Source organism: Pelodiscus sinensis, chromosome 2, assembly GCF_049634645.1.
Source record: "Pelodiscus sinensis isolate JC-2024 chromosome 2, ASM4963464v1, whole genome shotgun sequence".
Taxonomy (NCBI): domain Eukaryota; kingdom Metazoa; phylum Chordata; order Testudines; family Trionychidae; genus Pelodiscus; species Pelodiscus sinensis.
In genome coordinates, this window is record NC_134712.1 from 28,490,487 (window position 1) to 28,634,665 (window position 144,179).

The following is a 144,179-nucleotide window of genomic DNA, read 5'->3' on the forward strand; positions in this document are numbered from 1 at the left end:
TGCTGGAAGGACTCCCTGAAACTTGTTCACTACTCCCCAGAGGGCCCTGGACCCCTGGTTGAAAACCACTGAAGTAGATGATTGCTAGTTAATACCTGCTTTGCTTGGCTCTCTTTTTTGTGTCTATGTGACAAAAGGGTTAGAATTGAACTTGGGGCAATATTTGGAGAATTTGAAGCTGGAGTTAGCGTGCAAAGTAGAAGGCTACCAAATGAGCCCACCTAGCCCAAAGATTCAGCTGGTTTACTATTTTCTGTTGGAGTTTAAATTAAGAACTTTGAGGCCATGCAGTGTTCATCTCTGTTAACTCACTTTGACTGGAAGGCTTGGTAATGCCAATGACCAAAACAGGATATAGAAGATGCTTAAGGAAACCGAGGCACATTTGGAGCAATTCTCCATACAGCCAGCAAGGGGCATGGATAGTGACAACTTTCTCACAAGGACAATGGGATTTAAACTTTACTCTATTTAATGTCTATGAGGTCACAGTCCAGGGTGATATTTCTAACACTGCCATGGTACTATGGCTTGGGGGCCAAAAAAAGAGGGACAAAGTACAGAAATATTGTGATAATGATGGCATTGTACCTTTAAGGAAGGGGGGAGCATTTTCCAGCTTGCAGAGAGAGTCAGAACAGTGCTTTATGGGTAGGGTGGGGGTATATAATGTATAGATCCTGTGAGGATCTATGTGTGTGGCAGAGAGTCAAATCCCCTTCATTATGTTCAAGCAATAGGAAATGATAAGATCCCAACAATGGGTGGATTGGGGACTCGGATGGTAAAAGGGGGGTTGGCTGAAGCCCCCTATATAGTTACTGAATAAACATGGAATTACCTGCATTGTACTTTTTATCTGCCAAGTAGTCCAAGATATCTGATAATAAAGCTGTAGATTCACTAAAACTATATCAAGCGTCTCCTGTTCTTTCAGTATAGCCAGTTAACTAAAGCAGCTGCCTTTTGCAATGTACCCTTACCAGTTTTTGTTCATTTCTTTATAATCTAACTCTCCATCTGAATTTGATTGCCATTTCTATTTGAATCTTCTTCCAAGAAGCCCACATTATCACTCCTTTATTTCATGTGCTGGTTCCTTCGCCAATTACTGGATCAAAGACTTTCACTTTTGCTTCATGTTAAGTCTTCTCTCCATTAAATCAGATTATTTCATCAAGGAACAGATAAACTTTTGACACTTGCAGCCCCTATCCTCCTCTTTCCTTTTGATCTTTCTTCAAGTGTTGGCTCATCCATTTCTCATGTTTCCAACAAAGCTTGTACTGTTTCTTCAAAGACTGGAAGATAATATTGGGGTTTTTTTGTTTATGACTGCAGAAATAATACCAATATACGGTTTCTTGTTTTGATCATTAGAATAGGAACAACAAATATTCATCATTTACTAAACACATAAATCTATAGTGTATCCATCTTTAAAACAAAGCAGAGGCATAAGACCCTAATTTAGTGGTGGGCAACCCTATGGCCCTTGGGATACCTGTGGCTCACCAGGGTAAGCTTCTGGCTCACTGCCAGATAGGTTATTTACCTACTTCCATAAGTAATGATGTCCACAGCTCCTATTGGCCACAATTTGCTAATCATGGCCAATGGGAGCTGCAGGAAACTTTGCAGGCAGCAGGGACTTGCTGGCTGACACTTCCTTAAGCTCCCATTGGCTGGAAATGGCAAACTGTGGACAATGCGAGCTGTGGACAGGTAAATAACCTGTCTGTTGGCCTAACAGCAGCTCAACCTACCAAGCTATGTGTGTCTCATGAGTTGCAGGGTTCCCACCACTGCCCTAATTTCATTTTTACCAACATGTGATTCTAGACATATCCAGAGCATTCCTAAATTTAAATTAATATTTCCATTCATTAAATAAACATTTTCTTGTGGAATAAAAGCTGGGCAAGTGATACACCAATGTTCTGGGTCATGCTTTTTTTGTATGACTGTTCTTTTCACTATAGTAAATCTGATTCAGCATCGTCCAGTCATAGAACAGTACATACAGAGCCCTGCTTCTTGGGGGAAGGAGGGTGGAAAGGGGAAGGCTACAAGTATGAACATACCTTGTTCTTTCCAAAGTGCACAGTTGCAGTGCCCTTTCTACAGCTTCACAAAGTGGGGGAACACATTGTGTGCCATTTTATGATAATACACTTTGCTTTCTGCATGCTTCTCTCTTCACATAACACTTTAGAAAAGTTAGTATATTATATATTTACATTAACTTAAATGTAAATTAATTTATTTTATTTACACCTATTTTAGAAGATTCCTAAACTGGTGCAACAAGGTAGTAAAAGTGTTCAGAAAAGACCTGGAAAAAGTTTTAAATTTTTTTTTTGTCAATTTTGCCCAAATCTAACCACCATATACAAATATATCTTATATAAGAACTGCGTGTCTATCTTAACTGTTGCAGTAGGATAGATTTGTTTTGTTAGATCTTTTTCAGATAAGGGTCAATATACTCAGTTTTCCAGAACTAAAATGTATTAACTCGATGTCACACTAAGAATGAAATCTTGAAAATCTTTACTCACGCAAATCATTCTTGTGTGAATAAAACATAGAAGGGTTTGGTTTTAAATTACATGCTATGCTACCCAATAGAAAAAATGCATTTTGGTCCAAGTGTATCTTTCCTTTCAGCAATAAAAACTCCAAAATTTAAATAGTAGGCAAGTTACACATCTGCTATAAATCGGTGTAGATATATGGACTCCCTACGCCAATTTACATGATAACATGATATTACCTATCATACTGTTCTTAGAAATTAATGTTAAATATTATAAAACTCTGAAAACTCAAAAATAGAAAAAAGGGCATAGAGTGGTAGCAGGTCTGACCCTAAGTTCATTCCATCAAATAACACTTAGCCTGGTCTACACTAGGATGTCATTTTGAAATGACTCCCTTTATTTAGGAACAACAAGTGAAGAGGTCACACTACCAAGCCATTATTTTGAAATAAGAGGCTGGTTATTTCCAAATAATAACTCCTGCTTTCCGTGAGGAATGAGTTATTTCAAAATTGTTATTATGTGAGTGTGGAACCTCAGATGCTGTTATTTCAAAATAACCAGCCGCCAGAAGCCTCTCACAGCCACACTCATGGCTGCTATGACCACACCTGACATCTCCATTGCTCTCCTTCTCCTGCAGAATCTTTAAAGCAACAAGCTGCAGGAAAAAGGGCTTGTAGCATGCGCAGATCTCTGCCAGCCTTGTGGCATAGTCGTAGGGTGTGTCTAGACTACAGAGTTTTGTCGACAAAAGTGGACTTTTGTCGACAAAACTATACCTGTGTCAGAGTTCTGTCGACAGAAGGTGTTATTGCATGTAGGGTTGTGTCTAGACTACAGGGTTTTGTCAACAAAGCAGCTTGTTTTGTCGACAGAACTGAATGTAGTTTAGACGCTCTTTGTCGACAGAAGCTTTGTCAACAGTATCTGTCGACAAAACTTCTGTCGACAAAACCCTGTAGTCTAGACGTACCCTATAGAATCATAGAGCTGGAAGAGACCGCAGGAGGTCAAGTCCAGCCCCCTGCCCAAGGCAGGACCAATCCCAACTAAATCAACCCAGCCAGGGCTTTGTCAAGCTGAAACTTAAAAACCTCTACATGTGGAAATTCCACCACCTCCCTAGGTAACCCATTCCAGTGCTTCACCACACTCTTAGTGAAATACCACCCTCCAAGTGAAATAATGGGAGGAGCCATGGCTGACACCAGTGCTCCCTCTGAGCCCCCCCACAGCTGCCAGCACTCCAGCAGCACCCTCGGCTGCCCCTGGCCAGGTATGCTTGCTTGAAGTGGTGTGGAGATCTTGGATCTCATTGAGGTCTAGGGAGAGGAGATCAGCCTTCAGGATCGCCACACCAGTAGGCACAATGTAGATGTCTACAACTGGGTGCCAGCCAACCTGGCCTAGAAGGGACACACACAGACCCTTGATCAGGTCAAGAAGAAAATGAAAGAATTCAGTCAGGCTTACAATAAGGCCAGAGAGCAGAGAGGATACTTTGGGGTGGCACCACACACATGTAGCTACTACGATCAGCTTGATGTCATCCTAGGAGGGAAACCTCCCTACCCCCATCGTCATTGAAGACAGCCAGGACATGCCCAGAATCAGCCTCCATTAGGGTGGGGTTGAGGAGGAGGAGGAGCAGGCCAGCCAGTTGACCATGCCAGGATGTCTCCCAGGCATCGGATGAACCCAGGGAAGTCATTTCAAGTGAGTTCCATAACTTTCCCTATCCATACATGGGGGCAGGTGCTCCTCATTTGGCCTATTCAGTCTGGTGGTCACACAACAATCTGTGCATGTGGGTGCACATGGAGTGTCAGTCCAGAGCACTTATCCCCATGATGCTCTCACACAGGAACCCTTCACTCCTTCTCACAAGGTTCCTGGCAAGGCCTGTCTTACTCCAGTCTCTGTGGTGGGACACATTCCCATGACAAGCCTCCACTAAGGAGGCTAGAGTCATGGAAACACACAGGAGTGTGGCACATTACACACGATCATGCCTGCACTTGGGCAGCATCCGCTCCCTGTCAAGCACAGTGATGTGGAGGAGACTGATCCCAGGAATGGGAATCTCCCAAGGGAAAGAAGCAGAGGGGACTTCAGTAACACTCTCTCCAACAAGTGGCCTCGGATGATCACACACCTCCCCCAACACCTCTCACCTCCTCCAGCAGTCCGAGAGAGAAGTTCTCTCTCTGCAGGATGCTGCCAATGCAGGATCTGGTGTACGTGGGACATAGAAGGAGGCCGTCACCTTGTCCTGTCCACAGGCTCCTGGCCTGGCCAGCACCTTTCCATGATTGCTTGTCCCCAGGACATGTGTGTTAAGATGCTCCTCTGGTACATCCAGGCCCCTGCAGGAAAGTGCCCACTGTGTAGGCAACAGATGGCCTTACTCAAAGCATCCTGCCATTGTCTGAACCGACACCTTGGTGTCAGCTCAGATATTAGGGCTAGGCTTTATGCACAGTGACTGCCCTTGTAACTTTTCTTCAGAGCTGGAGTAGCTGCAAGCATGGTGCATCCACCACCTCCCATTCCATATTCCATGGGATCTGCCAGGGAAAGGGAATCCACCAGGACTTGCTGTGGGAGTAGATGGCCTGCTTCCAGTCCCTTATCCAGGGGCTCAATGATGAGTGCCAGGAGCGGGCTGTTAACTGGAAGGAGTGCTGGGCTGACCAGGAGCAGCGGAAGGCCACCTGGGACCAACTGCAGAGCTAGCATGAGGCCATGCACTCCTCCCTCACTTCGGTGATGGAGCACATGGTATCATGGATGGAGTGGGCCACCAGCCACCTCTCTGCCCCTGCTTCTGTTCCCTGCACCAACTCCTGCCCCCTGGCTTCTCCTCCTAGCCCCCTCCCATCCTCCCAGGGGCCACCAGGGCCCCTGAACATAGGGAAATGGGATCTCCAGGGCAACTGAGGCCTCCAAAACTGATGGAGACAGCTTCACCCAGACTCATTCCTGAGCCCTTCTTCCCCCCTCCTCCCTTCTCGTCCTTCTCTGCCATTTCAGGTTCTGTACCCAATATCTCCCCTGTTTTATATCCCCCCAAATAAACAGCATTGTTTGTTTAAAAAAAAAAGGCTTTTTCATTTACTCTGGAGGGGAAGTGGGATGGAGGGAAGTGAGGACAGGGAAGGAAGGGGTGGAGGAGGAAAGGCACACAGGGGCAATGTAGGGACCCCTTATGAAAAGACCCAGGGTTGAGTCTCACAGATGGCCTTAGTTGAAATTCTCCCTCAAGATCTCTGTGACGGAGCGGATCGCCCCCACCCTGTGGACGCGGACCCACCCCGCACTGAGCCTGCCGTCACCCTAACACTCCTCGGGACGATCCGAGGAGTAAAGGTGAAGTGCCGCGCTTGCTCTGCCGCCGCCGTCCAGCTAACAAGCGGCGCGCAAAAGACTTGGCCGGCAGAGGGGCGGGGACTGGGGGAAGGGGCAGAGCTAACGCGCACGGTGCCCAATGTCATCACACCGGGACGCCGGCGCGGGACTTTAAAAACCCCAGCGGGGCCGAGAGTAGGGGGAAGGACGCAGGAGGGGAGGGGGGGGAGCTAGTAACAGAGGATAGGAAGTAGCCCAGGGCCGGGTAGGATCCTGGCGTGCTGGTGCGTTTCGGGCTAGGTCCCACCAGCAGGACAGGTCTCTGTGCACCTGTCCCTAGAGCCCTGGGCTGGGGTCCAGTTTTTTTTTCTATTCTTTTTTTTCCTATCTGACCAATATGGCTTACTAAAGCTTAAATAAGGTATTTTAAACACAGTGCCACCTAGTAGCTGAATAATATAATACAGCTTCAGAGAGATAGCCAAGTTAGTTTGTAACAGGAAAAACTTAAAAAACAACAAATAGATAGCACCTTAGAATTAATAAAACATGTAGATGGCATCATGAGCTTTTGTGGGCACAACCCACTTCTTCAGATGACTGGAGTATTAGAAGTCCAGATCCGAGAATGAATAAGGGGGGAGAGAAAAAAGGAGGGGTAAAGGAGAAAAAAATAAAAATAAAAATTAAAAGAGAGAGACAGTGAGTAGATGGTTAAAATAGTTACAACAGGCTAAGAATAATTAGCACCTCCATTGTTTGTTTGTTTGGTTAAGTTGTAGGATGTGGAAAGTAATGTGTGAGCCAGCTGATGTCCTTGTTCATACCATTTACATAAGTATTAAACTTGTAAATGAAGTGTCACTTTAATCTACCTGGATACTCATTAATGGATCTCCAAGTCACCATTTTGTTTCAGGCTAATTCCACAAACCAAATACACAGAGAAGGATTGGAACTTAACTTCATTTACAAGTTTAATTCTAATGCAAATGGCTCGCACATTACCTTCTACATCCATGGTGAAGCTTAGAAGATTACTGTTTTCTGATCCTCTGATCACATATACTCTAAATGCATAGCTTTTATCTCTGTAAATTGTTTCTCTGGTGAACTGACCCATAAAGTTCAGTATGCCTACAGGGCTAGTCAGAGCTATGTGAGGTGACTTCAGCTCTGGAATAAGGTTGAAAGAGATTGTAAGACCCTTCAGACATGACTGCGATATCTGTTCCCGAGTCAATTTTAACATTAATATTTTTATGAATTTTCAGTTTCACTCTCCAGGAAGACTCTATGTCATCAAAAAGTTATAAATCCTAAAAATAATTGCTTATGATTGTTTGTAATACAAGTCAAGTCCTTGACTGCGTTGATGCAATGAACAGCTGCAAAATGTCCATATTTCATGTATGTTTTAACACTGGACCGACTTGGGTTTTTCAAAGTGCTCTTGCCTTTTTGTTCTGTAGTTTGACTAATTCTGACTTTTTTACTATCTGGATAGTTGTGACAAGGGCAAAATCTATCTTCAAATTGTATTTACTATGAAACATTTTTATTTGTTAATCCAATAATTAGCTTATCTCTAATATTTTCATGTTTTGTAGTCTCCAAATCAAACTTTTTCAGATGATGTGTACAGAGCTCTTATAACATGCTCTTTCAGAAGCCACATTTCCCTGAGGCAAAATGTATGCAACAAACATAGTCAGAAACCTTTCAAAGTTATCTTTGTGGTTGTCTTCAGTAAAGTCAAAGGATTTGAAAATATGCTTTGTGGTCTTTTCCACAGCATAGATTAAGGATCTCCAATTTCTTTCTGTTATTTGATAGCAATGAGAAATCTTGCAAACTGCTTCTTTCCAGTCTCACCATTCTGAATGCTTGCAAAGAAGTATTTCTCAAGGACATTGTAGAGTGGCATGTTGTTGTTTTGTTTCTTCTGTTTGCAACCTTTGCTGCTCTTTCCTCCTGACACGATGTCATGTTCTTGGCCCAGAAGGTCACAGAGCTTGCTTACACGTCTGGTGTGTTTTCTTCATCAGATTATTTTAATGCTATGACAGGTATGGCAAAGTTAATTTAAATATATTATTGTATACACAACGCGACCTAATCACTGAGTAAATTAATATTCCATTGCACTCCAGGACATCAATTCCCTTTGAATGGCTTATATTTTCTGAAACGTAGTTGCAATTAAAGAGTCTAGATAGCTGATGTGGTTGAAATTCTGGCAAGTGATCCACAGTTTCTGTTCTCTCAAGCATCCCCTTTTCCTTCCACTTGCTTCAGAGTATAGAATTTATTTTAATTAATACAATACTAGCCCAACCAATGATTTTTGTCTTCAGTTGAAATGTTATAGAATGGGGGTAACTTTACACCAATATGTAGGTTATTAAACTTAAATATTTTCTTGCAGTCATATGCCTGCCAGCTGTATGAGAGAATCAAGTGACATCATAAGAGTTTCCACACCAAGATCAGTTTTCTTTGTATTATGGTTGAAGAAGAAATTCTGCAAGCTTATACATTACACTATGTTTATGACAACTTTTCTCCTAAAACCTTAAGCAGGCCAACACTAAGTTAGAAGGCACCCAGAGTCATCAGAGCTCAAGCGTACCTAGCTTGGGTATCACAATGCTGGTGTAAGTGGGGAAATGGTCCTGCTACTGGTCCTGCCACTGAAATGGGTTAGCAAAAGGATCTGAGTTCCACTCCGCCTTCCTTTACCTAGAGGCCTCCCTGACCTCAAGGGCTCCTCTTACTCTGCCTTGGGTGGCAAAGTTCTCATAACCCCAAAGAAACTGGGCCCAAGATTCCTGGGGGCTCAACCCCTAACCTTATTGTGGTCACCTACAACAGGGCTTAGGGAGTCTCCACTCTGGGGTATGCTCTCCACATTGAACACCTCCCTGACCCAATCATGATTACGTGCAGTTAAAAGCAAATGCAGTTTGTTAAATTTCAATCAATTTAAAAAAAAAAGGGAGATAAGGAAAAAATGGAACAAGTTAATGGAGAGCACATCACTACACTATGGCATGGAGACCTCACAAACAGTGTCTCTGGAATGTAATAAGGGCTGTTCCCAGTCTGTTCCTTGTAGGTCCCAGGCCTCCTTCTCAGGCCCTGGCTGCGCTGCAGGGATACTGCAGGTGAGATATTTGCAGTGGATGGCAGGACCCTTCTTCCCAGAATCAGCCTCTCCCCAATCTAACCTGCAAGGCCTCTTGGCTGGTGGAGTTTTCCTCTGTGCTGGGCCTCTATCTGGGGACCTTATACTCTCCCCTGCTGTTCACTGCACCCATCTCCAGCATGCTCCAGCTCCAAATCGATTCTCTGCTGTGCTGCCCTTAGCTCCTCGGCTGCTTCTCTGACTCCATGGCTGTAGCCCCACTCCCACCATGGACCTTCTCTTTGTGTTATGCCTCAGGTTCTGTGGCTGCAGTTTTCTTCCCAGCATGAACCTGCTGCTGGGCTCTGTCTCAAGATCTCTCTGGCTTGTATGTCTCTCCTGCCTGATCAGCATAGGCACAGCACGTGGTGTTTCTTTGGCTTAACCCCACTAAGTCTGATCCAGGCAAAAATCCAGCTCACAAATGAGCACAGATGATGGGACTCTCTTCCAGACTAATAAATCCATGATTGGTCTGCCCTCCTAGTCAATCAGGCTGACCTGGAGTGCCACCCTCTTTCCATTGTTCCTGGGAGTTGTCAGTCTCAGGATCTTGATTTCTTAAAGATCCTTCCCCTTTCTCTTGATACTGGGAGCTAACCAATAACACCACTCCCCCGCTAAGTTTTAGTAAGGGGTCAACAGTCCCCTTACACTAGTAGTATGGATTTGTCATCTACAAACAAACCTCCTCTGGCAAAGCCACAGTACTTGAACTTTCACCCTTTAGCTTCAAAAGTACAAGACAACTCAGCACTCTTGGGAAATCAGAACAGTACAGCTGGGATTGTTATAACAGATAATAAATAATAAAATTGTCAGGCACATGGATGAACGTAATTTGTTGGGGAAAAATCAACATGGTTTCTGTAAAGGGAAATTATGCCTTCTTAATCTGCAAGAGTTCTCTGAGGGGGTCAACAAACATGGACAAGGCAGATTCAGTAGATATAGTATACTTAGATTTCCAAAAAGCCTTTGACAAGGTCCCTCAACAAAGGCTCTTAAGTATAGGAAGTTGTTATGAGATAAGAGGAAAGGTCCTTTCATGGACTGAGAAATGGTTAAAAGACAGGAAACAAAGGGTAGGAATAAATGCTAAGTTTTCAGAGTGGAGAGAAGTGACTAGTGTGGTCCCCCAAGGGTCTGTCCTCTGTCCGATCCTATTCCATTTATTTATAAATGATCTAGAGAAACGAGTGAAAAGTGAGGTGGCAAAATTTGCTGATGATACCAAACTGCTCAAAATAGTTAAGACCAAAGCAGACTGTGAAAAGCTTCAAAAAGATCTCACCAAACTAAGTGACAAGGCAACAAAATGGCAAATAAATTAAATGTTGATAAATGTAAAATAATGTACATTGAAAAAAATAATCCCAACTATATGTGCAATATGATGGGGGCTAATCTGGCTACAAATAGTCAAGAGAGAGCTCTTGGAGTAACTACGGATTTTTCTCTGAAAACATCCACTCTGTGTGCAATGGCAGTCAACAAACCAAATAGAATGTTAGGAATAATTAAAAAAGACATAGAGCATAAGACAAAATATCTTATTGCCTCTATATAAAACCATGGTACACCCATATCTTGAATAGTATGTATAGATGCAGTTACCTCATCTCAAAAAAGATATATAGGCATTGGAAAAGGTTCAGAAAAGGGCAACAAAAATGATGCGGGATTTGGAATGGGTCCCATATGAAGACAGATTAAAAAGACTGGGACAATATAAGAACTAGGGGTCACCAAATTAAATTAATAGGCAGCAGGTTTAAAACATGCAAAAAGGAAGTTTTTTCTTCACTCAGTGCACAGTCCACCTGTGGAACTCCTTGCCAGAGGATGTGGGGAAGGCTAGGACTATAACAAGGTTCAAAAAAGAGCTAGATAGGTTCATGGAGATGAGGTCCATCAATGGCTATTAGCCAGGATAGGTAGAAATAGTGTCCCTAGCCTCTGTTTGTCTGGAAATGGATGACAGGGGAGGGATCACACAAGGATTATCTGTTGTGTTCCCTCCCTCTGTGGCATCTGATATTGGCCTTTGTCAGCAGACAAGATACTAAGCTAGATGGACAGTTGGTCTGACCCAATATGGCCATTCTTATGTTCTTATATACCTCTCAATTGTGTTGGTTATCCATTTGTTCTTGTATTACGAAAGAGTAAATAGGAATGTTCAATATATCTCTTTCATGTACCCCCACCATTTATCTGTTCTCACTCTTTTCAGTGTTGTAGTTATACTAATCATCCACCATATTTTTATAATCATATCAATCTTTCATCTACCTACCCGTGTAAGTACTCACTGCCACTGTGATGGAGCTGATCCAATTACCTCATTTGGAATTGAAAATTATAGATAATAATATTAGACATAATTGTGAGGCCTTTTAAAATTCCAGCTTCAATATTTGACCTTAGAATCTCTTGAGGTAATGAATTATACAGGCTAGATACATGCTGTGTGAACATTATTATTTCCTGTCAATTGCTTTAAATAATTTGCCACTAGATTCTTGAAATTACTACTGTTCTCAAATTATAGTACATCTAAATGAATGATTGATCATTTAATTTACCCTTCTTAATCATAAATATCTCTATTTACTACCCTCTGTCTAATTCTTTTCCTTCCAATTCCATTTCTATAATCTCTCTATATAAATTCCATCCTGTAAGAATACTTTCATAACCTTTTCCCCAAAAACAATACAATTATAAGAGTTTGTATTGTTTGTCACATTACTGTAAATCATGCTTAGAAATGGAGTAGACTGTAAATCCCTCAGGATGGCCCTAAAGCAGGAAAGAATGAAATATTCAAAACTTGCTTGTCCCAACCATATCAACAGCATCAGATTTAAAAAAATCCTTGCTGTTAGCACAGAGAAAGACATGTTATAATCTGAATGGTTAGCTTATATCATAGCCAGCATACCTACAGTATATCAGACAATAAATTGAGTGCACAAACATTAAATGGGGTCATCTAGTGGGATGGTATCTTCACAACTGGAAAAAATGAAGAGATGCAGAGAAACATATTAAAAAATATTCTGAAACAATTGCAAATACATTTTTTCTTGAAGTTAATAAAGAAAATAAAATTCATGAATCAAGCCGGTTAATTGAGACATAGTACAGATGAAAAGGTTTCACGTCTCTTATGCTGATGTTGTGAAAATGGAGTCCTAAATGTTTCTTAGTGGAGATTTTTATTTGTGAATGTTAAACTCTCAGGGTACATCTAGACTACAGGATTTTTTCGACAGAAATTTTGTCGACAGATACTGTCGACAAAGCGTCTGTCAACAAAGAGCATCTAGACTACATTCAGTTCTGTCAACAAAGCAAGCCGCTTTGTCAACATGACAATGTAGACACAAAGGACAGTGTAGATGCAATAATGCCTTCTGTCGACAGAACTCTGTCGACAAAAGGCATTATTCATCGTAGAATGAGGTTTATAGCCATCAACAAAACTGCTGAGTTCTGTCGACATTATGTCGACAGAACTCAGTGGCAGTGTAGATGCAGGTATAGTTTTGTCGACAAATGTCCACTTTTGTCGACAAAACCCTGTAGTCTAGACATACCCCCATGGAAGATTCACACCAGATTTATCAAAATTAATAAACTCAGTATCTCTATCATTAAGAAAAAATGTGAGATGAGTTTGGACCAAGAGTTAAAAATAAGTGTTTTAGAAGAAGCAAAAGCAAAACTGCATTATTCTAACATACTATACTGAAGTATTATATGTAATTACAAATTTCCTGATTACTGAAGCTTTATATACACCGTCTGTAAGCAGATTAATGTAAAGTGACCCATTACAATACCTTAAGTTTGTTTTATGGCTTAAAGACATATGTTGAGTCTCAAAACCATGATATGCAAAATAATTTAGTATTCACACAAGTTTTTGGAGCTGTCAGATATTGTTGTAACAATAATATTACTAGCATACTAAAGCTGTTTGTTTGGGACCAAAACTGTCAGATATAAATAAATTTGACAAGTCAATGAAGCCTGTTCAGAATGTCAGCTGCAAATTTTTTTACTGTGAACAAACTGTAAAAATCTATCTTGACCTCTTTTTCTGGCATCCATCAAAGCTACTTAATCTGACAAAGGAATTTGTTTAGAAAATCCATAATGTATTTTCTAAAGAAGAAATAAAAATTTAAAGGATTTGAGATGCTATGTCTTCCAATCTTTGCACATGTTTAACCTTTATACAATTTGTTTTTCTTTAAAAATCTTTAAAGATAGAACACATGCATTTCATATGAAAGCAAAGATGATTAATGCAAATTTAGTTTATTGTGTAGATGCTTACAAATTTTAATAGGCTAATGCTTCCATTTAGAAATAACTATTGATGCTTAGTGATCCAGAATTATTAAAAATCTCATAGTTTATAAGACCACATACATTACTGTGATAGATAAATGCATTACAAAAATGGTGACAGTCACTAATTAGGCACAAAGATGTCTCCATGAAATCAGTGTTCAGACTGAAAACCTTCACTCAGTTCCTGTTAGTTTCCTTTTGTAAAGAAGAGTAATAATTATTTATTCCTCTAAACAAACTTTTTGGTCTAGTCCTGCAGCTTTCACAGACCCGTACACCACCATTCATTACTCTGGACTGGTCTCTTGGGCAGGAAGTGGACATAAGAAGAGACACAAGAGCTACCCCTTGTATTTCCTTCATCAGACAGATGCAAAAAATCTCCCCACATCAAGGCAAAAAAAGAACCAACCACTACCATATTTATAGCAAAACCTCTTCCAACATGAATGTGTAGAAAATGCTATGTTTATATATCAAGCTGTATGAAACCAACCAGGGAAAAAGAACTATCAGTACACAGACTACATCCAGCACATCTCTGTCACCGCAAATATGAACTAGAGCCCGCCTTGGCCTTTTTTCTATAACCTGTTGAAATGAGCACCAGGATGAAGACCAGTTGGTCAAAACTTAATCCTAGCACTAGTGAGCTAATAGTGGGAAAGAGTTCTGAACAGTTTGAGGGTATTTAGACTAAAGCAAGAGTCTAAATTGTCTACATTTCTCAAAGATGTAGGAAATTGTGTCACAAGGGTCAGATTATGACATTCTGAGGCCCATCACTATGTAAGAGGCTCCATGCCATAAAAATTAATGCACTATTTTCACAGAAAGGAAATTAAAGATATAAACATGAAAACTTTATGATCTAACAGAAAAACAAAAGAGGCTACATAATTTTTACACCATCAATAAGAAAAAACCTTTCATTTCATATGATAAATGAAAAAAATAATTAATTTTGTTGGGCAAATACAAAGTTTATCCACAATATATATATATATGCTTTGGCCAATATACATGGCAGAGGGGCATTGCTGGCACTTGGTGGCATAGATCACATTAGAGAATGTGCAGTTATATGATTCCCTGATGTTGTAACTTATCCTGAGATGATGTCACTTGTATAGCTATGCGGACAGAGTTGTCAACCGAGTTTGTTGCAGGAGTAGGTTCCTGGGTGAGCGTATATGTGATGTGATGTGAGGCTGCTGCTCAGTATTTATTTCAGGTTGCAGGGGTGGGGTGCTGTCTGTTGGCAAAGATTGGCCCATCTCTCAAGGCCAGGGAGAGTGAGAGATTGTTTTCCAGGATAGGTTGTAGATTTGTCAATAATACTCTGGAGGGGTTTAAGCTTGGCGGTGTAGGTGATGACTCATGGTGTTCTGTTATTTTCCTTGTTCGACTTGTCTTGAAGTACTAGACTTCTGGGTACTTGTCTGGTTCTGTCAATCTGTTTCCTCAGTTCCCCAGGTAGATATATAAATTTTAAGCATACAACTGCACATCCTCTAATGTGACACATCACATGTATCTATGAGGGTCTTCCAGAAAGCCACTATCATGTATCTGTGATTGGCAGAGTGCTTCCCTGTAGGACAGTGGTCCCCAACCTTCCGTGGCTGCCAGGTGTCCAGGTGCGGGGCCGCTCACGTGCTGGGCATCCAGGGGCGGGGTTGCTCACGCGCCGCGCTTCTGGGGGTGAGGCCATGCATGTGCCGTGTGCCCAGGGCAGGGGCCACCCACATGCCCTGCACCTGGGGCCGGCACCGCACATGTGCCGCACGCTTGGGATAAGGGCTTCCCATGCGCCCTGTGCCTGGGGCCGGCATCGTGCATGTGCCATGCATCTGGAGCAGGGGCCGCCCACACACCCTGCACCTGGGGCTGGCACCATGCATGTGCCGCGTGCCGGGGGTGGGGCCAGCCCAGATGTTTTGGCGGGCTCACATAAATGCCCCGCCATTGCAACCGCGGGCACCGCGTTGAGGACCACTGCTGTAGGACCTGCATAAGTGTTGTACCAATAAAAGCAAGCAGGATCTTATGAGGGGGATAAGGCAAAAAGCCACATTTATTGTAAAGATAATAATAAAAAAAATAAAGAAACGATAGATGCAAACAACGTTGTTTAACTACTTAACCCTTATACATATAAACATTCATTCATCCATCCATTCATTCAGGTTCTGTGTATTTGTTATAGTTACCAGCCTGGAAGTTGCTTGTGACAGAATACTGGCCAGGTATTCTGTACACAAGTGATGGTAGTGGGGAGCGAAGTCCTGATCAGATGTGCATCTGAAGCTCCTGGTGGGCTGGCAGCAGAACCTTGGACTCTGATTCCATAGTTTTTTAGTCCAGTTCTTATAGGAATTTCTTCCTATGCCAGTCTATAGGAATTGCTGCATCATGCTGATGTCTGCAGGGTGGCTGCCAGGTGCTCGTCAGTGATCTCATCGGGTGGACCTCCAGTACTTGGTTTTCTCCACTTGACACCTTTTGGTTGCACTGGCACCTGACGCTTTCTTCAGCCCTTTGTTGCTGTATTCTCAGGCTGGCACCTCTCAGAACCATTCATTCATCATACAAGCACTCTCTCTCTCTTACATACATTCCCTAATTAATGTTTCCCATACAGTATTTCGTATAATAACAACTTTACATATTCAAGAGTTGTAGTTACAAAAAAGTCAAGTTTCTGGGTGGCATTTCTTGAAACATTCTCTGTCTGAGTGCTGAGTTAGTTACAGTTGTTTTGAAGAGAACAGGCGTCAATTATGTAACAATGTCCTTAGTCAATTACAGGGCTTGGCTCCCAGAGCAGAGTTAGTGGCTTGAGATGCATTGTTACAATGTATCTCTGCAATGTCAATTTCAAGCAGCCCCTTGCACAAGCTTGAGCATGCCCTGGGACACGGGGGGGGGGGGGGGGGGGAGCTATTTCTGGCTAGATAGTCCTAATGTTATATTCCTAACAAATTATATTCTAGAGGGGCAATAATTATAAATCTAAACATTTAACAATCTCAACAAATAATAATAATAATAATAATAATAAATCTAAACACTTTAAGTTGTGGGCAACAAATTAAGGGGAGTCACTTCCATTTGGGGGAATCATTTTCAATACTTTAATATGTTATCCCTACATAAGAAGCAAAAGCATGTAGGTTCCATTACTCCCACCCTGAGACGGACTAATGGGGCTAGTGTTCATCCCTCAAGCTGAGAGGATCTGACAGTTTCTTCCCCACTCCCAACCCCAGCTGAAACAAACAAAACAGTTCACAGTTACTTCATTCCAGCCTGAGGCAGATTCTTAAACTCTTCCATACTGATGCAGGGTTTATATATCTGTCACAGAGACTTCCTTCCCAGCATCTAATCAAAACCCCATAAATGGACTTCCTTCCAAACATCTGACCGTGACCCCATGACCACCCCTCAGAAACATCTTTGCATCCCCCTACCTTTTACTGTGCAACTTCAAAAGTCCACTCTATAAGGCGCTATCACCTGTAATTTTTTATATCATAAGGTGGGGAACATTACTGAAGGAGGAGAGAGGCTGTTAATTGGAGATTTTTAAGGGCAGGCTAAACAAACATCTGTCAGGAATGACCTAGATGTGACCCAGTGCTAGAAACAGTTGTGTTCAGGGGTGTTGGGAGGGGCAGTATTGCATGAGCAGTTCTTGGAGAGAGGTGAGGAGGTGCCCCAGAGTGAGCTGTTGGTCCTGATCCGGTAGAGCCTCATGAGCAGCCTGCAGTAACTGCAGCAGGAGGTGCAGCACAAGGTCTAAGAGCCAGCAAGTGCTTTGCAGGAGGTCCAGCTCCATGGCAGAAGTGCTGTGGCATCCGCAAGGGCAACCAAAGCATGCAGTGGGAAAAGTTTGCTGTCCCTCATGGAGGTAGGCAATGGAGAGGAGATGGAGACAGGGCTGTAAAATGTAGCCCCTTTAAGCACAAGTGTCAGCTACAAGTCTCAGCTACAGGAAGAGACTTCTGTCCTGATGCCCTGCCCGGAGTGCTTCCAAGGGGCCTTAAATGCAATTCAGCTTCCTATCAGTGACCGTCTCCATGATGCTATCAAGCAGAGTTTATTTTGATTCATGTACAAGCAGAGATTGTTTGGATTCATGTACAAGACTTTATATGCTTCCTTAAAATTAATTAATTAATTGAAAGTGAAATGCTGGTTAGAATTTTGCTTTAAAACCATAAGGCATTTTAAAATGAAAACCAATAAAAGTGGAAATTTTAAACTTCAAATATAGCTGCAGGCCTCTCACTCTCACCCAGACCCTGAATCCCTACCCCAACCTCTGAACCCTTCATTTTGGCCTCACTCTAGAATTTAGGTGGATCCACAAATCAAATAACCCCTGGCCCCTAGAGGAATTAATCCAGCCCTAGTCTCTGGATGCTTGTACCTATCTAAAAATTACTCAAAAAGGAAAAACCACTGAAAAAGTCCTCTACCAACCAGCCACACTGCCCTAAATAAAAAGCCTGACAGATTAGATGGATCCTTAATCTGCACTTTAAAGGTCATTATACTCTCCTCCAGACAAGAGGTGAAATTATAACTCCAAAGTCAATGGCAAAACTCCCTTTGATGTCCGTGGGGCCAGAGTTTTTCTCCAGGGCTCTAATTCTAATAATTAAATTACCAGAAATAGATTATGTGAAATGTGTATTGGCTCTGTTGTCTCAGCTGACTGTTACTGCCATGTTGGCTGAAAGGGTGGGGAAGACATAGTGTCCTACATCTCAAGGCTGCTAGAACTAAAAATTGTTAGTCATTGCCTTTAATAATTTCTGTAAATGCAGAGAAAGCCTGCTCAGTTGTTTCCTTTGGTTGATGCCAGAGGATTCTGAGTGGATTTCAACCCCATAAAGAAAAAACATTAGGATATATGAATCATTTAAAAGGGACAAAGAATAAGACAGATAATATGTTAGGGTATGTCTACACTACCCTCCTAGTTCAAACTAGGGGGGTAATGTAGGTATACCACACTTGCAAATGAAGCCTGGGATTTGAATTTCCCGGGCTTCATTTGCATAAACTGGGCGCCGCCATTTTTAAATCCCTGCTCGTTCGAACCCCGTGCCGCGCGGCTACACGCGGCACGAACTACCGCTACTCCTTTTGGAATGAGGAGTAACAGTAGTTCGGAATAGGAAGCCTAGTCCGAACTACCTAGTTCATGCCCCGTGTAGCTGCGCTGCACAGGGTTCGAACCAGCGGGGTTTTAAAAATGGTGGCTCCCCGCTTATGCAAATGAAGCCCGGGAAATTCAAATCCTGGGCTTCATTTGCAAGTGCGGTATGCCTACATTACCCCGCTAGTTCGAACTAGCGGGGTAGTGTAGACATACCCTTAGTGATCTAGTGTGGAGAGAGTAAATAAGGAAAAGTTATTTACCTGTTCCCATAAAACAAAAACTAGGGGTCACCAAATGAAAATAATAGATGACAGACTTAAAACAAACAAAAGGAATGCACAGTCAACCTGTGGCACTCCTTGCCAGAGGATGTTGTGAAGACCAAGACTTTAAAAGGTTTAAAAAAAAACTAGATAAATTCCTGGAGGATAGATACATCAAAGGTTATTAGCTAACATGGGCAGGAATGGGGCCCCTAGCCTCTGTAAGTCAGAAGCTATAAGGAGGCAAAAAGGGATAGATCATTTGATGATTACCTGTTTTGTTCATTTCCTCCGGGGCACCTGACATTGGGTACTGTTGGAAGACAAGGATACTGGGCTAGATGGCCCTTTGTTCTGAGCCAGTATGGCTATTCTTTTGTAGAACACTAATATGATCCACAAATAACAAGGCCATGGAACATAGCTGAAAAATCTAGGTCTAATGGGCAAATTAGCTAACAGATACAGATGGAAAAATCTCTCATTATCCAAGGAATATGAAACTAAAACAGATAGAAGTTATCCTCAGAAATCACCTCCAATGCACTAGCATCACATTTGTCTTACCTGGATTTTTCGTCAGCCATCTCAATTTCATCCACACTCTAATGTTAACCAAACACTTGGAAAGCAAAGATACTTGAGGATCTGTCTCTGGTGCAAATGGGGCATTGTCCTGTGCATCATCACCACATTGTTAGCTACTCAAACTGGCTCTCCCCACATTTCAATATGTGAAGAAGAAAAAAAAGGATGCTGAGGAACTTGAGGGAGCCATGAGAGAGATACTTGGGGTTTAAGGTAAGGAGTTTTCCAAAAACACCCGCTATGAGATGACACAGAAAAGAAATAACCTAATTAGAGGACTGGAAATTCTAATTCACAAAGGATTTTGAAATTTGGATTCAGTTCAAATCTGAACAAAACATTAACATTTTCAATTTCTGCACAAGGGAAAATTAAGAAAAAATATAACACATTTAAACATTTAAAATCATCAACATGTTTGATTTCAACAGAATCAAATATTTTGTTTTAATTTTATATTGTATTATGTATTGCAGAATTTAAATATGAAAAGTAATATAAAAAATATAAAACTTTCATTCTGGAAGTTTTGATATTGATGAAGTTTTTATTTATTTTTCTCCTAAACAATCTTTTGCTGCAATGGACAGATTTTTAGGAAGCATTTCAAGTTAAATGGCACTGAATTTTCCAACCAAAAAAACAAAACAAACCCCATATCTCTTTCAACGTTTTTTCAGTCAGCTCTAACTCTAATGTATAATTTATCACTGGTGCATACATCATCAAGAACTTCAACCAGAAGACCCGATCTTAAAATGCATTCTCACACAATTCCCATTGAAATTAACAGAGATGTATTTCACAGAAATTCTTCATGGTCAGGCCGGCAGAGTTCACTCGTAAAGATAAATTAAAGAAAATTGATGGTTTACAAGCTATTTTTGCTCTCTTTCAAATAGAGAGTAATTGTTCTGTTCTATTATAACAATGTATCTTTTGATGGAGAATTTAATCAGACATCTTACCAAGGGATAGAATAACTGCCTTCCAGTATTTGAAGGTACAAACAAAAAAACAAAAAAACAAACAAACAGGAATTATTTAAAACTATTCAAAAATGGTATCATTAGCTAAAAAGGGATGTAAATATGATGAAGAAAAATATGCAACAGTTTCTTAATGGTTAAGAACATACTAAACAATGTACTGTTATCATGGGCTGGGCCCCATGGAGGGGCAGGGCTTCAGGTGGAATGGGTAGGTCCGTCTCAGCACCAGACCCCCTGGCAAGGGAAGGAGACTTTGTGCGCTCCCCAACACCTAGGCTAATCAGGGTCCTGGGAATGGGGGAGTGTGCAAAGTCTCTTGCTCCCTACCCCCACCCTGCCAGGAGTGGCCAGCACTTAGACAGAACTTCCCACCATTTTGATGGTATTTCCCTCTAAGTACTGTGTGCCCCTGTCTGGAGGAGGAGCCTTTACACTCTTCCCCAGCCCCAGGCCAATTGAGACCTGGAGGTGTGGGAGTGCACAAAGTCATCTACAGTTCAAAACAGTTGACATAGCTGCCAGCCACTTTGAACAGCGAATGAATTCAAACTCTCCACAGCCCCTAGGCTTCCATTGGCCTGGGGGTGGGGAGCGGCAGTGGGGGCTGTTGGATGGATGAAACAGCTTGGAAGGCTGGATTCAGCCCATGAGCCATATCTTGCCCACCCCATATAGGCCTTGTGATTTCTAGGCTATTTTGATATTTTTCCCCATAGTTTATACCACTGGTTTCAATGAAAAGCTGTCTGTGATATTCAGTAGTCCGTTTTACACAGGAAGTCATATAAGATGAGCTAGTGATTCATTATGGCCTTAAAATCTATAAATTCAATAAACAGTTGGGTAGCTAAGATAACATATGTCATTGGTTATTTAACTACCTTGTCATGTAGAGCTGATCTGAAGAAAGCTAAACAACAATATTATAAATACAATTAGCTGAAGAAATCTTGTCAACAGCTGCAGCTTAGTCAATAGAACAATGGACTGGAACTCAGCAGACAGGGGCTCTCCTGTTGGCTCTGTCATTGGCCTGCTGGGCAAGTCATTTTAACTCTGTCTTTTTTTTCCCATCTGTAAAGTAGAGATGTTAAATATAGTTTAATCAACTAATCGACTAGTCAATTTATTTTCCATTGACTAGTTGATTAGTCAATAAGCGGGGGAGCCACAGTGGTGTTAGCTTCCAGCCCTAGGAGCTAACCCCGCTATGGCTCAGCCTTTCAACTGTATTAAGAGCAGGTGGGTTTTTAATACATTTAAAAGGCTGAATCGCAACGGGGGTGGGGACTCAGTTGGAATATTATGTCCAGTTCCGAGCACCACTTTTTAAGAAGGATGTGAAGAAATTGGCGAAGGTCCAGAGAAGAGTAACAAGAATGATTAAAGGTCTAGAGAAACATAACCTAGGAAGGAAGACTGAAAGAAGTGGGCTTGTTTAGTTTGGAAAGGAGAAAACTTGAGAGGGGACATGATAGCAGTTTTCAGGTATCTAAAAGGGTGTTACGAGGAGAAGGGAGAAAAATTGTTCTCCTTAGCCTCTGAGAATAAGACAAGAAGTTAAAATTGCAGCAAGGGAGGTTTAAGTTGGCCATTAGGAAAAAATTCCTAACCATCAGGGCAGTGAAACACTGGAATAAGTTGCCCAGGGAGGTTGTGGAATGTCCATCTCTGGAGATATTTAAGAGCAGGTTAGATAGAAGTCTATCAGGGATGGTCTAGATGGTACTGGGTCCTGGGAGGCTCTTAATACATTTAAAAAGCAGAGGCACAGCCTCTGGAACTAGGCACAAGCTGGAAATAAGCTGATTCCTGTCTCATGCTCAACCCCCGTTACTCCTCTGCCTCCCCTGTTCACCATGGAGATGGGGGACCAACTCCCCCCAGCACCGGCTCCTGCTCCCCCGCCTTGCTGCCTCTGGTCGAGGGACTAGTCAACTATCCATTACTCTTTTGCTTATCAGGTAGACAACTAGTTGCTTATATCCCTACTCTAAAGTGAGTTATTATTTGAGATTTACTGATAAAAGTGCGAGATAGACAGCAAATATCAGTCTTGCCCCTTGCTCCAGAGGCAGACTGCAGTTTCTCTTGTCCACTCTCATCCTTGCCAAGTGTGAGGATAAAGGGGTGGGAGAGAGATACACTCACTACTCTGGGCCCTGACCTGGGGACTCTCTAGAGGCAGCCTCACTCTGCCTTCCTCCATCTTTACCCTCCTTTCTGCTTTGCTTGACTGTTTCCCCATCATACCCCTTCTCCTTGGGCTCCCTTGATGGAATTGAATGCCTCCATCCATTAGTTCCTTTTATATAGGGCTTGCTCAGCTCTGATTGGCTGTTCTTAAATTTGTCTTCCTATTACCTGTCTGCTGATACACCCTCCTGCTGGCTGTCTGTGATGCAGCCTCCCTGGGATGCCTTTAACTCCTGAAGGGAGCTAGTGAGGAGGAGGCACCCCAACATAATCAGATATAGCAACAGATAGCACAACTGACTGCCACACTTTCTATGTGCACATTTGGGAAGTTATTCTGCCTTAAGATTGCTGAGGTTGCTGTCAAGTTTCTGATTGAGAGAATAAGTCTGATTAATTTGGGGTTTTGGTACTGTTTTAAATGGAACTGAAAGCCTTATGAAGTTTCAGAGTGTGTTAGCTACAGTATTGTAGGCAGTATGAAGATGGAAATGAATTTATAAGCATTAGACTGGAATAGTTATTTCTTATTTTCATGGTTTTAAGATTTTGGATAATAGAGTGTGTCTTGATATTGAAGGTAGTTTCTTGATAAATTACTATTTATATATATATAGAGAGAGAGCTTTGGTGTACCTCAGTGAATCACTCTTCAGACCTTGCTTAGATGGGGAGAATTTAGCAGCACATCTAGCACAGAGTAAATATTCCACTACAGTTATTCTGATATAATTTAGCTATTCTGGAATAATTAACCCTAGTTTTGTCTGCAGTGTTGTTCTAGTGATATCTTTTACTCGCTCTTCTGTTGTGTTCCTCACCAAGAGAAGCTGGTCCAGTAAAATATATTATCTCCCCAATCTGTATCCCTATGTGTACCTATTCTCGAATGATCACTCCACTTGCAAAGTGAAGTAATTTTTCTAGCAGGAAGTCAATTAGGGCTTGTTTACTTTATGGAGAAGATTGACGCTTCTACAGTCGATCCTCCAGGGTTCAAATGAGCAGGTCTAGTGAAGACCCACTAATCTGAACTGAGAGGATGCTTCCATCAGCACCAGTAGTCCTACTCTTTCTGCTGTGTGGATGGTACCAAGAAGAGATTTAAGATATTTCAACTCCAGTACTCAGCTGGAATTGCATATCTGAAGATGAGACTTTCTCCTTTAGAGTAGGCCAGATCTTATTTCAGAACAGAGTTATTCCAGAATAGCTATAGCAGAAGTTAGTCTAGATTAGCTATGTTGTACATTTTTCCATGTTGACAATATTTCAGGAGTTGCAACTGCCACAAAAATTGTTAAATTCTGATTTGGAATAAAGTTTTTTCAAAACCTTTTTTCATGTGACAAATATTCACTTTCCAGACAGTTCTAGAGATCAGGAATCCTGTATGCTACCTCTGTTTTTGGAACAGAAGTGTGGCTTATAGTGGTTAAATACAGTAGAACCCAAACTATATTCCTCAGGGGCTTGTTATGACAGAAACCTGGATTCTTGGGCTGCAGTGACTTCACATAAGCACTCTGAGAAATTATTTTTGAAGCATAGGTTTTTGGGAATTCTTCCATCTTTTGTGGGCTGGAGTACATGCTCTGAATTGATTGTGTGGATATTTAAGCAGAGCTCACAGGTGAGATTTGATTGTCTGATCTCCATTTTAAATCATAGACTATTCTTCTAGACCACATGGGTATTTAGTAAGTCTTTGCCTCTACATGAGTGACGGTATTTGCCCTGCAGCAGATTTGTCACTAAATTTTCCCTGCTTCACATATTTTCTATTAAAGCTAAGCTGTTATAAAGTGCTCTATAGACAAACACTATCTACACATAATTGGTATTGAAGGAATCAGCACATGAGGAGCAAAATATTTTATATTTCTTGCTAGAGGGATACAAAGGTGAGTGAGAAAATTTTAAAAAATGCCCAAAGTTATGATTTTTAAACTCCTTCTCTTCTCTCTGTACCAATTCATTTTTTATCACTCCAGTATGAAAAATTCAAACACTGCTCAAACTCTGTATTCTGTGCTTTGGTCCTTGCCATTTCAATAAGGTTTTTATGGAACAGAGGTTTAAATCTCCTGTTAAATTGAACTCCATATGGTAAACTTAATTATGGTGCAGATCCCACTACTGCACTCTGAACAATAATAACCTTCCTCACATTGTTCTGCTGACATGAAGCAGCATCCCAGAGACAGTAAGGACGTGACTCTTCCTGCCAATTTAAACCTACTTTTCATCTAAGACTGGCAAAAAACTAGGGTCACTTGTGAGGGAAGGTTTTGAAATATTGATTTTGGCTATAAGTAACTGGAGTGAAACCACAAACTCACTTTGGCAGCCATCAGATCACAAAGGCTTTAGCTACTTATCCTCTTTTTTAGAGAGTAAAAGTTCTGCATACCACAAACTGGTGAGTTATAACTCATAAGAGACCCTTTAAAATGCTGAAAACATCTATTGGATTACATTTTGCACTTACACTTATACTGACCCATACATTTATACTTATACTGTGCCATACATTTTCAAAGGAAAAAAATATAATAATCCTTGCTTTACATAGGAGGAAAGTGAGCTACAGAGAGACTACATGGGCACAATAACATAACAACACCAGCAGAGCCAGAATTAGAGCTCAAGAGTTCCTTGGCCCTATGTGCCATTATATCCTTTGCTACCATATCATGATCAGAACAAGGAATTTCAGAGACAAACAAAAGAAGAAGATAATCAAATCATTTCAAACCTCAGCAAGAGCTTCTGACTTGGTTCAGTGTGAGTTTTAAACACTAGGAAACATACCGACTAACCCAGTGATGGACATCTGAATACCTAAAGCAGAGTTGGGGAAGCTTCTTTCTGTTGGGGGCCCCTGAGCCACAGAGAATCAGTCGGGGGCCACAAAAGCACATCTCACAGACCTGGCCCCCAAATGAGAAATGAGAGAGCAAGAGAGAGAGAGTCAGGGTATGTCTACACTCGCTCGTTAGTTCAAGGTAGGTAGGCAAATGAGGGCAACTGGAGTTGCAAATGAAGCCCAGGATTTAAATATCCCGGGCTTCATTTGCATCTTCCCGTGCATCATCATTTTTAAATTCCCCTTAGTCCGAACTCCGTGCCGAATCTCTAATTCGAACTACCAGTACTCCTCTGGGGACATGGAGAGGGTTGCACTAAAGCTGGGGATTACCCCAGCAGCCCTGCAGCAGGTGCCAAGTCTTGGAGACATGCCACCTAACTATGGGGGAAAGCCCCGAGCCCTCACTGCAGGCTGAATCAAAGTAAGCCAGGGCTGGATCTAGCCTGCAGGCCATAGATTCCCCACCCCTGACATAAAGCCTTCCTCCTCTGCTTTCTGTAATGTGGGTTTGGCCAGGTAGGAGCGCTGAAGAAGCAGCAAACCACCCCTGGTGATCACTACTGGGGCAAGAAAGCAGTTGGAAGTGCACCCTCAAAGGCTGACACCTTGTTCTCAGCAACTGCCTTGGAAGCAAAGCTAAAATATCAGCTGCTAAGGTGGGTGACTTATGCCCAATATTTTTAAATTGCATTTGATTTTCAAGAAAGAAAAATGGGGGAAGATGCATATTGACCTTGTCATGGAATTTTGAAGTCTGAATCTTTTTGCAACTCTGACCCATATTAATGCAGTCAGGAGGAAAAGGTCAGTCTCATAGAAGAACTCCATCATGTCAGATTATGATGGACACTAAAGACAAAATGTAACCAATGAATGGCATCCACCCCCATTTTCAGAACACAATTGGCTCCTATGCATTAAGTATGTAGATTCTTTAATTATTGCACTAGCAATTTTTCAGTAGCTGTTCCTACACTCCTTCCCCCAATAACAATTTTTCTGACGCAACTTTCCTTCTTTCAGCTTCTGCATTCCTAATATCTTTTGACAAACATGACATCATTAACTCCTTGACACTGGAAGCTAAGTTGCATCCCACTGCTGGGAAGGGACTGCTGTGCAACAAGAAAAATCCAACTACAAGTTTCAAAAGCTTGAGGAGCTTGAATATTGACTTCATTGACTGAAGCCTTTATGTTAGATGAAATGCTCAAAGGATGTTTTCTGTATATGAGAGATTTATCCAGAATTGTCCTGCTATCTCACTGAGCACAATATGAAAATCTAAGCTTTTAATTATAGCTTGGTATTGTAAACAGTGAACTATACTGATTGATTGTGCAGAATAATACAAAAGTTTATGTAAATTTGTTACAGTTCTTTCAATTCTTTATGATATATCTGGGCATTGCCTCTTCTTCTCATTGTTTTAAGTTTGCCACAGTTCTTTTAGCCTTAAAACTTCAAAGTCAACCAGAAATGGAGTTCATATCAATACCTATACATACAGAAACAGGCACAGGCTGGGCTTTGCATTGCTGCTGTATTGCCTTTGAATCAGTATCTCTTGCCACATTAAAAAAGGACAGAACTAAGAGTTCAGAACACCATTATAAATAGCAATTCATTTTCATATTCAAAGTTAGATGGCAGATGGCAGTGCTATTATTTGTTTGTTTCTTTTTTATTTTTTGAGGGGGAGAAAATGGCAGTGATGGTGGCATTCCCCTCAGCCATTCTTGCATAATTTATTTCACATTCTTTCCAAACAAAGTTAGTTTATAATTTAGATGAATTGCTAAATTTCTTCTTGCCCTTCTTTGGTTATGTCTTCAAGTTCTTCCATTTGAAGGACAAATTAAGGGAAGGAGAATAAAATTTAGTTAGAACCATCAAATCCTGATGACATTGAGAGGTCATCTAGTCCCCTACCATCACAGCAGGACTAAGCACTGTCTAGATCAATCCTGATAGATGTCTATCCAACATGCGCTTAAATAACTTCAGTGATGGAGATTCCACAACTTCTCTAGGCAATTTATTCCAGTGCTTAACCACCCTGGCAGTTAGGAAGTTTTTCCTAATGTTCATCCTAAACCTCCCTTGCTGCAATTTAAGCCTATGGCTTCTTGTCCTACCATCGGAAGCCAAGGAGAATAATTTTCCCCCTCTTTCTTGTAACACCCTTTGAGATACTGAAAACTGCTATCTTGTTCCCTCTCAGTCTTCTCTTTTCCAAACTAAAGAAGCCCAATTCTTTCAGTCTTCCCTCATAGCTCATGTTTTCTAGACCTTTAATCATTTTTGTTGCTCTTCTCTGGACCTTCTCCAATTTCTTCACAGCTTTCTTGAAAGGTGGTGTCCAGAAATGGACACAGTACTCCAGTTGGGGCCTAATCAGTGTAGTGTGGAAGAATGCCTTATCATGTCTTGCTCGCAACATTCCTTTTAATGTTAGAGGATTTCATAATTCCTTTCTTCCCTTTCAATTCAAGAGCTCCTTGGAAAATATAGAACACTGGTCTCATGCAACATGACACAACATGAATCTAATGAAAATTTCCAGTGATCCACTGGATGTATGTCAGTGACTCATAACAGAACAAGATCTATAATTTAGTACTCCTAAAATATTAAACATTAGTTTATTTTTAAATGGCACTCTGAAGTATACTGTCTGCTGCTTTTAATCAATATCAGTTATCAATGTGATAAGTTTTGGGGAAAAACATCCTCAGTCATTCTTGTTCTAATTTTAAAGTAACTAAGATATGATAGCTTACAAACATATGGACTGCAACTGGTTGTCATATTAGTTTTGCAAATATTTTCATTGACTGTAATAATGCCCCCAAAATAAGCTACTGTAACATGTTAAATGTTTATCTAGAATGATTTCTGTGTTATATTTAGTAACTTCCTTTCCAATTATTCTGCTTTCTTTATAGTAAAAAATTAATATGTTTTGAAAGGGGTGTCTTTAATTATCTGATGGTACATATTACCTTCAAGTTACAACAGGCACAATAGCAACCCTCTGGGCAAAAAGGGTTTTTTAAAATAAATTTTAACAACAAAAAGTATCTGTCACTTCTCCCTTCAAGGAATTCAGTGCGCAGGGGCGGCCCATCCATATAGGCAAACTCGGTGGTCGCCTAGGGCGCCAAGTTAAATGGGGCGCCAAATGGTGGCACAATATCATTGAAGGGTTTGGGGGAGGGGGCGCCAATTGTATGGTTCGCCTAGGGCACCAGTTGCTGGCAGCTAGTCTAGAGCTGCCCCGTCAGTGTGAACATGGGTCACTTTTTTTCTTTTTTAAAAGCCCCTCTTTTTTTCATTAGTAAGACTTTTGAGACATTGTCAGCACAATTAAGCTGGAGCTATACTGATTAAATTATGTTCATTGTTTGAAAATCATAGAAGTTTGGATTTCAGTTGGAACTAAATCAGAATAAGCAGCATCACTGAAAAACAGAATGTAAATGAAAAAAATGTATTAAAGTGAATCACTGTGACCTAATCAGTAGGGTGCTGAAGTGTGAGGAAGAAGGACCTGTGTTCTAGTCTTCTGAACTTCTGTGTTTACCAGGTTCTCATGGTTAAAACTGTGAAAAATAAATTTCACTATCCGGTCAATCCTAGGCAATAGAGGATTGTAAAGGACACAACTCTGGATGACAATTTAGCCCAATTTCAGTGGCGTAGCAAGGCGGGCAAGGCGGGCAAAAGGGGGTAGCTGCCTTCGGGTGTCACGCAAGGGGGGATGCCAATTTAGCTGCCAAAAGTTATGTAGCATGGAGGCGGAGGGGGTTGCTTTGTGCTGGACCAGGTTTCCCCGAGGCCCCGCACACCGCTCGCAGCCCAGCCTTGGTACCCGAGCCCGCAAGTGCAGGAGTCGCCCACGACCCCCCGCGCTCCTCTCCCGCTCGCTGACTGCCGCGGCGCCTCTCTCGGGGCTTCAGTCCATGGCGCTGGTGTGGCCAGGAGGAGGCTGCATCAGTCGCCTCGGGCCGCCCGCCCCCGCCGCTCCCGGCTCCCCCGGGCCTGCTACAAAGGTGGAGGGCGTGCGGGGCGGGGTGCGCAAGGGGGGCAGGGGCAGGGGTAGGGGCAAGGGCAGGGGCACAGCCGCTGTCTCCCCCGCAGCTCCGCGTTCAGTTCGCTCTGGGAGCCTGGCGGGAAAGACAAGCTGCAAAGCGCTGAAGGAAAAAGGCAAAGACGCCCGAGAAGATGCTGCTCTGCCAGGCGCCAGCCGCCGCCGCCAAGGGGAGGAGGAATCTCAGGCACATGGGGCGATCTGCAGCCACAAAGCCTAGTCCCCTTTCAGCCCACCCAGGCTGCCCCAGCACTGGCGGGGACGGAGCAAAAGGCGCGGGAGACTGCAGCTCAGAGGAGGCACCTATTTCCCTTAGTCTGAGTGCTAGGCGCCGGGCGGGCGCGCGCAAGCGGCTTCTTAGGTGAAAGTCGGGGGGGGGGGGGGGCGAGAGGGAAAGGCGCTGGTGCTGATGCAAAAGGTGGAGTAGGTGGTAAATGATTTGGGGAAGAGCCGCAAATTTTGCCTCATAACAGTCTCGCTACCCTCTGCCCAATTTGTAAGAAAATCAAGCTTGTTCGCAAAGAGAGCAGTAGCCATCCAAAGAAGACAGTCCTGGGTGGAAATTCAATACCCCGAAGAGTCAAAATATTTTTGCATTTCGAAATGTCGCATGAGTCTTCTCCCCTGGTTCCAGGTTCCTAATAACAGATTTGCTTGTCACTGTTCTTTGCCAGTTGTCTTCATAGTCACCTATACCTTGCAGTGGTGAGAAATGGGAAATCTGGCACCCTGGCATGGGTTTATGGTTAGACCATTAAGGGGAGATAGTGTAATCAAGGAACTGAATTCTATCCTGTTCAAACTCACTTTTTTCAGGCTTCATATATACATGATATTGGCAAAGTCCTTCTAAGATTCTGTAGACATTCCAATAGTGAGAAGCCTGGCTGTCAGAAAACATAAGGATGCTGTGCAGATAAAAGATCACTGAGCAGCCTAACACATCCCTAAAGATATTATTTATGACATGCTGGAATGGTGCTGTGGTGTTGCACAGGCCAATCAGCATGACCAGGTGCTCAAAGAATTTGTGCCATATTCAGAAAGTGGTCTTCCACTTATCTCTCTCTAATCTGGACCATGCCCAAAAAAGGTCCAGTTTAGTACAAACTTGTGGAGCAGAGTCTTTCAAAAATCCCATTAATGAGAAGGAGAGGGTATACATTTTGAATTGTGACTGTTTAACACCCAGTATTCAACACAAGGTCTTAGTGATGCAACTTTTTTTTCTTTACAAAGCAAATCAGGGCCCTAGCCAGACACTTCAAAAACCTTCCTGGAGGTATTTGTGGAAAGCCTGAAATATTAATTCCTAAAGGGAGTAGATCCAGCCAAAATGAACTTCTGCTTTGGGTTGGGAGTTGATGGGACAGCTGTAGCTGTGATGGTGTGCCAGAATATCCATTTTTGTTGTTGTTGAGCATATTGGCAAAATTGTTATATTCAAGAAGTAGTGCAGAGACAATGGACCAGACTGCAGCAGATAACAAGACACCCCAGGTATTAATCTGCTCAGTCAGAATCTGGGGGAAGGCAAGCTGAAACATAAATGGCTTGCAAACTATGGTGCCCCCTCTCAGGTTTCATGCTTGCCCGTAAGTGAATACATGGGTCATGGGAAGTGAGTTTCTTAGGGTATCACAAGTACTGAGCAGGTGCAGCTACAGCTGCAGGGCCATGCTCCTGACTCTGCACAGCAAACACAAGGAATTTAAATTGCTCATTTATTAACATAAATTTGATCTAGTTGGCATTGTTGAAACTCAGTGGAATGATTTTCATGAGTGGAATGTTAAAGGAGAGTATTATAATCTATTTAGGAGGGACTGAGAGGAGAAAAGGGGGAATGGTGGTAGCACTGTCAAAAATAGCATTACATGTTTCCAAGCCATTGGTAACTCAGAAGAAAATTATCTTGAATGCATATGTCCTAATAGATAAAAGTGCAAGATGAGGTTTGAGCTGGTGTCTGCTACAGGCCACAATATCGCACAAGGTAACAGGATGACAGCTTCCTTATGCATCTGTGTATAATATTCAGGAAAAATAAACTATGTTCATGGAAACTTCAATTTCAGTTACATATATTGGAGATTTTGTGCTGCTAGTAATAAAACATCCATAGAATTTCTCGATATTAGTATTAGCAATTTCCTAACTCAAAAGATGTTGTATCAAACACATGGTAATTCAACATGAGATCTTGGCTTGAAAGCTAAAAAGGAATTTATCACAAAAATAACATGGACAGTAGTTTTGATACCTGTGATCATGGCTTGCTAACATATATAATGGGCAAACATAATAAAGTCCACACCAGAAAAAATGTATTTTATATATAAAGCATCTCTAAAGTTAGATATTTTGAAATGAGCAAACCCAGATAAGTTTAATTCAAGACTTATTAATGAGCTGCCTAAAAAGCTTGCTGGATTGTTAATACCTGCTTTAAATAAGTCCCGGAACACTGACTAAGTTCTAGAACATTGGAAAGAAACTAAAAAGATAAATGGGATAATTCAAGAAATTATAGGCCTTTTACTCTGACATTGATATCATGCAAGATAATAGAGTAGCTCGTATAGGACTCAAAATAATAAAACATTAAAGGAAGGTAATATAATATTAAGGAAAGATAATATGATTAATGCCAATCAAAATTAGTTTATGAAAAATAGATTCTACCAAATTAACTTGATATCTTTTTTTGATGAGATTACAGTTTTGGTTGCTAAAATAATGTTGCTGTAATATAAATGAATTTCTATAAAGCATTAGACTTGGTAGTTCATGAATTTTTTTTATTAAAAATGACAATGATATAAATTTAACAAGGCACATGTTCAATGGAGCTAAAACTAGCTAACTGACAGACCTCAAACTGTAATTGTAAGTGGTAAATTACCACTGAATGTGTGCGTTTTAGTGAGATCATGATGGGGGACTCTTTCCTGGGGGTGTTCCTGTCTTTGGAAAAAAATTAGAGACCATGGTGGATAATCATCTGAATATAAGATATCTATGCTAAGAGGGGTTACTTCAATTCTTGGATGCATAATCAGGGAATCACAAGTATGATTTTACTCTGAATTTGGCACCAGTATGAATGCTGCTAGAATACTATGTCCAGTTCTGACGTCCACAATTGAAGGAGGATGTTGATAAATTGGATTAGAAAACATGCTTTATACACTACATCAGAAACTCAATCTATTTCACATTGATCATGTTGACTGCTTGATCCTTCAGCCCTTACACAGATTGCACTGACCACAGCACGCCTTCCATTCTTCTCTTCTCTTGGCCTTCCTTCTCCGTTTGCAGCCATGATTTTTCATGATTAAATCTTCCCATCTCTAAAGAGCAGGTTTGAAGCAACTTGGGTATAGTCCATAAGTACCTACATGAGAACAAATATTTGGCAATGGGCTCTTCAGTCTAGCAGAGAAAGGTGTCATATGAACTAAGTTGAAACTAGATAAATTCAAACTAGAAACACAACATTCATTTTTAAGAGGCAATAAGTTACCCCTTGAAACAATTTGCTAAGGGTTGCGGTGGATTATTCATAACTGCCAATTTTATGACTGGACTTTTTTTTAAATATATGTTTTTGGAATTGTTTGGATAAGTTCTGTGACCTGTGTTATATAGGAAGTCAGAATAGATCAAGGGTTCCCAAAGTTCATTGCACTGTGGCCCCTTTCTGACAATAAAAAATACTATGTGACCCTAGGAAACGGTCAGGGCACTCCAGAGCCCCGGTAACCCACAAGTCGGTGGCACAGCCCAAGGGCTTTAGCCCCAGCTAGGAAGCCTGTACCTGAGGCCTGCCACCCAGGATTAAAGACTTTCAGCTTTGGCCCCAGGTGGTGGAGCTTGGGCTTGGGCCCTGAGTAGCAGGATATGGGCTTGGGCTTGGGCCTCGAGCCCCAGCAAGTCTAATGCCAGCATTGGTGACCCTATTAAAAAGTGGTCCCAGCCGGCTTTGTACTCCCAACTCACAATTTGGACTAGATGATCACAAGGGTCCCTTCTGACCTTAAAATGTATGAATACACGAAAATCCGATGGAAACAGATATTGTGTAAGACTTTACTAAGATGTGTTTTAAACCAGAGTAGACAGATACAGGATATACTGACATATAATCATTACTTGTCCAAACAGTTTTGTTGCCCAGCTACTACCTCCTTTTAGATAGTGAAGCATACATTTGCAAACAGAGAACATATTATCATTAAGACCGGAGAAACCGCTCTCAATACCCAAGGAGGAGGGCTGGGAATTACACTGGGAAAAGGAGTATTCTGGAGGGAGATATTAGTACTGCATAAAAAAACAATACTTCCTCATAACTACGGACACCACACTAGGCAACGGCATTTATGTTCACTTTAACAAGCAACCATCTAGCACAGTATTTCCCAAGTAGTGTTCCATGGAACCCCAGGGTTCCATGAAGTAAAAATAAGGGTTCCCTGAGAAAATTCCATTACAATAACATTTTATGATTTCATTTTTTTAGTACACATTATATGTGATTTTTTTTGTTTTTAAATATGTGCAATTAAACTAAATGTTGATCTCATGACCTTGTTTAACACTTATTTTTTTTATCCTTACTTATTTGTGGTCTAGTTTTTCAGCTCCATATATAAGACTGTTATTAGGGGTTCCAAAAAATTCTTTCGAGTTTAAAAGGGTTCCATGGCTAAATAAAATTGGAAAATAATTCTAGCAAAAACCCTACTTTTACTTGCTGGAGCATTGGGAGAAAGAAGGACAGCAAAGAGCAATGTCATAGATCTGCCTAGATCCATCTTCTTCTGGGGAATAGAGCACTGCAAGCAGCATTGCTCATGCTTCCTTGTACTGCCCAGAACTGTTCAGCAAAATTATGTGCCACGTGCACTGATGGCCTGGGATCCTGTAGTACTACTTCTGGAAGGAAATAGCTTCCTGATTTTATCTGGTTATTGTAACATTATCAAAAGTCTGCCTGCTATTAATTGAGGTAAAACCAAAATTCTTCCAAGCTCTAGCACTTTAGTGGGTCATGACCCAGTTAATATTATTGGTGATTTCACCTACCTCAGTTATGTTACCGATAATAAGCTTCATTGAGAAAAAAAAAACCTTGAAATCCAGGCTGCAAAAGCTAACAAAGAATAGGGGATTCTCAGGTGGTCCTTGAAGGAATGCTAACAAGATTAATTGTCAGCAGACACCTAATCCTTGATGAGGTGGCAATACAAACTGGCAGAGAATAAGTCAGATTGAAGAAGGATGCAAATATTTATTAAGTCAAAATAAATCTTAGACTGTTGATTTGCGTACTCACCTATAACAAGCCCCTGCCATTTTTACCATCACTTCTCTGTAGGTGGATGTACTCTGACTTGGAAACAGAATATATGGCATGACTTCTCACCCTTCCAGCTACACTTTCCTACTGAAATGTGCTGTCATGACATGACCAAAACAGATAAGTGAATTGCTTCAGTGTGTCTTATCAGAAAATAGAATGAAATGCTCTGAATTATGGGAAGTATTTCCATGCCAGGAAACAAGGTTACTATCATAGATTTTCTGGTCAATAAACAGGAATCAAAGGGCTCTACACAGGTTAATCAATTTATAAGAGACAAGATCTTGTATTTTAAAAATCCACAATTTTTTTCAGTAGCTTTTCCTTCTTGTCAGTTCTGACCAAGACTGTCAAAATGTTTGCTCAGCTGCTAGATCTCACCTCAGCTGTAGTCAGTTCTCTTTCCCATGTGTATTTCATAATCCTTAATTCATATACTGAATCTAGTTATAAAAGATGATGTCTCTCTAGTTACAGTTTACAGATTTTATCTGTCCCATTGTGCATCTACTTTCAAAGAGAGTTCTATGAATAACAGTGTGAGAGGGAAAGAGGGCAAGATTTCAGATCAGTGGTTCAACCAAAAAATTAGATAATATTTTGTGTTTAAGTCACAAAAATGTTTTATCATTGAAGTTTTTTTCTTTTCTTTCATAAAATTGAAGTAAAATTTGAAACAAAATGTCATGTCAAATTGAAAAATCAAAACATTTGTATAAGTGTATTTTTCACTTCAGTATCCAATTCATTAATGAAAATATTGAATAGCATCAAATTCGTGACAGACCCTTGCAAAATCCCACTAGATATAACTTCCACGTTTGACAGCAAATCATTGAAAACTATTATCTGAGTGTCATTTTTCAACCTGTTGTGCACCAATTTTATGGTAATTCAATCTAAACCACATTTTCCCAATTCGCTTGTTAGAATGTCATGTGGAACTTTGTCTAAGTCTTCACATAATCACAATAAATGGTGTCTGTAGCCACCTGTATCCACTATCCCAATCCACCAGGCCAATAACTGTGTCAAATAAAGAAATTAGGTTAGTTTGCCAGGATCTGTTCTTGAAAAATCCATTTTGGATATTCTTTTTCATTGTATTATCCTGTGGGTGCTTACAAATTGATTGTTCAATACTTTGTTCCTATAGCTTCAAAGAATACCTGTTAGGCCTACTAGTCTACAGTTCTCCAGGTCTTCTTTGTTCCGCTTTTAAAAGACAAGTTCTATGTTTGCCCTTCTCCAGTTATCTGTGATATCACTTGTTCTCCATGAACTCCAACAGCATGTCTACACAGCAGTGTTATTCTGAAATAACGGACGTTATTCAAAAATAATTATGCAAGCATCTACACAGCAAGCCTGTTATTTTGAAATAATATTGAAATAATGGGCATCTTATTCCGGATTCTGTAACCTTCATTGTATGAGGAATAATGCCTATTCCGAAATAGCTATCTGAGAACAGGATGTGTGTAGATAGCGCAACTGGAGTTATTTCAAAATAAAAGGCCTCCAGCTCTTCCCACAGGTGTTTTGCTCAGCATTCTGTCCAAACTAATCAAAACTCTGTAGTCTCCCTTCCCTGGCAGACCTTAAAGCTGAAGACAGAGGGGAAAGGGCTTGTGGCACAAGGAGGCCCTGAGAGCCCTGAGCCAAACAGCAGCTGCCAGAGCAGCATTTCAGGCAACCCCGTTGCTCCCACTGAGCCCTCCTCTGTTCCTAGGGTGTCACCAGCTAGCTCCCTGGACCCTGCTTGGGGACAGAAGAGGCATGCAGCTTCCTGGTCTGATGCAGAAATTCTGGACCTCACTGAGATCTGGAGAGAGGAGGCAAACATCCAGGATCTCTGCACCAAATTAAGGAATTCAGATGTGTACAGCTGCATGGCCAACAATCTGGGCAACAAGGTGTACCTACTGTTTACCCCTTTCTCCAGATAATTTATGAATATGTTGAATAGGATTGGTCCTAGGACTAACCCTTGGGGAACACCACTAGTTACCCCTCTCCATTCTGAAAATTTACCATTTATTCCTAGCCTTTGTTTCCTGTCTTTTAACCAGTTCTCAGTCCATAAAAGGATCTTCCCTTTTATCCCACGACTACTTAATTTACATAGGAGCCTTTGGTGAGGGACCTTGTCAAATGCTTTCTGGAAATCCAAGTACATTATATCTACTGGATCCCCCTTGTCCACATATTTGTTGACCCCTTCAAAGAACTCTAAGGGTATGTCTACACTACCACCCTAGTTCGAACGAGGGTGGTTAATGTAGGCAACTGGAGTTGCAAATGAGGCCCGGGATTTGAATTTCCCTGGCTTCATTTGCATGTTTCTGGGCGCCGCCATTTTTAAATGTCTGCTAGTTCGGACTCCGTGCCCGCGGCTACATGCGGCACGAATTAGGTAGTTCGGATTAGGCTTCCTATTCTGAACTACCGGTACACCTCATTCCACGAGGAGTCAGTTCCTCTCCCCTCCAGTTGTGGACTCAGGGCTGGAGGTGCCTGTTGTCGCCCTCCCAGGAGGCACAGCCAATTAGAAGGAGGAGGAGCCAGATGAGCCAGCACCATATTCATGCCCACCTGCCAGGAGTTCATGCTCGCCCGGGAGCCAGTACCGGGAGCATCTGCCACTCAACACACACCTCCCCCCAACACTATGCCCCCCTCTCCTCCACTGGCCAGGGATACAAGTCCTCTCCCTGTGGGACACCACCATTGCTGAATCTGCCGTGTGCATGGCATGGAGGGAAGCCCAGCCACCCAATGGCCCCCCTCCTGCCTGCAGGCTCCTGGTCTGGCTGGCACCTTCCCATGACTGCTTATCCCCAGGATGTGGAGGAAGTGAGGCTCCTCCCTCGGACATCTGTGCCCCTGAAGGAAAGGGCCCACTGTCTATGTCTTAGAAGGCCTTGCTAGAAGCACATAGTCTTCATCTGACCTGTGGCATTTCACTCTCGGCTCAGAGATGAAGGCTGACTCTTTCTTCTACACAACTGGATCAGCAGCTAGAGGGGACCAGCTGACTCCTCTCGTGTCATCCTCCTGACCCCGCATGATGCACAGATGCAGGAGAGCATATAAGGATCTCCAAAGGAAGCACATCACTGTCCTGTGAGCTCTGCAGCTCTCCATTGACCAGTAGGACTGGGGACTTGAGGAGGACCTCCAGCTGTGCCACAATAACTGGCAGGAGCTTCTGCAGCAGGACCGGATTATCTGTGTGGCCTTCATCACAATCACTGACCACCTGTTGGCCACTCTTTCTGCTGCTCCCATGCCAGCTCCCACCTCTCTGGCTTCTCCCTCTAGCTCCCCTCCCCTGTAGCCACTGACGGCCCCGCACATGAGGTGATGGGACCATCTGAGGTAGGCACCATTTCCATCCCTAGCCCTGAGCCCCTCCTCCCAGCTCCAAGGTTCTTTCCCCAGCCAGTTATTCCCAGTGACATTTATCCCAAATAACAAAACAGAGTTTATTGTTTCCAAACAAAAAGTGTGGTTTATTATCTCTGCAGGGAGGGAGTGGGAGGAAAGGCAAAAAGGGGCAGTGCACAGGCTCTTTGTGGGGAGGCCCAAGGGGGAGTGTCACTGGGTTTCTTGTGTGAAACTCTCCCTCAGGGCCTCTAGGGTAGGCACAATCCCCTGATAGCAGCCATGCATGGCTGTTCAAAGGCCCTGTCAATCTGGTCAACCTCTGACCCTCGCCCTGGTAAGAACATTTCCTCTTTGCTTTCACAAATATTGTGAAGGATACAACAGGCTGCCACTACTTGGGGAACATTTTGCTCACCAAGGTCCAGCCAGGTAAAGAGGCACTGGAGCCTCCCCTCAGCTGCCTGAAGGTGCCCTCAACAATAATACAGGCCCTTCTGAGCCTGGCACTGAAGCGTCCCTTGCTTTGGTCCAGATGTCCAGTGTAGGGCAGCATTAGACAGGGAAGCAGAGGGTATGCTGCAGACCGACCACAATACAGACCGGCAAGTTCATGTCTCCAACCCTGATGATGCAGTCGGGGAAAAAAGTGCCGATGTGCAGCTTCTGGAAGAGGCTGGAGTTGTGGAATCCATGCCCATCGTGTGCCTTCCCCTACCACCTGATGTAGATGTCCGTGAATTGCCCGTGGTGGTCCAACTGCCTGCAGGACCGTTGAAAAGTACCCCTAATGGTTGATGTATTTGACTGTCTGGGGGCCTAGATGGGGATGTGGGTGCCATCAATAGCCCCCTGCCTTTGGGGAAGACCATGACGACAAAGCCAGTGATGATGGAGTCCACATCACCCAGGTTGATGACCCTGCACAGCACCACATCACCCAGGTTAATGTCCCACACCACCTATAGGAGACAAACAGAGAATCACAGGGTTGCCTGAGCCCTCAGGAGGTCCACAAGCCCCTCTCCACACACCAGGAGCAACCCCCATCAGGGCTTTGTGAAGGCACTAGAGCACCTGCCCTGACGGTCGATCTTCCCATGTCAAACTAGTTCCCGATGGATCAGCAGCTGTCCAGCGAGCTTCTAGAGGGTGATGGTGGCACACTTCTGGAGAGGAGTAATGGGTAATGTGAATGTCCCATTGCCTGAGGCCAGGGGTGAGCCATTCACACAGCTCCATGAAGGTGTTCTGCATACAGAAATTCTGGAGCCACTGCTGGTCATTCCACTGCCCCATGATGATCTGGCTTCACCAGTCGGAGCTGGCATCCAGTTGCCAGTATAGTCATCAGAAGCAGCGATGCACTCAGGGGAGGGCAAGTGGAGTCATGATGCATGAGCAGTCCATGAAGAGAGAAGAGGATGTGCCCCACAATGAGCTGTGGGTACTTCAGACTGCAATAACTACACCAGGAGGTGCAACATGAGGTCCAAGAGCTGGTGACTGCTTGGAGGCAGGTCCAGCTCCATAGAGGAAGTGATGTGGTATCCACAAGGGGAACCACAGCTGGCAGAGAAAAGGCTTTACTATCCCTAGAGAAGGTAGGCAAAGGAGAAGAACATGAGACACGACTGTACAGGTGGTCCTTTTAAGCACGAGCCTCGGATAGCCTCAGGCAGCAGCTACGGGAAGTGAGTTCTGTCCTGATGCCCTGCCTGAAGTGCTTCTGGATGGCCTTAAATGCGATTCAGCATCCTATGAGTGTAGATGCTCTATTTTGAAATAGCTCAGTGCTAGTTTGATGGGCATTTGTAGTGTGAATGCACTATTTCAAAATAAGCTGTTTTGGAGTTTTTACTCAGAAATTACTTATTTTGAAATAAGCGTGTAGTGTAGACATAGACTCAATTATTATATTCTCTCTCTCTCACTCGCTTTTACACACACAAAAGATATTGATAAATATGATGCAAAAATCCATTTGTTTTTCACACAGGAAGAAGATGACAAAGAAGAAAGCAAAATTGTAGAGGGGAGACAACAAAAAAGGAGCAGTAAAAGGCAGAGTGGATGAAGACAGAGTGTGCAAAGAAAATGTTGTGCAGGTCAGCATGATGTTATGGCATAGTGGAACTGAACATTATCAAGGGCAATTTTATTGAAATAACATGTGACAGAAGTTCCCGGATTGGTTTAAAATCAGATATGATCCTGATTTGATCTCCTTTGTGTAGAATCACAGCTTGCTTAAATTTGCACATTCAATATCCTTTGATTTCAGTTGCCTTATTATGTATGACTTTAAACCAAAGCTTGACCTTGGTTCTTTATTATTTACTGTGCATAATATATCTTCATTATTTCACTACATGTCTATATCTTAAATTATAAGTGAGGGCCACCTGTTGCATGCCCTGCAAAGTTCTAAACAAAAGGAAGAACTGATAACGGTAACAAATTAAACTTGATTCTGCTGTTCCTTGCAGTCCCAGAGAGATGTGATCAGGCTTAGCAGGGAATCCCAGCATCACTGTTTCCCCATTTCTCAGGAGCTCTTCACTTTGCAAAGAATAGGGAAATAGTCATAGGCAACCCCAGTGTGCTGGCTTGCTTTCTCTAAGTGGATCCAGAATTCCATCAGTGGATAGCAATGTAGTTCCTCAATAGAGCTGGTCAGAACATTTTTGATAAAATATGTTTTTGCTGGCATTTGCAGTTTCATTGAAGCCAATACACTTGATAGAGGTGTATCGATTTCAACAAATCAATTAGAAGGTTTGATGAAAAGATGTCTGAGGTTAAGGCTGGAATCTCTGGCCACTTCCAGAGAGAAAAGGGAATAAAAAAACTGACCTTTTCAATATAAAAATAGATATTGCAACATAATTCCATATTTATAAAATATTTAAAAGGTTTTGTCTTCAGTCCAGTGCAGAATGAAAACAAAATTCTGAAACCCCAAAAGATATCATAAACAGGAACTGATGTTGACTGTCAAACTCTGTTCCTGGAGGACTCCAATAACCACACACTCAACTTTATGGGGCATTTCTCATAGTTTGCACATGAGGGTTATTTGTAATTAGTAATTTTGCTTACTATTTTCTTTCTTTTCAACATTCTTCCTGCTTTACCTTCTCTTCACTCCCTTTTTCATCTAAGTTTTCTGTTTTAATTACCTATACTTTTCTTTTCATTTTTATTTTAACTTCCTTTTTTATTCCTTGCTTTCTTTTTCCCAGCTGTTGTCCATTCCACTTATCTCACTCATTTCCTCAGTTACATCTTTTTTCCTTGTACAGTATGCACAGCTTTCCTACTGTGTTACCCCTGAATTCAGTCACCACCTTCCATCATCATTTATGTCCCTTACAGATGTGGCTAGATGCTTCCTGATGACTGAAAGAGGACGTCAAGTTTCTAGGTCCCTTCATACTTTAAGCTGCCAGTGCCTGAACAGAGCTTGGATACTGTCCCGATCTTGAGGGTCTCTTGGCACACATGAGGTGCAGGTGCTGTGTCTAACACTCCATTTTGTGAGCTATGTGGCTGTCTAGTGCTGATCCATCTCAAGTTGTGGGCCTTCTGGGTGGTTTTACCATGTAACTCTCAGGAAGCATGTTGCAATTGTGATTCATATATACATATAGAGACACTTTGCACAGACTCTAACATCTTCATAAGTGAGTACAGATCATTAGAAAATAAATGTCCTAACCACAAGGTTCTTTGATAGATCCTCCTTCTCCTATGTGTCTTTGTGCTCAGTTAGGCAGAGCTCCCCTGTGTCATAAGGCTGTCATTAATTAATTAATTGTTAGTACACTGCATGTATAAGTGTGTGGAAATGGTGCTAGCAGCTGATAGCAATATGAAAGATGGATTTCAGTGCTGTCTGGTTCATTTACAATTCTCACAGCTACACCCCTAGTTCCTTAGGGTGTCTGCAGTTTATGTTCCAAGTGGTCCCCTTTTTCTGACTCAGCTATATCTTGCTCAAGTAGTGCAATAAGAATTCTCTTAGAGTTCATCCTGCACAGAAAATCCTCCACCCCCAGATCCCCTCTAAGTAATATTACAGTACACAATATTACCTGAGTGCTGTGCTCACTCCACACTTTAAGCAGGAGTTCTTTGGATCCCTCAGTCCAAACCCTAGCACAATTTCCCACTCCTGAATTGCAGTGTGCTTCACTATTGTAACACATTATAAGTTACACTTCCGACATGGAGAATCAAAGGGAGGTTTCTAGCAAAATGCATGTGGTGAGCATATGTCAAAGCATGTGGTGGGCAGGGAAGGCCAGTGAGGATGGTGTTAGGAAGGAATTTTTCTCTTAAATAACCTGGCAATTTTTTCCTTTCAAAATGTGAAATTTTTTTTGGCTTATTTGAGAGAAAAGGTGTATGAGATATTGGACCAACTTCTACTGACATGCAAAACAAGCTTTCAAATGACACAGAGCTCTTCATCAGGTCTGAGAAACTTATAGAGCGTTGCAACTAAATACAGATTGTTTAACACATATTTCAAGCGATCATTCAAGGTGAAGTGGCCCTTAAAGCCACTCCAGCCATAGGCCCATAGTGGGTTATAGATTAATGTAACAGCAGATAAATCCAGGGTCCCTATTAAGTCCATGATTTTTAATAAACCCTGAGCAAACTAAATTAAAATATACACAGCTCTGTCTGAAAAAATGAGAGGCTTGAAATGTCAGCAGCAGTAGAACCTTTTAAAGGCTTTTAGAAAGCATTAACAGTTTAGAATGATGTGCATTAATTGTAGCTTTCACTTTAATTCACAGCTAAAGTGAGTTCAGTGGAGTTGTTCTTGCTTATGCAAGTGAGTAACTCAAGCAGGATAGCATGCTAAGTCTTTACAGTATAGTCAGAATGAATAATTTCTGTCTTGATTACTTTAACCATTTCTCTAGCCTCCTTGACACCAGTTTGCTGCTGAAACTTCTTGTTTCAAAAGTTGTAGGAAGTAAGCAGGAGGGTTCCCATTTTAGACTTGATTGTGACAAAAAGGAAGGGATTGTTTTTGAAACTAAACGTGGAAGATAATTGGGAGAATACAACAGTGACATGATAGATTTCATGATTCTAAAAAGAGGATGGAGGAAGAGCACCAATATAAGGACAATGGACTTGAAAAAAGATAGACTTTAGTAGACTCAGGCTACGTCTAGCCTCCTTGCAAGCTTTTTGCTCAAGAAGTTTTTGTCAGAAGAGATCTTCCTCAAAAACTTTGTACGCAAGAGAGCATCCATACTGCAAAAGCGCATCGAAAAAGAGAAGCGCTTTTGCGAAAGAGAGTGTCCAGACTGCATGGATGCTCTCTCACAAGTAGTGATTGCTATGGACAGAATGGCCACCAGGGCACCTGTGCTTTTTCCTCTTCCCTCTTCTTGCGTAAAAAATCCCTTTTCCCTGTCCACACGTGCTTTTTTGTGCAAGAGCTCTTGCGCAAAAAAGCATTCTTCCTCGTAGAATTAGGATTACCAGTTGCGCAAAAACCCCTCTGATCTTCCCATTTACTTTCGAAAAAACACGCTTGAGATGTGGATGCTCCATGAGTTTTTGCAGAAAAACAGCCGTGTAGACATAGCCTCAGAGAACAAGTAGGTAAGGTATAATGAGCGAAATTCTAAACACTCAGGCTATATCTATATTATTTGTTTTGCCAGATTAGCATTTTCTCACACTTCATTTGCATATGCATATTTCATTTCATGTTCTCACACTTCATTTCAATCTGTTTGTGCAAGAGATTTTTGCACAAAAACAAGCAGTGTGGACATTTCCTTTTTGCACAAACCCCCCTTTTTGCACAAGATCCTTATGCCTCTCTGGGTACCTTCCACAGCACAAACTTTTGTTAGTCTTTAAAGTGCTATCAGACTATTTGTTGTTTTTTAAGTTTATCCTTTTCAAAATAGGTGTTATTCCTCATAAAATAAGGGTTACAGAAGTCAGAATAAGAAGCCCATTAGTTTGAAATTATTTCAAAATAACGGCCTTGCTGTGTAGATGCTCACTTTTTTCTTTTTTTCAAAATAACGCTGTTGTTTAGACATTCCCTGAGAGAAACAACTGCTTAACTTTTCCCCTTATTTTCTTTATCTATGCTCAGTTGAAATTTTCTGGCAATAAAGCAAATACATTAAAGCATTTCAAGAATAAATGTTCTTGACTTGACAAATATGTGGATTTTATAGATGTAAGCAGGGTCTGAATCACTGCTTCCAATGCAGCCAGCTAAAAGGGGAAAGGATCTCTGGGTATGGTTATGCTCACTCAGGGCTACACGGGGCTCGAACTGCAGCGCGGCTACACGGGGCTCGAACTAGGTAGTTCGGACTAGGATTCCTATTCCGAACTACCGGTACTCCTCATTCCACGAGGAGTACCGGTAGTTCGGAATAGGAATCCTAGTCCGACCTACCTAGTTCGAGCCCCGTGTAGCCGCGCTGCACGGGGTTCGAACCAACGGGGTTTTAAAAATGGCGGCTCCCCGCTTATGCAAATGAAGCCCGGGAAATTCAAATCCCGGGCTTCATTTGCAAGTGCGGTATGCCTACATTACCCCGCTAGTTCGAACTAGCGGGGTAGTGTAGACATACCCTAGGTTTGGTCCAGAGCCAGACCCCTCGCAGAAGCTGACAGGAGCAAGCAGCCAGCAGGGAGGCTGGCTGGAGCAGGCAGCCAATAGGGCAGAGCAGGTGGCCAGTAGGGCGGCTGGCAGGAGGCCGGTAAGAGCAGCAGCAGATGACCAGTGGAGCGGCTGGCTGGAGCAGCTGGCAGGAGCAGTGGCAAGTGGCCAGCGGAGTGGGTGAGATACCTCCTATTCCCCCCCCCCCACTCTCCACGGGTGGGAGGTGAGCTCTGAACATCACTCCTGATCTCTGATCTACCCTGGCCAAGGGTAGCCACTGTGAGTGATGTACAGAGAAAGTTTGGGCATGTGAATGGGACACTTACATTGCTGGACTTGTGTGCCTGAGGGGCAGAGGACAGCACTCAATCCATTTGAGCTGGGATGTTTACTCGTGATTTGGTTATGAACTCAGTTTGTGGTATTTTCCCAGGCTAATGCCATGTGATTTCTCTCCCTCTTTCATTAAAAGTTTCTTTTCTACACTCAGACTCTGTGCTTGCAAGTGGGGAAGCATTGCCCCTTGGAGGTGCCCAGGGATGTGTGAATTTCCCAGGCTCCTGGGTGAGAGCTCAAGCCAGTTGCATGTGAGGTGGATGAAAAGGAACCCCTAGATATTGAACCCGGCCCTGGCTGCTGCTGGCTCTACCTAGCAGAAGGGTTATATAAAGATAAAATCATTTATTATTTAGAATGGTTTATAAAACAGGACTAAACGGATAGCAGAATAATAATTACATGTACATCACTCTTTAGCAACTCTAACAGGACCAGGGTATAACTATGACTGGTTGATACAATGCTGGAAACAACCTGGTCTAACAATACCGACTACAAAGCTATGATCAGCATTGTATTTGTTATTTTGACTCTTGAATGTAATATTCTAACAGAAGGCACATTACAAGACGTCTAGATGTACTACGATGACAGCAAGCATGCTTTTCATAGCTGAAGAAGACTTTGTGGAGATAAACTACTGTTAGGTGGATAAACAGAACGACACCACAAACTATTCACTGATATATATTCATTTTGATAGCATTCAAAACCAGTGCTATTTTACATGGCAGAAAAAAAATCTAAGCAGCCATTCCAAAATTAGTTGAATTTCCTTCCTCTTGTTTATAATTCTTTTGTAATTCAATCAGGGAGCAGGAAAAATATCAAATTATGTAAGTGAGCAATAGCCTAGTAAATAAATAATAAACCACTAAGGTCTTCATAGAAAACACTTAAGGCTAAAATGTTATCTTAAAGACTTTGTCAATACTCTATACACATACAAAAATAATACATTTCATGGATAACACACACAAAATAACTAGATTCATTGGTTAAAATATTTTCTCTGAACAATTCACCTATGTGAGTGTTTACTACAGTGGTCCTCATTGTGATTATTGTGGGTGCCATGGCGCCTGCCAGGGCATTTATGTGCACCCACCTAGTGGTCAGGGCTGGCCTGAGCCACTCTTGTGCCCTGGGTTCCAGGCGCCTGGCGCATGCGTGACCCCCGCCCTGGGCATGCAGCGCATGTGCGGCCCCGTCCCTGGGTGCCCGGCAGCCCCAAAAGGTTGGGGACCACTGGTTAATCAGTTACTTATTGCTTACTACTACTGTCATAAAAATTCTATATCCATTTTAGTTTTACTTTTAGGCAATTGAGTATGTTAGAAAAGTTAATTCAGTTCTAAATTCTGCATACATTATTTCTGATAATGTTGGTATGCGATTAAATGGTCTTAGTATGAGTATTAAACATAATCAGAATTATGTTGTTATTCCAAGTCTCTTACATTTTCTAGTTGTATATCTACATAGTTTTATCATTACTGTCATTTTGAAATTCATTCACAGACTTTGATAATTGCATTCTCTGTCCACATATAAATTATTCCACTGACTCATCAGCTGATATATCATATGTGTGCTATAATACAACAATATGTTTGAGGAGATTTGGGAGAAATTTATTAAATTAACAGCTGGGCAGAAATCATGAAGAACTGGATCAATTCCAGTGACTAATGGTTAAAGACAATGTGTGTAATTTCTAGAACAGTTGCTTAGATATGTATTAAGAAAACAGCTCTTATATGAAAAATAATGAGTAGCCAAGTAATTAAATGTGAAGATATCTTAAAGACAAACGTTTTGGAAATTTAGTAGGTCCTGCTTTGAAAAATGATGCTTTTGATACAATACAGTACAATTTTGAGATTTTTGCTATGAGAGAATCTTTGACTGAAAAAGCACAAAGAGATGGCATGGAAGAATTTCTAATTTCCACATCTTTTACATTTAAAATAAAGTAGTGTTTCTTTGAACTAGATTGGTTCCATATCTGTGATCTTGAGAACAGAAGCCTCGTTCCTGACAGTTTCACTGACATTTACTCCTGAAGAAGATGAATTATGAAAATTGATTTAGGTTTTCTCATACATTATCTCTAAACTACTCAACCTTACCCTTTTAATTCATAAGTCTGCTATTACTTTGGGGGAAAGGATAGGAAATATTTTAAATAAAAATAGGTTAGGTTTATATAAACCATATATGCACAATGAACCAAAGCAATGCAGCCAACATCAGCGTGGACAGCAGCAATGAATAAATGTGTAGCAAACAGCATAACAATAAGGGGAAGGGGAAATTTTAGCTTCTGCTTTGAAATAAATCATTGGGGCACACAAAAAAGACAGACCTCCGTTTTTCAAGTTGCTTTTAAAAGATTCCGCTTAAGCTTAGGTCAGCTGAATTTCTCTAATGTGGCATAGATAAAGGGAAGGTTAGTCTTGCAGAATCTGAATTTGTGGTTCCACAAAACTTGAGACCTGCTGCTGCTGCTTGATCCTTTGTAGTTTTATGGGAAGTAATCTTGACTTAGGGCATGTCTATACTAGGAAACTATTTTGAAATAACTAAAATCGATTTAATATTTCCGGAAATAACAAAATTGAAATAGCATGTCCACATCATGAGGAAGCCTTGACATTAGTCTTAGGCAGTCTCTGTTATTGTGAACACTCTACTAAGAGCCTCAGGAGGCACTGGGGAGTAATAATTTCAAATTACTCTGGGGAGTAGTTATTTTGAAATAGCACCAGAGTATCCACACTAAGACTTTCAAAATAACTATTTTGAAATAAGCATTATTCCCCGAGGAAAGTAGGACTACTGATTTCAAAATAACCAACCTGTTATTTCAAAATAACAGGCTTGGTAGTGTTGGCGCACTGCTTATTATTTTGAAATAAGGGGGGTTATTTTGACATAACTCCCTAACGTAGACCAGGGTTTAGGCCTTTGTCCTGCATTGTATAACACATGTTTAGATTGCTATGCCTGTGAAATTTTCTGTAGCATCAGGACCTTATGTAGACCATGAACAATACATAATATTTCTATTGGGATACAGGCAAAAATACATTTAAAATGTTAAGTATATTAATTATATCATCAACTACAATTTACATTTGTTTACTTCTCAATGTCATAAAAACACTGAGAAACATCCACAGGAAATGAAGGAAAGATGTCAGGTAAAACACAGAATGTGGCCAAAAGAAATGTACAGATTTTGGAAATTCTCAGAATACACATAGATAATAAATGGATTGTTGACTGTGTGATGGGATATACCAACCCCGCACTGGCCTGTGAGGGGTTAACCATGCCTGTTGGGCTGAGAAGGCCCCTCCCTCAAGGCCCTGCTGGGCATGCTCCAACTGCAGACCCAGTATAAAGGCCAGAGGAGCAGCTAAATTAGGGCTGACCCAGGAGGAGAAGGAGCTCTTGCTGGAACCCAGGAGCAGCTGCCCACAGCACAGCAGCATCAGCAGCTATTGCCAGTAGGGACTACGCCAGCCAGTGGACTGGAGTAGCTTGGCATGTTTCGGGTAGATTCCCCACCAAGCCATCAGTGGGATATGCCTACCACTGTCAGGGTCCTGGGTTGGGGCCCAGGGGAGAGTGAGAGCCCGGGCACCCCTGCCTCAACATCCCTTGCTCCTCCAGTGGGTAGATGAACCGATTAAGCTATAGACTTGGCCACTAGGACTTACTGCTCCACAGATGGGGGTGCTATAGACTTGGCTACTGGACCTCGCTACCCCACCGATTGGGGTGAGATAGACTTGGCCACTGAACTTTACTGTCCCACAGACAGGGGTGCTGTAGGCTCAGTCTTACTGCCCCGCAGATGGGGGAGAGCTATAAACTGGGCCATGGGGCCTCACAACCCCATTCATAAGGACCTCTAGAGGCCCCCATAACCTAGGTCACTGTGCCATGATGCCCAACCAATAGGGGCTATAGCCGGGGCTAGACCACAGGGTAAGGCTGACCCCATGACAGACTGAAACAACATTTTCAAGTTTTGATAAAAATGGATTTAATGGTTTTTCAAAATAATTTTTGAAAACTGAAAAAAATAAGTTTTGTTTCCAGATTTAAGAAAAAATAATCTGGAAGTTTAGGAAGAAACAAAGGGTATTTTTCTTCAAAGTCTTCTGAGAGAAAAAGTAGCATTTTTCAGTTAACTCTAGCAATAAAAATATTCAGTACTGTTCCACCTGGCTTCCCAGACATCATATCCATTTTTTATCCCAGCTCCAGTGAAGTTCAGGTTGAACCTCTCTAGTCTGCACTCTCTGGACTGGCAAAATCCATGGTTTGGTATCATTCTAGTTAGCCACATATCCACTTATCATGGATGTGGCCAAGTTTTCTATAGTCCCATAAAAAAAAATTTATAGCCACCTGTCCTGATTCTCAGTGTTCTGTGCTAGTATTTAGCTCTAACTTACTCCTAAATGTCTTCTAAGAGTCCAGTAAGCTGTGGAAGTGTTGATAATGCTTCTAGATAATCTTGACCTCCCATGGTTCACCAAATTCTCTTGTTCAGCACTGGTCAGGTCCCAAGAGTGCTGGACTAGAGAGGTTCAACCTGTAGTAGTTTAGTCTTCTGTACCTGATCACTGAATTCTCAATCACTTCCCTGAATCACCAGACTGCTAATAAAATTCAAAGTAGGAATCAGCTGGGTGAATAATTGATGTATTTTCTTCTGAGTGCCATTCCTATACCTTCCTTGGTCCATCAGGACATCATTGCTGTGTCTTAATTTTCAAATGCATTGCATAAGTTACCTAAAATAAATATGTAGCTGGTTAATTTTAGGCATATTTGAAAATTAAGCCCATCTATTGCATCTGAAAATAATTATAAAGGAGCAAGCATGAGATGCTCCAAAGTATTGTTTTCATTTATATCTCATTCAGTCTCAGCTGCTAAGTTATCTACATTATCAATGTATTTTTTAATATTTTGTAACAGAAAATCCTTCACTGTAATATCATCTGATCCCCATTCACTTTTCCACCCCCATTATTCAAATACATTATTCCATAAGGATGTGGATATATAGAAGCTGTCTATTTCTGATATAAGCAATGGGACCAATTTAACAAGAGAGGATAGAATTAAAAGAGAGAGCTATGCCTTGGTAAAATGCACGCTAATATATTTTGGGGAAAACAATAGAAAAACCACAAACACTCAATGGAGGGAGAAACCGGGAAAGCAATGATGCCTAAAGAGACCTGAGAGTAATAGCAGCTAGCAGATTGCATTATGCCACTTCAGTAACTAAGTCAAGTTTTTGCTGAGTTTTCTAAAACGAGCAGAATGATAATATGTCTTACTGTATTTTTTTAAAAATTTAGCCTACAAGTAACAATAGGTTTATATTAAAGTAGTTTGGCATTTTGGCAAGGAACCTACAGGCCACATCATGTATATTGAGCTAAGGCTAAGCTAGCTATGCCTGGGAACTTTCACATAGGCTACGTCTACACCACGGGTTTTGCTGAAAGAGGCAATGCAAATGAAGTGCTGATTAGCATTTTCTCACACTTCATTTGCATAATCTCTTCAAATCCGCTTTTGTACAAGAGGTTTTTGCACAAAAACATGCAGTGTGGATGTTTCGTTTTTGTGCAAAAACTCCTTTTTGCACAAGATCCTTGGAATGAGGTGTAACAGTTAATTCAAACTAAGTCCTTAGTTAATTCGAATTAACGTTTAACTGCCGCGTGTATTTGCGGGCACTTAGTTTGGACTAGGAGGATTTAAAAATGGTGCCCGGACAGGAAGATGCAAATAAAGCCTGGGATATTTAAATCCCGGGCTTCATTTGCAACTTCGAATGCCTACATTAGCCTCCCTAGTTCGAACTAGGGGGCTAGTGTAGACATACCCTAACTACCGTATATTCCGGCGTACAAGACGACCTCTGATGTTAAAAAACATCCCCCCAAAATCGGGGGTCGTCTTGTATGCCGGGTATACATCCCAGGCGCGCCTGGAATGCCCCGCCGCCGGAGCCCCTCCGCGGCTTTGAAAGCCTCGGGGGAAGCCGGTGGGGGGGCAGCCCAGGCGCGCCTGGGCTGCCCCGCCGCCGGCTTCCCCCGAGGCTTTCAAAGCTGCTGCGGCTTTGCTCCCGGTGCCTCTGGTCTGCTGGGGACCATCTCCAGAAGACCAGGGACACCGGGAGCAAAGGAGGCGGAGGGGCGCTGGGGTATAAGATGAAACCTTATCTTTTAATTAAAAAAATAGGGGGTCGTCTTATACTCCCAGTCGCCCTATACGACGGAAAATACGGTACATAATCCTTACTTTCTGTGCATAGTCCTATTGATAAGTTAGCACTAACTAGCATGAACAAGGGTTGCAAAATAGGACATAGGGCCCTGGCCTACACAAGGCAGTTATTTAGAAAAAACTCTCCTTATTTCAAAATAAGCGAAGCATCCACACTACCAATCCCCTTTTTTTGAAGCCACAGGCTGGTTATTTTGAAATAACTCCTGCTTTCCATGAGGAATAATGCTTATTTTGAAATAGTGGTAATGTGGACACTCCACTGCTGCTATTTCAAAATAAGTACTCCCCAGAGTCCTTCAGAGTAATTATTCCTCAGGGCTTCCTGAGACTCTAAGTTAAGGTAGTGTGTCCACATTAAGGGATCCTGCCTCAGACTAATTCTGAGGTTTTTGTAGTGTGGACACACTATTTCAAAATAGTTATTGCAAGAGTTATTATTTCAAAATAATTTCTTAGTGTAGGCATGACTTTAGAGCGAAAATAAAAAGGCACAAAACGTAAGTTTGTATTGCCTGGTTTTGATATATTTCAACTAGCTCTCTTGGGAAAAAAGTCCATCAGATTAAAAGGGAAATTACAAAATTTCCCCAGCATAGGAGGTGAGTGCAGGAGTGGGCAAATACTAGTTCACAGGCCAGATCCAGTCTGCCAGGATTAGCACTGGTGGGCTCCCACATTGTCATATTTACCTGCATCTCTGGAGGCACAGGGGATCATAGCTCCCAATGGCCATGGGTTCCTGGCTAATGGGAGCTGAGATCACCCATACTTAGGGAGGTGTAGGTAAATATAGTGGCAGTGGCCTACTAGGGGCTAAATTTGGTGATCTGCTGAAGTTTTATTGCCCATCCCTAGGTAAGAGTCTGCTATTTAACTTCTTTTGCATCTTCCCATTTCTGGAAAGATGATTAAAAGCCTTTACCTACCCTACTAGGCTCTGTCCCAATATGCCTCTCATCTCCTACCCCACACAACATGCTCCATACACCATGGTTTAAAGTGGAAGAGGCATGTTGGAAGAAAGCATATGACTATATATATCTTAATTTTAACCTGGGGGAATTTTACCACATACAGATGCTGAGCTTTTGGAGTTCCTTTAGGATGTTCCACCCCTTTATATTATGTCAAGGGATCTAAGGAATAATGAGAATCTCATCCAAGATTTCTAAGGAAGCATCTGTTTTCATAGTAGGACCTTATAGTACAGAGTATTCTAAGACTGGCAGTAGATTAAATATTGTTATATAATCATTCTCTAAGTAAAGATCACCAGGGTATCTAATGACATAACTAATATTAAAACTGCTGTATACCATGTTCACATCTACACGAATCTTAATATTAAAATAAAATAAAATATTCTCAGTACATGAAACTGATTTGAGAAAATAATACTGAGTACAAATCTGTGTTAAAAATAATCACTGAACAAAATCCATTATTAATACACTACAGAGACTTTTCCCAAAATTATGGCACTAATAGAAAGTATGTAATGTTAAGTAGCAGAATATACTAGCATAATATCAATACAAAGTTTAGTGATATTTTAATGGTAGGTTTTTGATGCTAGATTTAATTTGAATTCCAAACAGAACATCTCATTCTTATTTGTTCTTTTTCTATTACAATAATTACCAGAAGCTCCACTCAGAGTCATAGTTGTGGTCAAATTGTAGAGAGACATTTTCACGAAAGATGTTTTAATTACATTAAAAGCTTGCAGGGAAAAATACCCTTGGGAAGGTGTTTAAAATCACTGAAATTGTAACCCTCTTAATTTGACATTAAAAGGGTGATGGTGGTATTAGGACCCATTGATGTGCTGAGAACTGTAATTAGTTTTAAGAATAAAGATCTACTTAATTAAAAAATAAGAGTAGTTTAAATTATAAAATACTCTAATGGGGCAACTATAGGGATATATAATGTAGTGGGAAATCATGTAGGAATGGATAGATTATTAAAAGGAATTGCATTACTTCCTGTGAATGATTCATCAAAACCTCATAGGAATAGTTGTAGCCTATAGAAAACAAAGGCAGTTCCAGACAGAAAGTAGCTAGGGTTTATCCAAAGGTAGAAAGCCCCTCAAGAATAAAAGGGAGATAGGAATGGTGGCAGGATTGCATGATTTCCTGTTGGCATAATTCAGTGAAAAAAGCTGAAAGCTGATTGTCAGTGCTGAGTGCCCAAATTGTATAGAAGATCCATAGCCAGCAGTTTAAAGCCTCTTGTGGGACAGGGATCTGGAAGGAGAGAAGATGCTTTTTAAACACCTGCAAAGAAAAAGATGCTTGTGCAGAAGAAGTCATCTGGTGGCAGCACTAGAACCCTAGAATCCTAGCACTAGAGAGGGAATGGCCTAAGAAGAAGTAACAGCAGCAGCAATCCCATAATTCTAAGGTCACCATAGCAACATTTTCCTTAGCAGACCAGTTAAGAACACTTCTACCCTAGCAGCAGCAGCAGGTACATCAAGATGACCATTGGCAGCCATTGCGTCCCAGATATACCAGTGACCACTAATTGTGACACTGCAGAAGGACCTTTAAGATGATTCAGAGGGATTTAAGGAAGTTTCTATACATTTAATCTTCCTTTTTACCCTTTTAATTACAGACTATATGGGTTTTATCTGTCACTATAGCTCCTTTGTTCTGTATAGGGTATGTCTACACTTGCCCCCTAGTTTGGACTAGGGAGGCAAATGAAGCATACCAAAGTTGCAAATCAAGCACGTGATTTAAATATCCCACGCTTGATTAGCGTAATCGTGGCCGGTCACCATTTAAAAATGCCTGTCGCCTGATTTAACTCACTGCATGTAGACGCGGTAGTCTGATTTAAAACTCTTCCCTCATGCAATGACGAGTAACAGTTAATTTGAGGGAAGGGTTTTAAATCGGACTACCAGGTCTACATGCGGTGAGTTAAATCGGGCAACCGGCATTTTAAAATGGTGACCGGCCGCGATTATACTAATCAAGCGCGGGTTATTTAAATCCCGCGCTTGATTTGCAACTTCGGTATGCTTCATTTGGTTCCCTAGTCCAAACTAGGGGGCAAGTGTAGACATACCCTATCAGATCTTCCCCTACACAGCTAATAATTGCCTGATAACTCTTATTGGATGTCTTAATGGTAAGTATTGAGTATTTAAAGGTTTAATATTAAATGTTTATCTCATATATTGTTATAGCCTTAACTGCTGAAGTCATAGAATCATAGAACACAAGAACTGGAAGGGACCTTAAGAGGACATCGAATCCAGTCCCCTGCCCTCACAGCAGGACCAAGCACCATCTAGACCATCCCTGATAAATGTCTATCTAACCTGCTCTTAAATATCTCCAGAGCTAGAGATTTCACAACCTCCCTAGGCAATTTATTCCAGTGTTTAACCACCCGGACAGTCAGGAAGTTTTTCCTAATGTCCAACCTAAACCTCCTTGTTGAAGTTTAAGCCCATTGATTCTTGTCCTATCATCTGAGGTCAAGGAGAATATTTTTTATTCCTCCTCCTTATGACACCCTTCTAGATACTTGAAAACCGCTATCATGTCCTCTCTTAGTCTTTTCCTTTCCAAAATAAACAAGACCAGTTCTTTCAGTCTTCATGTTTGCTAGACCTTTAATCACTCTTGTTGCTCTTCTCTGGAACTTCTCCAGCATCTCCACATCTTTCCTTAAATATGGTGCCCAGAACTGGACACAATACTCCAATTGAGGCCTAATCAGCACAGAGTAGAGTGGAAAAATGACTTTTTGTGTCTTGCTCACAACAATCCTGTTAATACATCCCAGAATCATGTGTGCTTTTTTTGCAACAGCGTCACACTGTTGACTCTTATTTAGCTTGTGGTCCACTATGACCCCTAGATCCCTTTCTATATTACTCCTTCCTAGACAGAGGGGTAGCCATGTTAGTCTGAATCTGCATTCAGCTTTGCCCACGAAAGCTTATGCTCCTACACTTCAGTTAGTCTATAAGGCGCCACAGGACTCCTCGCCGCTTCCTAGACAGTTGCTTCCCATTCTGCATGTGTGAACTGGATTGTTCCTTCCTAAGTGGAGTACTTTGCATTTGTCCTTATTAAATTTCATCTTATTTACCTCTGACCATTTCTCCAGTTTGTCCAGATCATTTTGAATTGTGACCCTATCCTCCAAAGCAGTTGCAACCCCTCCCAGCTTGGTATCTTTTGCAAACTTAATAAGACTACTCTTTATGCCAGTATCTAAATTGTTGATGAACATATTGAATAGAATTGGTCCCAAAACAGACCTCTGCAGAACCCTACTTGTTATGCTTTTCCAGAAGGATTGTGAACCATTAATAACTACTCTCTGAGAACAGTTATCCAGCTAAGTTATGCACCCACCCTATAGGAGCTCCATCTAAGTTGTATTTGCCTACTTTATTGATAAGAAGATCATAGAAGACTGTATCAAATGGCTTACTAAAGTCTAGGTACACCATGTCCACTGCTTCTCCCTTATCCACAAGACTTGTTATCCTATCAAAGAAAGCTAACAGATTGGTTTGACGTGATGTGTTCCTTACAAATCCATGCTGGCTGTTACCAATCACCTTATTTTCTTCCAGATATTTGCAGATGAATTCCTTAATTACTTGCCCCATTATCTTTCCTGGCACAGAAGTTAAACTGACTGGTCTGTAGTTTACTGGGTTGTTTTTATTTCCTCATTTTATTGTAACAGTTGGTATATGAAGCCTTTGGTATTGGCTTTCCAGAAGTTAATAGAATCACATATGTGTATAAGTGATGTGGTGAAGTGAGGAACCAGGACCAAAAAGTGAATATACAGCAATTTGTCCCCACTCCTTAATTCAGAGTAATAAGTAAATGAACTTAAGAGAGGAGACTAAATTTGTCCTAATTGTGTCTTTTTAAAAATAACCATCTAATCAGAAACTTCTTTTTGTCCTACTTGAGCTTTTTATAGGTATACAAATATTTTGAGCAGTTCTAAACATGTACACCAACTCACCACTTCCAGACAGTGAAATGAAGTACTCAAAAGGAAAACTACCCTTTAAAGAAAACAAAAAGAATTGTATTAGAAATATAGATGAAGTAATGAAGAAAATGAAGACACAAATTTCCTAAAGGAGAAATCTATACTATTGATACTTCAATAAATGGAATTATACTGCAGTCCCATTAAGAGATGCATTTCCTACAACTTATTGCCCAGGAAATGTGGTAATATCAATATTCTCCAAATGTGATCTTCTAAATATCATCTCCCTGTGATGAATGAACTATTGGGAAAGACACAAAGAAAAAAATTGATTAAATGGAACAGGAATAACTAGAAAAGAATGTAACAAATTATGTGTCTGATGAAAATTGTTTGAAGATACTGAGATGGATGCATTGAATTTTTGTCTTCAAAATACAGTGATACAGAAAATGCCAAAAAGGGAAATCAAAAAGAGTGTGCAAAGGAGCAGGAAGCTTTATTTAAACACTGTTAACATTATAGCAGAAATTGTGCTAGATACAATTGAACTCAGAGAAGACCAAAGCAGAACTGCTTCTATCAACAAATGTATTGATCACAGGAAATGCAAGATATGATTGAAGAGATTACTGAAGAAGAAAGACACTGAATTAAAATGCGGTGGGACTATTTTTTAAATAAGACTTGCATTGCAGTTATTTTGCCCAAATATACATTAGCATTAATTTTCAGACAAAAAACTCTCATTAACTGCGGAGGATTATGTCCATTGCTTATACTAGGATCAATCTCATGAGTAAGGTGAACAGGATTTAGCCCAAAGTAGATAAAGCATGAGAGGATCTGACTCAAAATCCACTGAGGTCAGAGACAGTCTTGACATCATCTTAAATGGACTTTGGATGAAATCCTAGTGTGAATATGTACTTGTATTAATATGAAGGATTTCATACAGGCTGTATATCAATGGGGACATGCTACCTTATATATACCTTGGAGGATCTTCCCTGTTGTAAAATAGAGAAGATCCTCTGTATTGAAGGCAAAATTTCACTGCCTACATCTCAGTACCTTCCAATAATTTTCAACTCAGGCATAAACTATCATGATTCTTTTTCATATTTTTGCTGTTCCATATAATCCAAAAGTTTCTTCAAGACAATAAAAGCTTCTTTTCCACAAGTTCATCACAGAGAGGTGGTGACCCCTCTACATGCTGTGGTTAGGGAATCACTACTCTGCAGAAAAGGCTGTGGGACCTTCCCCAAAATATAGTAGATCCCTCAGGGCCTAAAGGCATCCATGGCCATCCACGTGTTGATATAGGAACAAAGAATTTGAACATCCTGTAGAGTCAGTCTTTTCCTGGCTGGAACATATTACAGGTTGTTCCTGCTTCCTCCCCTCCCCCCCCAAAAAAACCCTTCTATTATTACTCCCATAATTCCCTCCACAAACATACACTATATGTGGAGTCATAACTTGCTACTCCCTATGGGTATGTCTACACTACCACCCTAGTTCGAACTAGGGTGGTAATGTAGGCAACCGGAGTTGCAAATGAAGCCCGGGATTTGAATTTCCTGGGCTTCATTTGCATAAATCCGGGCGCCGCCATTTTTAAATGTTCGCTAGTGCGGACTTCCTAGGCTTCCTAGTCCGAACTACCATTACTCCTCGTGAAGGGGCCTTCAGAGCTTCTAGATAGTGCTGCACCCACCCCAGGCAGTCCTCAGTGCTTCCCCAAGTGCACTCTGAGGTGCTCTGGCAGTAATTTAAAAGGTCCAGGGCTCTGGGTCCTTTTGTATAGGCCTGTCCCAGAGCTGTTGTTTTCTTTGGCCTCCTCACTCCCCGCCTCCCATCAGTGGGCCTGAAGTTAGTCACTACATTTGAAACCATGAGGAAAATGCAGTGACTTTGTTTTACTGGAATAAGTCTTGGCTACACGTCACACCTTTAATTTGTACTTTGGCTGAGGGAAGTCCTATTATATATGAATTTGGTCTTCAAATGTACAGGAAATTCTTTAGCTTCATTTATTGATAGGGTACGTGTAGACTACACTCCTTTTATGAAAGAGGCTTTTTTGAAAGATACTTTCAAAAAAGCGTCTTTCAAAAAAGAGCATCTAGATTGCACTAAGCGGATCAAAAAAGCAATCCGCTTTCTCAAAAAAGAGCATCCAGACCTCTCTTTAAAAAAACCAGCACCTGGAACCACTTCTGCTGGGGCATGGGAACAGCCTTTACTTCCGGGTGCTGCTGCCTGCCCTTTGCAGAGACACGTTCATAAAGGGATCCCCCTCGACAGCTGTTTCTCTTCTGCTGCTTCTGGCTTGCCTACCTCTGAGAGGGACAGCAAAGCTGCTGCAGTGATTGCTCTGGTTGCTCGGATTTCTGGGTCACGACAGCAGTTTTCTTTTTCGGTTGGTTTTTCTGGTTTTCATCTTCTTTTTTATATGGAGCCTGAGTTACCCCTGAGAAGGCTCCATATAAAAAGCATCATACTGTGATGCTTGAAGTTCTGCTGCATCTCCATGAGACCATCATGATGTTTGTACCAGATCTGGATTCAGAACCCAGCCTTGAGCCCTTCGCTTGGGCTGCAACACCACTGCCCCTGGCTTGGTCCTGGGATGTGTCCCTGGAAGGGCCAGTCCCTGTGACATGGCTGTAAGTGGGCCTACCAGGAACAGCCAAGAGGTCAGGGTCCTGCTTGGAGCTGGCTTGCCACCACAATGCTTCTCTGGGTGCCTGTGCCTTTAAAAGATGGCTAGAACAAGGAACAATAGCAGTGAAAGATCTGGCAAGGAGTGTCCACCCGGGCTTTTTCCTGGAGGCCCTTATTTCTGAAAAAAAAAATCCCCGCAACTACACATACCTTTATTCGACAGATCTCTGTCAAAAATCGCGTTATTCCTTGTAAAATGAGGTTTATCGCTGTCGACAAAACCTCCGTGTTCTTTCAATTTACTGTTGACAGAACACAGTGGCAGTCTAGATGCAGGTAAAGATTTTTTTTAAAAAGGCCACTTTTTTTTTTGAAAAATCCCTGTAGTCTAGACACACCCTATGTTACCAAAACCAAAACAAAACAAACAAAAAAACCCAACAACCATGTGTTTAAATTCCCCTATTCAGAACGGATCCTTTCCTTATCCCTGTCACACATATACAGTGGAAGTATAGTTGAAAGCTAAACTTTCAAATAAATATTTTAAATACCAAAAAGCCTTTTTAGTTGAATTTTTCAACTGAGATAATCTTTAAATTTTCAGGCCAGAGCCCCATCAGATGTAACTCAACAGGCTTCACTGACTTCAGTGGTGCTATGCTGATTTAGCACTCACTGGGGATCTGACCCATTCATTTTTAAAAGATATTAATAGATATTAATTTGCCCTTGTTCATTTAATTTGCCATTTCTCCAGCCCTCCTTATTCAAATAATTATATAGAAAAACTTGGAATCCTAAGGAGAATTGCAGCAAACATTCTTTCCCATACAATACTACAAATGTTATTTTGGAAAAGAGGTCAAGTCCCCACTGAGTCAACAATATTACTATACAGCTCACTGTGGCTTGAAAGCATAATTGAAGAGAAATTTAGTAGGTCTATTGAGCTTCACCAAACTGATATCCATCCTTACCTTTCAAACAATTCTATCATGCTATCTAAGCATAAATTTCTTTTTAACTGGCTCTTTCATGATTGGGTTTCCCCATGGGCTGAATCTATGCTAGGCCATCAGAGAGATGACACTCTGATAATGCATTTGAGGAATGAATCAAAGTACCATAGCTCTGATAATGTGCTATAGCATGTTTGACGATGCAGTGTAGTGACAGCTGGCTGGGACCAGCTCTATACGCTGCAGTCATTTAAGTCTTCTTTAAAGATCACTTTTTACTGACTTTCAACATTTAATTGCTTTTAATTATTGGAAAAAAAAGAAAGGTTAAAGAATTAGTTCCAAATCAATAAGGTGCAGGAGAAATACAATTAGATACAGATCTGAAGCATGACCAACTCACTTTATCATCACAAACATACAAAAATTGAAGTTCAATTTTGAAAATTTCTCAGGAGACCATCTAAACATGCTGATGTTCACCAGCTTTAGTTATCCAACCAAATGCATTCTGCTCTCATTTAACAGAGTAAGAGGAAAGTTGAGCCAATGCCCTATAAGTATGATGCTGTTCAAATGCAATGAATAGCTGATGTTCTGAAGTCACTATCTGAAAACAATCAGGATTACACTATCTTCTCAGTAAAGATAATCTGGGGGGATGAAGTGTTCAATAGTTTCCTGCTTCATCCACCAAACACTGCACAAGATTGTCATAATTGAGGGACTGACACATGATGAGTGATATTGTTGACAATGCTAGCTGTCCCAGAAGGGTCATATAAGAGTGCCTACGTCCTCATTCCTCTGTAGACCAGTGGAGCTTTACAGAGTGAAATTCTGGCTTCACTTATGAAGAAAGGACTTGATGGTTACATATACACTAGAAACCCACATCTAGGACCTTAGCATTTAGATTGATATGATTAATATCAGAATCCCCAATTTAACTTAAAAATATTTTCCAGTCCTCATGGTTTTGGAGAAGAGCTTGAGAGGAACTGAGTGGAATAGATGGAGTGCTTTCCATCTGAGTCTGCAGACAGACTGAAACCGTACTTCAGGCAAGTGTTAGCAGCATCATTTTCACTAAGGTTCCAATAAGGTTCTACACAATGTTCTGTAGAGGCCAGCAGTACCCTAGCAAAGAACTGTATGCATATTTTACACTTGGAGCTTGGGGTGTGATTGAGCATGCTAAATATAGCAGTTAAGCCATAGCAGCATGTGCACCAACCAGCTGAAGCATGGGCTAGCCACTCTGAGTTCAAACCCACCCCAAGGGTATGTACTCAGGGCCACAAAAACCAAGTCTACACAGCACCAAATTTCAGAAAAACCTCCTCTTTCATCACACCCCTTCTTCCTTGTACAATGAGGTTTACAGGGATGAAGAAAGAACACATCTGCTTTTCCAACAAATTTTTTGGAAAAATGGATGCATTCCTTGCACATGGCACAACATTTCCAGGCTACCTCTCGTATCCCGGAAAAAAAAACTAAAGTGTAGACATAGCCAGAGTGATGCATTATTCTACACAATCTTCTTGTGCAAAAGCTGTTTTGTTTAAAGATATTTTTAGTACAATTGTTACTAATGCCAAAATATTTTAAAACTTGAACCTGCTTATAATACTGCAGTTCTAAACAAGGTGATCCTATAGACATTACTCAGACAAAATTAACACTTCAGTCGGATTTATTCCTGAGTAAGATCTGTGGAATTTGCTAATTCTGGTATGTATTAATTCCTCCTCCTAAGCAATGTAATGACAATACCATTAGTATGGGTTAGAAGAAACACTGTAAATGATTTAAGGCCCCTGGACTTGAATGCAGGAAGAAGGCCTAAGAATCACTTCACAAAGTCATACTAAAAGAAACATAGCCCTGGTCTACAGTAGGGAATAATTTCAAAATAACACTCCTTATTTCAAAACAACAAGTAGAACATCCACATTACCAAGCTCATTATTTTGAAACAGGCTGTTTATTTTTAATTAACTCCTGCTTTCCATGAGGAATAACTCTTATTACAAAATAATTATTTGAGGAGTTATTTCATTTCAAATAATTTCCTAGTGTAGACATATTCATAGTGAATATTGGAAAATTTGCTTTGGGGTAGATTCTTATTCTATGGTCTGAGATTCAGTTAAAAAGTGCCCAGTTTAATAATTAAAATTGTGTTGTAAGAATACTAGGAATCTCTAGCAATCATAACTATTAGAGCTTGACATAAAAAGGCAGCTTTGCTCGATAGAGGATTTTGGTATTTTAAAGTTTGATTTGTTATTTAGAACAAAACCAAATGTTTTAAAAATATAAATGTAAAAGTGAATAGATCAACAGACCATGAAAGCCATGGGAGCATGAGCTGCCGAGGAGATATGGGCATTCTAGCTAGAAACCAGGCAGGTTTCAAAACCTGCATGTCAGCACCCAAAGAAATTTCACTGAAATTGAACAGTCTCTGCAAAACACGCTGATTTCAATTAACCAGCAAAGTCCCATAAAAATAGTACTGCAATTTTCCAATCATTCCAATGAATATAAAAGAATTAGCAGCAGAGATGCTCTGGAAACTCAATTAAACTTTCTTAATCTGAAAGATTTAATAGCAAAGTATTGATTTTAACTAATTTTTTTATGCATAATTTCTGAACTGCACAGTGGATTCTGGTCAATGCACAAGAGAGAGAAATATCCAAAAAAAAAAAAAAAAAGACTCTTTAATCCAGAAAATGGCTGGTTCACAAAAAGCTTTTGAAATGTTTTGTTTTTCTTCAAAATACAGAATGTAAACAATTAAATACCTTGACATTTTTTGCAAAGTGGAATTTTCCATCTAGCTCAAGTGTGTGTGTCAACTTCATTTTTGCTGGTTTATTTTGCTCTCTTAACATTGCTCATTTTCCACCATAAGCTACAGACTTAATAGATGTTAAGCCTATTTAACCTCAGGCTATGGTGCTTTTAGAGTATAACAACCTAAAAAGAGTCAGTCCTGAATTTAGCCTTTGGCTGTACAGCTGATGTTGTCTCCACCGGTGTCTGCTACATGGAAGAGGAGGAGACTCTGAAAACTATCCCCCATTTTTAATTATCCACATATGTATCTCTGAGGCACAAAAGTGGTGCCACTTCAAATATCTGATGAAACAATCAATCATCCCTAGCTAAGTTTAATGGAGACTCTTTTCCTTTATTCTCATTTCCTATTTTATTTGTTTAGTTGAGAAATTGATTTAACAAAATGTGCAGTTTAGTAAGAAAGCTGAGAATGTCTTGTTTGCAGTCATGTAATACTGCAATCATTCAAGGTGACAAACCTTTGCTTGTAACATTTAATTTTCCTTCAGTTAGGTCAATAAAGTTGAAGTTTGTCATCACGGTATGGTTATTGTGAAGTTACACTTTACAGAGTGAACAAGGATTTTAATTTTTGGCCTCTGATTTTCTAAAAACAATCAGAAAATAACAAAGTTGGTCCCTTAAGTCCATGTTTAAGCCAAACAGAGGTCACATTTTGAAGTGCTGAGCACCTAAGGTCTTCCACTGAAATCAGGATGCTAATTTAGATGCCTAACTGTGAACTTAGTTAATGTAATAAAGTGAATAGACGAACACCTAAAATGATTCATAAGCCATGGCATGGTAATTGCAAGCCGTGCCCCTCACAATTTAATTAAAAAACACACAGAAGACAAATATAAAATCCTGAGATTAATACTTTTCAGAAAAATACAATGCCGATTTTATTTAACTATGTTCCAAGGGTCAGACTTCGTGCTGGAAGGGTAAATTAAATACAGTAGTTAATTCCTATTTTCCCTGTTTGGTCGCCATATGTCAGAGAACTCTTCTAAAGGAGTTACAACTCTCACCATCTTTCTGCAGTTTTGCCCAAGAAAGCTTTATTTTACCATGTACATGTTTTGTTAGTCTATAAAGTGCTACCAGACCATTTGTTGTTTTTTTCTTTATTTTACTGTCCTGGTTCCAAAGCTGCTACTGAAGGGATGGGCTGATTCAATGCATTTTCTAAGTGCTTTGAACATATCTCCTTTCTTGTCAGAGCCTCCCGCTTTTGCATTGTGATTCCTATTCCACCATAATTCTCTTGGTGAAAGTGATTTTGCATTTTCTTTGTGCCATTATAACCTCTCTCAGTGAACTTTTTTCTGTCTTTAGTATCTTATCCAAGTGTCTTCTCTGGCTTATGGCAGTACACCTCCATCAATGAATGTAGCCCCAGCAATAAAGTAAACTGATTCACTGTAATTTGCCTCAGTTATTTCTTTCTGTGACACATGTACTTGCCCTTGCAGAACCCCCTTGCCTGACGAGAGGCCAGTTTTCATGATTTTTTTTTTTTTATTTGGGGATACCAAGTGGCAACTTTTGTGAAGAAGAATTAATTTATTTTAAAAACCCATTGAAATGTCTCTTGGAAAAATTCATTATAGCTACAATTCGCAGCTGTCAGAAAATGGTCCATTTCCTGGCAGAGAAAACAAAAACTGACAGATTCAACGTAATCTCTGGGTATTAAGTGTACTGTTGAATTTCTCTCTGTTCAGAGCAATTGATACTATTTCAAAAGAAATAATGACCAAGACTGTTATATTGTTTCATATGCAAAAATAAAAGGGGGAAGTATTTTTGTGAATGATTCAAGCTTAATAAAAAGAAAAAGAATGTAGCTGTAAGGAAGTAACATACGAATCCTAATGTGTTAAAAGACAGGTTGTGTGTAGTTCCAATGAAGTCAGGAACCATTCAGAGTTAGTAAAGGTGGCAGAATCTGAACCTTAAAAGCAGGGGTGGGGGGAAAAGTCCTTTAATAATTAGCCCAATAGTGTAGCATGTCTGTAGCAATTTCACTCTGGAAACATGATGCATATTCATGAATGAAATATTATTTAGTATTCACTCTGTTTTATTATAGATGATCTGATTCTCCTTAAAATCAACAGGACTCTCTTTCATTGATTTAAATGGATCTCTTAGGTTCTTAATTGCCATTTTTTTATAACACAGCTGTTTCTTAGCCCTGATTTTCAATTAAGTGCTTGAATTTCAATATTTATCAAAAGCTTTGTTTGAAAGGTACTGATTTTTGATATTTTAGGAAGTGGTTTCTCCTAAATTTGATACTTTACCAAAAAGGCATTTGTAAATGTGAAACTGGTTCCTGGAAAAAAAAACAGTGAAAGAAAAAAAAAAGAAACAAAACTCCAAGTAAATTAAACATGAGATTAAATCCAGAAACTGTTTCACTTTTGATTTCCTGCCATAGAATGACTATTCATATTCACAGTAATATTACACCCCGACGTTTCCCATTCTTTTACTCTTTATCTTACTTAGCTAACAAACTTTAAATGTTCTCTATGTTTTTAATAGCTCCAGAAACTGCTGAATTACCACTATTTTTATTACATTGAATATTTAAACTTCAATTTGTTGAATGAATAAATGATATGTCACTTTTACAAGAGAATGATAATAAGACTACAGAAAGTAGATATTCCCTATCTATAAGAATCTTACAAGTCTAATGACCTGAGGCATTTCAAAATGCAGTATCAGTGAAAAGCAAAGTCCTGTCTACTCTTTATATTTCATATTATAAAAATCATTGGTCTTCATGTAATGATTAACCAGATAGAGTGAGTTACAGATTGTAGTTATATTTATAACGACAATTTTCAGTTCATTACCTAATTCATCAGACTACACTAAAAATTAAAGGAGAATTTGCTGGCATATTGGTTAGATTATGGGGCATAATGTTCTAAAGGCTGCTGCAGTTTTTCAATATCAGTTGAAGTAGTGGGAAAGTTGCTAATGACTTAAAGCTGTTTGATGTACAGTGAAAATAATTATTGGTGTTTTTATGCCAATTCCAAATAGGTGAAGTATCCAGATCAGAAAAAGTACAAGAGAAATTTGCAGTCAGTCACATAGGATAATCCACAACTAAAATGGGCACAGAGTATGAGCTATAATCTCCATTCAGAGGTAGTCCCATCAGGTATAAGTTAAGGCACCCTGGTAGGTCCTCATGAAGCTTGTGTTCTCCCCTGCCTTTGCCACATTTTTTATTTTTTAGTGGGGAAACAGAGTACCATCAATGCTGAAGCTTTCACAATCATATATTTATATCACAAAATATAAGTAGAATATCTACATTACATTCAAATCTATTTACAGCAAAAAAAATTGGATTGTATGTTTTATTTGAGCCCCAAAAGAATACTGTTTCCATTGACACAAATGAATATAACCTTGCCAAAAATGCATTTGTCCCTGGAAATCACTAATATAAATCAGTGTTCTGCTACCAGTTTTGACAGCCCTCTGAAAATACTTTTGCTACAATATTTTCTGTTTCTTAAATTCAACAGCCCATATTCAAACAAGAGAGAGGGAGACTGTAGGCTACATTGCATGGCACAGCATAATACAATGATAAATCATTAGCACTGCACTTGTATTATGAATAACTATTTAAAAAATAAGGCCTATACCTAGGCATCAATATTTGTTTCAGATGGGAAATACTAATCTTTCACTTTCTGTTGTTCAAAGGAGCTAAAGCAAAACAGCATGGATTAATGATGTCTCTAATCCTAACTAGAGAGCCATACAAATAAACCGATTCTTTTGTTTGTTTTCTTGCCAAACTGACAACATGGAATCAAAATTTGTATCAATCTGAACACTTTTTTTTAAATGAACCAAGCCCAGAATGTGTGTCATTTACTCAAACTGATTGACTACATCTACACTGCGAGCTTCTTGTGCAAAAACTGTTTTGTGCAAGAGGTTTTGCATAGGAGTGCATCCACACTACCATGTGCTTTTGTGCAAGAGCGTTCATGGCAGCATGGATGCTCTCTTGAGCAAGAAACCCCTGATGCCCCTCCACACTGCCTTCTTACTCAAGAGGGCTTATTCCTTGTGGGGAGAGGAATAACTCATGTGGAAGAAGCCTCTTTTTTGATTCTTTACTGTAAATGTACTTGCACAAGAACATGCTTGCAGTGCAGATGTTCTGCAAGTTTTTGCACAAGAACAGCTCTTCTTGCACAGAAGCCTTCAGTGTAGCCATAGCCATCTTGCTTTCCACAAATTTCAGTTTGTGAATAGTTTAGAGCATGCAGTGAGCTTTGGGATGTTTGGTCACAGGAAGGAGTTGAGAGATCATGGGAGAAATCCTCAGAATGCTAACATTGGTGTGGATCCTCTTCCACTTAGGAAATTTTGATAGGCACTATATACACTTTTCTACATTTAATTTGTTCAGCCACTTAATACCACTCACTTACGCCACAAGTTAGTTGTAAAATTATAGTGTGACTTCTTATTTAACAGCAATGGCCTCAGAGGTTTTCTATTAGTCACGATTGTATCAAGCTGTGCTTACATTAATAACAAAACAGACATGGCGCAGTTTATTAATGATCCTAATGGTCAAACTGGGTTCCTGCGGTTTAGACTATATCAAAGCATGCTGTGATTTACCGAGGACAGCATCAGAGTCAGAACCAGGGACATGTCTTTATAACCTGTTTGTATCATTCTCTTTTGCAGGAAACTTTGATCAGTGAGCTACAACAGAAAAAGACAACTAACTGAAGGTTTTGGTTTTTTTCCATTTCGAACAATGATCAAGTTTACTGGCACAAGCCTCTTTTTCTATTTCAAAACATGTCTGTAAATCGAATTGCTACAGTCACCATCTGAACGATGGTGTTAAATGAACAGGTAGGAATCAAATTTTAACTTCCCCATCCATATTCTGTTAATCACATTTTCCACGTCATACGATCTCAGATTTTCTGCAAATGCTTTCAGGGTGCTATTCAAAAAAGTGTCTGAGTCATGACCATTCTGAAAGCTATTGGCATAATTTCCCATATTCATTTTTCAGAAATGGACAGTGAGCCACAACAAGGATGAAAACGTATTCATAGTTACATAATAAGTCCACACAGAGGGGGGAAGTCAAGAATCCAGATTGTCAAGTTAAAAGTTTAACACCTTGACCACAGCCTGTCAGCTATGCTTGCCTCCCTTCAATCTTACTGGACACTGAAGGACAGATTTTGATCAAATTAGACTAGTTTTGCAACAGCGTGCTTCTATTTCTCCATTTATGCCAAAGTATGTATGGACAGAATCAGGTCTTCCATGTAATGAGAATATGCCACACAAGTACTTCTAAGTGATTGATCTTGGCTCTTGTCACATGATTTACAAAAAGGTTCTGTATCTGTTTGGCAGGGGTAATACCCGCTGATTCCAGAGATGACAGATACATCTTAAAATAAATAGTCTTATCCAAAACCACCATAAACAAGGATTTAATTGTTCCACCCTGAATCAGGGAGATGGAAATAGTTATGCATAGCAATAGATCAACTGAAGTTAAAGGGACCACGTTTGTGAATAAACTTTCATCCACCCAAATTAATGTTCAATTTGACCCTGACAGAACACCCATTGATTTCTACAACAGAGCAGAAAACAAACACCCAACATATAAGATCATAACATTTCCTTCAGCAATAGCCTTTTCAGCCATTGAAAGGAATCTACTGTTGACTCCTTAATAAGTCAATGAACAGTATTTCCTTGTAATCGAATAGCTTGTCTTATTCAATGCCTGAGCACTGTCAATAGCATTCTGAAAGTCCTTAAGGCAAAAAATACAGGTTATTTTTCATAGGAAGGGCTTCCCAGAAAAGTTCCATAGTAGCAGAACCTAGATAGAATGGGTTAGTTTGCCACCCCATAAGGCAGGATCTTAACAATTCCACTATCTCCCTACAGGCAGAAAACAATTTGACAACAACCTTCTATGTTGGCTGCATGAGGCTGAGCATCCTAATCTCTGCCCCTCCAATTTCAAGGGAGCCAGGATGCTTAGACTCTACAGCCTCACCCTACAGTGAACTATTGTTTTGATGTTCCTGACAAAAGTCACTTTTGACAAAACTGAAATATTCCCAATTTTGATTTTGCAGAAATTATGTGTACAGAAAATTCCCAACCAGTTCTAGTAACTGCTTGCAGGTTAATTGATTTTGGCCTGAGAAGCGTAAGGTGTGGATGCCAACGGTGTATATGCATGCTACCTGTACTTATATTCAACTATTTCAGTGTCCAATTTAATTAGTGTTCATTCATTTCCGATGCTGGAAATGACCACTCTAGAACTTTGCATTGTACATTTATTAAGACACAGTACTCAATAAAACACTTTGTAACTAGACCAAGTTCTGTTTCTGAATAGATTTCTGACCTTGTTTTCTTCTGACATGTAAAAGACTTGTAATTCACAAAAGCAATCCTTAACTTCTTGACCCCATCCATGTGATATGTAGTAAGGTAAAAACATTTATAGATGGAAGGATTCAATATATACAAAGAGCCTGTTATGTAGCATAAGGCCAAGACCAATGCATAAGGAACATATATAGTCTCCTTCATAATTTGACATATTTAAAAGAACATAAAAGAGCTTCATTTGTAACTAGGCTTGGGCAACCCCCCAGCAGCTGATTAACTGGCATCTCAATATTAACCCTTTTAAATCATATATTGGGTGCACATCCTATCACAACAATGTTCCAAAGTAACAATTCACATTTATTTTAGTTAATAGGCTGTGTCTAGACTGCATCCCTTTTCCATAAAAGGGATGCAAATTAGACACATCACAATCGCAAATGAAACAGGGATTTAAATCCCCCCACTTCATTTGCATAAACATGGCTGCCACTTCTTTCCGGCTCGGAGCTTTGCCGGAAAAAAGCACCAGTCTAGACACGGATCTTTTGGAAAATAAAGCCTTTTCCAAAAGATCCCTTATTTTAAGAGAAATAAGGGATCTTTTGGAAAAGGCTTTATTTTCCAAAAGATCCATGTCTAGACTGGCGCTTTTTTCCGGCAAATCTCCGAGCCGGAAAAAAGCGGTAGCCATGTTTATGTAAATGAAGCGGGGGGGATTGAAATCCGTGCTTCATTTGCAATTGCGTTATGTCTAATTTGCATCCCTTTTACGGAAAAAGAGATGCAGTCTAGACACAGCCACTACATTTTACCTACTGTCATGGGGAAGATTCACCAGCATGGCACCTCCAGCTGGTTGCTTTGGGAATTAACTTGTTGTTTCGCTGGATGCTTCCTTCTAGCTCCATGTTTCTTAAACTTTTTAAGACCGAGGAACACCAAACAAAACTAATTTTTCTGAATGAGGAACACCAAGGATTTTTTGTTAAGCAAAAAAAAAAAAAAAAAAAAAAAAGTGTGTGGGGGGAAGGGTTGGGGGAAGTTATTGAGAAAAAAGTTGCCTGCCCCTTTAAGGGTGGCCATTTTAAATTCTATTGTTCTCCATGGCACACCGGTGCACCACAGAAAACAATTGAAGACACATTGCTCTAGCTTGTGTCTCCCTGTGTTCCTCTTTGACCACAGTGTCCTCTTCCAGACACTGCCCTCTAGCAGTGCCCACTCCAGTCTCTATGCATGCCCTTCCAGGGGGGCTGATTATTCAGCTGCATACTCCAGGGTCCTTTCCTCCTCAGGGGCCTCCAGTTCTTCTCCCAGGGAACACCCAGTTCCCCTGTATCCACCTTGCCTCACTGACCCACTGCCAGTCTTCATCTAGCCCCTGCTTCAGGTAGACTGCAGTCTGTAATGGCCACTCATCACTGGCAAAGAAGTGTGGACCTACCGCCCCTGCCTATCATGGCTGACTCTCTACAGCCCTAGTAGCCTTGGGCCTTTCTTCAGGCCCTGCAGTCTGGGAGCTTGCCTGTCCAAAGCTTCCCCCAGCTCTGTCTTGCTTCCCTCATCACTGCTCTACCTTCAGGAACCCACCTGCTTCCCTAGCAATCAGGTCCTTACTGCTCTCTATCCAGAGCAGCTGTCAGTTATCCCTCTCACTGCAGAAGTCCTTCTTTATATAGCCCCCAGCTGGGCCCTCATTAGCCTAAATTGCATCAGCTGGGGCTTTGCTCTCACCCCTTGCTCAGGGCTGGGGTTTGCCCTTACAGGGCCAGTGCAGGGCAAACACCCTGTCACACAACTTACTATTTAAAATAATTTTATAACAAAATGGTATTCAGATACTTAAGACTAGTTTGCTTCAATTATGTTAGTTTTCCTGCTTTATGCAATGTTTGGGAATGCTAACATTTCTTTTTGCATTAATGTTGAATGTTATTCTTCAGATGAATATGTATAATTTCACAACAAGAGCATTTTTCCTGGAAAAGAGGAACATTTTTTTTTAAATCAGAAAAATATTTCAATCATCTTATTACTAGAAAAAACAGTCTAGTAAATGATCAGCCCCACCCTCTAGCAATGGATAAATAAAGTGAATAGGTAAGGGGTAAGGAAACAGGACTTTTACACATATTGCTAAGCCATAATACTAGGTAAATAAAAAAATTCAAAGGGCTTGAATTCCCGCTGGGTTTTTTCACTTTTTGGCTTGTAAAACTACAGTGATTGTAATGTTTTATTAAGCACTGGGAATCCTGTTACTTGTGCAATCTGTTGAAATAGACATCTTAAGAAAGTGCAGCAAGTCTGTAAAATTCTCCTCACATTCCTTCTATGTATATACAGTTTATATGGGAGAAGTTTGTTTTCAAGCATAGGTAGTGAAGTATGTATCCAAACACTGTGGCTACGTCTACACTGCAGGTTTTTTGCACAAGAACAGCTGTTCTTGAGCAAAAAATTGCAGAGCGTCTACACTGCACACGCATTTATGTGCAAGTAAATTTACAGTAAAGCATTGGAAAACAGGGCTTCTTCCAGAAGAGTTATTCCTCTCCCTACGAGGAATAAGTCCTTTTGCGCAAGAGCTCTTCCAGGAGAAGGCAGTGTAGACAGGCAACATGAATTTCTTGCGCAAGAAACCCCTATGGCTAAAATGGCCATCAGAGCTTTCTTGCACAAGGGAGAGTCCACACTGCCATGGACGCTCTTGCGCAAAAGCACATCTCTTGTGCAAAAGCACATGACAGTGTGGACACGCTCTTGTGGAAGACCTTCTGCACAAGAACTCTTCCACAAAACAGTTCTTGTGCAAGAAGCCTGCAGTGTAGACATAGCTACTGTGGGTATTTTATGTGTTTCTTTTTGACGAGGTGTAATGCGAGAGCCCGTCCTGCTCCCCGTCGTCTCTGCTCCCCCCCCTTTACGTAGTCCCCCTCACCACTTGTGCTACCCCACTTCCCTCCTTCCTGTGCTGCGTGCCTCTCCTTCAGTGTTCTGTGCCTCCTTCCTCCTCTGTTCTCCCTTCCTCCTCTGCTCTTTCCTCCTTCTCCGCTCCTTCCTCCTCCGTTCGCTCTCCATCTCCCTCCTTCCTCCTCCTTGCTCCTCCGTCCTTCCCCCCTTTGTCTTCCCCCGTTCCCCCTTTTAAAATCCCCCGCCGGCGTCCGGTCCTGGTGACGTAGGATGCCACGTCACCAGGCTCCTCCCCCGCCATGCATCCAGGTCCGCTGACGCCAGACGCCACGTCACCGGGCTCCGCCCCCGCCATACGTGGTCGTCCCGACGTTGCCCCACCCCCGCCGCGCCGCCCGTTATCCGGGCCGCGGCAGAGGAGCAGGCTCTGCAGTGTTGCCGCGCTCCCTGGGTGGTGCCCAGGAGAGCCAGCGCGATCGCGGGCTGAGTGCGGGGCGGGCCGCCGGGTGGGGGCGGCGCGACCCGTCACACACCTCCCCCTCCAGGTTTGCCTGTTCCTCTCCTCGCGTCTCTGGGGTCTCTTCGGGTATTCTGGAAAAAAAGTCCGCATTCCCATGGTCTCTCCCTGCCCGGTGGCTCACATTAAACCGGTAGGGTTGCAGCGCCAGGTACCACCTCTGGATGCGGGGGTTGGCGTCCTTCATAGCCTGGAGCCACCGGAGAGGTGCGTGGTCGGTCACCACCGTGAACGTACTGCCTAGGAGATAATATCGTAACATATCAACGGCCCACTTGACCGCCAAGGCCTCCTTTTCTATTGTTGAATACTGCCGCACCCGCGGGAGCAGCTTGCGGCTCACATATACTATAGGATGTTCTTCCTCTCCTTTGCCCTGGGACAATACCGCACCGAGCCCGCGCTCGGAGGCGTCCGTTTGCAAAATAAATGGGCGAGAAAAGTCGGGCTGTGCCAGCACGGGGGCTTGGGTCAGCCGCTGCTTTAGGGTCTCAAAGGCCTGGGCACACTCGGGGTCCCACCGCACCCTCTTAGGGGCCGCGTTCCTGGTTAGATCCGTCAGCGGGGCCGCCACGGTCGCGAAATCGGGCACGAAACGCCTATAATAACTGGCGAGTCCCAAAAACTGCCGGACCTGGCGCTTTGTGCTCGGGGGGGGATAGTTTCGTAGAGCCTCCATTTTCCCGATTTGGGGCCGTATCTGCCCTCCCCCCACCGTGTACCCCAAGTACAACACCTCCCGCTGGCCAAACTGACACTTCGCTGGGTTAGCGGTGAGCCCGGCTTCCTGTAGGGAGGATAATACCGCCTCTATTTGCTGTAGGTGCTCGGCCCATGTTGCGCTAAAGATGATTATATCGTCGATATAGGCCGCCGCGTACGTCCCGTGGGGCCGGAGCACTTGGTCCATTAGCCTCTGGAACGTGGCGGCGGCACCGTGGAGGCCGAAGGGCATCCGCTTGAATTGATACAGGCCGAACGGCGTGGAGAATGCGGTCTTCTCGCGGGCCTCCTCTGTCAGTGGGATTTGCCAGTACCCTTTCGATAGGTCAATAGTGGATAAGTATCGGGCATTCCCCAGTCGCTCCAGCAATTCGTCTATCCTCGGCATTGGGTAGGCATCGAACACGGACACTGTGTTGACCTTCCTGAAATTGATGCAGAACCGGGTGGTGCCATCCTTCTTAGGAACCAGTACGATGGGACTTCTCCATGCGCTGCGGGATTCTTTGATCACCCCCCACCGCAGCATTTTGTCCACCTCGTCGCGTACCGTCCCCCACAGTTTCCTGGGCAGCGGCCTGACCGGCTCTCTCACGGGGCGACCGGGTGCGGTCACGATCGGGTGTTGAATCAAGTCGGTCCGTCCTGGTGTCTCCCTCAGGACCTGTGCGAACCTCCCCAAGGTTTCCTGTAGCCCCCTGCTCTGCCCTGGCGTGAGGTCTGGGCCCAGGTGAGGCCAGGCGGCCACTTCTTCTCCCCTCGATTCTGAGACCCACTCCGCCAGGGCCTCCTGGGACCGCCATGCTTTAAGCAGGTTGACGTGATAAATATTGGTTGCCTTCCGCTTCCCGGGCATCCTGATCTCATAGTTCACGTCCCCGACCCTCCTGATCACCTCGAAGGGGCCCTGCCAACTAGCTAACAGTTTAGAGGACTGTTCGGGCAACAGGAGGAGGACCCTATCCCCGGGCTGAAAGGTGCGCAGCCGGGCGCTCTGGTTATAGTAGCGGGCCTGCTTCCCCTGTGCCTCCTCCAGATTACGCTTGGCGAACTCACCCACCCGACGTAGCCTTTCCCTGAGCCTCAGGATGTACTGCACTGTCCCTTGTACTCAGGTCTCCTGCGCCTCCCAAGCCTCTCTCACTATATCTAGGATCCCTCTGGGCTGCCTACCATACAGGAGCTCGAACGGGGAGAACCCCGTAGAGGCTTGGGGTACTTCCCTTACTGCAAACAGGAGTGCCGGCAGGACTCGGTCCCATTCTTTAGGCTCCTCTTCCACGAATTTCCGGAGCATCCCCTTGAGCGTCCGATTAAACCGCTCCATGAGCCTGTTGGTTTGTGGATGGTAGACCGATGTCCTCAAGGTTTTTACCCTCAGCAGGCGGCACAGTTCCTTCATAAGCGCCGAGGTGAAGTTCGTCCCTTGGTCGGTGAGGATTTCTCCCGGTATGCCTACTCGTGAAAAGATCTTAATCAATTCGTTCGCGAGCGTGGGGGCGGTTGCGTTCCGGAGTGGTACTGCCTCGGGGTAGCGGGTCGCATAGTCCACTACCACAAGGATATACTGGTACCGGTTCTTTGTCCGCTCCAATGGTCCTACCAGGTCCATAGCGATCCTCTGGAATGGGACATCTATCACCGGCATTGCCACTAGCGGGGCCTTGGCCACCCTCCCTGGTCCCATCTTCTGGCATTCCGGGCAAGATTCACAAAAGTCTTTAGCCGCCCGGTATATGCCAGGCCAGTAGAATCGCTGCAAGAGGCGCTGCACTGTTTTCTCATACCCCAGGTGCCCGCCCCAGGGGTTGCTGTGAGCCAGGTCCAACAGCCGCCTGTGATGTAGCTTTGGTACGACCAGCTGCGTGACCACCTCCCCGTTCTCCCGTCCCTCAGCGATCCTATATAGTCCTGGATCTCAAAGCGTGGGTAGATCCTTTCTCCTTCCGCCCCTGTGGTCGCATTCCCCCATGCTTGCTGCAGGAGGGGGTCCTCCCTCTGTTCCCGGACGAAGTCGGGGGACCACTCCCCCTCCATGCCAGTCGGGCCCTCCCCGGCCCTGGCTCCCGTCTCCCTCATTGGGGCCTCTGCGTCCTCTGTGGCCAAGGCGGCTTGGTCCCCCTGCCACTCCCGGAGGGCCTGCCCAAACCCGCTCCAGTCTCTTCCGAGGAGCATGGGATATATTAGTCCCGGTACAAGGGCGACGTAGGCCCTCCCTTCCGAATCCCCATCCTTTAAGTGCACCCAGGCAGTGGGGTATGGCTCGACTCGCCCGTGTACGCATTGGACGAACACCGGGGGTCCCCGGGGCTCCCTGGGGGAAACTAGGTCAGCTCGGACCAGAGTCTGGCCGCAACCTGAGTCCACGAGGGCGGTGACTACCTGGCCCTCTACTTCCACCTGACGCAGTATCTTTCCCGCGGCCTGCGGCCCCGACCTGTTCTGCCCCGCCATTACCTGCGTAAAGGAGCAGTCCATCAGCGGGCAGTCCCGTTTGAAATGTCCTTCTTGGCCGCATTGGTAGCACGCTCCCCCGGGGCCCCGTGCCAGGGGGGGATTGGTCTTTCGCTCCTCCAGGGCGGCTGGGCGGGAGGTTGGCTCTTCCCTCACGGGTTGGCTCCACACTGGTGCTAGGCGTCTGCCCCCAACGCGGCCGGAGCTGAGGGGGGCGCCCGGGCCCCTTGCCTCCCCTTGCCGGGGTGGGGGTCTGGTCTCTCTTGATGCCCCGCTGGAGTGTTCCCTCCGGGACCCGACTCCTTCCCTGCCTCCCTCGGCTGACATATAGTCCTTCATCAGGGTTACCGCGTCGGCTAAAGACGTAGGGTGGTGCCGTCTCACCCACCGCTGTCCTTCTCCCGGAAGGATGTGTAGGAACTGCTCCAAAACCACCTGCTCCGCTACCTGGGGCCCTGACCGCTGCTCGGGCTCTAGCCAGCGCCAACCCGCCTCTCTGAGCCCCTGCGCCACGGCTCGCGGGCAGGCCCCCGGGGCGTATTTTTCCTGCCAGAACCACTGTCTATAGGTCTCTGGGGTGACCCCTAGCTGGTCCAGGATTGCCTCTTTTACTTTATAATAATGTAGGGCGTCTCGCGGGTCTAGACTCCGATAGGCCAGCTGAGCTGGGCCCGTGAGGTACGGAGCTAGCAGCGTAGCCCAATGTTGCTTTGGCCACCGGGTGGCTGTGGCTACCCTCTCAAAAGTGACCAAAAAGGCCTCGGGGTCATCGGCAGGGCCCATTTTAGTCAATCTTACGGGGAGCTGAGCTAGGGCCCTGCCTTCCGCCCCTTCCCCCACGACCGCTGGGGCTGGCCCCTGGCCCGCATTTTCCCACTGTCTCACCCAGTGGTCCTGTTGCGCCCGGAACTGCTCAGTCACGTCGCGCAGTAGTTGGGCCTGCTGCTCCCGATGCTGTGTGGTCAGCTGCTGAAGGAGGGCCGTCTGCTGTTGTTGCTGCTGGAGTTGGTTATCCATCAGCCATTTGAACACGTCGGCAGCGTCCATGGCTCTGCGCTGCGCCCGGTCACAGCTTTGCTGGGCTGCTTGTCCTGGTACCGTCACCTCTTCCACCCGTGGGGTTTTTTTTTTTTTTTTTGGTGAGTTGTTGTTGGGGTTCTGTGATTTTAGCTAGAGTTCAAGTACCCACATTCTCCACCACATGTAACGCGAGAGCCCGTCCTGCTCCCCGTCGTCTCTGCTCCCCCCCTTTACGTAGTCCCCCTCACCACTTGTGCTACCCCACTTCCCTCCTTCCTGTGCTGCGTGCCTCTCCTTCAGTGTTCTGTGCCTCCTTCCTCCTCTGTTCTCCCCTCCTCCTCTGCTCTTTCCTCCTTCTCCGCTCCTTCCTCCTCCGTTCGCTCTCCGTCTCCCTCCTTCCTCCTCCTTGCTCCTCCGTCCTTCCCCCCTTTGTCTTTCCCCGTTCCCCCTTTTAAAATCCCCCGCCGGCGTCCGGTCCTGGTGATGTAGGATGCCATGTCACCAGGCTCCTCCCCCGCCGTGCGTCCGGGTCCGGTGACGCCAGACGCCACGTCACCGGGCTCCGCCCCCGCCGTACGTGGTCGTCCCGACGTTGCCCCGCCCCCGCTGCGCCACCCGTTATCCGGGCCACGGCAGAGGAGCAGGCTCTGCAGTGTTGCCGCGCTCCCTGGGTGGCGCCCAGGAGAGCCAGCGCGATCGCGGGCTGAGTGCGGGGCGGGCCGCCGGGTGGGGTGTGGGGGCGGCGCGACCCGTCACACGAGGTATACTTTGAGAAAATGCAAATCAAGTTATTATTTCCCATAGAAGTCAATGACAAAACTGTCACTGACTTCCATGAGAATAAGACTGAGCATTTAGACAACAGAAATGAGCAAAGAAGCACGCCAATCCAAAAAGGAAAGAAAATACTAATAGCCTAACCCAGTAAGCTCAACCCACCATGGCTGTGTCTAGACTGGCAAGTTTTTCTGCAAAATCATCTGCTTTTGTGGAAAAACTGGCCAGCTGTCCACACTGGCTGCTTGAATTTCCACAAAAGCACTGACGATCTCCTGTAAGATTGTCAGTGCTTTTGCGGAAATACTATGCTGCTCCCATTCGGGCAAAAGTCTTTTTCCAAAAAACTTTTGCGCAAAAGGGCCAGTGTAGACAGCAGAGATTTGTTTTCCACAAAAGAGCCCCGATTGCGAAAATGGCGATCAGGGCTTTTTTGTGGAAAAGCGCGTCTAGATTGGCCACCGACGCTTTTCCGCAAAAAGTGCTTTTGCGGAAAAGCGTCCTGCCAATCTAGACGCGCTTTTCTGAAAATGCTTTTAACAGAAAACTTTTCCGTTAAAAGCATTTCCGGAAAATCATGCTAGTCTAGATGTAGCCCATGTGTCCACCCCATTCCTCAGCTCTTCTCCCCACACAAAAAGCCTAGCTAGAAATAGGGCTTAAGGCACAACTCCAGATTGACAAATTATGTCTGTTTTGGATCAAGGGAAAGAATAAGGTACCCTCTGAGTACCTTTCATAGATGCATAGATAGCCATTCTAATTTCATTATTATAGATTTTATCATTTAAGATTTCCCCCACAACACAGAACTGTATGCAAAATCATTAGTGCACGACTATGTTAAAATATTTAGTTCAATCAAAATACAGTACAAAGACAATTATAATAAATTGAACAGTGGAATTAAGTTTAAAGCACAGCTGCTACAGCTCTTTAGTGCTGCTCTCCCAGTATTCCAGGTAAACCACCTCCACAAGGGCAGTAGTTAACTGTGTTGAGAGTATAGCCTGATTTACACATGCACTTTACAGTGCTATAGCTTTCTACACTTGAGGTGCATGTGGTTTTTTTTACATCTCTGACCCAAATAGTTGCAGCACAGTAAAATAAGAGAGTAGAACTTGGCCAATATTTCATATGACAATTAGTTTATATGCACCTGATCTCATACTTGATGTAAAGTGACAATTGAAAGCAATTTACATAGACAGATCTTGATTAAATATAATTACGTTAACCAGGAAACATTCTGAGTAAATTAATCACAATGTAATGCCATTTTAGTATTACAGAGTTCCAATATTCAGGAAAAAAGAAATCATCACATTTTAATTAATACAATTTACCCTTCTGTTTGCAAATGTTGAATTATGTTAGGTTGAATTAATTAAATTTTAGCTCCTCAGTTAATGATTCACTGGACGTTAATTATGCAATATTGCAGGGCTAATGCAACCTATTAGTCTAATAATGTTCAAATTTCACTGTGATGGCTGCATGCTCTAAACCAGAACTATAAAGTCTATCATTGGGTCTATTCATACACTAAAAATAAAAAGACCTATCTTTATGGTAAGAAACTCAGATGTTTGTACTTTCAGAGTACAACACAGTACAGTCTCCAAAAGCGTTGACTCACAGCATTACGTCCTGGAGCATAGCTTTGACAAATAAAGAACTGTATATATTCATATAATGCAGGGGACATTTGATTTTTCCTTCAGTTCCATTGTGGCATTACCACACAACAAGTATGAGACAGGATATAATTGTACTGTCCCACAAGCAGATATATCTAAGACTGACTTGCAACTCAGAACAATTCTGTTTCCGACTTCCTTTCTCTATCTGTACCATCACTCTACCTGGTACAATCTAATTCTGACTCCACACCAGCAGTGCTCTGCTGATGCTATTTGGTAAATAGAGAAAAGGCTGGACTCAGTCACCATTCCTCTCCTCTCCTCTCCCCTCTATCTACCTGGAAGGGGAAAGAGAATGATCATCTTGAAATGTGAATAGTCCACACAGGAGTATCTACACGCAGCGAGTTAATTCGGGCTACTGGCTTTTTAAAATGGTGACCAGCCGTGAATATTCTAATCAAGTGCAGGATATTTAAATCCCACACTTCGTTAACAACTTCGGTATGCTTCATTTGCCTCCCTAGTCCGAACTAGGGGGCAAGCATAGACATACCCTGGGAGAATTCATCAGAATATTCTAATATTATACTCTACATATACCAGTTATACAGGAATATTATCTTTCTTCATGAGACCTTTATAGTAAAATCTACATCAACACTCCAACATAGATATGTTTGAAAAATAAAGACTAATAGATCACTACTGGACTAAACACAATGACTATTAATAAACCCAGACCAACAGGGATTTATGGTAGAAAGCCACGCAGAAAATAGCCGGCTGCTGTATATATAATAGGTGCATACAACATGGGAAACTTTAAAGGAAAAATAGATCAATAACAATACCCTGGATTAACAATAAAAACAATGGCTTTCATAGATTAAAATGAGAGTCTTTATTAGGAGTCCCCATTAGGTGTGTTTTTATAAGAAACTTTCTTTTTTTATCAAAAACGAAAGCCATTAATATTTGCTTAATGTTTTACAAAGAGTGAATGAATGGAGACCACCTTCTTGTTCCTCACAGCTACCACTAATATTGTGGGAGCCTGGAACTGTGTTTCTTAAGACACTGAAACATGCATTGATTATAGCAGTTTGAACATTAATATTGATTTGGGTTTGGGCAATGGTTTCTATCTTCATCTGATTTACAGATATATCTAGCACCATGAACACCACTCAGCCTCTGTAAAAATTCATGGTATTAGTCAGTTTAAAATAAGAAAAAGTCTGTGCAGCCTCTGCTACACAAGTGTTTCTCTTCTCTTTGCTTTGTGAATAATAATTTCTCCTAATTTTATTTCAAATTGGATTTCTATTGCCTTTAACACGTACTTCAAAAAGTTGCAACTGACATACCAGAAGACTGTAATGAGCAATGCTCAAACTGATGGACATACTAAGATTAACTGTTCACAAACACTGGCATGAGTGACATTTTTTATATGGAAATGTTCCATTTAGCAGTCTAGGCTTATATCATTCCAGCAAGAAGACCAATCTCAAAACTCTGAAAGTGAATTCTGGGTATTTGAATAAAACAAGCAAATGGTCATTATAAGGAGTTTAGGAAAAATCCATAACTCAGATATGTTTGTAAAAAAGTTCTTGTTATGTGCAAGCCAGACCTTTTAGTCCTCATCCAGGAGTCTTCATGGGTATGTGCTCTCAGGTCCTAGTTTCACTAACAGAAGGAAGCAGCATTTGTCTAGGAAGTGGATTCCAGAAAGTTTCCTTCAGCTCTTCAAGGCAGCGGAGGTCAGAGTTGTGCAGAAGAACCTAACCAGACTCACCTAGCAAATCTATCTCCCGAACAGTGCAGGATTATTTTAGATTTTGAAAATCAGTTATTCTTCCACTTATACAAGTATTACATAGTTTTAACTCCACTCAGGTCAATACCACTGTTTTTTTTCTAAAATTTGATGAAATTGAAGAGAGAAATAGATCTTTGATCTAAGATAAACATGTGTGCATGAAATTAAGTTCTGAAGCTTATTGTTACAAGCCAGTTTAAAAAACCACCTTGAAAGGGAGGCTGGAGAACTTAATTTCATTTACAAGTTTGATACCTGCAACAGAGGTCTATATAAAGACCTTTAATGGATGACCGGCTACATTCCGCATCCTAATGATGTAAAAAACCAAGAACAGGGTACTTAAGAGCACTTAGTTCCACTCTATCAGTTTCATTTAGCATGGACACTCTAACTAACAATTCTCCCTCCCCTTTTTTCCCATTCTTTTCCTTCTCTTCCCCACAGCCGCTCTCTTTCTCTGCTATTTGTTTGGAAAATAGACCCTTTACTCTATTCATCTGAAGAAATGGGTTGTGCCCACAAAAGCTCACGATACCATCTACATTTTTTTTAGTCTCGTAGGGTATGTCTAGACTGCATCCCTCTGTCAGCAGAGGGATGCAGATAGGTAGGTTGACATTGCAAATGAGGTAGGGATTTAAATATCCTGTGCCTAATTTGCATAAAAATGGCCGCCGCATTTTGCCAACTCAGAACTTTGTCGGCAAAAAGCAGCAGTCTAGAGGGGGATCTGTCAAGAAAGAAAGCCTTTTTCGACAGACCCCTTATATCTCCTGCAAGAAGGTTTACAGGAGCTGTCAAAAAAGGCTTTCTTTCTCGACAGATCGCCCTCTAGACTGCCGCTTTTTTCAGACGAAGTGCTGAGTAGGCAAAATGTGACGGACATTTTTAAGCAAATTAGGTGCGGGATATTTAAATTCCTGCCTCATTTGCAATGTCAACCTACCTATCTGCATCCCTCTGCCGACAGAGGGATGAAGTCTAGACATACCCTAAGGTGCTGCAAGACTATTTGTTATTGTAAAAGTCTTTTTAACCTGGTTGTGTTACTCCATATTTCGATCCTGAGTAAACAGAAAACTTATTACTGTCAAAATATAAAAATGAGAAAGACTCTGCCTAATGTATTTTTGTGCTGCTTTTTTCAGAAAAACATCAATAGTGAAATGATCAGACACTAGCTTTCCATATTTCAGAAACTCTCATGACATGCCCAATAAACTTGATTTCAGACATACATTCAGAATAGTGATACAAATGACATATGCTCAACCATTTACATGACATTGGCAATCTTGTCCACTAATACTGCTTAGAGGGAATCAGACACTGATGTGCCCTATGAAAATGTTATTTAAAAAATCCTAGGATTATTATTAAATAACATAAAAAATCCTTAAAAAACAACAAATAGTCTGGTAGGTCTTTAAAGACTAACAAAACATGAAAAACTAAAAAAAAAAATCTGCATGTTTTGTTAGTCTTTAAAGTGCTACCAGACTATTTGTTGTTTTTTAAGGTTTTCTTGTTACAGACTAACTCGGCTGCCCCTCTGAAATAAAAAGCAAAGAATACCAAGAAACTCAGAATAAGATAACCACTAAATGTTATGCAAGTGCTATTCTATTTAACTATGTCTGTGTTTTCTCAATTAACAGTCTGATTCCAGCTTGTTTTGTACAGTGAATCTCCATCTTTCTGTCCAATCTATACACTATAGACAAGAAAAAAACACCTATAGTACAATCTATTGATTTTTGTTTATTTATTCGTGTGCTTTTTTGTTTGTTTGTTTAAAGGGCCTTGTGAATTATGTTGATGATGTACTGAATACAAAGCATGGATAAATTTCTGACATCAACACATTGCTTGGTTAGTGGTGAGATTAGCTTCACATACAAACAAGCTACCCCAAAATGGTCTAACTTGTGCTTTTTACTCATACTTCTGAAATTCAGTGGAAGCTTCAGCTGGATAGAAGTGGAAGGATAGATTCCTAAATGTTACTTTATGTAACATTTTACATTCTCATCCTCCAGAACTACAGCAAATATGGGGAGAATTTCATTTTGTAATTCTGAAAGATTTGTCGATGTCACATACAAAAATTGATACATTATCTATTGAAATATTTCTTGCCACATATAGAAAGAATGCACTTCAAATAGAAATAATCTGAATGATGACTACAATTAATAAGAGAAACAAACTATTTTTTTGAAGAAAATCACTCATTGACTTCATTGGTCTATTAACTATTTGATTTAATTGAAAATGTCTTCTGATTTAGATTGTTTATCACCTACGGATGGATCCTGCACCCACTGAAGTCCATGGCAAAAACCCCCATTGATATCAGTAGATGTATGATAAGATCCCTGGTGTATCTAATCATTTACAGAATTAACCACTATCATTATTTAGGATCTGAACAGCACTACTAGGGTGCGCCTACACAGCACCCTTACCTCGAAATAGTGTTATTCCAAAATAAGGCGCGATTCCAAAATGTCCCTTATATCTCATGCAATGAGGTTTACAGAGACATTCGAATAGCGAGCCCATTGTGTAGATGTAGCTCTACTGGGTTGGAGGCATGGTACAACTGCCTGATGAAATTAGTGGGAAATATTCTTTGGATTTCTCTGGGAGCTGGCTCAGGACTACAATGCTTTAGACAGGAAAGACAACATTTGATGAAATGGAAGTGGCTGGGTCCTGAACAGGTTGATAATCTGGCCAATAGTCTGGTCTCCAAAGAGCTTCCAAATAATCAAATTCTATTACAGAAAAGAGTGGAAAAGCCCATGTTCTCTCTGCCATCTCTATCTCACTTGTTTTGTCTGCTCTTTTCTTAGCCCTTTGACAGAAATCTCGATTACACTTTTCTATATCTTCTTTTTATCTCTCCTGTGTCTGTGTTACTTCTTGTCTTTCTTTCCATAGCTATAAGTTCTCCCAAATAACATTGTCAAGAAGTGTTAAAGATCTTATAATTCTTTTGTCAAGTTGTATTTATTCTTTCTAAGAGTAGACTCTAAAATAAGGGAGGATGCACACATAGGTAGGTATACATGAATGGTTGCATATATCAAATAGGTTTCTTTTACAGCCATGCTACAGGTGAAAAACAAGGGCATAATATACCCTCTCTTTGACTAGTATTCATGCCTCATGATATAAAGTGTTGTAACCCTTTGCTAAATTTTGCATAAATTTCTCAAGATCTGAAGAAGAGCTTTAAGAAGCTCAAAAGCTTGTCTCTTCCACCAACAGAAATTGGTCCAATAAAAGATGCCACCTTATCCAACTTCTCTCCCTCAAATTTTGCATACATAGTTTTAATTTTCTTGTTTGTCTATGTTGTTCATAAAAACAATCTTTTTTTTTAAAGACTCATATGTCTATTTCAAAGTCAAGTGCTTGAACACATTTTCTATGAAAGTAACATATATTACAATGATTTGGAGAAGTATAATCATTATTGGTATTTTCTTTGTATTGCCAAAGTAAATATGTACAGATTTCCTTTAAATTATGAGATTATGATGACAGCCATCCCAAACTTCCTAAAATAAATTGTATATATCTAAGTATTTGAGTATTCCCTAATCCACAGAAGTTACTTACCAGCAAATTTTGGGGGACATGCGTCCAGGCACCTTCCCTGCGGCAACACCTCCAGCAAGGCTACTGCCAATCTGTTACTCTCTCTATAGGCCTACATGCTAGATTAATTGTCTCCACGAAAATGAACTTCTAACCTGAAGTTATTTTATACCTAAGTGAGACTCAGAGAACATACATTAGTAGGAAATAGAATAAAAATGTCTTAAATTGTGCAAAACTATATTCTCCCTCTACCATTCTCCCAGTGGAACTACAAGTAATTAGAGTGGTCATTCGTAAAACTTGCCAATTGCCATTTATGACTAAAGACACTTTCTGTTCAGACCAGAAGCAGGATTATCGTTAGTTAATCACATAGGAAAGGGCTAGACATTTCACAAAAAGTGGTCTGTGCTGCCATGATAAATACAAGGTTGGTTCTAGCATCAGAATAGCAGGGCAATCACTTCCCTGCTATCAGCTATTAGCTGGAGGCACCTTATCATTGTGTTGTGTAGCTTTTCCTTCCTTTTCTTCCACCCCCCTCTTCCCTCAGAATGATTGGCTATTGGTGGGGGTTTTTTTTTATTCTTCTCCTCTGATTGGCCAGCTGTTTTCTTTCCTGGGATGAAGGCACTAGAAATGTTTTATGCCCTGTACTGCAAAATGACTAGGGCTCCTCTTGGATGAAGAATTTACTCACCTTATGCACTTTTGATGGTTTGAGACGTGTGTGAATATAAGAGTTCTGTTGTCAATACACCTGTATCCTTGTGCTGCTGATCAGACAACTTGAGTAGCAGAGTCCATTAGGCCCGCACATGCTCTCCCTCAGTTCTCTACTACAGAGTCATCCACAAGAAGGTCTATCAAGTAGAGAGGAGAAGAGCAGGTTATGGAGCACCCATAGGGGGGGACACATTTCAAATAACCATCATTACTCCACGGGGAGAATAACTTCACTAAGTAGTGTCGCTATGTGTGCTCTACTTCAGGTGACTCCCAAGTAGTATGTCTTCTAAAGAGCCCTGAGTCAGGTCAGTTACAAATGGGGAGCTAAAGATGTTATTGGAGGTGAGGTCCCTGGCAATGACAAGGATTAATAGGACCTTAGTTACATGGAAGTCCCCTAGCTGTAAACAATGTTGACAGTGTTGACTTAGGGTGCATCTAGACTACAGGTTTTTTTCAGAAAAATGGCCATTTTTCTGAAAAAAAAGTCACCTGCGTCCACACTGCAATTGTGTTCTTTCGAAAGAAAATCGAAAGAACGCAGAGGTTTTTCCAACATTGGTAAACCTCACTCTACGAGGAAGAACACTTTTTCAGAAAGAGCTCTTTCAGAAAAAGACGTGTGTGGATGGGGAAGAGGGAGTTTTTTCGAAAGAAGAGAGAAGAAGAAAAAACACTGGTGCTCTGGTGGCAATTCTGTCCATAGCAATCACTGCTTACATGCAAGATAGCATCCAAGCAGTCTGGATGTTATCTTTTGAAAAAGCACATTGTTTTTTCAATGCACTTTTGCAGTGTGGATGCTCTCTTTCAAAAGAAGTTTTTTCGGAAAATCTCTTCCAAAAAAAACTTATTTCGAAAGAATCCTGCAGTCTAGATGTACCCTGACTTGATGTTACTGAGGATGCTAGGGATGGAAATGGAAGATTTTGTCTGCACCAGATTTTCTGATACCAAATGAAGAGCTGGTATAGATAGAACATCTTGTGTGCCTTGGAATGTTTGCTCCTCCTGTCGTGGTCTGCCGTGAGTGAATGGTTCTTGGCTTGTCTGTCTCAGTGCTAGCAGTACCAAGGATATAAAGTATGCAGAGGCTTGTTTACAGCTACCTTTCAGTTCACTGTGTGGACTTCCTGCTTTCTTTTTCAACTTGTGAGTGGCTGATTTCTTTACTCTCTTGTTGGATATTGAGAGCCATGGGGAAGACTCACATCTGTGGAGACACTCTTAGATAGGTCTAGAGAAGGCCTGAGAACTGCTTCCATGAATACAATATTTTGTCTCAGCTCTTTGCAAGAATAAAGTCTAAGCTGCAGGCAGAGTGCACTTTTTAGGAACATGTCCTCCCCCATGACAACAAATACACCATACGTATGTCTAGATTACATCCCTCTGACGACAGAGGGATGTAAATTAGACATACCGAAATTGCTAATGAAGTGGGGATTTAAATATCATTGCACAAGGCATAAGGGATCGGCTGGAAAATGCTTTCCTTGTTGACCGATCCCCGTCTAGACTGCCGCTTTTTGCTGGCAAATTGCCGCGTCGGCAAAAAGCAGTGGCCATTTTTATTCGAATGAACTGCAGGATATTTAAATCCAGGCTTCATTAGCAATTTCTGTATGTCTAATTTACATCCCTCTGGTGACATACCCCATGTGTGGGTATCTGCAACAGTGATAGCCTCATTGCAGGGAAAGCACTTATTAAAGCCTAGAGAACCAGATATTCCCTGTTGGAGAGAGCTCCCAATGAGAAGGATGGAAAGAAAGTAAACTATCTACGTATATTTTATGTTTTATTTTTTGAAATATGAGGATAAAAATAAAAGACACTAGACTAACTACTGCTGAACTAAAAACTATTCTTCAGGTTACAAGGAAAGGCACAATGGGATAGTTTTTTAACAGACCACTAATAGATGCATATCCAACCAGGTGAAGTTAAAAAGGAAAATGAAGTTATTCAGAGCCAGCCAATTATCCTTCTGGCAGGGCATAGGGATGGACAGTACCTGTGTAAGCCTAAGAGACACGTCTACTGAAGTTCTCTGATCAGCTCCCCTACAGTGGAGCTTCCACAGGGTCACTACTCGAAGAAGAACCATGGTTTGGTCACCTCTAGATATGACAATTGTAATGAGAGCTACACAGGGACAAAAATTCCATTTGCTTCAATGAAATCATTTAGAAAATGTCAATTCAAAACTAAATGTTGAAATGTTGATATATATGAAATTTGTTTTAGGGTTTTTGTTGTTGTTTTCTTTCTGGATTAATTCCCCAAATTGAATATGGATTTGGTGCCTCTGAAAAAATATTTTTGGCATAGTTACTATTTGCCAGAAAAAAGAAGTTGCCCAGCTCTTAGACCAATTTTCCTGTCTGTAATGTCTCCTGCTTGTTTGTTTATTGTTCATATATAATGCATTGATTTCTACCTACATAGCACACAAAAGCATAGAGCTCTGCTACTTAATCTAATGGAAAATCAATGTTAGATTTTGAAGAGAAGGAAATTAAAACAACTTCTTAGATTCATTTCCTTTTTAACACACACTTTTTTTTTTTGCATTCCTCTTAGGATCTGCCCATGTTTCACTTACATTCTGAGACAAAAATCTTTATTTTTGTGTGAGTTAATGCTAATCCTGTGAGGGAAATCACACACATTCACACATAATCAAATGTGAACATAGATGCCAACTACATGGGTCCTCAGGGACTCAAGCATCACTGGAGAAAAAGTAGGGGGTTCCACACATCATGGAGTGAGTGGGGCCATCCATTCCTCTCTGCCTCCACCCCTTCAGAACAGGAAAGGGCAAGGAAGGAGTGAGAGGAGGACAAGGACTCAAGAGAGGGCATGGAGTTGATGTGGATCATCCTCCAGAAAAACAAAAAGTCATCATCTATGAGTGGTTGCCAACCTTTTTGAGCATATGGACCCCTTTTCAATGTGTTAACAATTTATGGACACCCCAAAGGGAGCAGTGGGAAGCGATGGTGAGCATGTCCCTTGGCCTGCACTGCTTTCTCTGCTCCCACTCCCTCTGGGTATGTCTACACTACCCCGCTAGTTCGAACTAGCGGGGTAATGTAGGCATACCGCAATTGCAAATGAAGCCCGGGATTTGAATTTCCCGGGCTTCATTTGCATAAGCGGGGCGCCGCCATTTTTAAATCCCCGCTCGTTCGAACCCCGTGCAGCGCGGCTACACGGGGCACGAACTAGGTAGTTCGAACTAGGTTTCCTAGTTCGAACTACCGTTACTCCTCGTGGAATGAGGAGTAACGGTAGTTCGAACTAGGCTTCCTAGTTCGAACTACCTAGTTCGTGCCCCGTGTAGCCGCGCTGCACGGGGTTCGAACGAGCGGGGATTTAAAAATGGCGGCGCCCCGCTTATGCAAATGAAGCCCGGGAAATTCAAATCCCGGGCTTCATTTGCAAGTGCGGTATGCCTACATTACCCTCCTAGTTCGAACTAGGAGGGTAGTGTAGACATACCCTCTGTCCTCTGCCCATCCATGGAGGATACATGGAGGTGATTCTCATGGCCAAAGGCAGCTCCTGCCCCGGCACTCCACCCTTGGCCAGACACAGAGACTTGCGGGAGAAGAAAAAGAGAAAGAGAAGGAAAAGGAAGGATCAGGCCTACGGCAGTACTGGGTTGGAGGAGAGGGCTGGCATGTAAATGACAGCACAGCTGGTGGTGGGAGGATGGATGGTGCCTCCTGGGGTATCAAGATCCCATCCCGAGGGCAGGAGGCAGTGTTCATGCCCCAGTTGTGAACAGTGAGCTGTAGGCGAGAATTGCCTGACGAAAAGTCCCAGTCCCGTGGTGAGTTCAATCCTTACTTTTTTTTCCCTTTCCTTTTCTAAACTTTCTGCGGACCTCCTACAGTAGCATCACAGACCACCAAGGGTCTGTGGACCACAGGTTAGGAACCAATGATCTAGGAATGTGATCCAAACAAAGACTAAAAGAATCTCACCATAAGCCCTTGAGATGGTTAATTAGGTATGTGTTCATTCATATTATGGTAAGATGGCCAATGTTTGCATGATTTTCTTGGGGTTGGACTAGGACACCACATCTTGCCCTTGCTCTTTGGCTGCAAGGATCCTGCTAGTGGTCCAAGAAAGTGGTTGAACAAAGAATTGCGGAAGGGATCTGTGTCTGACCTTTGGGTTTCTCCCCTCGTCCCCTTTGCATAGGGTTATCCTCTATCCTTGACACTAGGGGAGGAAGTCTCCCAGCTAGGCTGGGGCAGTGTCTCCCTTGCTTCCATTCTTTGATCATTCAAGTGTCAGAAACTCCAGACCTCTTCCCTTCTTCTTTCCACCCTGTCTGCCTGAAGCAGAGGGAGAGGCGATATTGAATTGTGACAGCATCTTAATTGGTTACAGGTGTTTCGATTAACCTGTAGTAACTTTCCTAGTCTATAGGGAAACCACACCTTAATTAGCCTATTGTATCATATTAGGTTCCTGATAGGGCCTTAATTGACTACAGGTGCTCCAATTAGCCTGTAGTAGCTTTCCCTAGTCTACAGGGAGCTATGCCTTAATTAGCCAAGGGTTTATATATTTCCCCTCTACCAACCTCCCATTGCTCCCTGTATCACAATATATAAGGCTTTGTTTGTTTTAATATTAAATATCATTGCATAATTATATTGTTTCATGCAGTATAGTTCCAGCTGTGTTGGCCCCAAGATATTAGAGAGAAGATGTATGTGAGGTAATATCTTTTTGTTGAACCATCTTCTGTTGGTGAGAGAGACAAGATTTCAAGCCATGCAGAGTTCTTCTTCATATCTGTGAAATGTACTCTGAGCCTCACAGCTGAATGTAAGATGGAACAGATTGTTTAGCATGAATAGAATAGAATCTAAGGGATGATCAAGAAAAAGTGGCCCATTAGGGATTTAGTAAGTTAAAAACTAGTGGGGTGGTGGTTGTTGAAGTTGTGCTGGAAATCTATGAGGGTATGTCTACACTACAAAGTTAGTTCGAACTAATGGACGTTAGTTCGAACTAACTTTAATAGGTGCTACACTAGCGCTCCGCTAGTTCGAATTTGAATCGAACTAGCGGAGCGCTTAGTTCGAACTAGGTAAACCTCATTTTACGAGGACTAACGCCTAGTTCGAACTAGCTAGTTCGAACTAAGGGCTGTGTAGCCCTTTAGTTCGAACTAGTGGGAGGCTAGCCCTCCCCAGGTTTCCCTGGTGGCCACTCTGGCCAACACCAGGGAAACTCTATGCCCCCCTCCCGGCCCCGGACCCCTTAAAGGGGCACGGGCTGGCTACGGTGCCCGTGCCAGGTGCAAGCCTGCCAGCACCCAGCTAGCAGACCCTGCACCTGGCACGGCACAGAGCCACCCACCCGATGCCCCCCAACCCACCCCCTCTTGCCGGGACCAGGCTGGCGGCTCCCGGGAGCTTGCCCTGGACCGCAAGAGGCGGGCACCTTCCTGGGCTAGTGCGGACATCGTGGACCTCGTCCACGATCTCCGCACTAGGCACAGGAAAGTGGCCATCTAGGACAGGAGAGCTGCCAGCCTGGCCACCCAGGACCAGGTGTGCATGAAAATCAAGGGGGTCCACTGAGACCCCCGACACTGAGCCCTGAGCTTACAATGGCCGTACTGGGTCAGACCAAAGGTCCATCTAGCCCAGTAGCCTGTCTGCCAACAGCGGCCAACCCTAGGGACCCTGGAGGGGATGGACCGAAGACAATGACCAAGCCATTTGTCTCGTGCCATCCCTCTCCAGCCTTCCACAAACTTTGGGCAGGGACACCACTCCTACCCTCTGGCTAATAGGACTCCATGGAACCAACCTCCATCACTTTATCTCACTTCCCTTTAAACTCTGTTCTAGTTGTAGCCTTCACAGCCTCCTGCAGCAAGGAGTTCCACAGGTTAACTATTTGCTTTGGGAAGAACAACAACTTTCTCGTACTAGTTTCAAGCCTGCTACCCATTCCTTTCCTTTGGTGTCCTCTAGTCCTTCTTTATGGGAACTCAGGAAGAACTTTTCTGAATGCACCCTCTCCACCCAACCCCTGCTTTTAGAGACCTCTATCCTGTCCCCTCTCCGTCTCCTCTTTTCTAAGCTGAACAGTCCCAGTCTCTGTAGCCTCTCTTCATCTGGGACCTGTTCCCAACCCCTGATCATGTTAGTTGCCCTCCCCTCTCCCAGCCTTTCTCTTCCCCTCTCCCACCTCCTTTTCCCAGTCTCCCCCAGTTTTTTTTCAATAAAGACAGAGTCAATGTTGGAAGAAACGTTATCTTTATTTTGTACATCAATAAGAAGGGGGGCTAAGGAAGGGTAAGTGGAAGGAGGTGAGGGAGGAATGGGGTACGAGCCCCCGATGGGGAGGACTGGGCTGGCTCTGCGGGCTTCTGGGGGTGGAAGCTCTCCTGCAGCCCCCCAATTACTCCCTCTCCCCAGATGGCAGCCTGTGGCAAGTGCAGCTGGGCTGATGGTCGAGTGGTGTGATGTGCCCAGTGTGGGAACTCAGGGCACTCCAAGCCAGAACTTTTTTGCAAGCGGGGCACCCCTTAGAACTGTGTGTCCGGGGTGGGGGTCGGGACCCTTTAAGCGCAGCCCTCGGCTAGCCTGAGACAGCATCTCCATGCTCTAAGTCCTCCTTTTATGCCCTGCCGGCACTGCTTCTGGCCATCCTTAAGCCCTGTTCAGAGTCCACTCAATGTGGACTTGCTAGTTCGAACTAGCAAAACGCTAGTTCGAACTAGTTTTTAGTTCTAGACGCGTTAGTTCGAACTAGCGCTGTAGTGTAGACGTACCCGGAGAGAGTTTAACCTACCTGTCTAGGGGATTAAGATATCTTTCAGTCTCAAGAGACCATGGGTCTAAAATGCCCCTATAATAACTATGTGGATGAAGCCAATCACTGGGTCTTGAAGGAGCTCACTTATGTGGGAGAATATTCTTCTCAGAGCAATCACTCTATATCGGACCTATCAGTCTTCATTCTTAAAGGAAACCTGCACAACACTCAAAAAATGATCTTGAGAGCTTCAATTGGTAACTCTTCTAGAAGAAGACCTGAAGAAGAGCTCTATGTGGTTTGAAAGCTTCTCTCTCTCACCAACAGCAGTTAGTTGAATAAAATATTGCCTCCCCCACCTTGTCTCTCTCACACTTAAACAGCACATTTTGGACCAAATTCCAAGGAAGCCAATACATTTGTGCGCAGTTAGCGCAACAACTGAATATGGGCTATGGTCTGTTAAAGCCCTTAAATACTAATTAATCCCAGCAATCCTGGCTAAAGAGTTGTTTATTTAATCTCTTTTGCCTAGTGAACATTAAAGTACTGAATACAAACTGCAACAATGTCAACAGGAGAGGCTGAGTACACCCCACCAAAAATAGTGTACAGACTGATGATTAAATACTCACCTAGAACAGGGAATATAGAAGATCAAATATCTGCTCTGGGGTGGAGCCTCAAACCTATACCTGTATCTCCCAAACGACTGGACCTCCCACATCCAGGCAATTGCCCAACCATGGGGACAAAGCTGATATAGGAAGGAGGATAGACAGATAGTTTGCTGTCCTTAAACTTATTTTTCTACTTCGCTGACAAATCCCAAACATTTTTTAATCCAAACTGAATTTTCCCTAACTTTTGTTTGCTGGGATGAGGTTTACCTAGGTGGTCGACAAATACCTTTGATGTCGCCACCCGCACGTCCAGACTATCGTGCTGAGCCGACAAACAGCTAATCAGCTGTTTGTCGGCTCAGCATGGCAGCCATGTAAATTTAAATGAAGCGGCGATTATTTAAATCGCCGCTTCATTTTACTGTGTCTGGTAGCCTAATCTACATGCCTCTGGCGACAGAGGCATGTAGTCTAGACGTACCCTTGGACTTAAAGCTCCAGGAAGTTCTGAGGAGCAGTTAGTCTGAATTACACTGGGAAGTAGTTATTTTGAATTAGCAGCACTGAAGTGTCCACACTAACACTATCTGAAAACAACTATTTTGAAATTAGCATTATTTCCTGAGGAAAGCAGGAGTACTGATTTGTAAATAAGTGGCCCATTATTTCGAAATAACGGGCTTGGTATCTTGGATGCTCAGCTTATGAATTTGACCTAAGGGGGATTTTTTCAAAATAAAGCCCTACTGTTGACCAGGGTCAAGGTGCCACAGGACTATTAGTTGTTTTTAAAATTACAGACTAACATGTCTACTCCTCTGAGACGTCTTACCTTTTAAAAGGGAGGTGAAAAGTCCTTCAGAGTAACAGCTGTTCTTTTAATAAGTTGTCGGGTTTGTTTGTTTTTTCAATGGCACATCTACTTTACTGTTTAGTTCCCACTGAATTCTCAGATGAATATTTCCTATTCCTGATTTACTGCAATTTAGTTTCTAGAGCTGTTCCATCAGTGGAATTTGTGATATCTGTAGTTTTGACAGTAGCTCATCTTCCCTGCCTGAAAAGATTAACCCCATATCAATATTTCCTCATCATTGTCTGTAGTGACAAATGATCCAAACTAAAAATCAGAAATCCCCTTTGCAATTTCTTTCAACTTTGATAGCTCCCTTTGTTCCACGGTGGTCTACTGAAAATTTATCTGAGAGTGGAAAACCACTCCAACTAAGCTATCAGCACATTTCTGTGAGGTTAATATGGGATTCTCTCCATTCCCTATCAGCACACTTAGCACTCAGAGTTTGCCATTCAACTCATTGTTAATTTGAAGTGGACTGAAAGAAAAATTGATCACAGGAGTATTTTGCCTCTGATGCTGATTTTGGTAAAGCAGGTACAAAGCACCAAGAAACTGACATGGACTGAAAAATGAAACTTCCCATTTAAAGGACAAGCAATATATATATATAATTCTTCACTTTCTGATCTTCCAGTTTGGCTCATGCAGGCCTGCCTGGATGACACCAGAGTGACACTAGTGATCCAAATGGATCTTTCAAACTTCCAAGCTCTATTTACTGGATGATAAATCCAACTGCAAGATCACACAAACAGGAGCATTGGCATGCAGCATTGGCATGCAGTATATTTAGACCTCTCCTCTCTTTCTGTTTTGTTTTTAATGTGGACTCACACAATTGTTCTGTATCACTGTTAGCATCTTTGTCTTCCTTAGATCCTTTTTACACTTCTCTCATCCCTCTTCAGTAACCCAATCACACCAGTAGAATGACCCTAGAATTCCATGTCTCAGGTTAAAATCCTGTTTGATTGGTAAGGCACTGGGCTAAGAGTTCTGAGATATGAGTTACACTAATGGTTAGGCTACAGATCCCATGTGCAACCTTGAGAAAATCAATTACATTTACGCTCCTCGGTTTCCCATCAAACATTTTCATCTACTATTTGATTAGTCGATAGGGTGCCTCCACCTTTGGAGTGTAGCAACAGCCCTAGGTGAAAGTGCCACGTGGAGCCTTAGTCAACTGGGGACTCCCCCACTGATCCCGGGCTCCATGTGGTGCTGCTGCTTTGAAACACCACGGCGGCATTTCAAAGTGGCAACACCGCATGTAGCTCAGGATCAGTTGGAGGGTCCACAGCTGATCACAGGCTACATGCGGCACTGCCAGATGCCAGACTCCCTGCAGCACTTCAAAGTGGCAGTGCTGCATGGAGCTTGGGGTCAGCTGGGGAGTCCCCAGCTGATCCCAGGCTCCACATAGTGCTACAGCTTTGAAACTCCACAAACAGCCTGATGCTGGGCTTCCCACGGCATTTCAAAGTGGCAGCGCCACACAGAGCCCGGGATCAGCTGTGGAGTCCCCAGCTGATCCCAGGCTTCACAGGGCGCTGATGCTTTGAAATGCTGTGTGCAGCCTGGGGACACCCCAACTGGCTCCGGGCTGCACGCGGCTTTTCTAAGCGGTAGAGGCAGCAAAGGGGGGGGGGGGGGGGGGCGACTAGTCGACTATCCTGGTGACTATCCAATAAGCATTTGCATTGTATATTCGACTAGTCCTTCACATCCCTACTTTACATCACATTTTTAAACATCTTTGACATAGGGAGTCTTTCTTACTGTGTGTTTGCATGGTGTCTAGCACAATGACACCGTAATCTTGGTTGCAAGCTCTAGACAACACTGACTTATAAACAGGAAATAACAAAACAAACTCAATTCTCAAATAGCTAAAAATAGCAATTCTGAAATAGGAGCTATAAAATATGAAGGCAATATTTGTTTTTTACTTTCCAAATTGAATTCTATTCAAACCAATTTTAATATGGACTTACTGTGTTGAACAGTCTCAGAGCCTTTGTTAATAAAATTCAGTAAAAAAACCTCAGCAGCTGGGATCAGTTTTAAATAATCTGTGAAGCAGGTTCCCATCCCCAACTCAGCTATTCCTATTCTCTGCAAGAAATTTAAAATGCTTCCCTAAGCTTCAGCTACTCTACTCGGAATCATTCCTATGACATGAATTAAAGCTGCACTTTTCATAGATTTGAATTGTCATTCCACAGGAAATTTATTCAGGACAAAATGCTTCACATTTTCCAAATGTAGCTATTGGGATCCTTTTAAGCGTAAGCTGCGAGGCAGAAAATGACCTTATGTGGCTCCCTATTCAGAACTCTATGACATCCTGTATGAGTTCAACAGCATGCAGATGGCATCTGAAAAAAAGAGACAGTTGATTACAACGCTCTGAAATATTGCCATGAAAAACAAATGTATGGTCCATTTATTTTTTTAAAGTGCCTGGGTGCTTTCAGTGTTCCAGTATGCCTTTCTTGTTGTGCTTCAAACACATACTGTTCCAGTCTGCCTTTTTTGTTGCATTGTTAAATATACTGTCAGGCTGTAGAGTAAAATGCTGAATAAATAAGTTCTGCCACTCATTTCAATATGTGTGTGTGGGGGGGAATTGTGAAAATCATAGTTGTAGTTATTATTTCGCAATTCAAACTACTTTACTGCCATAATGTTAGTAATGCCTGTCCTTTCCAGAAGAAAATTATTCTTTATTGCAGTTCCACGGTATGTGCAATGATAAGCATGTGATTTGTCGTCCTGAACAGATTCCAAGGCTAAAGGGACCACTGTGATCATCTAGTCTGACCTCATATATAACATACATCATTGGACTTCCCCTGAATATTTCCTAGAGCATATATTTTAGGAGAAAAAAATCCAATCTTGATTTAAAAATTGTCAAGGATGTAGACTATGCCATGACACTCGGTGACTTGTTCCAATGGTTAATTATCCTCACAGTTCAACGTTTACATCTTATTTCCATTCTGAATGTGCCTAGCTTCAACTTCTAGCCATTGGATCATTTTATATTTTTCTCTGCTACACTGAAGAACCTATTATTAAATATTTGTTCCTCATACAGGACTTAGAGACTGTACAAGTCATCCCTTACCCTCTTTATCAAACCAAATAGATTGAGCTCTTTGAGTATATCACAACAAGATATGGTCTAATGCTTTAATCATTCTTGTGGCCCTTTCCTAAATCTTTTCCAATTTGACGCTTTTTTTTAAATTGTTGACACCAGAACTGAATGTGCTATTCCAACAGCCATTGCAGCAAAGCTACACACAAAGGCAAAACCCTCTCCTACTCAACATTTCCTTGTTTATCCATCCAAGGATTGCATTAGCCATTTTGGCCACAGTGTCACACTGGAAGTACATGTTCACCCAATTATGATGCTCCCCCCAATCTTTTACAGAGTCACTAATAGCATCCCCCATCCTGTGAGTATGGCTTACATTCTTTCTTAGATGTATTTATTTTCAATGTGGCTAAAAGTAACATATTGTTTGCTTGAATGAAGCTTGCCAGGCTATCCAGATCATTCTGTCTTTGGGCTGTCTTCTTCATTATTAGCTACTCCCTGATTTTGGTTGTCTTTTTTTACCCAGTGGAGCTAACTTTTTGTCATTTATTTTATTTAGCAGCAACATGAGGGACCTACAGTGCTGTATCCATATAAGATATTGGTTCAGCAGTTACCATAAGGCTTGAGACTTATGAACTTTGGCACAGACAAATGGCACAATGGTCAGGCAACTGGAAAAAGTTTAAGGTTCAGTTTGTACATAACGACACCAGGCAGCCAAGAGAATATTAACTACTAGATTTTAGATATTTGGGGATATAAATATCTGCAGATGTCAGACTACAAGACTACAGTTGTAACTAATAGATGTATATGATAAGTTGAGATCATTAAAATACTAACCTATATAGTAGAAGAGCCCTATCCCTATGCCAGACACCTATATAACTGGTTGGACCTCACCTGTCCCAAATGCGAGAATTTGCCAGATATGGGGAGGTGCCCTACCACCAGCCTCCCAGGACACTCTCCCTCCCTGTGACTGGCTCCACTCTGGCCCCCCTGCCACTGGGCTCCAGCCTGCAGGGCTTAGACACTGGGGCTCGCCGGGGATGAAGGTCCCTAGAGGCTGTGGCTCCTCTTCCCCCTGCCCAACTGGGAATCCCCAGGAACAGAACTTCCTGGCTACCCTGCTTCTGCCATGCTCCACCAGGGAATGGAGATTGCTGGCTGCCCGCTGCTGCCTGGCCTGGCCAGGACTCCCCAAGGATGGGACTTTCTAGTCACTCTGCTGTCCTGCCCAGCCAAGGCTCCTTGGGGATGAGGGGCTCACTGGTCCCACTGACTGGGGCTTCCCGAGAGTGGGATCCCAGACAGTCTGCATGCCTGGGTGCCAAGGCTCTCTGATCCAGCAACATCTATGGCTGGACTACAGATGTTGCTGGACCAAGGAGTCCTGGATTTTGGATGTTCAACCTATAGTAGGGTGGGAAAATATAAATAAGTAAGAGGAGAGAAACCACTACTGAATGGCATTAGCCATAAAGGGGTCAGTGTAACATATTATAAAAGTTGTATTCCAGCCTGAGGACGTGAGGAGGGGAAAATGGAACCATTTGTGGATACCACAATGTTGGCCATTGGCAAAAGTGTCAAGGAAGATAATGGCTAACCTTTCAGGCTGCTTTGCAAAGGATGGTGTAAGTCAGGGGTGGGGATCCTGTGTGCTTATTATGTATATATAAAGATATACCTATCTCAGAGAGCTGGAGGGGACCTTGAGAGGTTATCAAGGCCAATCCCCTGTCCTCATAGCAGGGCCAAATACCTTTCCTGTCAGATTTATCCCCAGATCCCTAAATGGTCCCCTCAAATATTGAACTCACACCCCTGGATTTAGCAAGCCAATGTTCAAACCACTAAGCTAGCCCTCCAAATGTGCTGCACATAGTTATCTGCTAGTGGGTCACCAGACAGTTTGTTTACCTAAGTGCCACTTCCCATCGCTCCCATTGACCAGGAACAGTGAACTACACCTCTTGCCTAAGGCATCTTCCACATACAACCAACAGCAACAGTGAAGTCTCCAGTAGGCTTCATGGAGTCTCTGACAATTTTCCTTTTGGGGGATAAGAACTCTGCATGGGCGAGGGATTTTCTTTTTGATATTTCAATGTTTACTTCCTTTGTTCATGTTGCTTTATGACAGTAACCAAAAATGAGAATATATGGATGAAGGGGAAGGAAGGAATAATAATCCCTACCTCTATCCTTGATCAAAATGAAAGTACTGGTTTCAGTCAACAACTGCTTCTTTATTTGGAGAGGACCTCAGTTCTTAAATTTGTATTGGAAGTAACAAGTAACTATCCTTTCTGATTCACTGAGTCATCAATACCTCCTTTCTCTGTACATTTGTATCATGCTTTTCCACACACTGAAAGCAAATCAATATTCTCAGTCAGAATGGCCTTCAGTTTAGATAAAGAAAGATTATCAAAACAAGAAAGAACATAAGTAAAAACTCCATAGGGATGATCTAAAGTTCACTGAAGCCAAAAGAAAGACTCCCATTGACTTCAATGGGCTTCAGATCAGTAACTATTAGAACACAAACTGAATGCACCTCTCCTATGGAACACTAGGTACTAAACTGAATGAGAAATGAGTGCCTGTCTGCCAAGATCAGCCTAAAGAATCTCAAAAGGCAAAGTACATAGAAAACAAAAATATAAGAGTTGAATGGTTAAATATACCGTACTTTATATGATAGATTGTGTCTGCTTTTCACATGTATATTTCACAATCGTAATTAGTGCAAAGTATGTTGTAATAGTTCCCATAATTTTTTTTAAATTCTTAATAAGGTTAGCAAACTTAAAAATGCATTGAAGTAGAATTTATAATCCAAAATGGACACAGCTGGACAAAGTTCCTATTTAAGTTAATTGTTTGGCAGCTCTTAAAATATATACACAGGATGCTCACAGCTGCTGTCATTTTATTATGTTTGTTGTTTCATCTGTGTACCCAGTGCACTTTAATCAGATTCTCTGACTCAACGGGTAGTGATCAACAGCTCGATGTCTGGTTGGCAGTCGGTTTCAAGCAGAGTGCCCCAAGGGTTGGTTTTAGGTCCATTTTTTTCAACGCCTTTATTAATGACCTGGATGAGGGGTTGGGTTGCACCCTCAGTAAGTTTGCAGATGACACTAAGCTAGGGGGAGAGGTAGATATGTTAGAGGGCAGGAATAGGGTCCAGAGTGAGCTGGACAAATTATAGGATTGGGTCAAAAGAAATCTGATGAGGTTCAGTAAGGATAAATGCAGAGTCCTGCACTTAGGACAGAAGGATCCCAAGCGTTGTTACAGGCTGGGGAACAACTGACTAAGCAGCAGTTTGGCAGAAAATGGTCTGAGGATTACAGTGGACAAGAAGTTGGATATTAGTCAACAGTGTGCCCTTTTAGCCAAGAAGGCTAATGGCATATTAAGGGGCATTAGTAGGGGCATTGGCAGCAGAGCTAGAGAAGTGATTATTCCCCTTTATTCACCATTGGTGAGCCCACATCTGGAGTATTATGTCCAATTCTGGGCCTCCATTACAGAAAGGATATGGACTCATTGGAGAGGGTCTAGTGGAAGGCAATGAAGATGATTAGGGGGCTGGAGCACATGACCTATGAGGAGAGGCTGAGGAATTTGGGCTTGTTTAGTCTACATAATACAAGAGTGAGGATGGATTTGATAGCAGCCTTTAACTACTTGAAAGGAGGTTCCAGGGAGGATGGAGAGAGGCTGTACTCAGTAGTGACAGATATGAGAATGAGGAGCAATGGTCTCAAATTGCAGTGCGGAAGATCTAGGTTGAATATTATGAAGAACTATTTTACTAGGAAGGTGGTGAAGCACTAGAATGGGTAACTTAGGAAGGTGGTAGAATCATCATTCCTATAGGTTTTTTAGTCCCAGCTTGACAAAGCCCTGGCTGGGATGATATAGTTGGGGTTGGTCCTGCTTTAAGCAGGGGGTTGGACACAATGACCTCCTGAGGTCTCTTCCAGCCCTAATGATTTTATTACTACAATCCAAACTAACACCACTTTGCACTTTATGCAATAGTTTTCATTTTTTCAAGAATTTTGCAAATATTAACCTCACTCAGTGCTAAATTATTCCCCAATAATGTAAGTAAAGAGGTATACATCAGCGCTGACTGTATTTACTAATTAACCCCCTCCCCAAAAACTTGATGGTAAAGTCTTACATAACATAAATTGTTTAAAAAAAAACCGACCTACAGGATATTTTAAAGAAATAATAGAAAAAATAGCAGGTCTCTATTGAAAGCAGTGTAGATAATTTGACTAAAATTGGAATACTGTGATAGATCAGACACAGCTCTCTAGGTTTTATTCAAATTTCTATAGACTCCTTTCAGTTTTATCCAACTTATAGTTGACAGAACTTTTCCAAAAGTCTTATGCAGTCATTTGGTAGCTCCCAAAATACATTTTAAACTCTAGTCCTCTATGGTAGATTGTTCCCATACAGTAGACCTCTTTTTTACATGTGAAATGTGAAACATTTTATTTATACATTTGAGGTGTCTCAGATTGCTGCGTTTAGAAACAGAGGACCTTGAAGGGCTCCCTCCTGATGTGACAATTGCTGGGAATATAAATTCTGTGTCTTCATAATTGGAATGAGGTTACTTTATAGATACTTTTCACTCAATTATGTATTGTTTTCCTATAAAGGATTCATATTTATGGCTAATGCTGTCACCTTCTAAAGTGGAAAGCCAGAGAGATATATCATTTAATATACAAAATAGTATGTGAAAAAGTATTCTACAAGGGTTTAAGCATGATATTTTAAAGTGTAAATTATTAACTAGGTTATGCTACATATATGTGTAAAAAGCAAGTCTTTAAATCTGGCTGTAAAATATTAGATACTTTAGGTTTCTGACATTTTACAAAGTAAATGTATGCAAATATGATAATAAAAGCTATTTTTATAGCTTTCCTCATGGAGAGCCCAATTATGGTACTTGCTTCTTTGCTAGAGTAAAGGACTTTAAGTAGAAAAAATAGTGAGGAAGACTCAGGAAAAAATAAAGTGGAAATTTTTAAAGCACAAAACAAAGACATTTGCCTAGAATCCAATGTCAAGTGCTTTTCATTACTCCTGTTGGAAAATCCTCCCTTTAAATGACAGCGCTGCAACCAAAAAATAAAGCTCACTATGAAACAAAAGAAACTATTAAGAGCAAGCCCCTGACTTCAAATGAATAGCTGGAGACAGACAGGGATAATGTAGGCATACCAAAAAGGAAAGGATCTGTTAAGACTGTAAGTAAAAAGTTATTTATAAAAAAATCACATTATGAGTGTTGATTCCCTGTACCACTCACCATACCCTAAACTGAGAGATCTCAAACATGTCAAAATATCCTCAGCACTTCCATTTTATTATAAAATCCAAGGGATTATGTAGTTATTTATGTGTTTATTTATTTATTTCCTGATAGCTTTTCTCCTATTAGTAATTGAAAAAAAAATTCTATATGAGCCAGCAAAGGAATCTCACTCAGAGAACCAGAAAACAAGATCACCTTCTCTTTGTAAAAATGTTCAGAGTTTAGCATAGTTCACACTGTACAATGAACACAGAAGGAAAATGTCACTAATGTTTGTATTTTAGGGCATGGCTGTATACCACAGATTAAAAAATGTGTCTGAAATGGAAGCTAGAGGCACTTTGCCGAAAAGCGTCCATGCCAATCTAGATGTGGTTTTGCGCAAGAAAGCCCCGATCGCCATCGGGGCTTTTTTTTGCGCAAAACACTTTTTAGCTGTCTACACTGGCCCTCTTGTGCTAATACATTTGTGCAAGAGGGCTTTTTCCCGAACAGGAGCAGCATAGTATTTGCGCAAGAACACTGACAATCTTACATGAGATCATCAGTGTTCTTGCGCAAATTCAAGCGGACAGTGTAGACAGCTGGCAAGTTTTTCCACAAAAGCAGCTGCATTTTTACAGTTAATTTGCCAGATTTTATCTCCTTTGTGTTTTGTTTTCTTGGGTTTAACTTCCATTTTCTAAACAATGACTCTCACTGCTACTTATATCGTAGTTGGACTTTTTTTCTTTTTTCTTATATCATAGTGGTGTATACATTTAAGTTGAGCCTTTATTATAGTATCTCTAAAAAGTTTCCATGCAGCTTGCAGGAATTTCAATTTTGTCACTGTACCTTTTAATTTCTGTTTAACTAACCCCTTAATTTTTTAGTAGTTCTCTTTCTGAAATTAAATGCCACAGTGTTGTGCTGCTGGGGTGCTTTTCCTGTCACAGGGATGTCAAATTTTATTATATTATGGTCATTACTACCGAGGGGTCCAGTTATATTCACCTCTTGGATTAGAATCTATGTTCCACTTGGGATTAAATCAATAATAGCCTCTCCTCCTTTTTCACATATAGTGCCATTCCCACACCAACATGATTTGTTCTCTCCTTCCAATGTATTGTGTACATTGGTATTACTATACATAGTTTCAACATGTGAGAAAGGTAATAAAATATACAAAGCCATCACATTTAGCAAGAATATTGCTTAGAAAGTGAAGTTACATGGCTACATTGACCCAAATGATGTCCATATATATAACATTATATATTATGATGAGTATTACATGAAGAACATATGTACTGTGTTTTCAACCCATTCACATAGGATGAAGTGGAGCTCATTAATATCACAATGAAAGCACTCTGTGGTGATGGCATAGCTAAAGTTGTCAATAGAATACATACTTTGGGTCATAACTTGTATGAAACTTTCAAAACCCCAAAATTGTTGAAGGCTCAATCATTCTTTGTGGTTCAATCAAGAAAAACAAACCAAAGCTAAATATGAATGCAAAGAAAATCAAAGTGAAGGTGATAGTGATAGTTACCATTACAGAACTAGCTACGGATAATTCGTGTTTGTCATCGCTTGATCATGTCCACATCTCAGCATGATGTTGATCTATGTGGGACTTTGAGAAAGTAAAAAATTTTTATGATGACATTATTGATGTGTGAAAGAACAATTCATATGACCCCGAACTATGTCCAGATTCTGTTTCTTTGTAAAAATCACTTCAATATCTACAGAGATTTTTACAGCCTAGCCTAGGAGACCTCATCTCATTTACTTCCTTCCATCCTCATCTATTCTTCATCATATGTTTTCTCCACTACAGTGTGTTTCTTCCCCTCTCCTTATCAGTTCTTGTCAAAACTCACTTACTCAGAAATCTGTTACAGTAAAAAAAATTGTAAGTAGACAGTACTTCATAGAAATAATGTGCCAGCATGATCCTTTTGAATTATAGATTTTGAAAACTTTCTTTAAGATGTAAAACAAACAAACAAAAATCCTTAGAAGAAAGAGTTCCAAAATAAATTATTTGTGATATTGCATTTAAATAATTTTGAAATATTTTTTACTACATTAACACACTGTAAGCATATGGCTACATTTTAACATCAATAACATTCACATTAAAAGGGCCCCTATATTGGACAAACTAGTTCTATAAAGAAACATCTGACAGACAACACTCATATTTTTCTTAAGAGATGATGCTCATGTCAGAGGAGTCTTTTTTCTTTACCAAACTTCAAAAAAACAAAAACAAAAAAACAACCAACCCCATAAACATGATGCACTGTTGGCTAAAAAAGGTGAAAATGAAAGATAGTGAATGCGTTCAACTTTTTTATATGCTAATAATTTGTTTTTAGTAAAAAATAAACACTCTTTTCATACAATACACCTGACATCTATTTGTTGCAATTTTTCCAGGAGCAATTTCCATTCTACTGTGTGGGTTTTTTCATGGATTGTGTTGTCAAAAAGTGAACGAGAACGGAGCACAGATGATCAAGAACAGATCACTCACAGATTGAGCACGATAATCTAGTCATAAATTTTAGGAAACATACAATAACTTCCACAGCTATTATAAAAGATGCTACATTAAGTTCTTTCCTTAAGAAAATGATATAAAATTGTATCCACAAACTTTCAGTCTTGTAAATGCAGACAGACTTACACCATAAAGAGACAGACAGTCCTCTATTGTCAAAATACATGAAATTTGAAAACACAGGTTAGTTTATGCACCCACAAAAATAGTAGTAAATGTCTGAAAATCTACCTTTGAAAAATAATAGTACACAGCAAACTTCAATCATTGAGCAGTCACGCTAATTTTCATTCTCTCCACCCCCCCCTCCAAAAAATAGAGCCCCCTTTCTAAGATATGTTTCCAAATATATGATCAATGTGTATTACTGAGGACAGATGGGATGGAGAACAGTGTCACTTCCTTACATCAAAACAAAGTTTAAGAAATAAATTTGGCCTTAAGTATTTACTTGTGAATCATTCACCTTTAAATTGTCGCTGAAGCCTGGCCTCACATGACAGCAGTAAGTAACACATGGGATGCATGAACTGGACAAGGCTCCACCTCCCCCCTGGTTTGAGTCCTCTTTCAGTCCCCAAGTCCCTGCCCTGACTCCTGCACCCTCCAACCCGTGAGTTAAAGATCTGAGCAATTCTGGGTACAGCTGCTAGTACTGGTATAAGTGAGAAGACAACAACTTCTTTAGACATTAGCATGAACTTAGACTCTCTATATGCAGAGCAGAGGTACTAATGAAAATTACCAGCTTCTTGGTAGCTCCTAACTACTTTTATTTTTTTAGGGTGGGAGTCACTCACTTCTGCTTCCCCATTCTGGTAACAAGAAATATAGCAGCATGCCCTCCTCTATTTGATTCTGCAGTCAGTATGCCTGAATGAAATCAGCATGAACGGGACAAGGCTGCCAGCAGAAAATTGGCCAGTATGGTCTTGCCCATATATAATTGTTTTCTTTTTGCTCTATCGTTGATCCTACCTGAGAACAGGTTGTCTAAGGGAAAGGATATCATTTTAAGACATGGATCACAGATTTCAGAAATGTCCATAGTAGGACATCAGTTTACAGGTATTTAAAACATGAATAAGTACAAATGATGGCATTTCCTAAGGAAGCTTTCCTAACTTCCAGGCAATGTTGCTGGCAACTGATGAGAACTGAAGCTTTTAGCTCTAACCGAACTGGAAAAAAAATAGAAGCATTTCTGATCGGAAAAAAAAGGAAGACAGCACAGAACATGACACATTTCTGATGCCCTGATAAAGGAGAACAAGGTGTCAACAAAATAGAATAGACATAAAGGAAGCTAAAGTCCTTGTTATTTCCTTGGAGAGGAAGGAATCTGGAAAAACTTGACATATTTTCCTGTACTTTAACTAAAAAAGTCAAATGTTTTACAATCTTATCTCAAAGTTTTCAAGTTTCTACTTTTCACTGATCACTGACACTTGTCGTAGTAAATGCCACATTATATTTTTCAACAAGCTTTTACTGTTTCAAATGTCTCCAGTGAAAATACAAGTGATAAAGGAAATCCTGGCCCTACTGAAGCAATGACTTCACTGGGGCTGGGATTTCACTCAACATACCTCTTGCAAAATCTCACATTAAAAATTATTCAATTAAAATACTTCAGTTAAAATACTTAGAATTATTGGGACTATCATGGTGGAAAGTCTCAGAGGGGAAGTTGTGTTAGTCTATATCTGCGAAAATAAGGAGTCCTGTGTCACCTCAGGCTATGGCTACACTATGGCCTTCTTCCAGAAAAGCTTATGCAAATGAAGTGCGGCGTGGAATATCGGCATGCTTCATTTGCATAATTAATTAGCAGTTGCTTTTGCGCAAGAGGCTTTTGCACAAAAAGGAGCTGTGTAGACAGCTCCCTTTTGTGCAAAACCCCCTTCTTGCTCAAGAGCCATTCTTCCTGAAAAAATGAGGAAGAACGGCTCTTGTGCAAGAGGGGATTTTTGCACAAAAAGGAGTCGTCTACACAGCTCCTTTTTGCGCAAAAGCCCCTTGCGCAAAAGTGGCTGCTAATTAATTATGCAAATGAAGTGTGGCAATATTCCATGCCGCACTTCATTTGCATAAATATTTCCGGAAGAAGGCTACAGTGTAGCCATAACCTCAGAGACAAACAGATTAATTAGATCATAAGTTTTTGTAGGTAAAGCCCACTTCATCAGATGAATTATAGTGGAAGTAATAGAGCTAGTGGTATATATAAGGAAGATGTAACTTTTGCTAATGAGACTAATCAAGTCAATGTGGAAATGGCTCATTCACAGCATTTGATGAGGAGGAGATGTTAAGATCCAGAGAGAAGGAATTACTTTTGAAGTGTGTTAACCAGTTGAGTTAATTCAGTCCTAAGCTGGGAGGCATTTGTGGAGACAAGGTAAAGCAAGGCACTGCATTATGTGTACCACTAAGATCAGTGGGAGAAGTGGAGAGCTTCCAAATGACTGGAGCACCCTCAGAGAAAAATTAGCAGATGCTTAGCAAGGTGTGTGGGGGCAGCTGTGCACCCCCAAAAGGGGCATAGCCACAGGGGAAGGGGCAGAGCATGTGTTAAACCAAGCTGAGATTTTCCCACAGACTTTACTTAAAAGGCATACTAGGTTTAATGTAAAACATAAACCAAGCGTATTAACTACAAAAGATAGAGTTTAAGTGATTATAAGTGGCAGAAAAAGGATCAAAGCAGATTACCTAGTAAGTAAACAAAACACAAACTAAGCTTAACAGCATAGACATACCTCATTTGAATTAACAATCTTTCATCCTGACTGATGATACAAGCAAGTTGCAGGTTCTTAAGGGACAAGCTGCTCTTACTTTACAGTTTGCCATCCTTAGGACTTTTGTACAAGTTAGACGTCCTTTTAGCCTGGGTCTAGCACTTTCCCCAGTTCAGTCTTTTTCCTAAAGTATTTACAAGATTCTTCTTATGTGGGGAGTGAAGAACTACAAATGATATCCCTCCCTGCCTTGTATAGCTTTAGCATATGGTAGGAACCCTTTGTCCCAAACTTGGTTTGTGGAAAACACTGATGTCCCAGGATGGATTCCAGAATCATGTAGCATGGCCACAGCCCCTTCCAACCTTGTTGAGCATGGCAGCCATTTATTGGCAGTTTGGAATGTTCACAGGAAAGTTAAGTTCTTCTAAAGTCCATTGCCTTTGCTGCTGGATAATCAGCACTGGCTGGCTTCTTTACATTTGTATCAGAAAGGTTAGTTGTGGGTGTCACTCAGAGTAAGCATGATTGAAATACACACACATAGTCAACATTCCTAACTTTAGATAAAAAAATGATTCATGCTTACACATAGGATAATCATACTCATCAAACCTTTCCAATGACACCTCACATGACCCTTCTTGTACAAAATGAATCTTAATTATGCCATAATCATAATAATATTACTATGAAGAATATGGGTTGCAGTGTCATAATAATGACAAGGAAAGAAAATCTGGCTTGAATCTTTCCAAAGCAAGCCATCAGTATTCAATATTATCAAGGGATCCAACACACTGTGCTTGGAAAAATGGTAAGGCTGCTGGATGCAAAGTTACTAATGGAACTCAATGCAGACCTTTCTGGGATTTTCTCAGAAGGAACTTCCTGAGGTTGTGTGTATTTTCCTTCTTTGGTTTTGTGCTTAAAGAGGTTTTACTTTGTCCTCTGTTCTGGTTATATTCATTGACATAGGTGAATAAATACTGTAAACTGATGTTTCTGATAGAAGCAACTTGCTTGTCTGTGTTTTCAATTAATCTTCTATAAAAAGAGACTATAAACAGGCATGGAATGTTATTAATCATGCTGACCTTTCCAAAGGGTAATAATGGTTAACTCATTTTTTTTAAACACTGGATAGGAAAAGAGAAAATAATTACTTTCTACAACCTTTTCAAAACATTTTGTAACTGTTTCAATTGATCATGAAAGTAGAAAACATTTATTCTAAGGGGAAACAATAGTCCATTTATAGGCCATTGTTCTATGCAAGTGTTTATATATGCAATGAATGCTACAAATTTATCAAGGAATATTTTCCTTTTCCTCAAGTCTTTCAGCATACAATTTAAAGCTATTGTTAGGTTAAAATATTTTGGAGTTTCCTATCTCTGAGTAATAGTCATTTATTTTCCCTCTGGCTAATTTACAGTGATCCCAGATTTGCTGTAGATGCCTCCAGTGATGCTTCCTCCCACCCCATATACAACAAAAATATTTGTTGTTTTCAGTATCACTGTGTGAATAACTTCCATAAGTATTTTTTTTATTTCTAAATGAATTTTGTCCAAATCCCTTGTATTTACAAACATTTCATGGAGTTAAAAATATTCACAAATCCTAACAATCTTATAAAAGTTATTAGTAATTACCATGCCACCCTAGGAAAGCTTCCTCCCACTTCCTCCCCCCTCCCCTCACTCTGTTTTGGGGGCTTGGTTGTCACTGTGTTGGGCCCCAAGTGCTTTAAGTTTTCAGAACTTGTGAAGAATCCAGGCCTGGACTCTGGGAGTTTATAAAAAGATCCAGTCTAGCAACCCTTTCTGAGCTAAGACCCAATATTCCTGAGACCTACACCCTAACCTCCCAGTTGCTTTAAATACATCTTTTTCAGAGTGCCAGTCTTGTGGACACCCTAGTTTACACCTTCTGGGATACTTGGCAGTTCTTATAAAACTTTGCAAATACACTAACTCTTTATTTTGAATCACGGGTGCAAGTAAACAAAATGTCATTCCACTATAGAAGGAGAAAGCATACCAGTGGAGAGAAGGCCATGTGACTTCAAACATTTATTTGCCTTTTGGGGTCATTAAAGTTTAATAACTCTTCATCATTGGCCCTGTGTCAGCTGCAAATATTTCTTCTGCCACATGCTATAGATTTAACCAGGATTCAAAATCTCTACATAGGCAAAATATCCAAATCATCACAGCAATTTAGTTAAGAAAATGTGACTTTTTAAAAATACTCTGTATACATTTTTACTGGAAAGGGTATTTTTTAAACTAATCTGCCATCTGATTCTCTTCATTCTTACACCAGGTTAACAACATTGACTTCGGTGGAGTTACTCCATATTTACACCAGTGTGAGGCCAGATTAAGCACCGTAACTTGGTTCTTTCCATATAGTTTCATTACGATTTGCATGGAAACATCTCCTTATGGAGAGCTTCATATATTTAAAGCTGTATATCACAGACTCATCCAAAGCCAGGTGAGACCATTGTGATCATATAGTCTAACCCAGTGATAGGCATGATCCAGCCCAAAGGCCAGATCCAGACCACCAAGCCATTTGATCTGACCTGCAGCTGCCCTGCCACATCTGCACCTCCAGGGCAATCAAAACCTAGGGGTGGGGGAGCATGAAAAGGCATTTGCTGTTCAAAGCGGATAGTGGTTCCCTCCCCCTGATGGGCACATGGCACATAGAGGGAGTCACCAGCCATTTAGAACAGCAATGCCTTCATGTGTTCCCCACCCCCAGGCTCTGATTGGCCTGGGGGCAGAGGAGCATGCAAGGTCTCCTCCCCCTGTCAGGGTGTGTGCCAGCTGCTCAGAATGTCTGCTGGTTCCTTCTAGGTATTGCGCATCCCCGGCAAGACAGAGGTAGGGTAGTGTGTGAAGTCTCCTCGTCCCACCAGGAGCATACAGAAACTAGAAGGAACCACCAGCTGTTCAAAACAGCTGGAAGTTCCCTCCAGGCATGGCATGCCTATTGCATGGCAGAGGCAAGAAACTTAGCAGGCAATTGGCCTGGGGCAAGGGAGTGAGCAAAGACTCCTCTCCTCACCAAGGGATAGGGCCTGGAGGGATCCCCCTGCTTTTTGCTTGAGACCTCACCCATTTATGCCTGAGGCTCCCCCCCTTCCAGGGTAAAGCTGGCCCATGATCTCAACCAACATTTGTGAAGTGGGTCCCCACCAAAATTATTGCCCACGCCTGATTTAATCTCCTAGGGTATGTCTACACTACCACCCTAGTTCGAACTAGGGTTGTTAATGTAGGCAGCCGAAGTTGCAAATGAAGTCCGGGATTTGAATTTCCCGGGCTTCATTTACATCTTGCCAGGCGCCGCCATTTTTTAAATCCCCGCTAGTTCGGACTCTGTGCCCACGGCTACACGCAGCATGGACTAGGTAGTTCGGATTAGGCTTCCTATTCCGAACTACCGGTACACCTCATTCCATGAGGGTGGTAGTGTAGACATACCCCTATATAGTTAGGGCCACAGAACTTCCACAAGAGATCTTTTAGAAAAACATCGAATCTTTATTTTAAGATTGTGAGTCATAAAGAATCTACCACCAACCTTGTTAAACTGTCAGTAGATAATTAGCCTCATCGTTAACAATTTACGCCATATTTCCAGTCTGATTTTATCTATTTTCAGCTTACTACCCCTAGATTATGTTATAACTTTTTCAGCAAGACTGAAGAGCCCATTATTATTTGTTCCCCACATAGAGTCTTATAAATCAAGTCACCAATTAACCTTCTCTTTGTTAAGCAAAATAGGTTGAACTCTTCAATTCCATTACTATAAGGCATGTTTCTAATTCTTTAATCATTCTCATGGCTCTTCTCAGAACCCTCTCCAATTTATCAATGTCTTTCTTGATATCATAGATTACTGAAATTATGATGAGGATGATGCAGCAGTCTTGGAATGATACACTCTTGCCCTATTCCCTTTTAACTATACAAATCTGAACTAGATTATAAAGAAAGTGAGTAATATTTAAATTTAGAAAACCAAAATACTGAGAAGTTCTTTCTCATAGCTGCAGTCTTGTGGATTCTACTGGTCTTGTACTTACCTCACAAATATGTAGTAACATTCACGCCTTATGTTGTCCATTCCTCAAACACTTATTTAAACAGCTGAGGGGAATGCAACTACTTGAATGAGCAGGAACTACAAGTATGAATATCATTGTAAGAAGTGAGGGGAAATTCATAGGATGTCTAAATAACCTGAAACAAATGTTGATCAGAAAACATATGACTCTCTTTCTTAGTCATTAAGGACAGACTTTGGGGAGATAAACTGGGTGCTGGAGCAATGGTCAGAGTTAAGTAGGATGAATTTCTATAAAGACAAATGCAAAGTAGTCCACATAGGAACAATCAGTTTCAAACATACAATGCCAGTAATGAATACCAGGCAGGAGTACTATGGAAAGGAAGCTACAGGCCAGAGTGGACCACAAGATAAATATGAGTCAACCATGTAACATTGTTGAAGAAAAAGAAGCAAACACTTTAGCAAGAATGTTGTTTGGAGGACAGGAGAAATAATGCTTCTGTTCTACTCCATGCTAATTAGGCCTCAGCTGGAGTATTGTGTCTAGTTCTGGTCACCACATTTCAGGAAAGATATGGACAAATTTGAAGAAGTGCAGAGAAAAAGAAACAAAAGTGACTAAAGATCTAGAAAACTAATGTGGGAAATGACTAATGTGGGAAAATTGAAAGAACTGGGGTTTTTTTTAGTCTGGAAATGAGAAGTCTAAAAAGGAACATGGTAACATCCTTCAAGTACCTAAAAAGTTGTCATAAGGAGGAGGCAGAAAGATTATTCTCCTTATCTTCTGATGATAGGACAAGAAGTATTGGAATTCAATTGCAGTAAGAGATGTTTATCTTGGGCATTAGTAAAGACTTCTTAACTATCAGGGTAGTTAAGCACTAGAATATATTGCCCAGGAGGTTGTGGAATTTCCATCGTTGGAGATTTTAAAGGCAGGTTAGACAAACATGGTCTAGATGGTTCTTGGTCCTAACATGAGTGCAGGAAGCTTGGACTTAATGACCCTTGAATTTCCTTTGACTTCTATGACTCTATTATTAGATTAATAGATTTTATACCACTTACTGAAGTGGTTCCTGTTAGCAATGAGCTCTTGTGCCTTTTTCTTTCAGCAATAAAGTTCTTAAAATGCTGTAATTGGTCTAGAGCTTTGATCTTTAACTAGACATTCTTCAAGAATGTCTTTCACTTTTCTGACATTCCTTTAAAAATAGACAACTTGCAAGCATGTCTAGCTATTTGTGGCAATTCCAGCTTCTTTTTGTACCTCAGAAACATGAATAAAGGCTCAAAAAACTATTACTTGGCTGAGACGTATAATATCAATAGAATCATTTACATATATAGTAAAATAAATAGTGGCAATTGACTTCTTTGTTCAATATTGGTTGATGGCTAGAATAGAAATGAAGATGAGAGACATGAACTGGAAAATTAAGAAATCTATTCTAATAGTCAGGAGTCAGGACAGGAAAGGCCTACTCAAAAGATGAATTAATGCTTATAGAAAACAGACCTAAATCATGAGAGAATACACAAACACACATACACACACACTTAAAACAACTTTTAAAAATGTCTGATCTTGCATGGGTGCCATGGACACTGATTCAGCGAAGTACTAAAGCAGTGGTCTGAAGAGAGGGTGTGGGGGAAAACTCTCCAGTATGATACTGACTGATTGAGAGATAAGAGGAAGGGAAGTAGGATATCTTTACCATCTTTATTCTGCCATTAACATGATTTCCAGTGGCCCCTTCGTCTTACTCTGGAGTGATGTCTTAACAAGTCCAGGTCAAAGAAAAGAACACATATGACGCTGCCATCTATATTGGCTCCAGCCACCAACTTCAAAATGAGATCGTCTCACCCACATCCCTTGCTCCATATGTCCTATTCTCTCCTCCTTTATTTCTTGTCTTTCCAATCTCTCTCCTTTTGCTTTCTAGTTAGTAAGAGTATGGTTTAGCTGGCTAAGTTGCAACACTGCTGTAAGTCTGTGATCAGAAAGGATACTTCACTTAGCTGCTTTAACATCTTGCTGCTGTTACAAGTTTGCCAGGCTTTGGAGTGGCTGATAAGTCCATGCTATTCCTGTACTTTGCTAGCAGTAAGGCTGCAGGTGAGAGTGAAAACCAAAATCAGAAGCTGAATATTCTGTCTTTGCTGCTCTTTTCTGTCCCCTTTTGTGCATTTGTTTTGTGGTTTAGAAAATAGGACTTGGACAACTCCCACCTCAGTGACAGCTCCAGCCTATTTCAACTAACTTGCCCTTTTTCTCTCAGAAAGGACAGTTATCATATACTGTCAGACAAGACACTGTCAGACAAGGTTGGGTTTCTCTGCCATCTGAAAGTACTCTGCAGGTTCAAATGGCAGTTTTACTCAGTACTATGCACCCTCAATGCGTTAGCTGTCATCCTTTTTTTTCTGAAGCTGTCATCTTTTTTTCCTTACTGTATCTTTAATAAAAAGGTTTATAAGTGGTTTAATATTACTTGCCATGATATTAAGCAGGCTGAAATCTCTGTATACTAAACCTAGTTTTAAACTGTTTAATATTGAATAGGAACAGGGTCATTTAAAACCCTTTGACAGTTTGTGCCCCTTTTCCCGTCTAAATTAATATAATATGGGCCAAGGGCCAGGTTAAGTCTCTCTCTGGGTGCGTGTTAATAATAAAATAACTCTAACAAGGATGAAATGAAATGTTAAATGGAGCAAGAGGGAATTTTATCTCTGTCTAGAATTGTAATATGTATTGGAACGGGCTGACTTCTAAATGTGCATCTCAAATATCCCTGAATAAATAGCATAAACATCCCATCAAAGACACAAGCCAGCAATTTTATGAGCAAATATATAAAGCTCAGTTTAGTAAGGTGCATGATTTATTTTAAGTACATGAGTGGTCCTTTGAAGTCAATAGGATATTCACTATGCTTAAAGCTAGAAATGTCTTTAGTACAGTGGTCAGCGACCAGTAAATCGGGATCTACTAGTAGATCTTAGAGCCTCTGAGAGGTGATCCGGACTAGTTTGGCCAAGATGCTATCAAGTGCCACATTTTGCACTCCAAATCCCTTAATCCAAGACCAGAACCTGCAGCCCAATCCACTTCCCCTGCTTGGTGAAAGTGAGGGAGGATGGTGGAGGGATCGAGAATGGAATGAGCAGGGGCAGGGCCTCCAAGAAGGGGCATAAAGGAGACCAGACAAGGGTATTTGAATTTGAGGTTGATCTTGGATTGCACTTAAATTCAAAAAGTGATCTCATGCTTAAAAAGGTTGGAGACCACTTATATGTGAAACATATTGGATTTATGAGGAGGAGTAACGGTAGTTCGGAATAGGCACCCTAGTCCGAACTACCTAGTTCGAGCCCCGTGTAGCCGCGCTACACGGGGTTCGAAGCAGCGGGGATTTAAAAATGGCGGCTCCCCACTTATGCTAATGAAGCCCGGGAAATTCAAATCCCGGGCTTCATTAGCAAGTGCGGTATGCATACATTACCCCGCTAGTTCGAACTAGCGGGGTAGTGTAGACATACCCCCTTTCTTGATCGGCACAGGTAAACCTGGTTTCACGAGGCATACCTGTGCCGATCAAGAAAGGCTTCTTTGTCAGCGCGTCGCGTCCAGACTGCCCCGATCTGCCGACAAACAGCTGATCGGCAGAGCGGGGCAGCCATTTAAATTTAAATGAAGCTGCAATTATTTTAATCGCGGCTTCATTTCCCTCTGCCGATCTGGCTAATCTACATGCCTCCGTCGACAGAGGCATGTAGTCTAGACACACCCCAAGTGTTTGCATATGATTTCCTTAATTACCTGCTCCATTATCTTCCCTGGGACAGATATTAAACTGACCGGTCTGTAGTTTCCTGGGTTGTTCTTATTCCCCTTTTTATAGATGGGCACAATATTTGCCCTTTTCCAGTCTTCTGGAATCTCCCCTGTCTGCCATGATTTTTCAAAGATCATAGCTAAAGGCTCAGATACATCCTCTATCAGCTCCTTGAGTATCCTGGGATGCATTTCATCAGAACCTGGTGACTTGCTGACATCTAACTTTCCTAAGTGATTTTTAACTTGTTCTTTGTGTATCCTATCTTCTAAACTTACCCTGTCTCTGCTTGTATTCACTACGTTAGGCACACCTCCAGACTTCTCGGTGAAGACCGAAACAAAGAAGTCAATTGATGTAGCTCAAGTTGAGTAGCTTATTTCGGCTTTAGCCCTGCTGTGTAAACATGCCCAAAATGTATACATACATTTTCTCTTTTTATTTACACATGCCAGTGAAGAGTTATATACAATTCTATGTCAAGAGAAAGTATTGAATTCTTTTCCTTTTCCCAACAACATTCAAATTACATTAAGTAATAGCTTATATAAGATTCCAGTAAAGCAATTGACAAAATGCAGGGAGATCACTTCTCTGTGTTGACTTTTTATCTCCTCATTGTCTAGACTGAAAGTCTAACTTTAGTAGATTCTTACTGCAGTGGAAAAACTAAATTTCAAAGATCACTTGTTTGCCCCAGAAGTGAAAACTATTTTCCTTTAAGTATAGGTTGACATTTAGTGCCTGAACTATTTAATTTTTTTAGGCTTTGGGTCACTGTGATTGTGCTTCTCGGAAAGTGTTATAACTAGGATGTACTATTGGGAAGAGGACCTTGGAAATGCCAAGAAATAAATACAAAAGAAAGCATGTTCAGGAACTATTGTGAGCCATCCTTGCTAAAAGAGCATCAAGGTTTTGTTTTATTTTTTAATCTGAGCCATGCTTACTTTGATCCTATCACCTACCCATCAATAGTTTCCTATCATGTAGGAAACTAGTCAAGCAAAAAACAGAATTTTCAGAATCTGTTGTATTTAGTCATTACTAGAAAGACATGACACTTTTTAAATAACCAGAAATGGCTATTTCAAAGAGATTAAAATTATCATAAATTCAGAACAAAATTGGCAAATATCAAAATGAGAAAATGTTCAAAAATCAGCCACTAAATGAGTCGTTTTGATATTTTTTAAATGAAGTGTTTGGGCTTTTCAGTTTGAAAATGATTACAAAAGATAGATAGATTTGTATAAAATTTTGTTTTAAAAGGGCAAAATAAACACAAAAATGTAATGAAATGTAATGCCTATGCTCCCTCCCCAAGTGATGCCTATGCCCCCTCTTCCTGCTATGCCTCTGCTCCCTCCCCAAGTGATGATTTTGCCCCCTCTCCTGCTATGCTCCCTCCCCCTGCCACCCTCCCATCCCTGACACCAGCCCCCTTTCCTGCGCACCCCTCTGTGGTCCCAACCCTAAGTACTCCAAGGTCCCAGCACCCGAGGTGGCACTTTTGGCTGCCCTCCACACCCACAACCCCTCCTTCGTTCCCCCTCTAGATTCTCAGCCCTCCTCCTCCCCAGTTTATTTTATTGAAAGAAAAATACAAAGCTTGTTTTTCTGAAATCAAAACAGGTGTTTTTACCGAATGTACAGGGAAGTGGGGAAGGGAGGGGTTGTGGTGGGAAAGGGGTAGTGGAGCAAGGTCCAGGCCCCTAGGGGGGAGGCCCTAGGGAGAGTTACCGGGGTCCCTGAGAGAAACTCTGCCTCAAGGCCTCTTAGATGCACACCCCCTCATCAAGTGTCTGGTGGATGGCAGCTACAGGTGGCTGATCAAAGGCTCTCCCTTCCTGGCCCAGCTTTGGCCCCCACCTTGGTAATAAGGCCTTCCCCTTCCTCTCCACAGTGTTGTGGAAGATTCAACATGCTGACACCACTTCGGGGACATTGTGCTCCCCCATGTCAAGGTGGGTCTGGAGGCACCTGAACCACACCTTGAGGCACCTTACTGATGTGGGAATTACATTGGTCCCTGATGGGGTCCAGGTGGTCTGTGTATGGCTTCATCACCCACAACATCAGGGTTGGGCCATGTCCCCCACAATGCACAGTGGCATCAGCATGTCCCCAACCACAAAGTCATGTTGAGGGAAAAATGTGCCTGCCTCAAGCTTCCCATGCGCTTCATGCGGGCTTCATGTGCTCTGCCCAACCACCCAACAAAAATGTTTGTGAATTGTCTACAGTGGTCGGCCAGGGCCTGCAGCACCATTGAGAAGTAGCCCTTCCAGTTGATAAACTGGGCTACTCAATGACTTGGTGCATGGATGGGAATATGGCTTCCATTGATGGTGCCACTGTAATTTGGGAACCCCAGAGTGATGAATCTACAATAATCAGGTCCAGGTCTCCCAGGCAGATGACCCTGTGCAGCAGGACTGATTTGATCACTCTCACAACCTGCAGAAGGAGACAAACAAACACTCAAAACAGGGAATGAGAGGGAGTGCCTGAGTCCTTGGGAGGTATCCATCTCCCTTCCCCCCAACACCCCAGGAACCATCTATGAGGCCTCTTCCCCAGCAGCAGGGCTGTGTGAGGGCAGGACAGTCCATACCCCCGGGATGGAGCTTCCCCCCAACCCCTACACCTCTCCACCACCCTTTCCCTACAGTCCCGCTTTGGAGTACTGCACCTTCCCCCCACCCCCACCCCCGCAGGGACTGCAGCCTGAATGTCCATTACCTCCACGAGGAGGGCCCTGACAGTGGACTTCCCCCAACCAAACTGGTTGCCCACTGACCAGTAACTGTCTGGGGTGACGAGATTCTACACAGAGATTGAGACCTGCTTCTCCAGGGGATGGTGGGGCCGCAGGTGGGTGTCACGTCGTTGGAGGATGGGGCGAGCCAGGCACACAGCTCCAAAAAGGTGGCCACTGCTTGTTATTCCACTGCTCCATTACCAGCCAGTCCTACTATTTGGAACTGGTGTCCAGCCTCCAAAACCATCTATTGGGTGCAGTTGCAAGGGTCTTGCTCTACACACAGGGGGTATGTCTACACTACCCCGCTAGTTCGAACTAGCGGGGTAATGTAGGCATACCGCACTTGCTAATGAAGCCCGGGATTTGAATTTCCCGGGCTTCATTAGCATAAGCGGGGAGCCGCCATTTTTAAATCCCCGCTGCTTCGAACCCCGTGCAGCGCGGCTACACGGGGCTCGAACTAGGTAGTTCGGACTAGGTGCCTATTCCGAACTACCGGTACACCTCATTTCACGAGGAGTAACGGTAGTTCGGAATAGGAACCTAGTCCGAACTACCTAGTTCGCGCCCCGTGTAGCCGCGCTGCACGGGGTTCGAAGCAGCGGGGATTTAAAAATGGCGGCTCCCCGCTTATGCTAATGAAGCCCGGGAAATTCAAATCCCGGGCTTCATTAGCAAGTGCGGTATGCCTACATTACCCCGCTAGTTCGAACTAGCGGGGTAGTGTAGACATACCCAGGGAGAGCAAGAAGGTCTCAAGAATGAGCTTGATGTCAAGCTCGTGGAGGGCCATGAAGGTAGCCTGCAAAAACTGCTGCACAAACTGCATCATGGCCATGTTGGGCCATCTCATGCCCAGAGGAAGCCCCAGCTCCATGGCAAAAAAAGATGCTATCACATCTGAAAGCTGAGCAACCAGAGCACACACTGTGAGAGCTTTGCTGTCCCTAAGAGAGAGAGGCAAGCACGCATCAGAAGCAGAGAAATGGCTATCTGGGGTTGGGAGGAGCAGGAGAGTGTCCCTTTAAGCGCATCTCTCAGCTAGGCTTAGGCAACAGCACTCGGAAGCAACTTGTGACCTAATGCCCTTTCTGAACTGGTTCTGGGTGGCCTTATATGTGAGATAGCATCCAACCAGTGTGGATGCTATCTTTTGAAAAAGCAGATCACTTTTTCGATGCGCTTTTACTGTGTAGACACTCTCTTTCAAAAAAAAAATGTTCAGAAGATCTCTTCCAGAAAATCCTTCAAAAGAAACTTGCAGTCTAGATTGTATCCCAAGACAACAACCTATGAAAAATGGAGCACCTTAATATTCATGGTGTATAGAATTACAAATAACGACATGGAGGTTGAAATTCTTATGCATATGTTTAAAGTGCAGGTGGTCATAAAAATAAGATAAAAAGGGTTCTGCAATTAAGCTAAGGTGGGAAGATCCATGGAAGATTTCACAGGCATGATCCCAGCAGGATCCACCCTTTTATTGATGGTCATCTGTTGAGAGATCTATGCTTGGGTATGTGGATGTGACTATAGTATTAACCATTGCATATGTTTTTGTGAGATTTATATGGACATAGATAAATGTAACTTCAGTAATTTCCTAATTAAATCTATTAGTATGGGTAAGACTTTTTTGCTGGGGATCATGGATGTGGTCACTATCCATCATCTCCCTGTGTTTTCTGGAGCCTCTAAATTTAAGAAAAGCACTAAGATGGTTTTCACTCTATTGAGCTTGAAACTGTAACCACAGGAGATAAATTCATTGCAGGTTCACACAGATTTTAATTCAAAGAAAGAAAGGGCTTTAACAGAGAGGTCAGTCTGATTAATACATTGACCTCACATCGTACCTCTCAGAACATTCCCTGTCTGCACAAAGGGGCATTTCCAGTCAGCTAGCATATGGAAACTGAGGGTACTGATATCTCACAGAAATGAGCCTTTTAATGGTATCCAGCATATCTGCTTGTATTTAAAGAAGCAGCTCCTTCCATGCTCATCTAAAGAAACTGCTTCAGTAAGAAAGCTGTTTTGGTGCCTTGTCTATAGCCCAGATTATTATGAATCTTTCATGTGAAGGCTATCAAATAATGCATAAAGAGACTAGTATTTAGGAAACTACCATTTTCCATGTATTGCCTGCTCAACATATGTGAAATATGCATATTGTTCTAGAATGAATTGCTCCAATTTTCCAACACATATTATAAAAGTGGAAATCAAAATAATGGTAAATTCTTCTCTTCTAAAGATAGGTGTAGTAACAGCAAGAATTACATGGAGAGAATACATAAGACAATACACTCATAATTTAGGGGCACTGAAAAACACATGGCCCTGTTCTATTGTATGCATTTCCAACAAGTTTCTAACATTTCTATTAAAACCACAGCAGAAAGAATTTGAGAATAGAAATACTTTTTTCAGTTTTCAAGTACAGTAGAATAATCCTCCAGGTTATACACAGAAATAACTTTTGGGGGAGGAGGATAGGCTAACATAGGGCTGCAGTTCTTACACTTCAGCCTATGATCCACTTTTGAGCTACAGAGAACTCCCATGTTGTTTTCTGTCTCACCAGTGAACACTGAGGCTTTCGGCTAGGTGGAGAATAATATATTCCTTTTTGTATATTCAGAGGCCTTTTTGATCTGTCAAAGTGAAAGCAACCAAACCACAGCCACTACTCTATGTCTCTCTTTTTATTATTGGGCTTTTCAATTGTATAAATTTATATGTGGCAAAAATTAGCAAATTATATTAAAAGTGAAAGGCTACAGACATGCAGGCAGATGTAACCAGACTGCAAAGTAGCCAGTAGAGATCAAAGCAATGGAAGCTACAGCAATGCAGGTATATTTGCTACTATGAAATATAAAGTGCTGTACTCAGGTAGAGGAAATTATCATTATGCCTCAGAAAATTCACTCTTATCCTAACCCTGAACTGGACAAAACACTGGTTAAAGCAGCCAATTACACTAGCATCATGAAGAACAGATGCTGAAATCAGTGATTTCAACCATCTGAAGACACCATAGTCGATAGTGACTTATTATCCCATACTTTCTCTTTAGTCCCTCACAAACATGTTAACGAAGACGCGTGACACAATAAAACCCAACCAAACCATAGAGGAAGATGAATAACCATTCAACTCCACCACTGAGTCTCATCTCAGAGAAGAAAGAACCATGCCAATGGCATTTCAGGGTCAATGGTCCCAAGAAGCAGATAATATAGTGAAAGGGATCAAAAGTAGATTTGGGGGCCCAATTATTTACTGGTATCTTATATTATCATTTAAAACCTGTGCAAAGTGGATGTAAAATAGCACCAAATAAGAATGGAGCATACAAGTTACAAGACAGGAAATGATGCCTCTAATTTTCCTTTACTGCAAACAGTGCATCATCAGCCAACATCTTCAGTGAATGCCAAGTACCAAATTTGTAATCTGATGTATCCACCTTGCCTTAAACTCTATGACTAAAACTTAAACCTTTAACTAATTGCGCTCAAGGAAATCTGAGCTATTGCTAGGTTTGCATGACCTCACTTTGTCTTTGACATTTTCTAGAAAGTAGAGACTAAGGAAAAAATCACTGTTATGATGTGGTTATTTTACTACTTTCTTGGCAAAGGGCCTAAGTCTAAGAATTGTTTCTTTCACAGAAAGTGCTTGATGTGATTGAAATTTTTCTACCAAAACATGTTTTAAAATTGATTTGTTCAGCTACCTGGAAGTTTTTGCAGAAGATATTTGATTGTCAGAGAGCTGGGGAGTTGAATAAGTAAAAATCAGGAAAAAAATAGTTTTTCAATTAAAACCAGAAAAAAATGTTTTATTATCCTTTCCCCATAGGGAGGAAAAGCCCAAGAATTTCCCAGTCATTTCTAGAAATAGGATTTTGTCCTCCTGAAGGCATGAATTGAAAATACTCAGGGGCTGTGTCTACACTGCACCCCTTTTCCGGAAAAGGGATGCAGATGAGACAACTCGGAATTGCAAGTGAAGCGGGGGATTTAAATATCCCCCGCTTCATTTGTATAAACATGGCTGCCGCTTTTTTCTGGCTCAGGGCTTTGCCGGAGAAAAGTGCCAGTCTAGACGGGATCTTTCGGAAAATAAAGCCTTTTCCAAAAGATCCCTTATTCCTCTTAAAATCAGGAATAAGGAATCTTTCGGAAAAGGCTTTATTTTCCGAAAGATCCCATCTAGACTGGAACTTTTCTCCAGCAAACCCCCAAGCCGGAAAAAAGCGGCAGCCATGTTTATACAAATGAAGCGAGGGATATTTAAATCCCCCGCGGCATTTGCAATTCCGACTTGTCTAATCTGCATCCCTTTTCCGGAAAAGGGGTGCAGTATAGACACAGCCAGGATGTATGTACCTATTTATTTATTTCCAACAATGTGTGTTGCACTGTACAATATTTAAATATAAACACAGAGACAATCAGAGATAAAATCTTCTGCCTTAACATTATGTTTTATCAAACAAAGATGCACATGGGTCCAACTTTTATGTAGTACACTTGAACCTCCACACTCCAGAGCCCCTAAATCTGGGAACACCCATGATACAGATGAGGAAACGGCTCTGTGTGCTGTTGCTCACTTGTCTCCCTAGCTGGAGGAATGACATCAAACAGAGATGCTTCCCCTGAGGCTTTTTTCCCCCACTATTCCCTTAGAGTTGGGGGAGCAGCACCCGGGAGTGGCAGGGACCACGGAGCCATGTGTGCCCCTGGGAGCAGGGAAACAGGGAAATAAGTAAGCACCTCATGTGCACCCCCTCATGACCAAACCTTACAACACCTTGCCTGGCCCAACAACATCTTTAATCGGGCCTACCTTGTTTCCCAGAGCTGACGGATTAGGTAGGTTCAAGTGTATAACCTTAAGATCTTACGGAATTTGCAGAATCTCACTGAGTGATACCAGCTGAAACTCTAGCAAATAAGACTCCTTGGTTGTCCCCTAGAAACTGAAAATGATGAAGACTTGCCTTTAGAGGATAAAAAAGCATGTACAAAGTTTTCCTTGCTGCTTAATAAAAACCCCACAATGTATTTCTAGATGTATACCTATATCTCTCATTCTGTATGTGGTCACCTGGCTAGTTTAATCTCTGTCTATTAGGCCATGGCATATAGTACTTTCTTCTGTAGAAATTCTCTGTTTACTAAAATTATTTTCTATGTTTGAATGCTCACTATATTTAACTTTATACTACTTAACATGAAGTTTATGAAAATTAGCCACATTGGGTCAAATTCTTCAGCTCTTAATTGTGGTAAAATTCCAATTAAAAACTAATGGTTGGAAACAGCTTGCTTAAGTAAGGACTGCTGAATGACTCCCTCTGGAATTAAAAGTATTAAAGAGTGGGCAAATAAATTACTAACCTATGAATATTAAAAGATACAACTCTGCTAATAAGCAATTTTATTCTAGAAGTCAACTAATGTGAACATCAAGATAGAAAGTGTGCTGGCATGTCCATTCAATTAATTATAATTGGGTTATTTCTGTACTAATGATTTCACAATTACACTAAGGCTATGTCTATACTGAAGAGTTTTTGCCTAAAAACAGCCGTTTTGTGCAAAAACTTGTGAAGCGTCTGTACTACTAACCCATTCTTGCACAAGAAAAAGTACATTAAAGAGTAAGAACACAGGGCTTTTGGGGCAAAAGTTTTTCCTCTCCCCATGAGGAATAAGCCTTTTTGTGTAAGAGTTCTTGTGCAAAAAAGGCACGTGTGGATAGAAACGGGTTTTTTGCGCAAAAAAACCCTATGGCTAAAATGGCCATCAGAGCTTTCTTGTGCAAGAGAGCATCCACACTGCCATGGACGCTCTTGCGCAAAAGCACAACTCTTGCGCAAAAGTACATGGCAGTGTGGATGTGCTCTAGCGCAAGAAACCTGCAGTGTAATCATAGTCTTATACTTTCTTACTTCCCCTGTTCTTTTAATAATTGGTCTTGGGCCTTTATAAGTCAAGTAAGTGCAAAGATCCAAATGGCTTCGGCACGAGTCAAATTGGGCCCACAGTAAGGTCTCCTATTCGTGATAGCATTAAGAAGGGATTGTGGATTTTCTCTATGTCTATATCTAGACTGGCATGATTTTCCGCAAATGCTTTTTACGGAAAAGTTTTTCCGTTAAGAGCATTTGCGGAAAAGAGCGTCTAGATTGACACGGATGCTTTTCCGCAAAAGCACTTTTTCCGCAAAAGCACTCGTGCCAATCTAGATGCGGTTTTGCGCAAGAAAGCCCCAATCGCCATTTACGCCATCAGGGCTTTTTTGTGCAAAACAGTTTTTAGCTGTCTACACTAGTCTTCTTTCACAAAAACATTTCTGGAAAAGGGCTTTTGCCCGAACAGGAACGTCAAAGCATTTGTGCAAGAAGCACTGATTTCGGACAGTAGAACGTCAGTGTTTTTGCGCAAAATCAAGCGGCCAGTGTAGACAGCTGGCAAGCTTTTGCGCAAAAGCAAGTGCTTTTGCAGAAAAACTTGCCAGTCTAGATGCAGCCAGAATGTATAAACAATTCAGAAAATAATGGAGGGAATTAGAATGTTAATTCTAACATGACGTTTTTACTTTAGTACATATAAAGAGGGAGGGGAGCTATGGAAAATATGAACAGGTTGACACCATCAACTGAAGAGGCTGACACAATAACTGGGAGTCACCAGGGCAAAAAGGAACTTCCAGCCATTTTCCCTTTGCTGTGGCCATTGCCAAAGAGCAACATTGGTAGGGAATGACATGAGAATTGCCATAACTTCTTTACACCATTATATGATCCTTTTGTGCTGAAGTAATTCATCCATGGCTGGCTAAAGCTTAACAGCATCTGCCCTTTATCATTTTCTGACATTCAGGTACTCTACATAGTGAGAGTAGTATACAGGGATATAATTGCATATTTCTTGAATATTGCTTTTTCTCCCACATGTATGGAATTTAAAGATATGGGATAATATTCTTACTCCCATCAGTGGGGGGGTTCTACTACTGACTTCAAAGAAGCCTGGACTTTCACCCATGAAATCTTCACATGCATGAAAAATTGTTTGTGTTAGTGCCTATCATTTGTTGAAGTAGTATAGTTTTGTAAAGTTAACTATAAAAAAAGATATAAGATTTCATTTATGTAACTATCACAAGTAAATGGTTCAAGTAATTTCTATGTATCACCAACTATAGTTACAGTCAGTGACATGAGCAAATACTATATTCCAAGCAACTGTAGAATCCTCTAGCAAATCCTATTTTCCATACTTAGTATATCAGAATATTTACAACTGATACATTCTGATTATTAAATTCCAATACAACTCATGGGAACAAGGATCTCCCAATACATAAAGAACTAAATAACAGTGAGATCCCAACTCAAATCTAGAATATCTTTCTGAGTTTCAATGCAAGAGTTCAAGACTTCAGGTTCCTCCTCTGAAGGTCAATAACAAGAAAGGCTAACATCACGAACAAACTTTTCATCGTGGACTCAACTGTGAAACCCTAGTGGCTTTTCCATCTCAAGCACTATAATCCACTTTGGGCTGCACCCTTGCATTACATGGCAGATGTTGCTGTGACATCTATAAAAGTGGGACTGACACACAACACTATTTGCAACTGAAGAAACTGACTTCAAACTATGGAATATCTCATTAAACAATATTCCAAACACCGTATTCTGGTGGTATCTCTGCCATCCATGCCCTAAGACCTGAAGCAATCAACTGGTTCACTAGCTTAAATGTGATCATCTAACATTGATGGTGTTAAGCTATACAGAGGAAGATGAATCTCTTACTTTTTGAACAATGACAATAATATAAACTGGCTATTGAAAAGGTCTTTGAGAGATCCTTAACATTTAACATTCCTATCACATTTTTGCCATTTAGACCTAGAAGATCATACTTTTTAAAATGTATGACTATGTTTTCAGTAAAAAAGTGGAAAGATAACTTACCATATATGAAAATTACCAGAACTATATGTGTATTCTGTTTCTTATACCATGCCTATTCCACATGAAGGGTCAAATCATGGTCTCTTTATAGACAACAAGAGCTTTAGGTGTGTCTAGACTACAGAGTTTTGTCAACAAAAGTGGACTTTTGTCGACAAAACTATACCTACGTCTACACTACCGCTGAGTTCTGTCGACATAACGTCGACAGAACTCAGCAGTTTTGTCGACGCTGGTCAACCTCATTTTACGAGGCATAACACCTTTTGTCGACAGAGTTCTGTCAACAGAAGGTGTTATTGCATGTAGGATTGTGTCTAGACTACAGGGTTTTGTCGACAAAGCAACTTGCTTTGTCGACAGAACTGAATGTGTCTAGACGCTCTTTGTCGACAGAAGTTTTGTCGACAGATACTGTCGACAAAACTTCTGTCGACAAAAGCCTGTAGTCTAGACGTACCCTTAGATATGGACTGCAGTAGAAAAAGAGTCAGGACAAAATTCTATGAAACAGACACTAACTAGCAGAAGTATCCAGTATTGTTCAGGTCTTTAGCTGAGGTAATGGAGTTTTGTGTTTGTCTGTAAAATAAAAGGAAAATGTACATGCTTTATGTAAATGGTTGTATTTTTCAAAAAATGAAGAAATAAAGAAGTTTGTATTAATAAAAGACAAAAAGTGATTTAGACATTAGATAGAGCTTGTTGGTAGTTGCAGTTTTTCAGTAGAATACAAAAGGGGTAGAGGTGCAGGACTTAGGGCAGAGGACTGGGAGTGTTGGGGGGATCCAGGACATGAGGTGGAGGGTTGTGGAATGAGGGTAGGGGAGGACGAGCTTAGGGCAAATGTGGGTTGTAGGAGTGAGGGCAGGGGATGAAGGGCAGGGTGCTCAGAGGACAGTTGGAAGCTTACCATTGCCACCCAGGATGGCAAGAGTGATGCTGCTGCAGTGGCAGCTTCTCCTAGGAGGCCAGGGCTGCACTACCTGGCTGGTGACTCCTCCCAGGGGACCAGCTGCATGAGAAAGCCACAGCCCTCCTCTGACTCCTCTGCTTCCAGCTCATTTGGAGAGTGAGGCAGGGGGGCAAGGCTCTGGAGGTAGCCTAGGCATCCAGCTGCTCCCTAGCCCTACAGCTGGTCCAGAAGGGGGGATTCAAGGCTCTGGGGGCTGGCTCTGGCCTCCAGCTGCTCCCCGCCCCAGCCTGCAGCTTGTCCGAAGCTGGGCCATGCTTCAGCCTCTACTCCAGGGAGGGGTAAGGGATGGGCCCAGTGCCCAGCCTCTCAGGGGAGGTATCTCCTGGGTGGGGGCTGGGTTGTGATTCTAGTTCCCAAGATGGTCCCGGGGGGATGATGTTGGAGGGGGGGGTTGATTGACGGAGGGCTCCCCCCTATCTGACACTGTTTGGGACAGAATCAGCAACATGAAAAGCCTCTTCCCCAGATGGCCAGTCTCCTGCCAGTGTGACTGCCCTCAGTTTTCATTCCACGGTATAGCTGTCCCCTCACACTCACTGCCCCCTGTGGTCACTGTGCAATATAGCATCTCTCCTCTCTGCCCCCACCCTTTCTATGTTTTGCAAAACATCCCCATTCCAGGTATACCCTGCATATAAACTGCATACCAAATTTGGTGGCTCTAGCTCTTAATGTTTGGGAGGAGTTCTTGAACAAACGGGCTCACGGACAGACGCTCAGATTCACAAACTCTCTAATTAATATATATGTTTCCTCACAAATTCATTTAGAATTTGCTAAAATGTCATAAAATATTTTAAGTATTTGTAATACAGCATACTGTATTTTACTTCTGATGTGCTGATTACTGAAACAGTGAGTGCAGGAAAGTACCACATAGGTGTGCCATTTTTTAGGATAAAAAAAGCAAGTAGACCAAAAAAAGGAAAATGCAATTGTCAAAAAGAATACTTGTGGCATTAAAAGGAAGACATGGAGCTAATATATTGAAGTAATATAGATTTCCTGAACCCTTGATCCTTTAAAAATATTTGGATGAGACTGCAAAGTGTAAGGCTTATTCAGACACAGATTGGTTTGTAGGCTTTGCATATATCTTTACATATTAAATTGTTCCCAGTAGAAATATGCTTAGCATTCTAATTATACAATGAACATGATTTCTCATAATATAACCAGGATAAATTTAATCCTCTTACTTTCAAACTAACATCCAAAAATGTTGAGGGCAATACACTATTTAATCTTATCTCTTGGTTTTCAATAAAAATAATTATATCATTTTTGAGGTTTGATGAAAAAGGACACCACTTTCAACATGGATTAGAATTTCACCAATGGTGAGAAATACTGAAAATAGCATGGAAATCAAATGTGGAGTAAGTATAATTTGAAAAGAAAAAATTATATAGAGTGTTGAGAGAAAACACATCAGCTTGTTCCATAAAAATATCTATTTCTGGTGTGGTTTTCTCTCCACACAAGTAGAGTCAAAGTATTGAAGTTAAACTATGTTGCTGAGAGAGATTGGGTAGTTTTGGTAGTTATCTGACTAGTCCTATCAAAGAAGACAATTAGAAAATGCTCATTTTCACACTTTTTACTGATGTACAATGTTTAAGTAAACTAAAGAATGTGTAAATCTTCAAAAATGTGCAATATAAGTCCCTTTATAACTAATGAGTATATCTTCTTATTACCATCCTCCTTAAACCTTCATGTATACTGTGTTACCCACAAGAAGTGAATTATCCTTTGTGGGGGGGAGGGGAAGGAGGAAGAACAAACAAAAATCACAAATTAATGGCATAAACAAGATATGCCCAAAATTGACAAGGTGCACAGTATTATTTCCACCCTTGACCTTCTATACTCCCTCCTTCAGCATTGTGTGCTATTTTCATTCACTGTTTTACATCGATAGTAAAATTAGATTTCAACCCTGCAACAGGCCATTGGGGCTCCCAGCAGGTGAATTGCTGAACCTGGAGAGAACCCCACTGATTTTCCTAATGCCATCAGTTGCAGGAACCAAGCATTGAATTATAAGGTCTGCAGAGCAGGAACCAAGTATTGTGAATTTATGCTTATGAAGCAGGGTATTTTGGCCCCACTGGGCTAATTCTTGAATGAATTATTGAGTGCACAGCACTGTATGAATAATAATAGTAAATCCAATATGCACCACTGTGCTGATACTGTGATCCTTTACTTAACATTAAAGATTTTTTAAGAAATCAGACAACTGGTTAAACTTGCTGATATGATTTTGACCAGTGACTTTCAAACTTTTTTTCCCGTGACCCAGTTGAAGAAAATTGTTGATGCCCACAACCCAACATAATTTGACTGGAGTTTGGGGTCTGGAGAAGGGATGAGGATGAGAGCTTTGGAGGTAGAAGTGGACTCTGGCTTTGGAGGAGATCAGGACTGCAGCAGGAGACGTTTACCTTGAGAGGTGCTAAGACAGGCTCCCTGCTTCTCCTGGTACCACAGACAATGCTGCCCCCAGAAGCAGCCAGCAGCAGGTTCTAGCCAATTGGAGTGCGGAACTAGTGCTTGGGGCAAGGGCAGTATGTGAAGCCCTGTGTGCTCATTTACTCCCCCACCAGGAGCCGGGGAGGATACTGGTTGCTTCTGGGGCCCATTCTGCAGTGCCAAGAATGTGATTTAGACTCTGTCCAGACTGGCCTGAAACATGGTAAAATGGCCTACATTTTTAGAAGTCCAACAGTGTTGTGCCTTTTTCCAGACATCAGTAAGGGTATGTCTACACTAGCCCCCTAGTTTGATCTAGGGAGGCTAATCAGGGTGACCAAAATTGCTAATGAAGCACAGGATTTAAATATCCCGCGCTTCATTAGCATGTACCTTAAGCCCTAAATTGAATTACCTTAAAGCAAAACTAAAGCTTTAAATGATTAACAGCCTGGTTGAAAGCACACTAAAGTCAATGGAATATTCTTTGGATCAGGGCCCACAGAGAAATACTTTCTAGCCAGGACACATTGTTGCATATAGAGTCCAGCAGAATACATATTATAATGTTGTTCTGGATATTTGGCTGCCATAACATCACAATCACTTGGATGTTTAATAATAGCAATCTTCTAAAGGTCACTCGTGCTACCCTAATTGCATGTTTTGAATCCATGTTTGCATTTCCCAATACTCACTGTATGGGTTGCATTACAAAAAATATAAGAATTCAGAAGAATTTGGCCCCCTCACACTATGGTGCTGAGAAGTTGCTCTGAATACAGTAGGATTAGTGGATCCCCACCGGATTCAGCACAGGCATTTTACCTGCCCTTCTGTTTTAAGTGAATTGTCATTTGACAGGAGATGCCTGACAAGCAAGTTGTATGTAACAATTCAAACAGCATTGTTTAAAAGGCAAAGCAGGCTGTCCTTGGAAAAAACAGATTGTTATTCCTTCATTCTCTTTGTCTAAACTGGTACAGGAAGGGGGGAAGAAGTTTGACCGAAGAGGAGGGGTGGGTGGGCCTGAGCGGGTGGATGGGTGGGCCTGTGGAGCTTAGATAAGCCATTGACTCCTATGTATGTGTGGGAGGGTATACAAACCCCATCCTTCCAGCATGAGTCCCATCTCACTCCTTATTAGACGCTCTCACCCTCCCACCACTGGGATTTGCATAGGACCAGGCTTTTTTAGGGAATGGGAATGGATTTTTCCCCTTGCCATTAGAGTGGATGAACGGGGTGGTCTTTTTTATCCTTCTCCACATCAACTCCAGTAAGATAGGTCTGGATATTAGGGATCAAGTTGTCACATCTTAGTGAGTGGCTGGTGTCCAGTGCAGGTACCAGTTCCATGGGGCATCTGCTTCCCTGATAAACTGGAGTTAGAAGTGGACTTAGGGAAACATCCCATCTACCAAAGCTGGGAAATGGACTGAAAGCTACTGAAATCTGATATAGTGAAGAGACTCTTAGGCTCAGTCCTTTAACTCACATGATGAGTTCCCAATAATGGGCTGGTTAGAAGCTAGGAAAGGATGAGGGGCAGATAACAGCCCTCCAGAAAATGTAAAAAATTAAGAAAGGAACCATGACTAGCACAAAATGTCTTATTGCATTCAGTAGTTTTCAGCTGGGTTAATAAAGTCACTGCCTAATTAAGCCACATTCCTTATATCTTGACTTTCTTCCTGAATCGGGCATGCCATCAGAGATCAGGATTACCAGTGCTCACAATGGATTCTGTTTGTCACCATAGGATACCATCCATAGCACTATAGCACAAAACAGACATATGACATTGAATATGGCAAAGTTGGTAATATGGGCTTTCAAGAGAATATGGACGGAGAATTCTTTTGATTTAAATCCTTTCCAAGCCACCCAAATGAATAATAATAGCTGCATCTCACACATTAAGTCATCCTTATACCAAACTTCAGTGCCAGATCCTCAGCTAGTGTAAATCACATAGCTCTACTTATGCAATGAAGTTAACTTGACCTCCACAAGTTATGGATCTGATTCACAGAGGTTAAGGGAAGTATAATACAATGAAAAGCTTTGTTATCTGGCACTCTGTTAACCAGAAAACTTTGTTAACCAGCATGGTCTCCAGCCAACAGTGAGTAGAGGAATGACATACATCCAGCATTCCTAAAGGCTCAGGCCAAACAGACTGTCCATCATAAGCTGACAAAATTGAGCATCAGATTTGAACTTTGCAAAAATATGTAGAAAATCCAAGATACTATAGCATGTAAGGATTGAACTAACTGTCCATGCATTGAGAAATAGTTCCAGTGCATGTAATTGTGGCTGAAACTGGAATGTGCTTAGTAAAAGAGGACAAAGTAGGCGAGTGTATCTAACCCCAGCACACCATCTCATTATTAGGCAGGCGGGTAGTAGCTCTAGCAATTGCTGCTTACATTCCTAGCCCAGTCTTCTCACAGTTCAGCTCTCCAGCTAGGACATTCTTTAGTTCCTCCTCTTCCAGAGTAACAGAAAGTACAACAGAAAATCAGATGTTCTTACATCTGTTCCTCAGACCCAGTGTTTAGCTCCATGGGATTCTAATATCTTTTTCTTGGGGTTTTAAATTACTCTCATCCCCTTGTATTTGGGGCTTCATGCCACCTACCCAGTTGCTGCTATCAGAGCACAGGCCCACTCTCTAGAGTGGTTTCTGATCCAGGCATCCTATGATGAGCAACTAAGCTCTACTCCATTAGACACCTTGACATAACCTTCCTTAAGGTTTTCCTACTACCAATCTTTCTTCAGGCCTTTCCATCTTTTCCTTCCTTGGATATCTGTAACAATCATGACTTCTCAGAGCTTTTCCACTGAAGTCTAGTTTCTGCCCTTCCTGCATCATAGTCATGCCTCAGGAGCGTGCTCCAATCTGTGTCTTCCAGGTATCTTCACTGACACACACTTCCTTACTGGCCTATAGGAGCCTTCCTATTCACCACACTTTTACTACCAGGAAGGGACTAAGGAGTTCTAACCTTTCCCCACTTTTCTACATCTCCTTTCAGATCTCTTTAAAGTACCACCCAGGTCTTCCCCAGCTAAGTTTCATCTTTAATTACTCCTGGTCAACTTTCAGGAACATCCATGCTGGTTAATTGGCCTCAGACTCGCCTTAATCCTTATGGGTATGTCTACACTACAAAGTTAGTTCGAACTAACGGACGTTAGTTCGAACTAACTTTCATAGGCACTACACTAGTGCTCCGTTAATTCGAATTTAATTCGAACTAACGGAGTGCTTAGTTCGAACTAGGAAAACCTCATTTTACGAGGATTAAGCCTAGTTCGAACTAGCTAGTTCGAATTAAGGGGTGTGTAGCCCCTTAATTCGAACTAGTGGGAGGCTAAACCTCCCCAGCTTTCCCTGGTGGCCACTCTGGCCAACACAAGGGAAACTCTATGCCCCCCTCCCGGCCCCGGGCCCCTTAAAGGGGCATGGGCTGGCTACGGTGCCCGTGCCAGGTGCAAGCCTGCCAGCACCCAGACAGCAGACCCTGCACCTGGCACGGATCGAGCCACCCACCCGATGCCCCCCAGTCCTCCCCCTCTTCCCGGGACCAGGCTGGCAGCTCCCGGGAACTTGCCCGGGACCGCAAGAGGCGGGCACCCGCCTGGGCTAGTGTAGACATTGTGGACCTCGTCCACGATCTCCGCACTAGGCACAGGAAAGTGGCCGTCTAGGGCAGGAGAGCTGCCAGCCTGGCCACCCAGGAGCAGGTGTGCATGAAAATCAAGGTGGTCCACTGAGACCCCCGACCCTGAGCTTACAATGGCCGTCCTGGGTCAGACCAAAGGTCCATCTAACTCAGTAGCCTGTCTGCCGACAGCAGCCAACCCTAGGGACCCTGGAGGGGATGGACCAAAGACAGTGACCAAGCCATTTGTCTCGTGCCATCCATCTCCAGCTTTCCACAAACCTTGGTCAGGGACACCACTCCTACCCCCTGGCTAATAGCACTCCATGGACCCAACCTCCATGACTTGATCTCACTTCCCTTTAAACTCTGTTCTAGTTGTAGCCTTCACAGCCTCCTGCAGCAAGGAGTTCCACAGGCTGACTCTTTGCTTTGTGAAAAACAACTTTCTGTTACTACTTTGAAGCCTGCTACCCATTCCTTTCCTTTGGTGTCCTCTAGTCCTTCTTTATGGGAACTCATGAAGAACTTTTCTGAATGCACTCTCTCTACCCAACTCCTGCTTTTAGAGACCTCTATCCTGTCCCCCCTCCGTCTCCTCTTTTCTAAGCTGAAAAGTCCCAGTCTCTTTAGCCTCACTTCATATGGGACCTGTTCCCAACCCCTGAACATTTTAGTTGCCCTCCCCTCTCCCACCCTCTCTCTTCCCCTCTCCCACCTCCTTTTCTCAGTCTCCCCCAGTTTTGTTCAATAAAGACAGATTCCATTTTGGAACACAATTGTCCTTTATTTTGTACATCAGGAACGGGGCTAGGGAAAGGTAAGTGGAAGGAGGTGAGGGAGGAATGGGGTATGCGCTCCCAATGGGGAAGACTGGGCTGACTCTGCGGGCTTCTGGGGGTGGAAGCTCTTCTGCAGCCCCCCAAATGCCCCCTCTCCCCAGATGGCAGCCTGTGGCAAGTGCAGCCGGTCTGATGGTCGAGTGTTGTGATGTGCCCACTGTGGGTACTCCAGGCAATCCAAGCCAGGACTGCTTTGCAAGCGGGGCACTCCTGAGAACTGTCTGTCCGGGGTGGGGGTCGGGACCCTTTAAGCACAGCCCTCGGCTAGCCTGAGACAGCATCTCCACGCTCTAAGTCCTCCTCTGATGCCCTGCCAGCACTGCTTCCGGCCATCCTTAAGCCCGGTTCAGGGTCCACTTAATGTGGACATGCTAGTTCGAATTAGCAAAACGCTACTTCAAACTAATTTTTTAGTCTGGATCCGTTAGTTCGAATTAACTTAGTTCGAATTAACTAATTCTAACTGAGTTAGTTCGAATTAACGTTGTAGTGTAGACATACCCTATGTGACCTCCTGGTGTAGATACCGCATTACACACATTGTAATACTTCATAAGAATATAAGAACGGCCATATTGTGTCAGACCATCTAACCCAGTATCCTGTTGCTGACAGTGGCCAATACCAGATGCCCCAGAGGGAGGGAACACAACAGGTAATCATCATGTGATCCCTCTCTTATCATCCATTTCCAGACAATCAGAGGCTAGGGACACCATTCCTACCTATCCTGGCTAATAGCCATTGATGGACCTAACCTCCATGAATCTATCTAGCTCGTTTTTGAACCCCAATAAAGTCATAAGGTACATCTAGACTGTGTCACTATTTTGGGATACTGGAAGCACCCCCTATTTCCCAAAATAGTGGGCGTGCTATTCCGGCATCCCTGAAATCCTTGTTCCACTAGAGTTATGGGATTTGTTGGAATAGTGCCTTATTTTGAAATTTAGCACTCTCTACACAGTGCCAAATTTCAAAATAATTTCTTTCGACCTAGACTCGGAATGAGCTCCTCTGGCAAGGAGTTCAACAGGTTAACTGTGCGCTAAGTGAAGATAACTTCCTTTTGTTTATTTTAAACCTGCTGTCTATTAATTTCATTTGGTGATCCCTAATTCTTATTTTGTGGGAATAAATAAATAACTTTTCCTTATTCACTTTTTTCCACACCAATAATTGTTTTATAGACTTCTATCATATTCCCCCTTAGTCTCCTCTTTTCTAAGATAAAAAGTTCACTGTATGTCCTCCTCTATAATGGATCAGCAGCACTTGCACTGCATCTGGACCGTACCTGTTTGTTTTAACAAATTAGAATAGTAACATTTTACAATCTCTCTATACAAGTTTGCAATTCAAGATGCAAGGTACTGAAGCATTGCTATGTCTACACTTCCAGGTTATTTTGAAATAAGTTATTTCAAAATAATAACTCCTGAAATAACTATTTTGAAATAAGCTTATTCCTCTTCAAAAACAGGAGTTATTATTTTGAAATAATAGGCTTGGTAGTGTGAATGCTCACTATGTTATTTTGAAATAAGTGGAGTTATTCAGAAATGACTTCTCAGTGTAGACATGCCATGTGAGACAGAGTTCGGAAACTAGAATTTGGGATGTGGTAATAACAAGCGTATTTGGAAATCATATACAAAATTGCTTCTATACTCTGCTCTTTGGAAAGTGAAGGTGTTAACTATCTTCCATACACTTTCAGTCTCCTCCGAGATTCTCAGACACATGAAGAAAATCTCTAATACCATAAGGGGGAAAAGTCCGACTCCTATGACATTCTAACTGCCCTTAACTCCTTTCATACCCATCGGGAACTTGTTTTTCAAGGGGATAAATGACTACTCAAGATGCAAGGCAATGGAGAATAAGGCCCAGAAAATGAGAACTCTCTGTACCTGCAGTCAGGGTATTATGTTAATTTTGAAATCTCTCTAATATTTGAGTAGTACTGCTGCCTTAAAATGTTAACAACTAGGCAGAGCTTTTGGAAAAATAATTGCACCACTTACTCTTGATATTCAGTGCCAGAGTCAGCCTCTGCTGCAGTTTCAATAAATGTAATGCAAGTGTACATTTAGTCTTGCTGAATATGCAGAGGCATTATTCATAAATATGAAAATATGAATCATACCCTTGTGCTCACAGACATTATTGCAAGTGAGCTGGAATGAATAGATATGACACTGTTACAAAGATAATGCCTTCAAATCTAATCTTATTTATAAAAGCTTCATTGCATCAATTATCAAAACTGGGTTAGCCAAATATAAACCAGCACCATATGACATACTATGGAAAAATTGTAATAATACATTTTTTTCCTCCTATGACAACGTTTTTTTTTTTTCCTTTTTAACTAAGCTAGCAATGTTCTATAAAGGTGGAAATGTTTTGAATGTCCCTTCTTCTCCCTGTCGTCTATGCAATAGAACAATATTAATACCTGGCTTCCCTTTAAAGTATATCTTTTAGGCAATATTTATTTAATTTTACCAGAAGGATATTATTACATTACAATGCAGTGGCAATTTGTTGACCAGATACTTTGATTTGCTTTGAACGTTAGGTAGCTGGAACAGCATGTGAAACCCATGTACCTAATAAGGAGATATCTCTTTAACAGAGCTGTAGAGAAGGGGGTAGGTAGGAATGGGAAGTGTTTAGGTTATTGTTGATAGACAGATGCACAATTAGCCCTCCACACCCAGAAGTTTCTGGGACTCAGTTTGGTAGTTTTGGTTATGCTCAAAAGGGACCCTGTAGCTGAGCTCAGACTCCATGGCTATGTCTAGACTGCAGTCTCTTTTGAAAGAGAGCATCTAGACTACAACCAGTACTTTCGAAGAAGCAAGCCGCTTTTTCAAAAGAGAGCACCCAGCCCTTCTGGATGCTCTCTTTTGGAAAAGCATAGTTTGCATTATATAGCGCTTTTTTTCGAAAGAGCACTTTCGAAAAAAGGTGTTCTTCCTCATATAATGCAGTTTGCTGTGGTTGAAAAAACTGCTGTGTTCTTTTGATTTACTTTTGAAAGAATGCGGCAGCAGTCTAGACACAGGGGAAGTTTTTTTTAAAAAAAGGCCACTTTTTTTAAAAAAAAAAAAAAACCTGTAGTCTAGACACACCCCATGAGGGCAAGCAGCCATGGCCACTGCTTTAGAAAAAAGGCCATGTGCTTTGTGTGGGTTGGGAGAAGCTGAGCCCAGGATCAGAAAGCAGGCTGTTTCCCCCTAACCCTGAAGCATTTGCAGCAGGTAGTGATTTTGGGAACCCTGCAACTGAGAATGCCTGGCAATTTTAACTATAGAAAGGGGAAATTGGGAGACAGACACCATTTTTTTTATTTTAATTTGGTGTATGGTTCACCAATTCATTTCTTATTTAAAAGCAAAAAAGAGGAAAGACTCATTTATATTTTGTTGTGCTTAGTTTTTGTATTTTTCTTGTAAAAGTTGTTTTTTACATCTTTATATTAAATTGACTGGTTGGTTAATTAGTTCACTGACTAGCGAATTAAGGGACTTCAGTAGAGGAGTAAGAAGAGTCTGTATGGACTGCAGTTGAAAGTTTCTGAAAGCAAGAGAAAAGAAGATAATGTTGCTATTCTTTTGATGTGACAGACTGTATAGATGTTAGTGATCAAAGACTATAACTAAGACTCAGGTGAACTCAGTCTAAGCTTTCGGGGACTCTGCGTTACTTCTTACTGTGTTTCTGTGGAGTTTAACAAGTTTAGATTTATTTTTTCTTTATTTATGCTTATGTATAACTGAAGAATGTATGTGGATTATTAAATAGTCATATTACGTTGTAGAAATTAGGTTGTTATTTTTGCTATGTCTTTATCTTTATAACAGTTTATTTCGCTTGATCTTTTTGGACTTGAATGTGTGGAGGAACTTCTGCTGAAAATCTTCCATGACTGGATTCTAGGTCTTCTTGTGCTTTTCTATGGGAATTTATTTAGGCATCAGGAGTAGTGCAGTGAATTCTCTCTAACTAACCCAAACATTCAGTTCTCAATTTATGAGTATTTATGACTCCACTCACCATGGAAACCTCTGCACCTCATGGGAAAATACTGTTCTGCCCAGTGACCACCAGCCCTTCCTTCTGGATGGTTTCGAGCAAATCAGATAAATAGCTTTACTCTGTCTCCTCATATGTGTACAAAGACAGAGATGCAAACAAACAAAAATCTATCAAGTTCTAAACTGTCTTCCTCTCTGACTCTAAACTGATAAAATACTGCAGGGCAACAGGCATGTTGATTACAACTAAACATCTCAGGCTGTGTCCAGACTCAGGGGTTTTTTCGAAAAAAAAGTTGCCTTTTTTCAAAAAAACTTCACCTACGTCTAGACTGCATCAGCGTTCTTTTGAAATTAAATCGAAAGAACGCGGCTTTTCTTTCAACGGCAGTAAACCTCATTTCACGAGGAAGAACGCCTTTTTTCGAAAGTGCTCTTTCGAAAAAAGGAGTTCTTGAATGCCAACAGGGCTTTTTAGAAAGAGAGCATCCAGACTCACTCGCTGCTTTCTTTCGAAAAAGCGGCTTGCTTTTTCGAAAGTACTGCTTGCAGTCTAGAAGCTCTTTTTCGAAAGAGGCTTTTTCGAAAGATACTTTCAAAAAAGCCTTTTTCGAAAGAGGCTTGCAGTCTAGACATAGCCTCAGAGGGGTAATTGTGTTAGTCTGTAACTGAATTTTTTTTTTAAAAACAATGAATGGTCCTTCAGTACTTTAAGACTAACAAAAAATGTTACTATTTACATGCTATCTACATGCTATCTATAACTAAACACATTAGATTGTTAGTTCTTTTGTTTTTCAGGGGATGAGTCAGAGTGGGAGAGTGCATGAAATGAGGGAACAGAAAGAAAAACATGTGCAGCCAAAAAGGAAAAAAAAATAGGGTCAAATCTGCATGCTGTGCAGGAGGGAAGAATATTTTTCAGTGTGCAATCTCAGATCTGGGTATGTCTACACTGCAACACTATTTTGAAATAATTAGCACTATTCTGAAATAACTTAGTCCACATGTACACAGCAGGCAGTAATTTCGAAATAGTGTGAAAATACTGTCAAGCTGGAGGACTTCTTACTTTGACTCCTGTAACCCTTATTGTTTGAGAAATAAGGAAACTCAGAGGAAGAGTGCTCTATTTTGAAATAAGTGCTGTGTAGACCCTCCCTATTTCGAAATAAGCTATTTTGAAATAAGATATGCAATTGACAAAGCTCAATTTGCGTAGCTTATTTCAAGTTAAAGCCCTGCTGTGTAGACACACCTTAATACTGATTTAAGCCACAAGGAATGAGTGAGAGACGGTAAAAGGGGCGGCAGGGAGTGGGCAAAAGAAAGCTAGCTCATGGCTGTACGTTATTTAAAAATGCCCTATTAGGGAGTATTTTTAAAAAATTTCTGTACTTCTTGGTGATGAAGGAGCATATTCCAAGTGCTAACAAAAGACAAAGAGATGAAATGGGTGGTCCAAATGAAGCAGTATAATGACAAATGCTCCTCAAACGTTTTTTTTAAAGATGATGTCCACCTGTCTAAACAATCTGAATAAACTGGTTAGTTAACTTGGTTCTGTGTCATTCTTATGTACTACATACAATGTCTTAGTAAACTAGTAAAAGATAACTTAGATTATTGACATAAATGTGTATTTTAGTTATGATTTTAATTTTTTTTCAAAATATATTCTGTATGTTTCTTGGGGGAATTTTTATGAATTACATTTTTACTGTTTACTGTTGATCTTCGGAAATTATTTTTTTATTGTTCACTATAATCACACATAATAAGTGAAGATTTTCTATTTAAAAGGAAAGTTTTATTATGAATTTATTACGTATTTATGTACACATTTTAATAAAAAAGTTTCATGTATTTGGTATAATGCTAGAGATAAAGCTTTAAATAAATTTATATAATCCTTGTAGTTTATTAATAATTTTCCTTATAAAATTGTCTTAGAGTAAATAATATAATGTGAACAGTGGGGCAAATAGCTGCAATAGGAGGAATCTTTCATTTACAAATCTCATATTTAAAGCAGTGCACTGAGTAATAAAGTTGGTGATTAAGAGAGATGTTTTTCATGGTTTTGTTTCACAGTCCAGTAAGGGGTTATGAATATCTATCACTGCAATGTCTACAACTGAGTCATCTGCTAGTAACACCACTGGTGCTACAACTAAATTGACATTTTTAAAAAAAAGATTTTCTTCAGCATCCAGTCAAACCACAGATGAGTTCATATTGAGAACAAACAAATTTCAGCAAGACTCCATAGATGAAAGATTGCTCAGATCATTTATGCAGTAAATGCTCCTTTTTGTCTTATTTAGAACATATATTTCATTGATGTGGTTCAGTCATTATGACCGAGTTTCACTTCACATGGTAGAGCAGACATTACTGAAGGGTGCTGAATACAGTGTATGAAATAGGAATTGAACAGAGTGCAAAAAATATTGAAAGGAAATTCATTAAACTGGATCTTCATGAGGATCAATTTACACAATGATTCAGTAATATGTGTTTGTGTGTGACAACAGAAACTAATGTTGTCTATCTCCCAGAAATGATTGATACATCAGGAAATGCCCAGAATTCTTAACCGAATAGCAATAAAAGCTATAACAGTCAACAAAAATTCAAGTTTCAGGCACTTAACTTTGTCACCAATGATGCTTCAAATATAGAAAAGATTATTAGACATCTAGAAGAATATAATGAAGGTGTGATGGGCCGGGCTGTGTTTGGGCACCACTCAGTGTGAATTGCTCAGGGTGAATTGCTCAGGGTGAATTGCTCAAAACCAGGCTGCTTACAACCTTCTACTGGAGACCTTTGCCAAATAGGCCACAAACCAGTCACACAGAGTGCTTCATTTGCCAAGCTGGCCAGCAGGAAGCCTCACAAGCAAAGCCCCTCAGACACCCCAGCTCTCCCTCTGCCACAATCAGCCCTGGGCCTTGCACACAGGTGAGAGGTTATAGAACCAGATCTCACCAGCTCCAAAAAGATCCTCCCAGTCCCAAAGAACCAGCCACAGTCCTCAGTCAATTTGTACTTTAGATCTTGCCCACAAGAGCACGCTGAGCCAATCCTTTAGAATCTAAACTCTAGAGCTTTATTAATAAAAGAAAGAAAAGGTTGAGAGTAAGATTAGGGAGAATACATTACATACACCAATAACCAAGTTCTTGATACAGATTCTTAGCTTAAAAGTCTATGAAATATATCCTATATTAGGATAGGTCAACAATCCTTCCTGGCTCTCTGACCCTAGCAAGCATGCATCTGGAATCAGGAGCAAGATTGAAGACAAGATGGAGACAGTCTCATGGCACTTTTATATCACTAGTGTCTCACAAACTGTAGCTGGTCACATGATCAAGTGACCTGTCTGTTTTTCATATGCCAGCAGCCATGAGGTATTGGCTGGTCTCCAGGCTTCCAGACGCATTCCTCAGGTCTGTATTGGCCTCTCCGAGAGCCATTCTCCATGGAGCAGTGCTAATTAGCATAGCCATTCACCGAACAATCCTTCCTCACAATAGGCTTTCCAGGCCCATTGCTCTCTCCAGACAGAGAACATTTATAGTACAAGAACAGAGCCCATATTCATAACTCTATACATACAAAAAACATACAAGTACATGAGTATCCTACATGGAATCAGTAGAGCATAAGCTTTCATTTGACACCTCACATAGAATCATAGGACTGGAAGGGACCTCGAGAGGTCATCGAGTCCAGCCCCCCGCCCTCAAGGCAGGACCAAGCTCCATCTACACCATCCCTGACAGATGTCTATCTAACCTGTTCTTAAATATCTCCAGAGACGGAGATTCCACCATCTCCCTTGGCAATTTATTCCAATATTTGACCACCCTGACAGTTAGGAATTTTTTCCTAATGTCCAATCTAAACCTCCCTTGCTGCACTTTAAGCCCATTACTCCATGTCCTGTCCTCAGAAACCAAGAGGAACAAATTTTCTCCTTCCTCCTTGTGACACCCTTTTAGATATTTGAAAACCGCTATCATGTCCCCCCTTAATCTTCTTTTTTCCAAACATGATCCACTTTGTACAGAATTTGGGCAAGCACCACCCATGGGTGCAACAGTAATCTGTCTGCTCGCTTTAAAATCCAATAACATGACAGAAGGGAACCTTTGTGTACAGTGCTAATTTTATCCAAATATCTAAGTACATCTACAGGAAAGATCTATGGACAGATCTAGTATCTGTATGGGAAGAAAGGAAAAAAATGCTGAAATTATAAAATACGTCCATAACAATCATTTTGCTTAGCTTCATAGGAGGGTCCAAATTAAATCTCACACAAAATGACCAATGTTTGATTGTTTTCTGCTATCGATTAGGACCTGACTTGTTCTGATAACAATTTCTGAAAAATAATGTACCCAAATAGATTGGGCTTTCACAGACAAAATGGTCAACTTTGGGCTAAGGAGAAAAGATATAGGAGATATGCTGAAAAATACTGAAACTATTCCTACTGCCCAGAACTGGCAAGGGACTAATGGCTGAGGAGTGATGACCCTCCTACTCCACTAGGCTCTAACCCACCTCACTGAACGACAGTTGGCACTACTATATGCATTCTGTGTGCACAGCACTGTAACGGCAGGAGAGCTTCTCCTGCAAACTTTGCTTCTGCTGCACATGGAAATAGTTTCCTTTTATTTCAATGGGAGAGGTCACTCATATCAACTCTAGCATCTTTACCAGACATATTGCAATGGCACAGCTGTATTAGAATAGTTACATTATTGTAACTCTGTATGTACAGCATTAATTACTCCAGCAAATGCAGCATTTCCTGCAGGTTTAACAGGGTGGGGCACGGTGGACCCAAAGTAATTCCTTAGTTGTCCTGTGCAGGTTTCTATACCTCATCAAAGTATCCAAAACATTGAAAGTTGTATTGTTTATTAAAAATAATTGTATATGCTGCTTTATATGTATATGCTGTTTTTAATTCCCCTTACCATGCTAATGCACTAGCAAAAAGTTAATAGTCTGGTAAATAACCAATATAGCTACAGTATACCATTTTCTAACATATTAAAATATATAATGAGCAAGAATTTGAAAATATTAAAGTATATAATTTCTTGAATGCATATATAGTTACAGTACACCTTGCTAGGTAGCAAAAACTGTAACACATCCAGTGCAGATGCTGTATTTAATTGTAAATATACATGTTTTAATGGTGAATTAACTGACAAAAATGCACCTTTCTTCAGAAAATAACTGAAGTACAAATGGAAAAATATTGATTAAAATTGATAATGACACCACAGAGCCTTTACCCATTTTCTCATTCCCACCTCCTCCTTCTGTTCAGGCATAATTATACCAGTACTGAATGCCCTTGGCATCACCTCTTACAGCTTATGGCTATGTTTCATTTTGAAGGGTTGTAAGTCTGGTAATTTCAGTATCACTTGTTTTGTATCCCGTT

The 144,179-nt window shown here is 41.6% G+C and overlaps 1 long non-coding RNA gene across 1 annotated transcript; it reads left to right on the forward strand.

Moving 5' to 3' along the window:
* The first annotated feature begins 46,520 nt into the window (after positions 1 to 46,520).
* Positions 46,521 to 106,563, forward strand: LOC142826699 (uncharacterized). The gene is made up of 3 exons (XR_012900903.1): positions 46,521 to 46,627; positions 67,950 to 68,123; positions 105,992 to 106,563. It is a non-coding gene; the product is annotated as an uncharacterized LOC142826699 (long non-coding RNA).
* Positions 106,564 to 144,179: the final 37,616 nt, after the last annotated feature.